A 115,085-nucleotide genomic window follows, 5' to 3' on the forward strand; every position below is an offset into this window, starting at 1 on the left:
GAAGGTACAGTGAGTAGGGTGGCCGTGACATTTATAAACATACCTTGTATGATAATCATGCATACAAGATATTCAAATTGACGTTTTTATTTTAAACATAAATGTGGAAACGAAAATGAGTGATGGCCTATTAGTGCCACTGCCATGCATAAACAAACCTGTTGCCTTGCATACAATACTGAACTATTAAAATAATAGATTGGATTGGAAAAAAATAAATAAAAAAGTTAAAAAAATTGTCTAATCAACCAAAAATTTTGCGGACCCCCTAGGGGTCGTGGACCCCCTGTTGAAGACCTCTGTATTAAGGAATATGTTTATTTGCACACACACACACACACACACACACACACACACACACACACACACAGCCATTGTGTGAGTGTTTGTGGCTCCAGTAGAGGTGTTCCCACTGAAGACGCAGTGTGTTTGACGGTCGACGGTCCTCAAACCTGCACGTTTTTTCGTCACGTCAGCCTCTCAGCTCGTCGGGTCGCTGTGCCTCCTATACTCTGAAGTCCACCGGCTCTCTATCGCCAGCAGGCTGCAGACTATAAAAAGAAGTAGTGTGCTTTTAAACCTTGAACACGTCACACACAGAGCTCACACCATGCACGCCTGACTAGTGTGATGGATGCATTCGGTTGTAATGTAGCCGCGTTGACGCCGACCTCCTCCACACAGATAGCCATTCACAGCGGTTGTTTCGGTAGATGTTCTGAGGACCGCCGCTGTCCAACGCAGGCCTCTAGTCAGCTCCTCCTGAGCAACATTAACAAATTGCTTTTTTCTTAAGTGGGTCTGTTCTCCTGTTCTGGCTCTGATAAAAGTGGAGGTTTTGTGTGTTTGACAAAATGCTTCCTGCATTTATTTGTGCAACAGTTTCACCGACAGAATCTTAATTTAATACTTCCTTATGATGCAGAATAGTGACGTTGGAATTATTCGATTGAAAGTGACGTTTGCAGGCAAATATTTAACAGTAAGATCGTGTTTGCTGGAGGCATTTAGAAATGATTTCCCAGCGATTAATCACGCCTCTTGTGGCAATATAGGAGCAAAAAAAAGCAGAGTTTAAAGTGCACGATTGTGTACGTGACTGCATGTGTACAATGCACGGTCTCTCCAACGTAATAACACAGCTGGACTTTGGGGAGTGGGTGGCAGGCTTTAAAAAAAACATTGTTTCCTGTGTCACAAAAGTACAAGACTAGCTTGTGATGAACCTTGATAAACAGAGGAGCGAGGCGGGGTGTGTATAATCAGAGTGCTTCGCAGATGTGCCGCGTTCCTGCGGTAATGGCCCCGTCCACTTGTTCAGAAGGTCCTCTTACCGGGGGGGGGGGGGGGGGGGGGGGAATAAGAAGTACACAATGTATAATTCTTCTTGAGCCAAGAGGGAACAGAGTGTTATCCACTCCTGAGCGGCCTCCTTGTGTTAGAGAATTGACGGTGTCTGTTCATATATGACGGCATCCAGCCTTCAAAAAAGAAACAGCAGAAATGCTGCCGTGTTCACGGTTAAACCAGGGCTCTGTCACTCTTTTGTACGATTGATTTAACGTGCAGCTGAAGTGACAGTGTGTGAGCACTGTCGGATCACTGCTCACTACACCTACTGTAGATGTAAACTCTGCTCAACCAGTAATCATTGAAACGGCGTAGAAAAGCACGTCAATGCTCCCTAAAATTCCTATTTTTTGACACTCTGTAATGTTGATTTTCTAAAATACATGTATGTTTTATGACGAAACTAAGTAACTAACTAAAACAAAAGGAGAAAGGTGCACTGGATAGTGTAGACAGACGTTCTGATATGCATGAGGATGCCATATCGAATACGAATAAAAGAACTTCTTCTTGTTTTCGTCAGTACTCCAGCAGCTGCATTTTTGCTGCAGCAAAAATATTTCCACCCTTCATGTGTCCCTGGGAACAGAATAGTAGCTGGAGGTCGTGATACAATTAACTCTGTTGTCACTTGCAGCCCCTACCGGCCGAGGGGGGGGGGCGTTAATACCAGTGAGTGAGGAGTCGGCAGGCAGTTTTGAAACGGGTAATAAAAGGCGTTTTGAGAAAGTGTGAGTCACCGCAACCACGAGAGATCCTTGAGCGTGCTGCCACAACTGGTCACCCAAAAAATATTACGCAGTTTACTGCAGCAGATTGCGAGAGTAGCTGTGGACGGACACAGAGGTGCACACTCACTCACAGACACACCAGCTAAAACGTCTTTTTCCTCCAGGCTCTCGCTGGAAAGGCATGACCAACCAGGAGAAGCAGCCGTACTACGAGGAGCAGGCCCGCCTGAGCAAGATCCACTTGGAGAAGTATCCCAACTACAAGTACAAGCCGCGGCCCAAGAGAACCTGCATCATCGACGGCAAGAAGCTGCGCATCGGAGAGTACAAGCAGATGATGCGGTCACGGCGTCAGGAGATGAGGCAGTTCTTTGTGGGGTGAGTACCGGAGTCAACCGGACATCGCAGTCAGCTTTCCCGTACAGGTGCTCCCCCGGCGGTTTGAAAAGAGAGCCGCTGCGGTGAAAGAAGACTCTCAAACTCAACCTCGACGGTCTCGTGCGTGGAACTACAAAGACCGCACAGTGTGTCGCACACGGTCTGCGATGGAATTCCGAATGTCACGGCGTCATTTTTTTTTAATTACAAGGTTTAATTCTAAAGAAATAGCTTGTCCAACACATTTTTTTCCTCCATCATTGTGATTTCATACAATATTGGAAGGAATTCTGCGTATTCCTTAAGAGGAGGGAGGGGGGGGGGGGGGGGGGGGGGGGGCATTGTGCATCGACAGCCGCATGCCTTCGGTCACACACACTGGCTTTGAGTCTTGCTCATGAACACTCTGAGTAATTGACTGTTGCACCTCTGACCTCTCAGTTCAGCTGGCTGTTGAATAAGCATGCCATCCTGTGCCTGAATACAGGTATTTAAGCAAATCTAATTAGCTAGATGAAAGAGAAAAACATCCAAAATGTAATGCATAAATTCAATCTGTTTCTTAGCACTTTATATAAGAAATATTTTAAACTACTTCCATTTGCTAGAGGTCTGCCTGGTGACCATCAGCGTTTATGGACTATTCATGGCCGATTTCTTCTTGGAACCTCCCCCGTTGGATCTGCAAAACCCTTTTAACGTTTTAGAGTGTATAGTCAGTGCAGAGAGGGGGAAAAAAAACAGTGGCATTGTCTTAATGGGAACCAGCCATGGATGTGTTTAAAGCCATCACAGTGGCCATGTGCTTCGGATGGATTTACCAGAGGCCACAGCTTTGACTAGGAGCGATTTTTAATAGCTTGTCATTTATTAAATTAGGACAATGCCGGGCCGCTTGCGGGCAGTGAAAATTGGACGCAGCCAGACAATCGTGGAATATGAAATGTAAGCAGATGTTCGAGAGGGAAACGAGAGCGAGGCAGACGTCACAGGCCGAATGCCACATCTACTGCGTGTGGTCAAGTTAATGCAATCTACAGGCCTGGTCTTTCAATCTAAGCTGAATCCAATATGCATCCAGTTTCTGGCACGTTCCATATAACTAAACTGCTGTTGTTTTAAAAAAAAAACAAACGCATTTAATGGTGAAAACGTGTCCGTCAGAGCGTACCGTGGTAATTGTTTCGGGAGACTGAGGAGGGAAAACTGTTAGGTGAGAAAAGTGACAGCGATTTTTCCTGCTTCATGCGGTTGATTTGAGGAGCCAGAGGGCCTGTTTGAGTGATGTGCGTTTACCCTCATTCCATCGACATCTTAACGGGTTATTTAGCCGCTGCTGCTGCGAGCCGGCAGAGAGAAGGCTCCGTGTTAGGACACGCCCGGGCCAGATGAGAAGCCGTTTTACTCAAGTGGTCTCAGAATTAATGTTTTGTTCAAAGCAAGTTTGTTTAAAGACGACAAACGGGGATCCGTCCACCTTGTATGTAACCAGTTGATATGCTAACTGTTGCTGTGACTGTAACACGTTTCTGAACTCTCTCGACAACCATCAGATGGATCGCGATAACATTTCGTACAGACATTCATGAACCCCAATGGATGAATCCTACTGATTCAAAGTGATACTCTAGCGCCACCATGAGGTCAGACAGTCATGTCCTCTCAGGCCTCACAGTCTTTGATGTTTCTTTCAGTCCAGTTCCATGTTCCTCGTGTTATGTACATCAAGGTTGTGTAATACCTAACAGTTTTCCCTTCTTCGTTCCTCAGGCCTCAGCCACCGATGCCTCTCGGCAACAGCCCCGGCGGAGTAGGAGTTTACCCAGGCACCATAACCATGGCCACGGCCACGACGTCCCCGCACCTGACCTCGGACTGCTCCAGCAACTCAGCCAGCCCCGAGCCCGCCATCCCCGTCATTCAGAGCACGTACGGGGTGAAGTCCGAGCCCGGCGGCGGGGGGCGGCAACGGCGGCGGGGTCGGAGCGTCGGATCTGCCGAGGGACCCCACCAACGGAGACGACGACATGGACATGTACGAGGACTTTGAGGACGAGCCCAAGTCGGACTATAGCAGCGACCGCGAGACGCGGGAGGCCGTCAGCGCCAACTGAGCGCGCTCAGGGTGTTTGTAAAAAGAGAAGAAATAAAAAAAAAAAGAGAAAAACTCCTGTTATACTCAGAGACACTTTTTAAAAAACACAGTTTATTATAGAGACCTCGAAGCAAAGCATCAGGACGTGTCTGGGCACGCACTGAGCGTGCCCAGACAGGGATCCAAACTCAGCGGACACGCTCAGAAAGCTCTCGGACGGGATCTCCAAAAGACGTCCATTTGAAAAATAGGGCCGATGGAAACAAATGTGACCCAAGAAAAGAACCTGAACAGACATTCAGACCTTCAGTGTCCTACACTTTGACAATCTCCACAGGAGCGAATAAGAGTAAGAGGAAAGAACAAAGGACAAAATGAGCGACGGATACATTGCTGTGTGGTTCGCAGAGAGCATGCATGGATTGTGAAACATCAGGAATTGGTCTTCAACAGCTATTTGGTCTTAATGTTTAAGGAGTGATTTAGTTTGTATCATTGTGTATTTACTTTTCTTTGTGTTCTTGTTTCCTCATTGTTTTTCTGTTCTATAGACTTCTTTTTTTTTCTGACAGGTCACTGCCTGTACAAAACTCTGGACTGTCGGAACTTGAAATTTGAAAAGTTTTAATATAAATCCTAGCTATTGTAATCTTATAGTCTTACTTTTGTTTCTTACGAATACAGTGCATCTACATCTTGTTTTTCTGACAAACTGCTTACATTACATTACTGTTTCTTTTGTTTTTATATCCCAGCTCAGGTATGATGTGCCAGCTTGTGAATGTGTTGTTTTTGTTTGTTTCTTTTCATACAGAAAGAGTGGTAGGACTTTTCAGACTGTCAATGAAATAAAGGGAACAAAATCCCTTATATCACATTATTATTATTATTATTATTACTAAGTATGTAAGTAAGAAAGTACCCTGGCATTGTACAGATTTACTTCAAATGTGCCAAACCTACATTCACATTCACTTGGGATGTTGTAGTCTTAAACTTCCAATGCTGCAGAAAAAGTCTTATACAATCAGCTTTTTTTCTAGGTGATGAGATGAATTCCTTACTTGGTAACTGTTGGCTCCCCTCCCGGCCCAATCGCAGGCAGAGCTCAGGGAGGATGTGTTTTCATCACACACACACACACACACACACACACACACACACACACACACACACACACACACACACACACTTCAGTCTCCGGCAGCCCCTCCAGCTTCGAGATGTAGTCAGAAGAGTCTTGTTCTTCAATTCCACTGCGTTGGTGCTTTCATGAACCACATTGCCCATAGTTCCTTGAGGCCCAAACACTTATTAGCACACCGTGCTGTAATTGCGGCACGGTGGAGTCTAGTCCCTTTCAATCAGGTATTATTGACGTTCAATTTCTGCTGAGACACTTCAAGAGTTCACAAGTCTTTAAACGTGTCCCTCTAGCCCCGGTATTACCCTACTGTAGAAGAAGACTTTCTAATATTCTGGATCCTGTCACTGTATTTTGTGGGTTTTTTTGAATCGGTACAAAAGTGTACAAAATGTTACTATTTTTATTAGCCTGTTAATAATCGTAAATTTGTCTTCTCAGCGTCACGCGGGAAAGATAAACCAAACTTGTGTTTTAAAAAAAAAAAAAAAGAATTTATATAATTTCAACAAATTGAAGAGGTCTCATTATTTCAAAAAGGGTTCCTTTTTTTATACATCGCATGTATATTTTGAAGACGAGTAAATTATTAAGAGAAGAATGGAGGAAAAAGAAGAAGAAGGTGTCTGATTCTTAATCAATCTCTTTTTACTGGAGTCTGAAAGGAGACGCTCCTCTCTCGTCCCGTCGTGGCCCAGTGTTCGCCGCATTTTTCCCCCTCTATTTTACTCAAAATGTCACGTTCTTTCTCTGAAGACACAATATTTTTCACCACACTCTACATTTTGGAACATTTTCAACACCTGTGACCTCGAGGGAGGTTTCTGAGTGCTCTTTTTTTTTTGTTGTTAGCTGTTTCACACGTCTCCATGGCTCCATGTTTCTCACCGGCAGTTTTTATTTGGGAGAGCTTCACAAGCTGGGACTGAACATTGTTTTTTTGCTTGCGTCACAGTAAAATAAAGAAAGCCTCATGCATAGACATTTCTGTTAGTGTCAAACGCATCCTAAGCACTGGATATAAATTCTATGTTTTTTTTTTAGTTGTTTTTTTTTTAGTATTGACTAATGTGAAGTTGTTTGATTTTCAACATGATAAATTAGAACAGTCAAAAAGTCACACGTTTGGACTCTGTAGGAAGCCTCGTACACGCTGGGCACGAGTAAATCGCCGTTTCTTTCGAAGCATTTCATTTATTGAAGCAAGTTTTGTTGCTGCAGCTCTAGTGCCGCCTGAAGGGGTCACGTCGCCTCCGACCTCTTTGAAACCTCGTGCTCTTGTCAGTCGTGACCCGCAGAAGCAGAACACACAAGTTTCCCCGGTCACATGCATTTTTTTTTTTTGTGATGAGTATTGTATTTGAAATTCAATTGTGCGTTTTAACATTTCATTGTATTTATTAGCCAGCTTTGGCTCTAAAAAGTGTCAGTACAACTTGGTGAGAAAGACAATCAAAAAAATAAAAATAAATAAATAAAAAGTAAAGACTTGAGATTTTCCTTATAAACCTGTCACTTCATCATTGCTTTTGTACGTGTTTCTTTTTGACTTTTTGTGGAAAAGACGGGAGCGGAAAAGCACCCGTTCCTATTGTGTTGTGCGTGTGAAAGCACTGCGCACGAGCCACAGGTAGTGCTGCATCAATCTTTTTTTTTTTTTTCCATTACTCTAAAGAGTGCTCTTACTTTCCAGGCATCTAATAATTTCCAACACAAGGCTTTCTGTTTCCAAAGTCGAGCTATTCCACTTGGTCTTTATATTTTGGTGGCCCATTACAGTGAAATGTGGCCTATTGTTCCGTTGTGCGTGCATGCGCGCGCGCGCGCGTGTGTGTGTGTGTGTGTGTGTGTGTGTGTGTGTGTGAGGTAACGCCACACATACTGACTGTGCTGTGGTGTATACGCCACGGCGCCGGTGCTCGCTGCAGCCAATCCCAGCATTTCGGAGAGAGAGAGAGAGAGAGAAACAGAGGGCTCAGCCATATGCAGCCACATCATAAATCTCATTGTAATTCCCAAATCAACTGTAGCGTCACCCTGCAAGGGGCGCCGGCAAGTTTGTCACACACTCCTTTGTGTGCACTTTTGTGTGTGTGTGTGTGTGTGTGTGTGTGCTATAGCTTTTAGTTGGGAGGGGTGTTTGAAATCATACTTGTGCTGTTGCCATGCTAATCTCGTTAAATAAGTCATCATAATTTACATTTCCTTTTTCCTTTCTGCAGGATGAACGCTGAGCTGTTTGCAACTTGACAGATTGTTCCTGTGTGTGCATGTGTCTGTGTGAGTGCATGCAAAGCTTTCAGCGCCTTAACAAAGGAGAGCGTACTTCATTACAGTGCGGTCATACTTCATAACTTGATATATATACATTCATATACATGTATATGAATGTGTATAGCCAGGCAGGAAACAGGTGTAACCTGCAATCTTCAATGATATCCTGGTCGTTAAAGCTACTCGTAGCTAAATTTAAAAAGATCGGAAAAACATACAAAATTGACCCAAGTCAAATTCGTAAATAATTTAAACAATATACTCTGCTTTAATAATACTGTGTCCGCTATGGTGTTTCCCACAAACAAAAATCTTAGAAGTGTGTTTACTCTTCTTTCTTCTTCCTGTCATTTTCCAACATACTACAATATTACTTTGATGACTTTTTAAATGAAAATGCTACACTACGCTAGGAGTTTTTTTTTCAGCCATTTTACCAAAAAAAACTGTACCAATGTTTTTTATGGCATACTATACTTTGGATTAAAAAAAATAAAATACATAACAGAAAGCTTTTGAAAAATGTTTCTCTTAAAATAAAGTACTTTAAAGCTTTAAATGAATTTAATTCTGGTGTGACGTCAATCAACAACCACTTGTTTCAGCTCTATTCCTCTCTCCGTTAACATTATTGTTGGTCAGTGAATTAATTTATAATAACATTCGGCTCTTAAGTTTATTTTTATGTGCCTTCATTTCGGGTACGTTTGCTTAAAATATTTGTGCTTCGTCTCCGAGTGTGCGTTTCACGTTACTGCTTTTAATAATTGCCTCAGTCTCTGGACGTAGGAGACATACTAGTATTTTTTTAAATACTATGCCATAACTTTTTTTAAATAAAAGATTTCGACAGACTATACCCCCTGGACCTTTGTATGAGGAAAGTTCTCTCTGAATGGACCTTGTTGAATCTTAATTGAATACCTGTGTACTATACCATCACATTTTTCGACACACTATGACTTTTTTATGGCATTTTTTGACATGCTATACCATACATTTTTATCATCACATTTTTCGACATACTATATCAGCGGTCGGGAACCTATGGCTCGCGAGCCATATATGGCTCTTCCGATGACGGCATATGGCTCCCAGACAATTTTGAGTTGAAAAAAAAAAATCAGTTTGGAACTGATTTTAAAATACTTGTGATATTTCTTAATAATACTGTGTCATTTTAAAGTAAACAGAAATTAGTTTTGAAGATAAATTTCACGGGTCACGGGTCACCCGTGGGTCGGGTAGGGAACCAATGGCTCGCGAGCATGTCTGGGTCATTGTAAAGGTGAAGAAATCTATTTTATCAGATAGCCAACTAGTTTATCCGCTTCAACCCTTGTAACGGAAAAGATGGCTAAAAGAAAAAAAGACGATGATTACCGTGCATTCCAGGCTGCGTGGACAGAGGAATTTGCATTTGTGGACAGAGCAGGATCTGCGGTATGTCTAATATGCAATGATACAATTGCATCGATGAAACGGTCAAATATAAAGCGGCACTTCGATACGCACCATGCTTCATTTGCATCGAAATATCCAGCAAGGGACAGCAGGAAAAGGGCATGCGAGGAGCTACAGCGGAGAGTGCAGACGAGTCAGCAGCAACTACGTGTGTGGACCAGGCAAGGTGACGGGAATTCCGCTAGCTTTGCGGGTGCTTTGGCAATAGTAAGGATACTAAAAATACTATATGGCTCTCAATGAAATATATTTCGAAATATTTGGCCTTTATGGCTCTCCCAGTCAAAAAGGTTCCCGACCCCTGTACTATATAGTATGACACTTTTTCGACGTGCTATACTGTGACATTTTTATGACTTTTTTTAACAAGCTATACTGACTTTCTACAACATCCTATACCATGACATTTTGACTTTTCATGACATTTTTTGACATGCTCTACTATGACATTTTTCGACAATTGTTATTTATGACTATGATACCATGACTTTTTGATATCCTATACCATGATACTATGACATTTTTTGCCAAACTATACATTACTCCTTTCGACAGACTATACTATGACTTTTAACAATTTTTTTCGACATGCTATACTATTACTTTCTTTAACTTTTTTTCAAATAACTATACTATAATATGTTTTTGAAATACTATGACATTTTTCGACATTACTTATGTTGACATACTATACTACTTTGTTTCATGACATTTTTGACATACTATCTATGACTTTTTGAATACTTTTTTGACATACTATGCTATCACTTTTTATGACTTCAACATACATTACTATGACTTTTTATGACATTTTTTAACAACTACACAAACTTTTTTCCATGACATTTTTTGACATACTATCTATTTTTTATGGCATTTTTTAACATACCATACTATGACTTTTTTAATGACTTTTTTGACATACTATGCTATCACTTTTTATGACTTCAACATACATTACTATGACTTTTTATGACTTTTTTTAACAACAACAAACTTTTTTCCATGACATTTTTTGACATACTATCGTTTTTTATATCATTTTTTAACATACTATACTATGACTTTTTTGACATACTATGCTATCACTTTTTATGACTTCAACATACATTACTATGACTTTTTATGACATTTTTTTAACAACTACACAAACTTTTTTTAATGACATTTTTTTGACATACTATCGTTTTTATGGCATTTTTTAACATACTATACTATGACTTTTTCATGAAATATTTTGACATGCTATACTCTGACTTTTTATGACATTTCTCTGCTTACTATACTATGACTCTTTCTTTATTCGTTAAGTTGTGCTGCTTGGTGGTGCAGGGGTTAACATGTTTCCCCAAACCATGATGGGCCCAGGTTCAAACCTGGTGCTGGTCATCAGTTCTGTATGTCCTCCATACATTTTCCGTGGATCAGCATGCTTTGCCTGCTTCTACTATGACTTTTTTCATGAAATATTTCAACATACTATACTGTGACTTTTTCATGAAATATTTTGACATATTATACTATGACTTTTTCATGAAATATTTCGACATGCTATACTATGACTTTTTTCATGAAATATTTCAACATACTATACTGTGACTTTTTCATGAAATATTTTGACATATTATACTATGACTTTTTCATGAAATATTTCGACATGCTATACTATGACTTTTTTCATGAAATATTTTGACATGCTATACTATAACTTTATATTTTCCATTGTTGACATACTATACTACTTTGTTTCATGACATTTTTGACATACTATCTATGACTTTTTGAATACTTTTTTGACATACTATGCTATCACTTTTTATGACTTCAACATACATTACTATGACTTTTTATGACATTTTTTAACAACTACACAAACTTTTTTCCATGACATTTTTTGACATACTATCTATTTTTTATGGCATTTTTTAACATACCATACTATGACTTTTTTAATGACTTTTTTGACATACTATGCTATCACTTTTTATGACTTCAACATACATTACTATGACTTTTTATGACTTTTTTTAACAACAACAAACTTTTTTCCATGACATTTTTTGACATACTATCGTTTTTTATGGCATTTTTTAACATACCATACTATGACTTTTTTGACATACTATGCTATCACTTTTTATGACTTCAACATACATTACTATGACTTTTTATGACATTTTTTTAACAACTACACAAACTTTTTTTAATGACATTTTTTGACATACTATCGTTTTTATGGCATTTTTTAACATACTATACTATGACTTTTTTGACATACTATGCTATCACTTTTTATGACTTCAACATACATTACTATGACTTTTTATGACATTTTTTAACAACTACACAAACTTCTTTCCATGACATTTTTTGACATACTATTGTTTTTTTATGGCATTTTTCAACATACTATACTATGACTTTTTTCATGAAATATTTTGACATGCTATACTATGACTTTTTATGACATTTCTCTGCTTACTATACTATGACTCTTTCTTTATTCTTTAAGTTGTGCTGCTTGGTGGTGCAGGGGTTAACATGTTTCCCCAAACCATGATGGGCCCAGGCTCAAACCTGGTGCTGGTCATCAGTTCTGTATGTCCTCCATACATTTTCCGTGGATCAGCATGCTTTGCCTGCTTCTACTATGACTTTTTTCATGAAATATTTCAACATACTATACTATGACTTTTTCATGAAATATTTCGACATGCTATACTATGACTTTTTCATGAAATATTTTGACATGCTATACTATGACTTTTTATAATGAAATATAATGACATATACTATGATTTTTTTTATTTTTTGACATACTATACATGTATTATATTTCAACATACTATACTATGATTTTTTTCGACATGCTATACTATGACTTTTTCATGAAATATTTCGACATACTATACTATGACTTTTTTAATGAAATATTTCGACATACTATACTATGACTTTTTCATGAAATACTTCGACATGCTATACTATGACTTTATATTATGAAATATAATGACATATTATACTATGACTTTTTTTTCATTTTTTGACATACTATACATGTATTATATTTCAACATGCTATACTATGACTTTTTCATGAAATATTTCGACATACTATACTGTGACTTTTTTACATGAAATACTTCGACATGCTATACTATGACTTTTTCATGAAATATTTCGACATACTATACTATGACTTTTTTTCATGAAATATTTCGACATGCTATACTATGACTTTTTATGACATTTCTCTGCTTACTATACTCTGACTCTTTCGTCATCCATAAAGTTGTGCTGCTTGGTGGTGCAGGGGTTAACATGTTTCCCCAAACCATGATGGGCCCAGGTTCAAACCCGGTGCTGTTCATCAGTTCTGTATGTCCTCCATACGTTTTCCGTGGATCAGCATGCTTTGCCTGCTTCTAATATGACTTTTTCATGAAATATTTCAACATACTATACTATGACTTTTTCATGAAATATTTCAACATAGTATACTATGACTTTTTTCATGAAATATTTCAACATGCTATACTATGACTTTTTCATGAAATATTTCGACATGCTATACTATGACTTTTTTCATGAAATACTTCAACATACTATACTATGACTTTTTTTCATGAAATATTTCAACATAGTATACTATGACTTTTTTCATGAAATATTTCAACATGCTATACTATGACTTTTTCATGAAATATTTCGACATGCTATACTATGACTTTTTTTCATGAAATATTTCGACATGCTGTACCAGGGATATTCAATTAACATTCCAAAAGGTCCAGATTGAGAAAATCTCCTCGGGCAAAGGTCCGGAACATTACAATAATATCTAACGTGCGCTATTTAGTGCCACATATATATATATATATATTCAAGAAGCCTAGTAGCAGTAACAACGTCTCTCTGTAGTCAACAACTGTCAAATCAAATAAAGAAAGTACACATCAATTGTATTTTAACAATTATTATTCTCAGTTTTCCAATTGAAGTGGATGGATTATAAATAATACATACAAATACATGGATAAATGTTCTTCTCATTTCAATTAAAATAAGGGCTGGATTAAAGAATATCGCATGCATGAGCTAACTTCAAATAACATTCATCAGACAATTTGTCTAATTTCAGATTAGATTTTAGAGGAAATGGTGCATAGTTACAAAATCATTTGACATCAGGTTGATAGCGGACCACCTCAAGGTGTTACTCAGAGAGAACCAGGACATTCTGATGTAGGATTTCAAAATTAAAGCCCTTCAAAATCCATTGCATGAGCTAACTTCAAAAAACATTCATGAGACAATTTGTCTAATTTCAGATCAGATTTTATTATATTTTTCTCATCTTCTAACAAGAGAAATGTGTGAGCATGGACTTTATGTGTGGTTATTAAACTACTTGTTTCAGCTCTATTATCTCTGTTAACATCATAGTTGGTCAATGAATTAATGTGTTAGGATTCTGATCATATTGGGCTCTTAGGTTTATTTTCTGTCTTCAGATGTGAGTTAAGTGGGTAGTTTGCTCAAAAGAGTTGTGCTTTGTGTCGTAGTGGCGCTTCACATTACTGCTTTTAATAATCGCCACGGTCTCTGAACATATGAGACATACTGGTTTTAAACTGTCCGTGGGAAGAATTAACCTGTGAAAGAGTCTGTTCATTGTTGGTTAAAGACTCTGGTCTCTCTGGTCTCTCTGACCACTTCTCTCTCTTTGGAGAACGTCATGTGAAATAACTTCTCTGACTCACGTAATAATTCTTCTACTCCTCGTTCTCTTTCCTCATCTCCCCCGTGTGTCAACATCTCACTCGAGTCAGAAAACTTGTCAGAATACCCATATTTGATTGGCTGAGCTGCATCACGTGATGTGATTTATGCCGCTGAACAAGTGACGTAAAGGCTGGAAAAGCTGCGCCGGTTTAAATAAAAGCGCTCTGTCAAAATGTAATAATTCTCAATTATCTATCATTTTTAGGTCCTGGGTCCGGATACAACGGCGTCTGGGTCCAGATCCGGACCGCGGTCTGCCTATTAGTGACCCCTGTACTATACTGTTACTTTTTGACATACTATACCATGACTTTTTTTTACTTTGACTCTTCTATGACATTTTTGAAGGACTATACTTTGAGTGTCAATTTTTGCCATGCTGTACTATGACTTTTTTCCATGACAATGTTTTATTTACTATACCATGACATTTTTGACATACTATACTATGCCTTTTTATGACTTTTCGAAAAACTATACTATATTTTTCTAAAATAATATACTACAACATTTTTCAACAAAATTTTTCATGACTTTTTTTTACATACTATCTATTTTGTATGGCATTTTTCAACATACTACTAGGACTTTTTAATACTTTTTTGACATACTATGCTATCACTTTTTTATGACTTCAACATACATTACTATGACTTTTTATGACATTTTTTGACAACTACACAAACTTTTTTCCATGACATTTTTTGACATATCTTTTTTTAATGCCATTTTTTAACATACCATACTATGACTTTTTAAATACTTTTTTGACATACTATGCTATCACTTTTTTATGACTTCAACATACATTACTATGACTTTTTATGACATTTTTAACAACTACACAAACTTTTTTCCATGACATTTTTTGACATACCATCTTTCTTATGCCATTTTTTAACATACCATACTATGACTTTTTTAATACTTTTTTGACATACTATGCTATCACTTTTTTATGACTTCAACGTACATTACTATGACTTTTTATGACATTTTTTGACAACTACACAAACTTTTTTCCATGACATTTTTTGACATATCTTTTTTTAATGCCATTTTTTAACATACCATACTATGACTTTTTAAATACTTTTTTGACATACTATGCTATCACTTTTTTATGACTTCAACATACATTACTATGACTTTTTATGACATTTTTAACAACTACACAAACTTTTTTCCATGACATTTTTTGACATACCATCTTTCTTATGCCATTTTTTAACATACCATACTATGACTTTTTTAATACTTTTTTGACATACTATGCTATCACTTTTTTATGACTTCAACGTACATTACTATGACTTTTTATGACATTTTTTGACAACTACACAAACTTTTTTCCATGACATTTTTTGACATATCTTTTTTTAATGCCATTTTTTAACATACCATACTATGGCTTTTTTAATACTTTTTTGACATACTATGCTATCACTTTTTTATGACTTCAACGTACATTACTATGACTTTTTATGACATTTTTTGACAACTACACAAACTTTTTTCCATGACATTTTTTGACATATTATCTTTTTTTAATGCCATTTTTTAACATACCATACTATGACTTTTTTAATACTTTTTTGACATACTATGCTATCACTTTTTTATGACTTCGACAGACAGTACTATGACTTTTTATGATTTTTTTTCCAACATGCTATACTATGACTGTTTTCATGACCTTTTTCAAAATACTATACTATCCCTTTTTATGACTTTTCGAAAAACTATACTATGACATTTTTCTAAAATAATGACTTTTTTGACATCCTATACTATTACATTTGTCAACAAACTGTACTTTGAGTCTTTTATGACATTTTTCGACATTCTATACTATAACTTTGCTTCATGATGTTTTTCAACATACTATATTGTTACTTTTTCAACATGCTATATACCATAACTTTTTTCAACATACTATACTATGACTTCTTTTAACATACTATATTATGGTTATCTTTAACATATGGATTATTGTATGATATTTGTAAACATCCTATACAAAGACATTTGTAAACAAACTGTACTTTGATTCTTCTATGACATTTTTAAAGGACTATACTTTGACTTTTTTGTGTCAATTTTTGCCAAGCTGTACTATGACTTTTTTCCATGACAATGTTTTATTTATTATACCATGACATTTTTGACATACTATACTATGACCTTTTTGACATACTATACTATGTGTGTGGGGAATGAGACATAATGATATTCTTGATTCAAGAAAGACTGTTCTTGGTTACGCTCTCTCAGCAAATTGAGTTTTTGATTTCTAAAAAAAACATATTGAAGAGTAGTGACAACAAAATACTTTCTCTTTTTTCCTTCCTCGCAATCAAGCCTCGACCAAGATCTAAAGATTTGTAAATTGTTATCACAAAGAAGGAGCCCCCTTCAGACGTGTTGGATCAGCTCTTTCAACGAGGCATCAAAGCCACTCTGTAGATACGATCACGAAGACTCCACTACTCATTAAAACGCACAGAAAGGTCCATCCTCTTTGAGCTTAGAGCTAATGATGCTTAATCATTTGAATGCTTGTGATTCAAAAGGGTAATAATTGACCCTTGCTCTTCCATTGAGTTGACTGTGTTTTACAATAAGCACTGTTTGTGCCATTCTGTAGGTAAAACATTGCTTTTAGAAGTCTGCATTTAATTGAACAGTGAATGGTTTTCAGGTTATGTACAACTGCTTAAACAGCAGTACATCGTAAGGCAGGTAAAACTACGTATGTGTTAAATTACAACTAAGTTCACTGAAAGGTTAGGGTTAACTGAGATCAGGCCAATTGTAATGTTAATAACAATTTATACCGCGGAGAACATACACGTCTGTGCCAAACTGAATAGTTGATGAAACATTCCACTCAAAGCATAAATCTCAGGCTCATGGTGATGTTAAAGGAAAACACGGGATGATTAATCCTCTAGGGACCGTGAATGTCTAAAAAGGCCGGCAGACAGATCAACTCTGCCATCTCTGACTACAACTACACTACTTCTATATGGATCAACGATATAATAAAGACAGAATAAAAACAGTAAGAACTTACATTTTATTTCAGATTCTCACAAACTGAAGAGGTGGTATGACTTTATATAATACAAGAATATAGAGCGCGTGTTCTAAGTAGAGTTTTCAATATTCTATGAAATACAATTTTTTAAAAATCTGCTGCCCTTTAATATACTGTATACTAATATAATATCCTGTATTAGTCAGTGTAATGTAAAACCTTCCCTTGAATACAATGTTAGACCGTTTTAAGCAAATTAAAATTGATAACAATTGTAAATTGAGACGGGGGTCTTATTAGAGTTCCAAGGGTCAGCAGCCTTGGGAGGCCTTCAACAATAACTAAAAATCTAAATGCAATATCTGAATAAAAGGAAATCATACACACACAAAAAACGCTTTGAAAGGAGTTGCTTTAGCTGCATTTGTGTTTCAATGTCTTTGAAACATTGCATAAAGGCCTATACTTCTTTTTTTTTAATGCAATTAGAAGTGAAAGAAAAAATCTACAGCACTTTTTGGATGGGCAATGGACAAAAGGCCAATTTTTCCTCTCTTTGAGGAAAAAGTCCTTGGGTCTTTTTAAGTGCATTAGTCCGCTAATTAAATATTATATGTTTAACGAAAAATGCACTTTGAAAGCAGCTGGATTGTTTGACTCAAAGACACGGCTGCAGCCTTGATGAGTGGAACTGTGTGTGACCATGAAGAGGTAAAGAACATCATTGTTGCCAATCCTCCCCCCCCCCCCATTTCACCCACCATAATCCTTTCTGCTGATTTTTACAATCACATTCCCCCTTTTGTGCTTCCCCTCACAGATAACGACACTAGGCACAGCTATGCAGAGCAGGGAGGACTCATTGACACATCCGAGCATCCATTATTTCACGGTCTGATATGTTTGTTCCGTTGACTGCACACCGACGTATTGTTCGCTGTTCAAAATGGTACGAAGCGTTGCAGGCTACCGGTTTGTTTACAAGACAAGCTGAACAGCCTTGGGTTAAAACAACAGGAAGTGTTCAATGTTAGATCAAACAAGGATCGCTGGCAAAGTTTTACACTTGAACTTATCTCAATTCCATGCAGGTATTTCGCCAAACATTTCAACATATATATATATATATATATATATATATATATATATATATATATATATATATATATATATATATATACTGTATTTCATGTTTTGATCTCTGTAGAGCTTAGATCATTTGGTCGATTCCCCCTTTACACTGGTCAGCCTGTATTACTGTCACTAATAGTATATTGTATGTATAAATCATTACTTTCTGTGGATTATGTACAAAATGCTTTGGAGGAAACACGATGATCCTTTTGATTATGCTTCTAAATCATCACCCTCCATTGTTTTGTCAACTACTGTCGCTAAAGTCAAGAACAAATGAATAAATCTCACTTTTTAAGCCAACATGGATGAGAGGCTCCTGAAGTGTGCAGTATCAGCTCCTGGCAAGTGAAGCATAATTAAGGCCTTCATTGATTACGTTTGAGCAACTCAAAACACTTGATGAAGGTTCTGTAAATGTTGTGGTTAATGGCAAATTCATCACACGGCTGGACAACCAAAGCACTTAAGTTACATTTTGACAAGGGCTATGGTCTCAGTTATACGCTGAAAAAGTCGATGTGGATTTGAAGGATTAAGGGAGTTGAACTAATGATTGTACTCTCTGACAGCCAACGCTCGCTGCAGTGTTACAAGGTTGCACTACTTTGCATTGGAGCAGCTTGCTGCAAGTGAATATGATCCAGTGGCAAATTAATTGGACGACAATGTTGTGTTGTGTTGTGTAATGCCAGCTTGGTGCTTACCGTACGTGCAACCTTTCCACCTTTCCTGTCGTCTCACGTGAAAAATATCCGAGGTGGGATGAGCCACGTTAACCACATTAGAATCAACTTTGATCACTTTGAGCCACCTTCAAACAGGGAAGAAGAAGCTTGTCAAGTTACATTTGACATGTGTGGAACCTATTCATTACGCTGCTCATTTCTGTCTCACAGTCTTACTTTTATGTGTGCTTGAAGCATAAAAACACCCCGTTTCAGATTGTACTACAGAGCATTTTATCTTTAGTTTTACATTATGTCGTAACACACTGCACCGGTACCAGAAATCTACTGCAAATAGATAAACAAACGTAACAAAGCGTTGACATAAATACATAAATACAGTAGCATTTAAGGAGTCTGGCCTCTTCTGTCATGAATCAAAACTTAATTTGCATTTGTTTTATTTAAAAGAGATGTGGTCAAAAGAGTAGAACTAATCTGACACTCTTCTGATTGACAGACGCCATGCTTTTTCATGACTCGTCATAACACATCAGGTGAAAACTATATTAATTGTGGCTACGGTACATTCTATAAATGTATTTCAGTTATTGGGCCCACCATTAGTGTTATTAGTTACACTAATGACAAAATGTCTGCTGTGTGTTTCTTACTATAAATGGTTTTAAGTTAACTTTCTGAAGTTGAATAAATAGTTGAAAGACTGTAAAGCCGACTGGGATAATTCATTAAACTTCAGTCACTAACAACCGTAACAGAGCGATTTGCTTTCAAAATTTTTCTCAAATTTAAAAGTTAGTCCTTCGTTTGCCACAAAGACTACAGAAGCCACAGCTGTTGAAGCCCCATATAGTTCAAACACAACATGCAAGGCTGCTCCCAGTCACCTGATGAAATTATAATCATAGGGGCAGGGGCTGAATGGGAAACTAACCTTCATTGTAATCAGCATGAGTTCTGAAAGGAAAAGAAACACGACCCAACATTTATTAAAGACACAAAGCAACTTTCCATCCTCGTAGTTTTCTTCAAACTATGAAAAAGTAACACAAACACACACACACACACACACACACACAGGTACATATATGAAATTTGACCTGTGTATTGTGGGAGCGGTTCAATGATTTGCTCAAGGACATTTCAACATGAGGAGCTGGGGATCAAACCGCTAACCTTGAGGGACAACTCGCTTTACCGGCTGAGCTACAGCCAACCCAAACGTTGCAGTGTTGCGCTGTAACCACTCTGGTGCTACAAAGGGTCTCAATGGAGGTAAGTCAATGGCATGGAATGGTAAAACAATGGAGGCTCGTAAGTCTTAACACGTTATTTTGACAAGTTAAGTGAACTCTCAGCGGTATTCATTCAACTCGTCATTTCAAGTACTTAGTCAGGTGAACCCATGTTTATGATTTCTGAAGTGGTCTTGAAGTAAGTTGAGTTACGTTGAATTAACTGGAAATTTGAAACTTGCAAATTTAGTTAATGAGAGAAAACAGTTAAGTTAATGACACTGAACAGGCCTCTGATGGGCAGATGATACATGGCCCCATAGCTGTAGGCTACTGTGTAAAAAGTACCTTTTCGGAGAACTACGAAACATAACGCAGCTACAGTATTAAGTCATTATTAAGTAACAAATCACGTCTTGTGTTTGCCTTGCTGTGGCACTGTGAAAAGGCTCAGTTGGAGGTGAAAATAAATAGTAGATACACTCTTAGTCAATCAGTGAGCAAAGATGCTTTTTACGGTAAAAAGTTTCTAGGAGCTTTAACCGTTTTTTTTAATTAGGACAAACGGCCATCCTACTAAAAGTTGTGACATCATTTGTACTGCATATTAGTCCACACACAAAATTCAGAAGATAATACTGTTTAACACTGTATTTACATGCTGTTATAGCACTTAAAATGTAAATTAATTTGCAAATTTGCAGCATACCGCATGATCGGTGTACATCCTGTAAGGTGGGTAAAGAGCACCTTTACAACAATAATCTCAGAGGTACAAACGTCCACTAATGCACTCCTGGGTACAGTAAATAAGTTGAAACTTGTTTTCCATCAGAACTGCGGTACACACTGAATAAGCATGCAAATAACCCTTATGGGTTTTATGATCCGGCTCAGTTTTTGTGGCTCTGCTAAATGTGGGAACAATTAATGTGTTTCTGGCACGATCTCCATCACAATGTGCCAAAAAAAGGCTTATCGGAAAACAGACTGTGGTAAAACAAATATTTTAAAAATCACAATGATAGCAAAACATATTATCTCACACTACAGCCTGAAATAACAAACAATGGGGAGCACATTTCATTATATGCCTTCATTTCAGTGGATTTACATAGTGTTGTACGATATGACCAAGCAGGACATTGGTAACTCTTCAGGGTAATGCTACGTCTGATTTAACATATGCTGGTTAATTAAGCTCGGTGGTTTTAGCTCATTGTCAGTCCAAAATATTCCTCTTTCTTCTTAAAGTAGTAGTTGAGTCGTGCCATGGCGTATCTGGGAGGAGAGCAGAGGATAGAAAAAGTAACTGATCAGAGAATACAACATTTTCCTACAAAAGCTCTGATTAAATAATGTAAAATCTGTTCACCATCCACTGTCCTTGGATGTTTATGGTGCATTTTCACAATGTAATGGCTTCAAATTTGACCCGGGACTATTGTTGCATATTACTGTGTGGTTTATCTTTCCGGTCTCTTTCCTCTCTGTGCTAAAAAAATTAACAAATATATAAGTCTCTTTTTAAAGGGCAGTTTTCTGTGACTCCTACATGCCACAGAGGTAAAGCTCTGTCCATTGTCTGGCATACATGTCCTTGTATTCATTATATATGGAGTACATAAAGGGATTTATTAACTGAATATCCATTTAACTTCACCAGGTTAGGGCAAAAGAAGTGGGATTTGAGCAATTTGAGCGACAGAGTTTTGACCCATTAATTCAATAACCTTTCGTCTTCATCATTTCTTCTCTTGCGTCAGGTTTTGGTTTCCAGGCTTCTGCAGTATATGTGAATGCAACCCATAAACCCACATTCATTTGAACAAAGGATGGGAAACAACTCTGGATTTGACTGTTAATGCATTTTACAACTTTTAGGACCTAATTATTTGAATAAGGGCAATTCAAGTGTACGTACCAGGAAGTTGATTCACCTAAATTAATATATATCTCATTCCCAATGTAAGTCAATGGGGAAAAAGTAATTTTGGGCCTCATAGCATTACATGGCGCAGCCGGAAATTGTAATTCCACCATTTGGGCACTATGTCAAATGTGCTTCAAAGCCCGGCACTCTGTACTCTTTCCTTCATAAAATAAAAACATTAGATCAAAACAATATTCCATATTCCAATACATCTCCGACAACAAATTAATGGAAATTAGTCAACAACACGGTCACGTTCCGCCATTTTTAGACACAAGAACACGAGAGTCTCTCGTCCGTGCCTGTGAGGTCATTCGAGCTCAGCACGTTTTTTACTCTGATCTCCTGAATCTGATGACATATCAGCACATTTAAAATGAGTCTGCACACTTTGTAAAGTATTCTCTGAATAAATACAAGTAACTAGCATTCGCAAAAGAAATTTTGTGTCAATTAACGAGTTAAGTCTCGAATTTGGGTCCGACTCCAACAATGCTGAATTTCCAAAATGCAACTTTGGTAGCATATTTCATTTTGCCTGATTAATGTCTCGACTCAGCATCTCGAGATTGTTAACACTTTTCTCAAGAAGAATTTCAAGACATCTTGAAGTCTTAAGCCGAGATGACATCATTATGACATCGTCAGGGTTCTTTTTCTCAGACTTGACAAAGCTCCTTCAGGGCCACAGAGAGCATTCTATGCTTTGACTGCTTGTTATTCACCGAGACGAGTAAACCGCAATCCTTAAAAATGTAAAATTCAGAGAGCGCTCATTTAAAGTGCATCGTCGCAGGCATCTCAACACACTTTAGAAATATGATTAATACTACAATCGTACATGTAGTTTATGTAGTGATGCTATTCAAAGTAATGGAATATTTAATGTTTGTTGCATATATTTAAACTACCTGAACTTTTCTTTGGCTTTTGACCTCCAGAGCTTTTCATTCACTAAGCTAGAACATACTTGAAGTGCTATTTATAGGATTCTGATATACCCGTATCTCATGATATCAATCACATCTTACTGCATCCTCTCATCCTCAGCGTGCGTACTGTAAAATGTTTAAATCAAAAAATGCCGTTTTTCTTAAACGACGTAGACTTGTGCTACGGCACTGTGAATAATGTGTCTGTCCAGTGTTCACTACAGGGTCACGCCTCGTGTTCTGCTTAACGCTCAAGGTGGGCACTATGGGGTTTTTTTTGTTCGCAAAAAAAAAAACTTGCATAACAATATAGCATCGAGTCTCTATTCAACAAAGCACTGAGTCTGAAAGCTGTGCCAAAGCCTCGGAACTTAACTGCGAGAAAAGTGGTTTATTATCGAACGCTTCAATAAATCTGATGTCTGAGTATGCTGTTGCCCTTGGCCATTATACTATACCCTTTGAAATTAAGTGAAGTTTCAAAAGCACAGAAAATGAAGGCACAGAGAGGAGTTTGTCCTTTAATCAGTGCTTTCACTGAACTCCTCAATGTCGAATCAGTTTTCTCTCTTTTATTGCACGAGTGAGACAAAAACATAATTCAGACACATGCCTTTTAGTTACTTGTATTCCATCACTCTGTTCTTCACCTGTGTCTCTGGGTAAAACTGCTCCCTAATTATTGTGTCAGAGTCTGACTTCTCTGTTGTTCGCACTTTGCAATTTTTCTTAAGAGTTTGTTTCTTTCTTTTGAGTTTCTTTGCTTCACTTGCGGGTCACCTTTAGACAAAGAAGACACGGCTCTAGCTTGTTGATAGAGATCGGTTGTGCGGCATGCGTCTAACCTTTGCCAATGAAAAGTAGTAGATTAAAAAAAATTGGGGGGAAAAAAGAAAAAAATAAGAAAAAGAAAAGAAATCACTGGTGTGGCCCCTGGTAGAGCCAAGCACACCATTTTCTCTTCTCTCATTGTGGTTTGGCAACACTCAAAAGAAATGTTTCTCTGGACAGATTTTTAATACACCATATGCTACTGTGGATGATTGACTCAGACGGCAGCACAAAACCTTCCTAGACCTGATTGGACGACGGCAAAACCTGGTTGTAACGTGTAAAATATTTGCTTCTGCTTTTCAAATTGAAAAACAAAAAATATGGTGGCTGTTACGCTATAACGTCAAACTTCCTTTGTTAGGCAATTGATATGGTAAACATCATGTAGACTCATGTTGTAATTTAAATCTATGATGCAGTTTAAGTTGGAGATGTCCCGAGGCAAACTTAAGGATGAAGGTGTGGGGAGTGTGTCACTCCTCACACCTTCAAAGACCCCTCTAACGTTAGTTTTCAACGTGTCGGGACCATGTGTCAATATATATATATATATATATATATATATATATATGCTCGTTACATTCATAAAGCCTTCTCAAAATAAACTTCTGTCTACACAGGAAGTTAGGTTTGGCCAACGAAACCACTTTGTTAGGTTTAGGAAAAAAACGTCATTAGCGAGCGAAAATTTGCTTTTATTCTTCAGAAGGCAAGACGTCCCTAAATGTTCAACCATAGCATTTAGAATAAAAGACTGCCCGTTTAATTTGTGAGAAACACTATGAACACGTTTTACATTTAAGCAGCACTGTACTCTCGACATGTTTCACACTCCCAACCTTCTTATATATATATATATATATATATACACAGTCTATGCTCCCAAAGCTTTAAAGAAATGCAGCTTGGTAAGTGCTCCTCATTGTCCGTCGCTGACGTTTATTTAGCGTGTGTATATGCAACGCACCCACCCGGCATTTACGCTCCAAGCAACTGATGTAGAATAAAGTGTGCAAGTAGGGGGAGAGGGGGATGGGACAAACAAACCCAGGACTTTCGCCCAGGTGACCGCTGTAACTGTCCTGTGCACAGTCAGTCATTAGTTACGTGAGCAGTTTAAACTCGCTATGTGAGAAGATGGACGCTATGCATATAACAAGCGTATATTGACACGCCCTCACTGACACGTGCAAAACTGAGCTAGAGGGATGCATAGAGCGTCGTGCATGGAGCGTCATGCATAGAGCGCAATGCATAGAGCGCAATGCATAGAGCATCATGCATAGAGCATCATGCATAGAGCGTCATAGAGCGTCATGCATAGAGCATCATGCATAGAGCGTCATGCATAGAGTGTTGTAGAGCATCATGCATAGAGCATCATGCATGGGGCGTCATGTATAGAGCGTCATAGAGCATCATGCATAGACCATCATGCGTCATGCTTGACGCCCCATGCATGACATAGTCATGCATAGAGCGTCATGCATAGAGCATCACACATAGAGCGTCACGCATAGAGCGTCATGCATAGAGCGTCATGCATAGAGCGTCATGCATAGAGCATCACACATAGAGCGTCACGCATAGAGCGTCATGCATAGAGCATCATGCATAGAGCGTCATGCATAGAGCGTCATGCATAGAGCGTCGTAGAGTGTCATGCATAGAGTGTCATATGTCATGCATAGAGCGTCATGCATTGGAGCGTCATGTACCCCTCTAAGTTTGAAGCTTAGTGCCACTGACCAAGTTGCGGTATTTGACACGTTGGTGTGAGAACGGGTTGCTACTATCAATGAAATTGCCTCAGACATTTAAGTATTCTGACACTAGTTCTACTTTCACACTAAAAAAGGTAAAAAAAAAATGTAAACGCCACTTAATAAATAAAAAAAACGTTGTGGACATTCAGTTTGTTAAATTAAAAAGTGAAAAGAGCTTCAATTTCAGCTGGTAAAAAAAAATCAGTTAAACTAAATAAATCACTGGTCATGGCACTTTTCTCTTCTGTTAATCTAATTACCGGTTGCGCTAACACCCTTCATAAGCCGAAATATATTTGAGTATACCCATTTAAAAGAACAGCAACCTTCACAGGTGATCCCATTCATCACGATTTTTATTGCGGCTGACACCTCAAACTAGCGTGCTTAACATTTATCATCATCAGAGATGAATCTGAGATGTTTTCCTATTTAGCAAAAAGTAGGGGAAAAAGAACTCCCTCCAAAAGCAGGTATTCTATTTCACAATGTGCTTTTGTGCACAATTCCCTCAATTTTGCAGTCAGGCTATTCCAAACAGTGGGCCTCCTCCTCGTTCATTTCCTCATAATAATGTCTTTGTCAAATAACGGCTCACCTTGCCAACACGTCCACAAATCTAAACCGCTGACTCGCAGACTTTCAACACATGAATAAAATCATATAAGGAAAGTAAACATGGACGGTAGAGGGAGGGCGGGTTTGCATTCCCGTTGTGGCTCCCTATTGTCACATGTACATCTGGCCCTGGTTAAAGCACAAGGCCTGGGCGACGCCTGTCACTAGTTGGGAAGTCTGCAGAGATTTGGCTCAGGGGGATAACAGTGGAAGGAAAGACACACACACACACACACACAAACACACACACACACAGACACATTCAAGGTTTGACTCTAACTTCCTATCTCTTGCCTCAAAAATAACTTGTTCATCACAAAAGCTTATAGCAGCAATGCATTGTGTGTTCTCTTTTGTGTTAAGGGAAATAGAACTGCGCGATGCAGCTGAGGGTAAGGTTGTGGTCATGACAAGTAAGTTAAGGCTTTCATCATTCTATTTTGAATGAAATAAAATTACTACATTTAATACAAACAAGGTCTCGCAGTAATTAACCCGCACAGAATTAACTCTTAACCCTGCTTTTTCAGCACTTATGCTTTGATACATTCACTTTACTCCGACAGCTACTTTGTTTAGCGGTTCATCTTGTTTAAGATCGCAAAAAAGAAAATTGGTGAACTTCTTCAACAATTCGATTGAAGTTCTTGAAAGATCATTAAAGCCGTATTCACACAGGACTAGTAATACCTGGGAACCTCTACTTGCGGAGGTTGTCTGCAAATATACCATGTCCTTAATTTGTCAAGTAAAAAAAAAAAAAATCCACCGCAAATTACCCAACATATTTCTCTAATATAAGTCCTGTGATAGAAATACAAGTCCTGTGGGAATCGGTCTTATTCTCTGTGCCTTATTTCTGCCTCTTTCCCAGTTAAGAAATATGTAGAGCATTTTGGGGTGCAAATTCAAGCCGCTCATCTTGCTAAAATAATATAATAATGATAATATAAATAATAATAATATCTTTAACTGAAGGGGCTGTTGATTGATATTATTTTCAGATGTTTCCATAGAGTAACAATGAGAGTTTACTGGCTGTCCAACTAGACAATCTTCAGTTAGCTATCACGTTAGCTAACTGAGGGGAAACCGGCGGTGCTACACTTCCGCGTGTATTGCACCTTTAATTAAGGAAGTCAACGTTGACTATTATAAGAAGATCTCCGGTGTTGAAATATAAGATGCTTCGTACACTCATGGCCTGGTCACACCAGACACCTGACTACTTGTTGGGATGGCGAGCTAACCGCTATCAAGCTAGCCAGTTATGACATGCTAACGCTAGTCAGTCCCAATATTTTCCCTTTTTATTACCTTTGTACAATGCCGTTTACTTAACTCCCCCTTGGTATTTTTCTCTTGGGTTTTTACACCATTTAAAATCGCCATTTCATATTGAAGAGAGGGAACAATAAGCTCAGAGAAGCTAACCCGTTTACTAACTTACTTAGTGCGTTTCTATTAAATATAAATGTAGATTGCTTTATGGTATTTAAAGAAATGCCAAGGACATTCTCATAATGTTATGGCTGTGGCGCTCACTGTCAATGTATTCAAATGAAAAGATGAAAGGGAGGTCAAACAGTTGCCATCCACATTGTTTCTTTCTTTACATCATGGCTGATTAAAGACTCTGAAAGCAGTTGGCAGAGGGAATTAGGATGTGCGAGTGTAATGTGAATGTGTTTATTGGGAGACAGAGGTTGACCGGGTGGTGATGCCTTCAAACCTGTTTCCCCATCGTTACTCTGAGCTCATTTAAGTCTAACCCTCCAGTTAAAGAAAGGTAACCCGACCCTCTCCATGCACTTTAGGACAACCTTAGCTGGCGGCTTAGAGGAGCAGACGTCTAGCAGGCGCATGTGGCCCAGCCAGGGATGAGAGACGTATATGTAAGGGAGGACCGACGGCATGGGAACAATAGTGCCTCTGTGCCTCGGCACCCCTCTGGATCACATTTCCTCCGAGGTCCAGATCGAAATGAGGCGGGGGCCCTGTCGCTGATCTAGCAAGCGAGCGGAGAAAGCCACACAGAGGGGAGGGTGCCGTATGTCAATAGTGATTAGGATCACGATCACAACTGCGGCGGTTGTGAGGCACAAAGAGAAGGGAAAAAAAAAGTGGGGGAGAAGGGAAACATTTCGCCCTCCTGAACTTTATTGTCCGGTTGCTGGTAGTGAGGAATGTCTCCTGGTCTTGTTTAAAGATAGCTACGTGGATCATAATACATTTAAAAATGAAATAAATCTGTTTGGATTTCTTTAGAAAGTCCGTGTGAAAGCTGAACCTTTACAATTTCTTGATTTGTGGTTTAAAAAGTGAAGAAAGGGAGAAAATGTACCTTTACTGTAATTTCTTTGTTAATCTTAAAGAAGAACCTGTTTGTTTAAAGAAAGGGAGTGCTTCAATTCAATGCACAGGATATATTTTTGTATTAATTTTCCTTGTGGTTTTCTGTGTTTCTACATTAAACAGTTGCTGAGTTGCTGTCAACGTTAAGGACGTTGATTTCAATATTAACAAGTTTATAATGTGTCTATTTTCTGCAGTCTTTGATGTACAGCAACCACAGCACTTAAGGAACCTAAAACGACGTTGATGCAAAGTGACAACCAGGCACACTCCTGCAACTGTGGATGAAAAGTAACCACATGGAGAAGGCTTGTTCTTTCTACTCCATGTGACCTTTGAGCTGCATTCGTCAAAAATACAAACCTCAGGAAGTCAAAGTCAATCAAGGAAAACCGTGATTGCAGGATGGCCCAGAGACCCCAGAAGAAGTTCGATGCCTGGTGGAAGAGAAAGAACAAAATTACTTGAAAAGGAACACACTAGATGTTTTCATGCTCAACACTATTTATTACTGACTAGTTTTCAAAGCATTGCATTACAAAATGAAAATACATGACTTGCTTAGGGTAATCCATAACCGTGGTCGTGATTTTACTGCTGAATAAAGCAGTTGAAGTAGTTAAATGAAAGCACTATAGAACGTGTGTGTGTGTGTGTGTGTGTGTGTGTGTGTGTGTGTGTGTGTGTGTGTGTGTGATACAGGTACAGATCACTCAAGGATGCAGTTCCCCCTCTTGGCAATTTTTTAAAATATAAAACACATTTGGAGTAATATTCTGTGAAAAGACCTTAAAAGTAAAAACAATTCTTATTCTATTTTTTGCTTTATCGAAATAGACCAGAAAGAGAGGTCCACACTTGGTTGGAGCAGCTTGATGGTCCACTGTGGGTAATGTAGGAATGTATGTGTGTGTGTCTGTAGTCATGTTTTACTTGCGTTGTTGGGACGTAAATCTATTTACACAGTGGGGACTCGCCTTCCTTATGAGGACAACATGCATATCCATTGTTACGTAAATCATTACATTTACATTACTTAAAGCAATGAAAACATGTGTGTGTGTGTGTGTGTGTTTTATTAGAACTAGAGCAGGAACATAGAACTCAATGTGATGCGTTTGCATGTTCAGTACAATTCTTGATGTTGTCTGTAAAGGAATGTTGTGCGACTGGTCTGCGATCATCATGCACCCTTTTGATGATCCAATTAAAGCTTCAGAAGAACACTTCTTCTTGCCCTCCTGCAGGTCACGGTGGGGGCAGATGTCACCGTCTTCAGCGTGGCTGACGGACCGAATAGTAGCCAACCGAATGACAGACTTGTTAACTGCATGCAGATATAGTCCATATCTGGACTAAGAGTGGATACCCTCTGGATTATGTTTGTGGTATTTGCAGATTGTTCTAAATCAAACATAACTGTTGCTGTAAACTCTGTTTGTCTTTGATGTTTTGCTACATTTCCTTGTGCCACAGAGCAGAACTGTAAAAACACACTTCGGTGACCTCCAGTTGTCGTTGTTGTAACTGCTGCCATAACTGCTGCTGCATGCCAGCTGCACGCTGCTAAGTCAGAATGACAAACCTCCGTATTGAATGGTTCCCTCCTTAATGGCTTTGCTCACTTAAGCTTGCAGACTTCCATGCCTCCATAAATTTCTGTTGTTCTCCACCCATATTGTAAATCTTCATGGTAGGACCACTAATAGCAAGTCCTAATAAGATCCAGACAGGCCTCTGTTCTGCGGCCCAGTGATATAATCACATTTTTATTTGATAATCAAATAAAGGGTGGAATGAAATACTTGAAGAGCAATGTGCGGTTTTCCCTGGGTTTTTTTTTTTTTCCCCCTCTCTCCCTGCCAGATTTTCATCTCTAATCTGCCTCGAGTTGGAGAGAGATTGAGCGTGTTTCCATTATGATTAATAACTGCTCTCCATTAAGAGAGCGTTAGTCTAACGCTATGCAGAGGCCGTCGGTGAGAGGGGAGCCATTGAGAAAAAAGAAACGGAGACGGGAGACGTGTGGGCAGAGTGACATCACAGAGCCGCCGGCTTTAGCCACGACATCACGGGGGGATCCCTGCAAAAGACCCCACGGCGTCTTTGGCACAGTTTGCCACGGATTTAAGATTCGAAAGAAGCAGCTTCACGCCGCAGAGCATTTGGCAACCGGCCAGGGTTTGTCGCTGCCACACAGCCTCCTTCAGTGCAGACTGGATTCCTTGGTTTTGACTATTCATCTGTATCCTCATTTACTGAGCCTCAACTATAGTGGGGATTCAATGCAGTTTGATTATTCCAAGCAATTACCAAGAGATATGAAAGTGATGCAAAAGTTACATACCATAAAAAAGGGAATACAAAAAAAAAATATATTAAAATGAATCAAACTGAAATGATGATCATTACAGTTGATGGACTTCTTCCAAAGCATGTTACACCTTATCAACCATATAAGCTGGTTTTACCAGATGTAATGAAAAACAATAAAACCTTATTAATCTGTACGCGCAAATAAATAGTCGAAAACTGAGGGGACACAACTTCCGATGGAATATGGATGCAAATAACGACTGATTCCATTTCAACAAATATTCCAAATATATTTTTCCTTGTTGAATCATTTGAGCTTTAAATTGTTAGAAAATAGAGACAATTTCCCAGAGCCCAAGACGATGTCTTGAAACCCCAAATCATTTTAATTACTATAATAGAAAACATTCAAGGAGCTGGAATGAGAACATCTTTGGCATTTCTGCTTTACTATACAATTAATCGATTATCAAAATTGTGGCACTTATCGTTTTTGTGGGCAAATTTTTTTTTTTACGATTTTTTGATATTTGGAGTATTTTGTTGTTGTTGTTCTTTTGTCCCGTGACAAAGGAAAACCAGTAATAAAAGGCTCTCAAGAGGAAATTTAACTAAGGGAAGTATTGTACATAAACACAACATTTAGTGGGTAAAATGTCTCTTTTTGTGTATATTTCTAAACGGAGAAGCTTCAGCTCAATTCCGTGAAATTATGGAGAATAGACCCTGTGATTGTCTCTGTTATCAGGCTGAGTATCCCTCATTCCGACACACGGCTCGGCAAAAACGAGTCCAGTTGGAAACTTGGCTTGTTAAGCGTCGGTGATCAATTTCTCCCACTTCCCTCGAGTCAAGAGTCCTCCTCGGTTTGTCATAGAAAATCTGATTTCAATCAACATGATGTTATCGCCTCTCTCGCTCCATCCCGGGCTTCATTTCTTTCCCCGGCTCTCACTTCTCTCTCTCTGTTATTTTGGCCGAGGCACGACTTATTTTAAAAAAAAAAAAAAAAAAAAAAGAAAGTAAAATGCTTCCTCATCATTTCTGGGCTATTTCAAGAGACATTCACACCACCTCAAAATTGGTCAGGACAATTCTGCATATTGTGTTGAGCTATGAAAGCACTTTTAGGCAGATAGTCCAGCACCACTCGAGCCACCAAAGAATGAAAATTGTGGTCATAAGAAAAATAATTTTGGCTGCTGTCTTTCATTTTTCCCCCGCGGCAGTTTCTAATCAACTCAGATGGAGTCCATCAAACTTTGAACAGTGGTGGGTCAGCCGTGGATCGGGTTTGGGTTTTTCTTTTTTTCTTTTTCTGGGAGCTGGAAAAGTAAATTGTTAAAATGTGATGGTGAGGTGTTGCCGCCCTGTCATTTCAGAGGTCTGCACACATATGGATATTGTTGAAACGCACACACTAATCTCATAATATTGAGATGTTTGAAGACCGAAACTTTAAAAAAGGAAATAACTGTTGAGAGATTTGTCACTTTCCAAAGAATTTTCCCAAAGTGTCGAGGCTCTACATAATGACACATTTCAACATTTCAACAAAATCGGTGGGAGCAGACACTTACCAGTGAGAATTTGCAGACTTGAATGTAGAGCTGCGTAACTTCTGCCTCTGTAACAGTGACCTCATGTCCCGTGCTGCGCTTGTAACTCTCCAGATAGGCCGTCAGCCAGTCCCTCTGCAGCTCCAGGCTCGGGTAGAGGCCGTAGTTCACGTCATTCACACCTCAAGAACACACACACACACACACACACACACACACACGCACACACGCACACACTGGTGGAACTACTGTCAGCATTACAATTCAACACAATGCCTAAACTAACTGAGGCTCTGATGATTTGCCAAAACGAGTCAAAACTAGTGAGGGCCACATAAAACGTTCCAATTATTTGAACGTTGTCTGGACGTGATTGTCATTGTGCCAGTTCCAGCAGAAAGAGATGACGACTCCGACTAATGATTATTTTCATGATATTTTTTTTGTTGCAAATAATCATTAAAGTTGATTTAAAAATGTCAGATAATTGTGAAAAATGCTAACAAATACTGTCAGCTTTGTAATGTAACGAAGCACATTCTTTTATCATTAATACACTTTTATTATACCTATTTTATCATCAATCTAGTTTTTATTTCACATTGTTTTGTAACTTTAAATGTTATTACATTGTTATGCTTTTATTGTCTCACATGCAGTGTTCTCAAATTGTTAAATTGTAAAATTGTTAAATTGCTGACTTGCTTTTGTCTTTTATGCTGTTTTTATGACACATCAGTCGTCTGTGACGCACTTTGAAGTAAACTAACCTGACTGAAAGGAGCCAGACACATTTAGTTTGATTTATTGATTACTACTTAAGTACTTTGGGAACTTTTTTTACTTTGTACTTCTAATAAATTAAAACTTAATTAAATTACTACAGAGATTAAATAAGAAAACATTATGATAACCTATTAAAATATGATATATTATTATAGAAAAACTACTCCACAGTATAAAAATGAGTTTAAATGAGTCAAACTGAAACAGTCTAATGCTACATAAAATAATATAATATGTACTTTTAATTTGATATACTTTAAGTAGATTTTGCAGAATATATTTACATACTTTTACTAAGTACAATACTGTACTGGACTATCACTTGTAACAGAGTATTCTTACCGTGTGCTACTGCTACTTGAATAAAGGCCCTGATGAATATATCCTCCATCGCTGCATGCTTAAATTGTACAACATAGCAGAAAGAAAGATGCATGGAAGTTGGATGACACGTACAACATTTTCAGTTTGATAACTGACCGCATGTTCAGCTGTATTCTCTCTTTATCAACAGGAACATAAAAAGGGATTCACATGCTTTCACTAAAAAAAAAAAAAAAAAAAAAAAAAGCATACTAACGATTGTTTTGCCTTTTTTGTGCTCGACATTCGGGTCACTCCGGCCACGATTTGGCATCATGATAATTTAAGGGTTGGACCGAGTTTGCACAGTTGACAAGGGCTCTCATGACATGACATGATATGCTTCAAATGAAGCCTGCAAAGCTTTGCTGTGACACAGCTGGTTCATCAAAGACACTTTGAATACACACTGAATATAGCAATTTGTCTCGGCGGCATCAGAAGAGGGACAGTTTCACGGCACATAACGGCCCGAATGATAAAATGATAGCATAGTCAAAGAGACCGGACGAACTGGACAATGATTCTGCACACCACTTACTGTACATCCAAGTTCTACTCCACTCAATATCCCACATCAGGCAATCTTATACGTTTCTGGCAATGAAACAAGATTTGGAGGCAAATTGAACTTCTTTTCATCACAACACAGACCTACCAGCAAATTCATTGAAGTGATTGCCAATATCGAAGGCCTGGTAGTTGTAATCGGCGTACTCGTAGTCAATGAATTTCACCATTCCTGACGGAGGAGGAGAGGGAGAAGAGAGAAAGCAGCCGTTACCAGGACAACATGAAGAACACATCTTGGGTATGGATGCGCACCCGACGACTCTCTCCTCCTTTTATTCGAGTGCAGAACCTTGTGGGAGTCAAAGGAACAAGGAGTCTCTTTTGACTGAGAGCCACCCTGGGCATCCTTGTAAAATACGCGAGATGAATTAAATTAAATAAAAGGATACTACAAATGAGGTAAGGCATTTAATACAGGTGTGCAAAAAGGTTCGCCTCTGTATGCAAAAAAAATAGAGGGACGAGGTATGAATACTCCGTGAGCTGCATTATGAAAAGAAACACCTTCATCGTTATTAATATTAGCTTCAGTAACAGACCGCTACAATTAAAGTTTAGCACAAGTCACTCATATATTCGCAACGGCATTCGGTCGTCTTTATCGCCTCCGATTGACGGTCTGTCACACCGGCTTGCTAGCTCGGTGTGACACGCGCCGCGTGTTCAGCGTTACCCTCTTTGTGGTTGTGGATGATGTTTTTCGTCAGAAGGTCGTTGTGGCAGAGGACAGTCGGCGAGTCGATCTGCGCCAGGTGTCTCTTCAATGACTCCATTTCAACCGACAACGTCTCAAAGCTGGGCACCTCTTGTAGAGTCACAGGACTGCAAGAGGCAAAAAAAAAAAAAAATCTATGAAATTGAATGAAATGTGTGTATACAAAAAGACTGCAAGAAGAGACGAGAGCTTCAGCTTTTAGTTTGAATCACTGTCGCCGACAAATACGCCACCAGTGACTTTCATTTAGGAAGAACATTCACATGACTTCTGCTATCATAACACAGGTGTCATCATTATTTAGCAAATATCCAGTTGTTGGTACAACTTTACAAACACTATCGGGTTTAAGTTTATTTCCACATTTAATTTAATTTAAACAAATGTTTTTGTGAACACCCTTTGCTTCTTTGCATATCTAGCTGTGAACCCCAGTGGATTATTGTACTGTGAAGTATTGACTGTGTGGTGAAAGAGGTTTTTCCACATTTTTGGTACTTATTTAACATATACCCTTGCTTCTTATTTAATTAGAATTCACTCTTTTCTAGCGATACATGTGTAATCCAGATTGTACCATCTGTGACCTGCTTCTGTGTCGGGAGGTCAGTGATGGAACAAGTAGAAGAAAGACCTGTGAATAACATGAATTTGTATGCATCAGCAGACTGTACTATAGGTGTCAAAAAGTAAAAGCGCATACCTCCTTTTTACGTTGTTAAATATTATATTATTGGAATACTACTGATGCATTAATGTGGAAGTCATATTTTGCCGTTTTAGTTGGTTGAGCTGGAGCACATTTTAACTACCTTTTGGGTAGTTCAACCTGTAGCAATATGTCAAATAATAGCATATTTTGTTTGACAGTCACGCGTCTCTAAAAGCTGTGGAGACGACGTACATTCTTAACAATTAAAGTATGCCTCATTGTAAAGTGGTGCTATTATGTCCTTTGTTTCTTCAAATGTTATTGTAAAGTCTCCATCCAACCCGGAATTTCCCCTTACACATGGTGACTCACCTGCCTTTAAGAATTGTTCACCCTAGAAGAATTTGTCTGGTTTTCAGCAGTGTGTTCGTGTCCTGTTGTGTGCTGTAAATGCTGTTTTTTTTAGGGTTGTCAAGCATTGAGAAACACAGACTTCATGCAATCCTTGAATCTTTAAAATATTGATCTTCAGAAATCCTCATGGGGTTGATGGGAGTTTTTGAACATTTGATATAATACCTAAAGGAAAGTGTCGAGCAGCTAAGGGAAACCAACTTGTATAACTGAGGCATTCAGAGTACGGATATGTAAAACCAACTCTGTAAATTCCACACTTCTCGAAGCAACATGTTTGTAAACTGAAGCGGTTCAACGCGCCTCGTTGAGAGGTCGCATGCCTCCTTTTCACCGCGTTTGATTGCTCGATCTGTCAAAGAAAGAGCACTAATGTCCTTGGACGTCAGTGCGAAAAAAAAAAAAAAAACCTGGAAGAAATGCTGCGCAAGCATAATTAATTTCCGTGTTTCCCTTTCCAGTCGCCAGGTCACGATAAGAGGGTAGTTTAAACAGCGCGGTTTAAACACAACCTATTTATTCTTCGGGGGAACAAACAAGGCGCTCCGGTATTATACACACACTTGCAGACATAATTTAGTGAGGCCTGTTAGGAACGCACAATAAAAGCAGAGGAGCGAGGCCTTGTTTATGGTCGTGACACAGAAGCTCGACTCCGCCTACACACCCTCGACAACGCGAGTCATTTCTGTATCCAGCGGATAGACAGATCAATGGTTTGATTGACTACAAAACACCTTGAGGTCTATTAATCATTGTTCCTGCGGAAAAGTACGCAAAAACACATATTCCTTTTAAAGTATCTGCTTGAGTTTGAACCTTTTTAATATCTTATTCAACTTAAATGCCGTAAACTTCTTTCCAAACAGCAATTTGGGAAGATCTCGGGCCAACAAAATAGCTGTCAGGAGTGTTTGATTCTATACTCGCCTCTGAGATCTTTCTGTTACTGAAGAACGACCCCCTCCGATATGCATAATTTATCTATCTCCTCTCTAATATGAATTTAAAAAAAAAAAAAAAAACACATTTTGAATGGTGAATTCCTTTTCAACCCATCTCGCGGCTTTAACTTAACACGCTGACTTTTACCATAGAAAACCTGCGATTACTCGGGAGTCAAAGACTTTCATTGACTTTAAATGGGAACCTTTCGTCTTTGCCATCAGATCTTTTCCTCTCTCGTTTCTGTCCTTTTCTATGGAAAACAGTTCGTCAAGTACGTTCGCCTCCTGCTCCTTGTCAACTCTCTGTAAGGTAATTAGTGGAATTTCCTCCTCTGGCGCTTCTTCATTATCAATGTGCCTTATTTACATATGATTTCAAACACCAGCCGAGCACGGATTTTTTTTTTTTTCTTTCTCTTTTGCAGTTTTATGCGATTCGCGGGAGTGCAAACGGGAGACGTAGCGGGGGGCCTTTGGGAGAAGAAGAGATTGCACTCTTGCCTTCCATTGCCTTTCTCTCTTTTCTCTCCCATCTCTGACTTTTACTGTGCACTCCCTCTCTCCGAACCTCGCAGCTGCTGCAGCCTCTTTCTCTCTCTCTCTCCCCCTCTCTCTCTCCCCCTCTCTCTCTCTCTTCTTCTCTGTATCTGTCTCTCTCTCTTTGCACAGCGGGTGGCTTGAGAGCTGAAGACCTCCTCTGCAGGTGCAGCCACTTCCTGCTCTCTCTCTCTCTCTCTCTCTCTCTCTCTCTCTCTCTCTCTCTGCCTTTCTTTTACCATTTCCTCTGAAGATCACATTCATACCAGCGCTCGTACATTCTCAAATACAAAAGTTTCACTGATGCCTGTTTAAAAATCACTTCTTTTTTTTTTTTCTTTCATTCTTGGTCTTCTCTGTCTCTGCTTCTGTGTGTGTGTGATATCATTCAGGCAGTTGCACATTCAAGAGACCCGCATATATGCAAACACACACACACACACACACACACACACACACACACACACACACAGGTTTAAACCACGACTTAACCTCTTAAATCTCATCCGTTAGATCTTTTAAATGATGCCGTGGGGTTCCTTTCATCACTTTATCGGCTTTTTATCCATCACTCTTCATTCCAAATCCTAATTATTAATATTCTCCCGGTCATTTTGAGCTCTTCTGTGTGGCTGTGTTTGAGCGGCAGTGGACTGTGTCAAGCCCCTCAGTCACACAATTGTCTCACAGTATAGCACCATCTATTGGGCCTCTGAATGCGGTGCAGCTTCTGCAGATGACCGTTACAGTGAGAAATGTCCTGAATCATCCATACACTCACAACTTTTTGCATCACATTGAATACAAAGTCATCCATTGTATAAACCTGTACTCCTGTATGCGTCTGCTGTGTGTGAAACGGAAGCTTAAAAGAGTCAAATGTAAGATTTAACGTTAATAAAAGCAAAATCTTCATAATCTCTTGAGACGTTAAACAGTGAAGCTAAAGGTCCGTTGGCAGCGTTTCCTTTTATGATGGTTGAATTTCCAGCATGATGTCAAATTCAAAGATTGGACAGAATCAATATTTTTCTTTTAGCTTGCTCCCGGTAAATTAAAGGTTATTTTAGTGCATTATAGATAATCATATTGGCTAAAAGAACAATCATTATTATCTTAAATTGATGCTGTCTATCTCAAATAAACAAAAACTAAAATCCACAGGATTTCCTTTAAGTGTGTTATGGGATGTGGTCTAAAATGAATGGATTTATAATGAAATAGTTTAGACATAATAGAGAGAGTTGCTTGTGTCTTGTCTTCTTGAGGACAAAGAAGTTAAGTCACACTGGCTTTAACTTAAAACGCCTTATCATTAAGACAATCATTAATTGTCCCTTTCTTTAATGGATGACTTGGAAACTCAAAGAAGAAACTCTTGTTTTTTTTTTGCGAAAGAGACGCAGAGCTTCTAGGCCTGCCAGCTCCAGTTTGCTTGGACTCCCGACCCCTCCACTGCACACATAAACAAGGTTGAACGTTTGACCGATAAGGGAGAGCTCTGCAGGAAGCTCGTGGACGGAGCGTCTGTTTCTTTGTAGTGTCTGGATGGACCCTCTCACCTCTCACCCCGTGACCCCTGTCAGAGATAATGCAATGTCACTGCCACGGAGGCCCCTCCCCCCGCCGTGTCCCCCCTGACCAATGAAAGCTCACAGTGGCCTCAATCCCCAAGGTTGGAGAGTACAAGTCGTTCAGCTACCTGAACGACAACGTTATGTATGGGTGGAGAGGAACACGAAATGTACATTCGCGTGGCCCCCATCCATCAAAAAAAAAGTTGTTTTTTTATTTCCAATTTGAATTACATGGGATGCACACTATGGTCTTATTGTCTTGTCTGTGTTTCCAGAGTTGATATAAAAATAATTTAAAAAAAATGTAATTGTGCTTTCTTTGTTAGCTAGGTTAGTGTTGTGACGACATAGGTCAGAAGGTCTCAGACCGATGCGCCCACAGCAAATAGGTAGCTAACGTTAGCACTGATTCACTCAGTAACGTTAGCGGCGATTTACTCAGTAACGTTAGCGCCGATTCACTCAGTAACGTTAGCGCCGTTCACTCAGTTACGTTAGCACCGATTCACTCGGTAACGTTAGCGCTGATTCACTCAGTAACCTTAGCGCTGATTCACTCGGTAACGTTAGCTCTGATTCACTCAGTAAAGTTAGCACTGAATCACTCAGTAACGTTAGCACTGATCCACTGATTCACTGAGTAACATTAGCGCTGAATTCACTCAGTAACGTTAGCGCTGATTCACTCAGTAACGTTAGCGCTGATTCACTCAGTAACGTTAGCACTGAATTCACTCAGTAACGTTAGCGCTGATTCACTCAGTAACGTTAGCGCTGATTCACTCAGTAACGTTAGCGCTGATTCACTCAGTAACGTTAGCACTGATTTTTCCTGAGGAGAAAATGAAACGTAAATTCAAAAGCGGTGCCCAAAAGCAGCATTCAAAACAGAAAATTGCTGAATTGAATGCCAAACTTCCAGAAACAACAAGTATTTTTCGACCGGCCGGTGAAGGATGCACTAATCTGCCAGAAGAGACAGGTGTTGTACTGTTTGCTATAGCTAACATTACCACGTAGCTAACGTTATACTTTGACAGCCTATCGCCTATACTAATACTTGTTCTCTGTTTGAACTGTTGTTTTTTCTGTTTGAATAAATTTCCCTCAAAAGAAAAGCTTGAGTTTTGAGATCTTGCCTCACGTGTTTCCGTTACGGTACTGCAAAGACCCACCCCCCCTTTGTTACTGTTGCTAACCTACCGTTTCCAATGATAAGGTTCCCAGTTAATGAAACAATGCATTCTTGATTTCAGACAGAGGTAAAGCACACTTCTAATTTCTTGTTGTTGACTATTGATTTTGCTGTCAGAAATGACAACCATGCAGATGTCACAAGCTGTAGCTAGCATACTAATCGAGCTGAAGCGTCAGCTAACGTTTTCATGTTTGCAGGAAGAATCTTAAATATGCCCTCGATGGCTACAATGCTATTGTGAGTCTAAATCCTAATTTCCCTGTCCAAAAACAGCACGGACTAGTCAACAATGGAGCTTTTTTTAAAAAGGTAACCTGTAACCTCACCTTGGCCTTTGAAGTAATGCTGGATTAGGTTAGCGCTGTTGGTATAAAGCCAGTTTACCAGACATACCGAATTCACGTGAGGGCAGATAAACACAACGATTAATCCCTTACACTCAGACTTTATATAGCCATTATAGACAATGCAAGTTTGAGGCACTTCCGCATTGGCTTCATCTAAAAAAACACCCAGTAAGATGATCTTTGTCAAGGCTCGTACCTCTTCGTGCAGCGCTGTGAAGCCGGGCTGCTCTGCATCAGTGTCAGAAAGTGGGACATCTTTGTCCAGAGCGGAGGTTCAACAGGCGGACCACAGCTTGGCTGGATGGAGTGGATTCTCCCCATCTCTGCTGCGATCAATCTGCGGAGAGAGAAAACATTTTCTCTCAGATGAGCCTGGCCGACGCTGTTATTGCACAAACAACCATTATCAGGGTAGAAACACAACTCCCTTTCCATTTAGCGCTCTTATCTTGTTCTTCTTCTCCAAAAAAATGGGCCTTGTTGCATTCGTGACCTTTTGACTACTTGAGTGCTCGATCTCGAGGCATCTTAGTCGTGACATGAAGTTTTCTGGGTATTCCCCACAGAGGCTATCAGGCGAGGAGCGAGGTTGATTGATGTGTAGCGTGGCCTCGGCTGTGCTGTGTTGTGTCCTACTGTCCTGTGGTGAGAATAATGGTGCCGGTCTGTTATCGCCGGGATGACGAATGAACCCGGGGGCATGACTAAACAACATTGCTCAACATGAAATGTGACTTAAATCATTAAAAAAGGAAAAACACCTGCATCAGCACAATTGAGATGCCCGGCACACACACACACACACACACACACACACACACACACAACCACTAACTGTTGCCTTAGAAAACATAAATGGTCAAGCTTTCACATTACTCTCAATTAACCTGTTGCATTTGTAACAGTTTAACCAGTAAATGGACCTGGATAGCTATTTTATTTGGTATATATATTTTTTTTTTTTAATTATGTATTAATATTATTATTAAATTGTATTATTTATATGGCATTGTATGGCAGCCATCATATGCAATGGTGGTAACAGTTATGTCTTAACTTACATATTATATTTTAGCTTTTACATTTTAAATAAGTAGTCTTGTTAAATAATAAAATCAACAATTTTATGGGACATTATTACACATTGTGAACACATTGCTTTTTAATAAATTAATGTAATAATGCCGAATGCATTTGAGCAGAAAAGTCAGTTCAAGTGAAGGAAATCTTCATAGCAAGAATTCAAATGTATTGCTTAGGGTCCTTTAATTTAGCTATTTCATAGAGTGCTTTTATTTAGAAAATGTAAATAAACTGTAATGACAGTATGATTTATTTTGTCTTTAGTTGTTAAAAACGTAGTGGTAAGGCTGATTCTCGTATCATTTTTGAAAAGTCTTAATGTGAGCATGTGACTTGTTTTGAATGGAACTTCTACACAGGATGATCATCATATTGTTTTCAGTGAACCAGGACATTCACGAAAGAGATAAATCTGAACGCTGCTTCGGGCAGAGACCTGTAGATGGAAGGTTGCCGGAGCAGCTTGTCGTCCAGCACCGTTCCTCTAACAAACTCGTAGCTGATGCCGTTCTGGAAGGTGCAGTAGATCTGTGGACCGCACCCGTGGGCGTGGAAGACCTGGAACATCTCCACCTCGCGGTCCCTGTTCACGTAGAGCTCCGTCATTCTGCCGTACAGACGCACCAGAACACAACCGGGCTCCTGGAGAGAAGCCACGTAGCAGCCGATCAGCTGGTTGGTGATGCCTTCTGTGAACGTCTGAAAGGACAGGAAGTCCAAAAAAATAAATTCAAAAGAGGAAAAATACAGTTTATCAGCGTTGTGCAAAAAATGAACTACAGGTTCATAATCCAGTCCTGCTTGTAGGGTTATGTTTTTCTCTTGCTTCAATCGTTCATGTTTTGTGTTTACCTCGCCTCTCGTTCCCAATCACGTCACTTCCTGCCTCTGTGTGTTTTCCCGCCGGTTTTGATTGGTTGCCTCTCCCTGATTAGTTTCACCTGTCACCTCGTTAGCCCCGCACCTGCTCACCTGTTCTCGCTCCGCCAATTAGTCTGAAACCGATCACACCCTTTCATGGAAAACCCTAATCTGAAAGGTAGCTGGTCGCTGTGGCAGTGCAATAAATGTAGAATAAAAATGACAATTTCTCTCTGAACTGAAATGGAGTAGAAGTATAAAGTAACCTAAGTGTACTTGGTTACATGACAGTGTATGTCATAATTATGCTATATCTATTGATTATTTAGATATTAAAGGTATACGCACGAAAAGAGCAACGTGAAAATATTGTAATATATGATATATATATATATAGCAAGATAATATGCTAGGATGGATTACCAACTGTGCAAAGCGGTGTACCAGGAAGCCCAGACTGCCAACATGTCTCAGGTTCACCCGTGCTGTCAGGTGCCAGCTGGTTTTTGGTCTTTTGATTAAGGGGGTGCTGCAGGGATCATGTCATTTTGTAGGCCAACCTTGGATGTCAGCGTCGCACTGGTTCCCTCCACATTAAAGTCTGTGTGATTTTTTTTTGGTTGGATTTTTTTGGAATATTGTAGAAAATAAGCTCCGCAGCAAAACATTTGAGATACTTTTAGATAATCTTCACAAATCAAAACTTTCACTTTTAGGATTGTTGAAGCGTGGATGGAAAAAGCAAACATTCGGCAACACAAACGAACTAAACCACAACACATTTAGTCTCATTTAGCAACTTGTTAGCAATCGCCTTCTTAAAGACACGTAAAAAATATTTACTGACGTAATTTATATCGTAGAAGAAAATGTTGAAATCTCTTAATCTTGCGTTAACCACAGACCTTATTTCAAGCATCCAATCAAAAACCCATTAAATAAAAACATTGACTTCAATGCGAGGGAACCTATCTCACTTCTAGGTTTCACTTTATTGCATATTTGTAAGAAAATACAATATTAACAAAGACGGGTCCTGCATTTGTAGCTAATGTTGTGGCCGTGACTTGTAAAAATAATGATATAGAATAAGTGGATGTAAAACTAAAGACGCATAGACACAGGTGCACACAGCAGTAATGAGACACCGAGCAGCGGACAGCTGCAGCCTGAACTTGTTGACGTTAAAGATCACACTTCCAGCGAGGCCTGTGCTGCCCTGTGTGTGTGTGTGTGTGTGTGTGTGTGTGTGTGTGTGTGTGTGTGTGTGTACGCGACAATACCGCAGTGACCGCTGTTTGCCTGCAAAAGGACCCGTGGGACATTTTGTTGTCATTCGGTGGTTTCTCAAAGTCTCTCATTCTCTGCCACAGTCTCCGTACATTCTCTGAGCCTTGGATGGACCCTGCACACGCCGCTTTTTTCTTCATTTAGATGGAAAGTGAACAAACATGCCCACCTTGACATCGGATCGAGCATTTCCACGGCGGATGGAGGGCCACTTGGTTACTTTTCACCGGCTTTGACATTGTTATCGAGCTCCCTTTTGTCTCTGATCTGCGCATATTATCATGTAGTGCGTTTTATTTGATGTACAAATCATTCATTGTCATTTGAAGTCATTTCTGGACTTATATAGAGATGTACATTACAGCATGTGTATCTAAACTGCTTATATACTAGTGCTTAAAGAAGCCACTTGCCTCTGAATTTGTAATTTTGTGTCTTTTAAATACATTTTAATTATTTATTTTGTGTGAACCCCTTTTGAAATTGTCTCTTTCAGGATTTCTTTGTCTTGTTTTCCTTTTGTTTTTAATTTCTTTTGACATTAACGTGCACGTTCAGCACTCAGATTGCCTTGAGTTTTATCTATTGTTTGCAAAAAAAAAAAAGAGAGCAAAGGTGAAACACAAGATATAACAACAGTAGTGTGAAAAAGCTCACATACAAGACAGTTTAAAGCACAGGTGTACCAGGAACTACATGTCCTTCCCCCGTGTAGTCTGTATATTCAAACAGACGAACACAATACATCATTGGATCTGAAGGGACACATCTAGTCCTTTGTGTACACTACTGGACCTGCTGTAGATTGAGAGGTCACCCACCCAATGTGCTGTCACCAAACAAACATAAACCCTATTTCTGTGAAAGATTGGACCTTGTGTTTGCACATGGGACCAGAATGGGATTATACTGTTCTGAACAGCCTACACAACTACACATCTGTTTCCAGGGTTGACAAAATAAAAGCATCTACTTCTGTTGTCCAGTTACCTTGGATTCTCTGCAGGTTTTTTATATGTTTAAAAAACACGACTTTCCATTTTAAAGCATTTATATAGATGGCGATATATTTTTTTTATTGTCAACAAATCCCATGAAAAGACCAGAACCAGCAGTGCATTAGTCTGTCTCTCAATACTGACTCTCCCAGCCTGTGGCAAAACAAGTCTTCAGAGGAAATGTTGGCGCTGCACGTGTCTGCAACCACAGGAGAAGTTGAATACGTTACATCAGCCTTGTATCGCGCTTGCAGAAATGCACGTTGTGGTTTAACGTTGTCAAATTGTTTAGTTTCAGGCTTGAAAACTACTGAAAAGATCCTGGTTTGTGTTACAATAACTGTGTAACTGTCCTAAATAACTATCTATACTGCCATTTATGGACATTTCTATTTGTAACGTTACGCAACAAGCGACAACAATGTTACATAAAAAACGGTCTCTTGGGTCAAAGTCCTGTGTTTGATTGATCCTTGTTAATATACCACGTAATGTCCATACCACAAATTTTTCAGCAACGGTTGCTAGACGTACGTCGCCGCTCTTGTGCGTTGCTCGCCTGTATCGCGTAATTTGCCCGACCGAACGCAAACACATTGACATTAATCGTGTCCGTGGTTTGCAGAAATGACAACATTTTCCTGGCCGACTGGTTCCTGCACGAGACACGAGCCTATAAAGAAAAGCCCCCAAATTTACTTACATTTGTGTTAAATGCTAAATATTGTCCTGAAACAGCTGTGGCTTTGTCTTTTTGGCAAACGTTACTGAAGACAGATGGAAAATAGAGCACATTGTGGTTAACTATTTACAGCAGGAAGGTGTACACGGGATCCATTGAATGTAAGCTGCAGTCCATGTTCATAATAACATAGGAACACTGTGTATATATATATATATATATATATATATGTATATACGCAGCCACTTTCTATTAATCTTGTACAGTTTAACTCACACTAATCCGCCTGAACCTGCAGCGTTTCTCCTCCCCTCACAATGTACAATTTTCATTTTTTTTTACTTTATTTTATTTTTTTCAATAGACGATTACAGCGAAGCTCACTCAAACAAGACAACAACCACGACTACATCCTCAACAATGTCGACTAAAGGAGAGAAAGGTAGCATTAGACCCTTTTTGTGCAATTTAAGTAAGAGGAAAAATATGGTGGCTGGAAAATGCAGACAATATGGTCTGTCTGCTCTGCACTCAAGTTCACTTTTATATTGCAGCAATCTCAGTCAAAACTGCAGTTTGTAAAATACTACTCCGATAATATTAAAACAAGTTCACAAAGGTTTATGAAGGATCTTTTTCGAACGCAGCCGTGAGGGAAATTGCACCGTGGAACTGCTTAAATTGCAGTAACACAAAGGGTGAAACGGCATGAATTGAGTTTTATATTCCCTGTGAAGACTAGAACCTCATTGTGAGTCTACACTTTAACAACGTGGATGTTTTATGAAAATGAGTGCAGGGAGAAAATATTGAATTTAAAGTTTGACCATCTCCACGCCTTTTTTTTTTTTTTTTTTTTGCTTCTCTTTTGTCCACGCAGCATTTTTCTTCTGAAGATGCTAAACAAACACAATTGGAAGGACAGAAACTGTTTGCAAATGTTACAGTGACATGTGCTGTGTTGTCATGTGACATATCAATGTGACATGACATCTGAATTAGAATTAGGGTTGCACAGTCCAACCCTGTCTCCTACAATATTACTGTCCCATACTACTAATACGCATTCTCAATTACGCTTCGAGGACTCAAAATGACTTGGGTGGGTTTAGTAGTTTCAAATTATTACATTTGTTACATTATCTACGCTGAGGACATACATTTAAATAAGTGAATGTTACATTTTGGTTACACATGGAACCCAAAGTGTGCTCTCTTGTGTTTTAAGTCCTGTGTAAGACTGACCTGTCCATCACCGCAACTCCACATCATTCGCATAAAAACAAATTAAAATCTGAACAGATGCAGCACATTAAAGTGAAAGTTGATGGTGAACCTGTTGTAACAATAACGAGGTTGAGTAAAATCATTGGACTATATAAACAAATTACCATAATGGATCCCAACCATTCTTTGCGTAAACACTTGCTCAAGATGTCTAAAAGTTTAGAGATGTGCTGCTCTTGGGACATCATCGTCATAAACCCCAAAAACATGAACCCCGAACTCTGACCTTTCTTTACAAAGTGGTGCTCATAAGAGATGAGCATTAATTAATAATACAAATAATGTGTGAAGCTCAATCAGTATAACACGGGGCGATCAAGCTTTGTACAACCGACCAATCATGGACAGATGGTACTATATAATAATACAATAATGAGAATACAATGCATTTTTTTATCGGCTTAGTTGCAAGGAGAAAATGTTGTCCACCGGTTGTTATCGAGAAGAACCCGGTGTCCCATTTGAAACCAAAAGCAAGCATTGACTTTACGCTTGCTACGCTGTTACGTAACGTTTTTACGTAACATTACATACAAAAGTCTGGGGCTGTTGTTGTTTATTGGCAGTAGATATATTGTTATAAGTTACTTTTTTTACATTTGTTACGTATTTCAAGTAAACGTAACCAAATAGTTGTGTTGCTTAAACCTCACCAATCATTTCACAACTTTAACCACGTGGCATTGTGTGTTTTTTTTGGCATGGGATGTATGAGGTGGATATGAAATGTATTCATGAACACGTTCTATGTGTAGCGTGGTTTGCAGAAATGCACAATGCCAACACGTATTCTGGCAACTGGGTTGCTTTTACAGTCGTTGTTGAATCCCCTAAGCCGTTCACTTGCCTTCATGTGGATGTCCTTTGCCTTCCAGTTCGGACGGAGTCTGCTGAGGAGATCCAGGATTCCTCTACGAGGTTCACGCTCATCGATCTGGAGGTCCACATGGAGAAGCCGATTCCCAGCACCGGCGAACCGACTGTTCATTTTCAACAAAAGCAGATGTGAAGTCTTGAGATGTTCCTCCAAAAAGGTCGAGGTCTAGAACTTGTTCACAAACTTTTGAAACCAAAATCCCACTTTGTTGGAAGACCATCAAAACATCCGCCAATGTGGGTTTGATCTTACCAATTAAAAATGAACCAAAACAAACTTGAATGAGGTAGAAAAGTCTTAATGATGGCGACGCAAGACACAACAAGAGCATGTGTTTTCGTCAGAACGGTTGGAGAGCCATGCGTGGTATTTGCCGGTCAAGTTAAACTGTCCACTTGTGTGTCCAGTGACTCAGCACTCCGGCTCGCTTATCAGGGGCCAATGTTCCTATGGGCATCTTCATCCTCGCTCCTACAGTTTACATATTAACCACCGGTGCTTCGAGGTCCACTGCAGCAGGAACATGTAGCGCTAAACAAAATGAAAGGAGAAAAGTCATTGTGCTTCAGTGAACCTCTTCTACTTATAAGTTATTCTCACATATTAGTCATTTTCTGTCCTTCATAGTTTTATACTAGTATTAGTTGACGACTCAGAACATTATAATCCAGTTGTTGATCATGCAAAGGTCACATCACATTAATCACTTTTGGTCCAGATGTTTACCTTCTCGACTTACTCCGATCATTATCTGAAAACGAGCAACAACGCTATCGATAATTACTGGAAACTATTTGATTATTCTTCGAAGACCTTTAAACGTATTGCGTCATCTATTTAGTCAACAACAAAAAAAGAACCGAACGCTGCCACTGTGAGTTTCTGGTGAATCTACACGAGTTCATCTGATTTCACAAGAGTCCAACACGGCGGAACCAATGACCAAGTCATATCGAGTCATCAGTATTACGTTGAGACGGTTCCTCATAGTAACTTTAAATAAAACAATACACATGTTGTAGTGTACAATCAATTGCAACACAAGAATTAAAGCCTGGAATTAATTAACGTGTCATTATGGGATGTCTGCAATCCATTCAAACGGCCACAGAGACGTGACGCTTGCGTCCAAATTGAGCTCGGCGTATTTTCTCACCACAAACGGAGCTCCCTTTGCAATTCAATTTCAGCACCGCTGTCTAATAATAACAATGTTCAGATGCATTACATTTGGCTGCACCAGCAAAAGACTTTAAATGGGTGGAGTCCATTGTCCGACCCGAGTCACAGTGTAAGCTAGAGGAGCCGTTTAAATATCATAGAATTAGTTCATTCAAACATGACCTTCCATGCAAGCTCAATGCCATGGAACATTTCAACATGATCGCTCTATAAACACACACACAAAAAAAACGCATTTCATAAACATTGGGGCAGCATGTTTTCAGTCTGTTAAATTATTTAGATGTTAGGGCCAATGTTTACCATTTTGCATCATTACAGTAATTGCCTAGAAGTCACGAATGTGGCGATCATCTCGAACCAAATACTTTGCAAGCTTTTAGACGAAAATGAAATTCACTTGCCTTCAAAGAGAGTCTCATCATCAAAGATGTTGTGTATTGAAAGAGAGATGAGTGTCTCGATTAAAAATGTAAGGGTCAGGCGGTAGAATGGAGTAGCGGAGTCGGTGTTTGAGTTACTGCATGTACCTCTGAAGTACAGCTGAGCAAAGAGGGCTGCTTGAAAAAAAGAGACGACAGACACAATGACCCAGGCATGCACACATGTACTGTTTTGACACTCTTAAGACAGACTCACTTACTGTATGTCTGGCTTCTCTTTCTCTCTTGTTCCTCCCGATTGTTAATGTGGAGAATACAGGCATTAACTTTTGGGCCTTTGAGCCTTGAAAATTAATGATTTATGAAAGGATCAACAGAGTACCAGTTGTGTCGAAGACGGCATGAAAGAAACTCCAAACTGAGTTAATGTTGCTGGAGTTTCGCTTGACTTCTCGACATTTTCTAGACTGTGAGTTTTTATCACTCGAGTCGTTTTAAAGCAGTGGAACCACTAGCTGTATCTATTCAACTAAATGCGGAAAGAAAATAGAGTAGGGGGAGAATGGTGGAGACGAGGATCGGAAGATTTCATTATTTACAGATATTTTGTTGATCATATGTCTTTACTTTTCCTTCTGGAAACCGCTACACAGCACTTTCCAAGATTTCTGGATAATAGAATCGATTTCACGGAGACGTTTTAATTCAAAACCATGAATGTGGACTTCATGGTGGCACTATAGAGGAAAAGTAAGGGGATCATTGTGTTAAATATGATTCATCCTCTGGATGGAATAACAAAACATAACAATCGATCCAATAGTTATGCAAAAGTATGTTTTTTTTCCCTGGATAAGTGAAAACGTTGACCTGTTATTGGGGATCACCAAACTATTATTAGGATTCATCCTGTGGGGACCATGAATATCCTTTTCCTGATTTCATTACAATCCATCCAATAGTTAAATACATTAGATGTATAGAAATTGTACAAAAAAACTAAAATGTCAACTTCATGGCAGCGGTGATGTTTGAAGATGCAACTTGAAAACTGTAAACGGAATAAGAAAGTTCCGAGTTGTGTTTTTTTTTATCCCTCAAATAAACAACTTGAGAAACTAACAAGAGAAAGCTTGATTTTTAAAATGATTCAACCAAGAAAACCAACGTCCAGTGTTGCCAACTCTTTTCCGATCAGAGCAGCTAGCAGCAATAGCAGCTAGTAGCAATAGCTTCAAGAGAAGCTAAGTCTGGGGAGAAGTTGCAAATTTCTGCAACACGGACAGTCATTTCATTTCAGCTGAATCGAATGATCGGACGGGCTTATTACAGACAGCCACAGATAGATATTTTTATTATTGATTGCTGTTTGGATTTAAAGAGAAATATTAACCATGGCGTTAATGTTACAAACTGGTGCTTATGACCACATGGCAGTTACACCAAATGTGGTTTGTGAAACAGGGAACGCCATTTATTGTAACAAAGCTATGTACGAAATGTGTCGAAAATCTATTGTTCATTGATTTAATTTCCTGAGATTGTGTTGTGTGGGTGTGTCCAGTATACAATAGAAAGTGCATGGAGGAGGACCTTGATCTTTCAAAACTAAGAAATTATTTGATGTAAAATTGAATGAGAGCAGATTTATGATGCCGTGAATTGTTAAAACATTATTTAGTAAACGTTTTTGAGAACTCTTTATCTGATGTTTTTTTAAATGCAGAAGCAGAGTGTGTAAGTGCTGTAGGACTAGTTTGTTGTGTTGTGTTAGTCTTCGTTTTAAGAGTTGTATTACGTTAAGATATGTATTAACATAAAGCCAACAGGATTTAGTCATTGGATTTAGGATCATTGCAGAACATCTTTTGTGAAAAACACACGTTTATGATACTTCAGCAAGATAATCGTCACGAGTGAACACCGCTTTATGAAGGCGGACTACTCGACATGATGACATTTATTCTCATTTAACCACTTGTTAGCGACTGCCTTTTTAAAAACATTTAAACGCTTAAAAATTCTCAGAAAGGGTATTTGCTGACTATTCTATATGGGAGAACAAAACATAAAATGAAAAATTTTAAAATAATTGGTAAATTAATCTTATTTCAGGCATCTAACCAAAAAAAAACATTAAAAAACACAAACGTTTTTGGTTGTTCAGAATATGTATTTTAGACAATTTCTCAACTGTTGCATTAATAATAAAGTATTTAGCAATGTGTATGAGATGCCAACGTGTTTTGAATGTACACAAAAAGGAAAACAATGTCACTACTGTACTTGCATTGCAGATGTTTCTCAAATGTCAAGAAAATGGTGATTGCACCCACCGCTAAGAGAACATTTTCATAAATGTGTACATCAAACCACTCCAGTGACTGTCTTAACAATTTCAAATGAATTTGTCCTTCACAGCGCAACACAAAATGCCGTGGCTCCTTTCTTCCCCGGGCTTCTTGCTGTCTTTCAGAAGTTTTTTTGAAAAGAGAAAATGTCCTTTTATTACAAGGCAAACAGTTGTTGGTGTCCTTTATCAGACAGCTCTTTGAAGAGAAAAAGAGAGAGAGCGCTATGCAGACATTTAACCTTTTTATATAGTCTCACAATTGGGGTTCTCAAGGCCTTTCATTTGTGAAGTTCCTGTGGAAAAATCAGGGAGCTTGGACTCATTACGTTTACCGTTACAGTATATTTATATTTCAGCTCCAATCAAAGCTAGCCAATATGCCATCCCTATGTATTTTCTCCTCTGAGCCCTGCCTCCCCACTATAATTTCCACCGACATTTTGTGTGCAAATGCAGTAATAGACACATTTATCACATCAAAAGGGATTCAATTTTCTTTTCAATCATCCACCGGTATGAATAGCACCACATCCTCTGCGGCCAACAATGAGGGGCCATTACCGTGAGCCAAAGGATGGCTTCGCCTTCTCTATGCATTCAAGGGGGAAAGTGTGTCAAACTGTTTGCTGACGCCAACGTTTGTTCTAGGGGAAATGGAGGCAGCTTTCAGACAGGTTAGTACCCAATTTTATTGTCAGACAAATGTCATTTTTGTTTGGGGCCGCGGTAATCATTGGGCTCAGACACCGGTGTTCCTCGACAGTAAAGCCTGCAGTTAGTCCATTTAATACTCTAACTCTCATGTCAGTAACAGATTGCCAAGTCCAGACATGACACCCGCTGTCTCCTCATTATGTGAAGAGGGTGACATGCAGGATTCAGGCCTCAGCCCTCGGGGGGGGAGGGGGGGCTGATTGCCCGACACATTGTTGATTTACATGGGGGAGGGGGAGATAAAATTCTTTGCGACTGCAATTAATTGTTCCTTAGCGCTGACAGGTCAGAGACGTGGACGGGATATTTCCCGTCAGATTTATTTGCGGCGATATGCTCGCCGGTACTGTACGTCCTTTAACTGATGTTTACTGCTGCAGGAAGTAAAACTTCAGTAAGTGCTCATCAATACTGTAGTTTTCTCCCAGTTTGAGGAAATTTGCTCAGAATGAATAATAGCCCACATTGAACATGCTTTGTCATACCACTGCATATTATTAATTTAGACAAATAGTTGATTAATGGATATAACACCCTGATATATGTATCAGAGTTTGTCAGCGATCCTGGACTTATTTTAGTTTAATCAAGATCATGACAGGTATTCAAAGTTTGACTTTTATAAAATCTATGGACCTTAATAAAGCAGGATAAGGAGTGTTCCCATTAGGGAATCTTCTTATTGTATTCAATTCATTCTTATTTTTTTACCTACCTTAAATTGTAGCCTTTTTTTTCAAATTTTATTTTTACTCTTCTTATTTTTTTACTCTTATATTAAAGTTAAAAAAAAAACATTTTTAGCAAGTTTTTCGCCTCTGTAAGTTTTATTCAGTTTTTTTTTATTAAATGTTGCTGATTATTCTTTGATTGCATTTCACTGATTGCCTAAAACTGTGTTTTGTTGGTAGGTTACATAAAAGAAAAGTTATTATTATTATTATTATTATACAAAAAGTTCAGATAGCTCTGCACAAAGCGTTCATGTATTGTAATAAATAGTTAGACGTGCGTCTGATTCCTTCCAGTGATTTTAAACTCACAAATGTTTCCAAAGCATTACCCCTTGTTGTCTTAATTCTATCAAATAAAGCGTTTAAACATCAAGCCGTTGCCTGTGTCGGCACCAACGCGCTCTCTGCCGTGTTCCCCTGTCATCTCCTGCCACAGCTTATAAGAGGTTCCCCTCGCTGCCAAAACCACCCCAGCCACATGCTGATGAGGTCATGCACGTCGCCGGCACCGGACGGGCCCCGAAAGCTCCGCTTAATCTGATATCATTGGCAGAGAAACGCTTAACCAGCTCCGTCTCTCACCACACTGTATTTAGGTGTGTGTGTGTGTGTGTGTGTGTGTGTGTGTGTGTGTGGGGGGGGGGGGGGGGGGGGGGTTGCTTACCAATCCGACAGTGCTGTCTTGCCTCGTGCCTGCGGGGATTCTAGGGGGCCGCTCGTGAAGCTAAATCGCTCTGGATTTATACTTCTTGAGCTCGTGAGCAGTGAGCAGTGCGGCGGTCGGGACGGGGTTTATAGAGCACGGCGGGAACGCTGAAACGATCTCGAGGAAAAAAAAAATGAAGAATGAGCCACGAAAACCACGTCAGCGCAGGAGGCGGAGGTGGCCCGTTTGCTTTTATGCTAAGTGGAGTGTTTTCTGGTGGCGGTCTGGCTACCGGATGACGTTGGAAGTGCCGGAAATGAACAATCAATCTCATGGATTTGAGACCCTGCAAAAACTGACAAAGAAAAATAAACCCAAAGCATTTCTTATTAATGAAACATTGATAATAATAAATAATGCCGTTTAAAGATGCTACGCGGGGATTTATTTTGACTGCCTAATTTATTTCACTAGGCTAAAATGAGCAACATCAGCTGCGGATGATATTTAATAAAATACAGCAAAACTCAAGCATCCAGTCACATATGTTCACATTCTGTCTTTCTCCATTAAATATGTATCGCATAGGGCTTGTGCCTCTGACCTTGGCTTGGGAGAGAGCTCGCATCATTTCATCTTGAAATAAAAGAGACTGCTGGCAATTATAGCACGTTAATTATATATTCACTTTCATCTGCTAGAAAATCACACAAATCTGCCCTCGATGCTGCTGCTGGGTCTCTTTTGATGGATGGGGGGGGGGGGGGGCTGTACTGTATTTGAAAAACCTCTGTCAAGTGCCCTGTCTAGTTAATATCTACTTGTCCTTACCTGTTTTGGCTACGAGTGCTGCTCTTGTTTAATCTTTTCTTCTTCTTTTTTTTTGACGTTTGTGTGAAATACGTAGAGAAAAGAGGTGGATTTGCAGGAATCAGCACCGACAGAACGGGGACAGTATCGTGATCTTGTGTTCAACATGTACTGTAACATCCGCGAGGAAACATCAGCCCTTTTTTGGAAAACACACACACACACACACACACACACACACACACACACTCTCAAGAAAGACTCTTTATTCCGTCTACAAGTGTCTCTAACAGAGGAGGCCAGTTCAGCGGCTGTTGTAATTTCCCCTGTCAGGGTATATGAGGAGGATGTGGAGGGGTTGTTTGACAAGCACTCTGCACCCTCTACACACACACACACACACACACACACTCAAACACACACACACACACACACACTCAAACACACACACCCTTGTCTGTGTGTCGAAGAGCAATTTACATAGAGATGGTAATGCCGCTGCCATGTTAGATCGGAGGGCAGCGGCGCGGAACGGTGCGGCGGTGAGGAGTCGAGACTTTTTAACTGGGAGAAATGAAATGAAGTCTGCGTGAACAGAGACGGAGACGGGAAGGAAAATACAATAAACGTCTGGGATTTGAAGTTGAATGTGCCCAATAAAATGTTTTTTGTACCTAAGCACAAGAGAGGTGTTTCTTTTCTACCTCCACCGGGAGATAATGTGATTATTGGCGTGAGTGAGTGAGCGAGCGTGCATCTCGGTGTCTGTCCACAGCTAGCTCATCTCATCTTCAACCTCTTATCCGTGGATCGGGTCGTGGGGGGCAATAGCTCCAGCAGGTGGACCCCTAAACTTCCCTTTCCCGGTGCCACGTCAGCCAGCTCTGACTGGGGGGGGATCCCGAGGCGCTCCCAGGACCAGTTTGGAGATATATAGTCCCTCCACCTGGTCCCGGGGCCTCCCTCGGGGGTCTCCTCCCAGCCGGTCGTGCCTGGAAACACCTCCCTAGGGAGGCGGCCCGGGTGGCATCCTCACCAGATGCCCGAAAACCACCTTGACCGGCTCCTTTCCACGACAAAAGGAGCGGCGGCTCTACTCCGAGTCCCTCACGGCTGACCGAACTTCTCACCCTACAGCTAACTGCTGCACACAAATATGTTTGCGTGCTTGCATGCTAGCGAGCGTCCTCTCGTGGTTGCAGGTGACCCACACTTGATTCTGCCATTGACAGACTGCTGACTAATCACTCGCCACTCTTGCGGCGCCTTCCCGGCCGGTATGGGGCCCCCGCACAGCTGAGTGCATCCAGCCGTTTTTAAATGTTTTTAACGGTGTGTGTTTGGGATATCAGCTAACGGCTAACGTAGCTACGCACACGCACGCTTGTATAGAGCCGGTTCAGACTGGATAGATGCATAGATTAAAGTGAGAGCGGGTCCTGCGAATGAAAAACATGTACACTCTCAGTGTAGATGGTGGAAGGGGGGGGGGGGGGGGTACATTGTGGAACTTGTCCTGGGCTGACATTGGGACACTGGTAAAGATCTCTGGGACGTTTTAATCTTTTTTTTAATTTATATTCATGTCTGACTGCTCAGTGAAGTCATCACGTCTACTCTGCCTTCAACCGTCTCCTGTAAATAAATTAAATTTAAATTAAATTGTTATGTACCTTTCATTTTTGTAACAGCAAATATAAGTTTTTTTAAAGATATAATGCCATACAAATAAGCTACATAACGCATCTTAAAATATGTTATTATTTATTTATATAAATATGTCTTATTTCATTTCTTTTCCTACAGTATTAATATCAGTGAACGACTGGCTCGTGTAGTAGTTGAAGCATAAATAACGTCTCTGAGAGTCAAAAGCACTTTAGGTCAGGGATCCTGGTGTGATATTAATAAAAGTCAAAAGTGACTTGAGATGGATTATATTCATGTTATTAACAGCCCATAATCTTTCCCTAACCTTTACAGAACCACTATTTTGGATGTGAATCCCAGTCTCTGGTGTCAAACTTTAGCGCGGTATCATTTACGTCACTTAAAAAAAAAACTAGGCCACCGCACAGAGTCAGGGCAGCAATTATCCTACGAAACATATTTGGTAAAACAAACTGGCGTATAAATGTTATGTCTAGGAGATGTCGTCTGAGGCGACCCTTTTAAATACTGGATTGAAGCACATTCAGGAGTTATGAATATGAAAATAAAATGACTTTGTGGTTAAATAAACAGCAGTAACATTCCTCCTTATGTGAAGACAAATGTCTTGAGTTATCAGTCGCTTGTTATGACGGCAGCTGAGGGTCATTCATGCTCAAACTCAATCAAGCGTAATGTTTAACCAGGAGAGTCACTGTAGGACATGGGAGCTCACGCACACCAGACGACCTCTTTATTTACTTACTGTTCCTGGAAAAGTTGCATGGATCAGCTGTCAGTTCAGCTGCACTTGTTTCATCGGCATCTAGATACAAGTGTCTTATTAAAAAGTAGAAATTAAATGTAATTTTTTTACATTTTGTGCGAGTTTTCCTTTTACATTAAAAAAAACATTAATAAAACAAATAAATGACGACTGAAATCTGGATGAGGAAAAACAAGAAAAAGCCACTAGAACGCTCGTATTATAACATATGGGCACTTTTTTAATAACTGGCATTTCCTCACATCCAGCGCAGTTTTGAAGAAAACATCCCACAACATGTCACTCAAAACATAAATACCCCGGGGACCGAAAACTTCTCCTGCCAATCTCAAAAACGGTGTCAAACACACTCAGTCCTGTCAGGCACGTGAAACCTAAAGGCTACAGATACTCTGTTACACGATACACAACGTCATAACAAATGTGGACACAGACAGTTAGCGCACACAGCCCGGCGGTTTGCTACTGGAGCTACAGGCAGAGCTGCAGAAAAAACAAACACAACTCTGCGAGCCTGGTCGTCTGCAGGAGAAACGAAAGTCTCTCCACAAATCCTTTGAGACGCGAGAGAAGAGTGTGTGTGTGTGTGTGTGTGTGTGTGTGTGTGTGTGTGTGTGTGTGTGTGTGTGTGTGTGTGTGTGTGTGTGTGTGTGTGGACCTAAATGGAGAAGGCGTGCTGCGGTGGCCTGTTAATGGCAAGGGGGCCTCAGTGGACCAGAGGGGAAAGTGTGTGTGTGTGTGTGTGTGTGTGTGTTGTGTTGTGTTGTGTTGTAGGAAGGGGGGGGGGGATTATGGATGCCGTATGATTTGCTGAACAGAGGAGTGTGTTAACAGAGGTAGTGAACAGGGGTTAAATAAGGCTCTTCCGAAACAAAACTGATGGTTTTTAAAAGAGAAACTGGGAAATGTGTTTAATTAGAATTATCTAAATGGATTGTGTGTGTGTGTGTGTGTGTGTGTGTGTGGTCTTGTACAGCTATCTTTGTGAGGACCGATAAAAGTGTCAGACCTTCAGAGTGAGGACATTTCAGAAAGTGAGGACACTTTGGCCAGTTCTCACTTTGGGGACCTTCAAAGGCTTGTGTTAGGGTTCAGCCTTGGTTTAAAGGTTAATGGTTAGAATTCGGTTAGGGTTAGGGTTGAGGCCTGGACTTTAGTTGTGATAATTAAGATTAGGATACGGGGCAAGGGGATGGCATTATATGAGGGATGTTTGAGGGCTAAAACTTGGGACACGTATTTCTATGTGGATTGAGCATTTTTTTTTGGATACTGTCACGGTTTTCATAAAGCACCTAAATATGCTTAATTTGTCTGGGTTTCAGGGCCATTGAAGGGTAAAAAAAACAAACAATGTAGAGAGCCGGGGGAGGGGCCACACCCTAATACGACATCTCACTCTCCTTTAAGAAGTATCAATGACAACTGACCACACAGTTTATTTCACCTCCACTGTATTGGGGTGGCTACAAAAAAATAATAAAAACAAAACAATCTGTATTAACCCCAAAAGTCTAGTCTTAAAACACAGCATCAGTGAGGCTTCGGGTCGTAATGGTTTAGGTTCAGAGACTGGAATCGATCAGTGAGGGTCTTCAACAAACGTGTGTCTTCATATGTGATGTTCAAGGCCGTTCTTCTCTGCTGGAATTACCCCAATCCCTAAAGAGCACTCGTCACTCTCTTTATCTCTGTCTGTCTCACACACACACACACACACACACACACACACACACACACACTCACACACACACTCACTACTAATATGCAAAAAAACAGACTTAATAAAAACACCCTTTGACACTAACAAGACTGTGGCTGCTCAAATTTTAATCACCACATTTCATTAATTCATTCCTTTCTCCACGAGCACACAGCTCTCCGTCCAATGAGCCACCGTACAACACGTTCCGGAGTTATTTTAGTCAAAAGAAAAGAGATTCAAAATGTTAATTTTTTTTCTGTCACTGAAAAGTAATCACCATTGTTTGTCTTTGACTCCACGGCATCAAAAATAAATAAATTGCAGCCCTGAATATGCCGAAGATGTTATCAAGGCCGCACGTCTTGGGACAAAAAAGGAGTCGTTTGAGCCTCGGCGCACAGCATTTATTTTGAGAGTCAATTCTGACCGCAGAGCGACCCCCCGCCGTCCTGCCTGGCACGCACAAATTAAGGTGCACTCAAGCAACAATTGAACAAATTCATGGCAGTCCACGAGGAATTCTGCTCAACACAAAAAGAAAAAAAAAAAAGCAGGTTTTGTTTTACCTTGAAAGTTTAGCGTACGCTGCACACTGCCTGACTCGTGTCTCGTTTAGTTTTTGTTGTAGCTTTTTGTCAGTAGAGTGACATACAGAAGTTTAAATGAGCTATATTAAAAAATGCCAGGATAATGTCTTGTTGTCCGGGTTTTATTGAGTGGATAGCAGCTAAATAGGATAAAAGACAACACATTATTCTATGATATTTACATAATGTAATATGGAAAAAAAGATAACTATATAAAAGGTGTTTATTAAGCAATGACACACTCCAATATATCCATATATATAGAAATTATCGACAATGCAGAGGTAATAATGCCAAAACATACACAACGTGTTCACTGAGTCAGGACACCACGTAGTGTTTTGTCATAATTATACCATACTAATAAAATACATAAAGGAGCATTAAAAGCACTCATTTAAATGAGTAACTGTACACTTAAACATGTGTTTTAAGCTATGAACTAAATGATATGACCGTACTGTTATCAAACACATCAATGCTGGTGATAATATTAGATTTATAAAATCACCGTTAGCTTTTACGTCCCTGAATTACCAACCGATATACTGTCGAAATCAAATCACTGAACCATACATTCAAAAGTTATTTTTTAATTTGTCAATTTGGGAACTTTGGAGCAAAGAATAGAAAACACAGTAACACTCAAAAGATATGTTTACTGTCAATGTTGCTTACCAACGAAACAACATTCTCAATTACATTTTGAGGGGACCGTCACACAGGAGGCCGTTGTTAGTGTTGCATGTGTAACAGGAAGTCAACATTGACCTATTTTAATTTACATCTGTAACTTTAGCAACAGAACAATCAGCCTTATTTTAACCCAAACAGTGATGTTTTACCAAACCTTGCTTTTAGTTTTGTTTCAATTTACACTCACCTCTTGTTTAAAACTGATGGTCATCCTGCAGAAAACACTTTTCCCTCTGAACGGAATTGGGAATGCAGAAAGCACCTGTAGGTCAGTGAAACCCTTCTTATTGCTTCACCAGGTCTTGTTCAGGGATTGGACACTCAGCTGTTTGGGGTGTTCGGGTCTTTAAATTCTGAAGACGTTGAGGTCTACGACTGTGATGCCATGCAAGAGTTTGAGCAATAAAGTTTGCATCAGACATTTGCATTCAAAATTATTTTTAGATAATGTTAAATGAACTCCTGCTACCCGACAACTAACGAAAATTCAAGTTATTCAACCAGCCATTTCTTGATATCGCATATTGTTTATTTACTATTACTTCTTCTGTCGTACTGAGTCACATTCAGTAGAATAAAGTCATGATTTATTTAACAGTGTTTGAGACTTTATGAAGCCGTACGACCACGACACCAACCCGTGAACATTTTGGGCTTCAGGCTTTTACTCTTCACTGACTTTGGCCAAAAGTTGTGATCAGCAAAGAGCGGATAATAATTTATGCTCAATGTTGTGGTTGGATTTCAGCAATTAAAATCCCCACTGGGTCCTCTAATGGGAGACCAGCTGGGCACTGGACTAGAGATCCCAGTAAACAGGAATATTACTCTCTTAATTGGCTGTCCGATAGATACGGCGCTTAAGTCATAATGAGCCTTTAAACTGTGAGGTCTATATGAGCTGCAGCAGGATCCGAACACTTTCGACCTTTACAGAGCCCGGGGCTGACAGAACATGAAGCAACTTTTAGAGGCAACATGATGAATGTAAGTAATTGTCTTTTTTCAACAAAACAGAATTTAAGTGGTGGATTTTGTACACAAAATACAACAAATACAAGCTTACTATGTTGTTAACAAGCTACCTCTGCAAACCAACTAGCATATCGAACATATAGAATGTGCAGCATTCGTGTACTTCCAGGTCCAGGGAACCGTTTTACTAAACTACGTCCTCTCTGCACCACTCTTTGTGTTCAAAAATGACAACCAACAATCTCCTTTTGGTGGCATTTGAGGTCGTATCACTAGTGCTGTCTGGTATGAACCGTCTACGACTCTGCCGTTGGTTTTGGAGGCATTTATACTCAGCCAAATATATCAGACTAACAAAAAACACATATGTCCGAATACACCTTAGGGAGATATCACCGTGTTCAGGGAGCTGCTGATGTTTGGTGCTCCGTGAAAACACCTTGACCTCCTTGTTGATTGTGGAGTCCGGGGGGGGGGGGGGGGGGCTCTGATGTTCATCAGTGAGGACGAGTTGGCCACACTGCTTCGTGTGCGTCTTTAAAACGTGAATTTGACTTTCAAGTTCGGCCAAATTACGTCATCTCAATTTGTGTTTCGTAAAAGTCACGTCCAACGCATCGACTTGTGAAAGCAGCTTCAAAGATAGAAGTTCCCCTCATATCGGACCCTCTGAAAGAAGAAGAACCAGGAAAACTTCTCCGTGGCAAAAGCGAAAGATGTGACCCATGAAATATTAAAATCTCCCGGGAGTCACCGAGGAGTGTCTCCTTGTTAGACTACAAGTGCTCAGATCCTTTTCTTACACAGAGCCTCTGTGAATTATGGTTTAAGACATGAAAATGACTCTTTTGTTACATCTTTGTTACTGTCATCAGTTTTATTTCTAATGTGCACTTTCCATATTAAATGTGACAGTGCCGACATGCAGATGCCTCTTCATGGGCGACCTTGTCGAATTGGATAACCCTTTCTTGTTATCTAACCACCTTGAAACTTTTGAAAACAACAAAGATGGCAACAGCATGCCCACAGAGGACCGTGGAGAGGGAGGAAAATGAAAGTTCAAGCGCTTAGAAACTGAGAGAAAACCGAAAAGAAAAAAAAAAAAAACCCAGAGCTACAATGCTCGGCATCAATGGTCACGGTCGAAAACCAAAACAATATCAAAGAAACCTGTGTTTTTAGGCCGTCTGTTTAGTTCTCCTCTGTGTCGATACATATTTCATCGGGTCTCACCAAGGCGAGGCAGGAGCATATTCTATCACAAAGGCCTCTGAACACATTCCCACGTGTACGCTGGACAACACACACACAAAGCAGCTCAATTGTCTCAACTCTGGGTTTGGAGTGTAACAAGTCCAGGCTCAGCATAAGTGCCCTAAGGTTAAAAAGAAGCTACAGAGAAAGAAAGAAGACCCTCAATTGTCTCTCCAAGGAGAGGAAAGCTAACGGGGGGGGGTGGGGGGGGGGGGGGGGGGGTGTTGCTATCAAAGAAATGACAATATAAAGGACAAGTTTTTGCAGATGAGCCCTGCCATGTCTCTTTTGTAATCACTTGCTGCATCATGTCCCAATAATTGAAAAATGTTGCGTGAAAAGTCTGCTCGTGAATCCTTTGTGCTTGAATGAATGAATGAATGAATGAATGAATGAATTCTCAATGAGTGAAAAATAAGTTTTTCTATTGCAAGCAGCTACACTCTGTGCTTGCTGTTCCTCCCAATGAGACCCGCTGCTGTTTTTTGGAAAAGTTGGAGGCTTAAATAGCAAATGTCCCTCCTGTCTTTTTGGTGGACCTGTAGCGGTTCACGGAGGACCACCAGGGTCCACCTCTTCTTGGTCCTTTAGCCTCTCTCTTTCTCTGTGAACCTCATTCAAAGGCTGTCGAATGTGAGAGCTCCGTTCCTCTGAGATAGCTGGAGGTCGAGGGGCCCCTCCGAGGAGCTCCAGCAGCGTGGAGCCTGACTGCACTCGCACTGAAATAAGGTGGCACCGTGTGGACTACTTTGAATGCGCCGCACCGGTGGTTCTGCAGAGTCCTGCGTGACCACTATAAATATGGGAAGGAGTTGGACTTGATTTGGTTATTATTTCTTGCATATTTATTTGATATCCGTGTTTCTACGAGGCTACGTAGTTTAAATGGTTTCTTTGTCTGTTTTTTTGTTGTTATTTCCTACTTTTGTTGTGGATACCGTTAAAAGTCCAGTTATGTACAACACGGACCAAAGACTTCTGGCAGAGTCTGCAATTGAAGATAAAATTATGGTAATTTCGGGAGCAGGACCACTCCTCAACCCTTCCACTTCCTGCATATTAAATACCCGCCTAACCTGCTCCTCCCGTCCCGCTCTCGTATTCGGTATCGCTCCCTCCCTCCCTGTTTTGTTTTTCTTCCTTTCCTTTCCTCTCCTCTCCTCTCCTTTCCTTTCCTTTCCTTTACGTAGGGTCCTGTGGGGGTTCTCCGTGTCCGGGTGCTACGGCGGATTCCCCATCGTAGCTTCCCCACAACTCATTCGGCTAACCGGACGAGCTACACGACGCTCAAGCCTTCGCATCTCCACCACGCTTCTAGTTGATGGTGCGGTCCTTGCTAGTGAAAGGGTGTTTCATTTGACCGGATGCTTTTAGCCTTTTTTCGCTTCTTGCCCAGCTTCAGAGGTGGCGCCCAGTTCCTTTGTGTGAGAGTTGCTCAGCGGAGCATGAAGTGAAACAAGTTTGTTAGATCCGCTGAGTTACAGACGTCTCTTTCCCAACCTAAGTCCATAATGAAAGGTCTTTCTTGGTGCCACATGGGAACACGTCACAGCTCTGAAAATTGTAATTCCACCATCTGGCCACTATGTCAAATTTACCTGGTGGAATCACAACTATGCATTGAGATTGCCCCGGCGGATGCAGAAGCTCCCGGTGAAATCCAAGCTTTTAGTTAGGTCTACGTTTGGTCCGGTCTTGGTTGTTATTTCTCTTGTTCTTTAAAAAAGAGGGAGAAAGTACTACTGTGTATTCTTCTCTAGGTTATCTTTGTTCTGAGTACTGCTGCTTTACTTTGTGTAAAACTTTGCGACGGTACGTATTACAGAACGACACACAGCGAACAACAGATGATTGCCTTTATTCCATGCGTGGCATACAATAATGGTAATTCTCCTTAAATAAAAAGCATGTTTATATTCAAATCCAAGGCTGTTTCTATAGGTTCATTATCCAGTGGCAAATATAACAGCGTGCCAAACGATGTGCTTTAACGAAACAATACATTGTGCACCAGTACAAATAGATCACTTTAAATACTACTAGTGCCCTGTCAATTAATAAAGGTACTCAAATAAACTGGAAAAACTGAGATCATTTAGTTGCAAATGGTCCAAATAAAGTGGCTGCTAGTCGAAAACATAAAAAAAAAAAAAAAAAGGCAACATTGCTTTAAACAGAGCAACGATGAATTATAATTTCACCAGACACACGCCTTTGTGCTCAGATAGCCGACATGCTTTTCATACATTGCACAAATAAATTGCACAGCGGTGGCAAAAAAAAGAAAAAAAAGAAAGTGTTTTCATTCCGGAACTTTAATTTCCAAAAAAAGAGTAGCACCTACTCGTACAAAATAATTACAGAATTACCAATATTTAATTCCCAGTGGAATACAATTAACAAGTGACAACATTCATTGCGTTTAATGTGGTCACCGAGATGCGCTTACAGGCAACACACTGTGTACATTTAGATGTCTTTTCATCCAAACTGACAATTTCACTCCCGTTCGCCCCAAAATTGTTGGATGTCCAACATTTGGACAAACACAAATACTCTCAGGACACACGCATTGGGAGAGACAAAGCGAAGCTCCAGTTCGGGGGGGGGGGGGGGGGGGGGGATAACTGCGATGTTTCCGGAGTGAAGCCGCTCGTCGGTACGTTTTCCGTGATGCTGTACATGAGTTGGGCTCTCCTCCGCTGTCAGCGCTCACTTTGCAGGCCGTCATACGAAGCTCTCCTCCATGTTGGAGCACAGCAGGAAAGAGTCGACTAGCCGCGGTTTGATCAGCTGCTGGTGGTCGGCTGCCTCGATGCTGTCTGGACACCCCGCTGCCAGCCTCCTCAAGGCAGCCTGGAGACACACACACACACACACACACACACACACATCAGTATGCATGTGCACAAACCCCCCCAAAAAACACCGGCAAGACAATGCTGTACTGCTGTATACAAACACATGTTACTATATGAGCAATCACAAGAAAATGGTGCCATTGGCTGCAAAGCGTGGTTACGCTGAATGCCGATGTTTTTCTCACGCGGTATGCAAATTAGCCGTAACATTGAAGATTACAAAATGACCTGTGCGAGCTCAGCATCCTTTTGAAGGAATCCAACACCTACAAAATGCTCTACTTGACCCTTGGCTAAAAAAAAAAAAAGGATGAAATAGAATCACATTCATTTGGAATATTCTGACAAAGTGTGGGCACAGTGAAGAGGAGGGCATTTCTCAGCCCAATTAAAGCTCCCGAACATTATCGTGGGCTTCAAACCCCCCCCCCCATCGGCCCTAAGATCTGGTCTCAATAATTACGATCAGAATGAGAGGATGATGAAGAGCGAGCGGGGGATATTATTCATGATATGTGCATATTTAAACGTACAGCGTTTGAGATGATGATGTGTACCGGTCAGCTAAACATGGCTCACAGACACTGAGGTTGTGATATATTTTACATTTTTCAGATATCGCCCTGCGGATGTAATTAAATTCAACAGTCGCTGATGTTCCACATGTGGACCTTCTCAAAGGGCCGGTGTGTAGAATGTACGGGTATCCATCGGCAGAAATGGAATATAATATTCCTAACGATGTTTTCATTCGTTTATAATCACCTGAAACTAAGAAGCATTGTGCTTTAGTATATACATATATATATATATATATATATATATATATATATATATATATATATATATATATATATATATATATATATATATATATATTCAAGATGCACACTCCTTAATCCCACTGAATGGTACGTTAGGTGATCTAATCTAATAATTAGTACAAATATACTTTTTTTTTTTTGCAGTGTAGGCAGAGGTGAATGTTTGAATGGCATATTTGTATTCTGGGAACGGAGTCATTTACATATATATATATATATATATATATATATATATCTAGGGGTATATGAATGCACACACACACACACACACACACACACACACTCACATGGACACACACTTTATACCTACCAGGCAAGCGACCAGCACCGAGTCGCTGTTATTTCTCTCAGTAGGGGAGCGACACAGTTCAATAAGACGAGGCACGGCTGGAGACAGCAGAGGGGGGGGACACAGTTACAAGCTTGTCCCATTGTTAGACATTGATATTAATAATAATCAAAAGGTGCAGACTGAGCAGATGGACACACACAAATGCTGAGAGCATTCCCAAAATAACAGGGAAAATGATATCACTTATACTTTGGTTACAACAAAAAGAAAAGAAGTACTTTCCATCTCTGTTATGCGGTATATATATATATATATATATATATATATATATGTATATATATATGTGTTACTTTCCACTAATCAGATTGAGCGGTTTCATAAAGCATTCATAGAGCGCTGCTCCCCATGAGACAAAGAGGTCTACTGGCAATATGGATGTTCAGTACATTTGTATATTAAAGTGGTATTAAAGTTTTACTGATACAGGATGAGGACCTCTAGTCCGAGACATTTTTACCTCCTTAAATTAAACGGATATACAAGCTCCACCAGGATGCAGACTCTCGGCATCACCTTCAGCTGATGGTTCTGTTTTGCCGGTCAAAGCGCAGTGTGTAGGACGTGGCTGCGTCTCGCGCTCAGGTTGCAGAAGCAAGGTCCAAAAAAGGTTCTCAAAGGGTCTAAATAGCTTGTGGCTAACAGTGCTAACGGTAACAAAAACCACGGCAAACATGCCTCCTGAGCTGAAAGTGAGTGAACTGAGATGGACCCTGAAGGATGGACGCTGAGCTTTCAGGACAACACCTGCGGCGTCATCAGTTCATCAGCTCAATTCATTTGTTCATGTTGCATGTCAACAGCAGTATTCGATGACTGATTACGAAACGCCGCGCTACCTTTCAGCTGGATGGCCGTTTGGGCCACTTCAGGGTCTCTGCTCAGACGGGCCAGGGTGACGGCAGCTTTCTGCTGAACGCGCTCGCAGGCGGCGCCCTCCGATGGACTCGGGGAGGTCGGCTTCTCTGCCAGCAGCAGCAGCAGCCGCTCTATTCCTAAAAGACAGATTAACAAGGAAGGAAAGGAGAGAATTAACGGGCGAGGATGGGAGGATGGGAATGAGCGGAGACACAGCAAACAAAGCAACAAGGTAACCCGACGCGCAATAAAAAAAAATGAATTAACAATTGAGGAGAAATAAGTTGCTGACACACGGCAACCAGACACAACAGTTTAAAACAAGACTCAGACTCAACTAAGTGCTCAGGTGAATTGGAAAGGAGCCAGAAATTACTCGCATCAGAAAGGATTCAGACCAAAAGTGCAGTAAGAAAGCAAACGGTTCAAAAGCACTCAACACGAAAACAACACACACACACACACACACACACACACACACACACACATGGAGTCCGTCTGCAGGTGGTTACACTTAATTCTCCACAAGTGTTTTTAGGACAATTGCTGGAACAAAGACTGCAACAAACGGACTTTGAAACACGCTGTGCAGATTGTAAAAGTACAACTACTTGCTCTTTGCTGCATTTTATAAATACTCAGCAAAGAGCAAGCCGTAGGATTTATTAGGAAAAAGACCGTGATGCATTAAAGCGAGAGCTGAATGTGTGAATAAATATTACTGACACTGGCACAACATATACATACCAAAATATGTATTTTACAATACATTAATAAACAACATGAGACACAAAGGAGCACGTCAAACAGGACGGACTGGAATTTAAGAGCAGAAAATATAAATAGTGCAATTAATGAATGACAAACGTGATTTAAAAAAAAAAAAAAAAGCATTTCAGTTGTTTAAAGATATTTGCATAATGCTCAGAGGTTGACGTCTTATTTAAGCCGCTCCAGGCTACATCACAAATATTATCTGTTGCCGCCATCTGGAGGATTAAACAAGAATTACACAGATTGTCCTCGCTTGTACATCAACGTGTTGGGTGTTAGTGAGTGGTGTATTGTATTGGTCTTTCATCCAAACAGCAGTTTTGGCCCAAAAAAACAAAATAACAAAAATATGTGTAGCATGCATGTAGAAATGCGAGCAGTGGAGAATAGATTACCTTGGTCTTGCAGGACTTCAGGGGCACACTGCTCTAAAACTGACAGGTTTGCCAAGATTGTCACCACCTGAGATTAAAACAGAAGTTAAACACACTATTATACTTGTGTTATTTCAGCCGAAGCCGGTTCAGAAAGCTATTCCATACGTCACTAATAGCCCTGCTAGGATCTGCTCCTGTACAATCACAACCAGCTGTTTTTGGTGTGTTTTTTTTACGGCAGCTAAAATGCACGGTATGATGCTCACCTGGTCTTTGGAGTAGGGTGTGTCGACTCTCTGGCGGTCTCTGCAGGCCTGCAGCAGGATGTGGATGGCATTGAGCTGCAGGAGAATCTCACAGGCCATGCTGTCGAAGAAGGTGATGTTGGCCAAGGCCGCAGACGCCAGGAGGAACACTTCGCCACAGGAGGCGCTCTCGCACAACTCTTGAGAGAACAAGACGTCGCTCATTCAGTACAGTGGTTCTAATAAATTCAAAATAAATGGAGGGCGGGATCTGTTTGGGGTGGGATGCATTTCATGCGAACTTTGCAGGTTAGAGTCTGGGTTAGTACCGTTTATTATTTCTGTTCGTGCACACACACACACACATACATGTTACATTAACATTCATACTTGAGTTGTGGCATTAGCTCACCGGCTTTAAATATACTTTATTAAGCTGTTCAAGATGTTTGTTTTTATTTTTGCATAAGTGATTGTTGTTCTGTCGTCAGGAGATTGAGACCATAAACTTATGTTTACAATGTTTACTGAGGGAATAAATCAAGAGAGAAGTAGAGTCATTTTAGACTAGACTTCTATACAACCAGAGGAGTTGCCCCCTGGTGGACACTAGAGAGAATGCAGGTTTTAAGACACTTCTGCATTGGCTTCCAGAGGTTGCCGCCTGGTTGTTCCTTAATTTCCTAGTCTTCATTCTTGACTGCCAGGTGATGTGGTGGATTTCTTTTACACTGTGATCTGTAGGTTTTAGCTTCTATCTATATATATTTTTAATCTTCTTTCACTGTTGGTTGTTTGTTTTAAACCTATAAGAACAAGCCAAAGGTCTGGGTTACATTATCAGTCATCCACATCCACTCACTGATGAGCGCGGTGACGATGTCGTGCATGCTCTCCAGGAAGCTGGCGAGGTGCTGCGTGGACGTGTGGTGAGGCGACGTGATCTGAGCCACGACCGCCGCCGCCTCCGCCCTGGCTGCTTCCACGCTGCTCTCGTCGGTCAGGATGTCCGCCAGACAGAGGATCCCGTCCACCTGCACGTCACACGACACACAGTTTAGTCATTCATTTGAATCTGGTATCTTCATAGGACATAGGCCGAGTAAAAAGTGACGAAAAGTCGTTAGCGCGTTTCGTTAGCGCGTTTTGTTAGCGCGACACGCAATGTTTTCACCCTCCCTGGCTGCTACTGACTGCATGACTGCATCTTGACACAAAAGGCTAATTAATGTTCACTGCGATGCATTACTGAATTTAAGCAAATCTGAAGTTGCTGCTTGTCAGTTTCCAAAGACAAAACATTCAATAGAAACCACTGGCTGCATGGGAAAACAATCACTTAAATGTCTACTACTACAGTTTGTAGTCAATTTATATTTCATAGACCGCCAGTTGGGGAAACCCATGCCCACCATATTGGAACCAGTGCTGCCGGTTTAATAGCAACATGGGTGGGAAAAAGTTTCCTTTGCAAACTAAAATGATGACTAACAAGGTCAAAACATGGTTTTTAAATCTTGAAGGGATTTTATTTTTGGTGTGTTGGTCAGGGTACATACACACTGTTTGAAATCAAGTTCAAAGTTTGGTAGAAGCTACAGTATGATGCTAACTACTTATATCTGCATCTTTATTCTCTTTACATCAAGGACCAAACTGGAAACACGTTTTGGTCGGTTTTTTTTTATTGTCAAATGAGCTTAAACATGCAAAACCATGAGTACGGTTATTTAATAAAATATCCAATATAGTAGAGGTACAAATCACTTTCAGTGGGATCACTGGCCAACCACACTGACAGTGAAGTGTCCATGCAGGTGTCGGCTCGGTTAAAACTGGCTGCTCCGCCCGTAAAGCCGTCACAATTAAAGCACTGATTTAACGGCCAAGAGACTTGTGTGTATCTGGCTGGCGTAGGCCCAGAGTGTGTGCATCACCGGGGTGGAGGAGGAGCTCAGAGTTATAGAAGAGCAAGAAAAGCCTCTTTTGTCTATAAAGAGAACTTTACTCGGGGGCCATGAGGTCATGTTTATCTCATCTTTGGGTTTGCGTGTGTGTACGCGGTGCCGTGTTTTACCAGCGTTGTGGGGACATTAATCTGTTTAAGGCTTATGGGGACTCGCGATCCTTACGTGGACGAAATGCACGTCCCCATACCGTAAATAATTACAATTAAGGGTAAAGACTTGGTTTAATATTTAGGATGGTAGCGGACATGGTTTAAGTCTCCAGGACATTAATTCAAGTCAATGTAATGTCCCCAAAAGTCATGAAAACAAACAAGTGTGTGTGTGTGTGTGTGTGTGTGTGTGTGTGTGTGTGTGTGTGTGTGTGTCTTCATGAATTGGTATTCAGGCTTCAGGAAATGATGGCGATGTAGAGCAGATGTGTATCCACTTGGGGGGAGTATTACACAGTTCATACAAACGTTACTACAGCATCTCTGCACCTGTCTGCTGTAGTTCTTATCAAGTCTCGCATGAAGTGTTGGAAATCAGCATACAATCCGGACTATCAATTAAAATGTACAGCCATAAACTGCAGGATCGTGGTTTCCGTGGTGGCGATGAAGTCCTAAATTGTGTCCTGGAGATAAATCCCTCACCTGAAACATCAGAAGTGTTTCGTTTTATTCTCAGTCACAGTTATTATTTCTATCATTGAGGGAGAGAGCAAATTGATGTAAGCCACCACTTCTGAAACAAAAGTTTAGAGCATCCAGAGTGAGGCAAACTGTCAACTCTCAGCCCGCCACACCTGTCAGTCTTATCTGCTGACGAGCATCAGTGCGCCGAGCTTCACAGGGCAATTCCCTATTTTTGTCTCTGTGGACGTCAGCAGCGCTGTGCCATCGCGACCCACTGACGTGGAACAATCCACTCTCAAAACCCCCCCTCCTCCTCCTCCTCCTCCTCCCTAAAATAGGATATTCCCCAACTCCTCATTTACCACATGCCGGATGCATCTCATTCACTTCTCTGGGCCAACGCCAAATAACTTTTCTGTTTCACTTCATACCATCCTGTTGAAAGTATTTTAGCCTATGAACATACAAATTGCATTAAATTGTGGTTCTCTGTGTCAGGAACAGAATCAAATTCAATTTGCTACGTTACATTTCTTGTTGCGTTTCTTCGTAGTTAACATCAACACTTAGCAGAGAGGCTAAGCACTAATGAGTTGTTAAAATTATTTATAGTTTATATGTGTCAGTCGGTTGTTTTGGTAACTCTCAGACTTTACTAACACCAGTTACGTAACAAGCGTACTAATTTTATGTGACAAATATTTTTTTTATCCCAAACCACGATCTATACCTAACCACTTTACAAAAATCTAAGTAAACCTACTTTATTTGTTTTTATTTTAAAAAGACACGAATGCAACGAGTGGAAAATGACTAGAACAAAACCGACAGGAGAGCTCCAGTATTTGACAAGTCGGGAGTGATAATGGCTGTTTGTGTGTGTGTTCATAAAAACTAGGAGTGGGAGTGGCCTATAACCAAAACTTCTAAATGGATTCACGTACCACAGCAAAACTCATGAACCATTTGCCGTACACTTTTGTCAGCAGAGAGTTCCTCTTTTTTTGGTGTTGGTTAGCCCTGCCCCCTATACTTAAGCCACGCCCAATTTCTTAACTGACCTATTTCTTGTAAACACTTGTGGGAGGCATCATTAGTCTCAGCAGAGAGTTCTTTTTCACTTCACCATGGCGGTCAAGTGATTGTGTGAATGCATGTACGTTTACATTTATGTTAATCCTATAACTATCCAGATATACAACATGGCCAGTGTGTGTTGCATGGAAGCAGGAATTTCCGGGTCTTAAAATATGAAGCCAATCTGGAAGTGTCATAAACTTGCATTCTCTCTAGTGTCCACCAGGGGGCGACTCCTCTGGTTGTATAGAAGTCTAGTCTAAAATGACTCTACTTCTCTCTTGATTTATTCCCTCAGTAAACATTGTAAACATGAGTTTATGGTCTCAATCTCTAGTTTACAGTCTTCTTCAATACAGCATGATGTTCATTTAGTACATTATGCTCCATTTAGAGTCAAACAGAGTATAAAGCAGGGGATGCTTTAGGGTTCAGTGTCATATAATACTGCAGTCATCTGCAGTCAACTTCATGCAGAAGTTCTGCTTCTTTGTCCGTCAAGAGCAGCTGTGTTCCTAATCGATACCCTTCCCATTCACCGTGTTATGATTGCATAATGTTCCAGTTGGGGATAAAACTAAGTTGGTATATAGTACATCCACCAATGAGCAGATGCACGCCGGCCCCGTCTCTCGATCACCCTTCAACAGTGACAGTTGTGTTTCTCAAGCCTGAGCGATCGGCGGTGAGCGGTTGGTGGAGTAGACTTGCCTGACAGCGTCCCTCCCGAGACGAGGCAGCTAATCTGGGGCGGACTTTTGGTTTTCCCCCGTAAAAAAAAAAGAAGAGTTTTCACACTCGGATGATTCACGCTGTCCCAGCTGCTGCACATGTGAACACAGACGCCGCTGTGGCATCATTATTAGCCGGATTCGGGTTATATTTGTCTTTCCGTATGCGCTCGATTGACACAGGTGCGTCTGTTGTTTATTTTGGTTGAATCCTCGGTAGAGAACAAACGGGGACAAAACAAAAGAAGGACGTATCATTAGCTTTCTCTCTCTCCCCCGTCTCGCCTTCAGGCACTGCGAAGTCACCCAGGTCTAAATGTTTGACCTGTCAGCTCAGCAGTCAAGAGGTCCCATATAATGATCTCACCGCGGAGGAGACACACTGCAACTCATGACTCATCTTTATTTGCGTGCGTGTACTGTATAATTCTGTCATCGGGAAGAAGAAGGAAAAAAATAACACGGTACACAGAATGATGGCCTTTTTCCTCGTCATCTCCGATTCCTAAAATTACACGGCGAGAGTTTAACGGCGGTTCCCCTGAACCTGAACTCGGTGAACTCATTCATGAAAATTTAATCAAGTAAATAGCTGCAGAACTCAACGGCTGCAGTCGAAAGTTCCCCCCCCCAAAAAAAAGTAACAATGCAGTAATATCACTAATAACACAGAGACACCGTATATGTGTCAACTGCTGCCTCTTAAACAATGGAAAGGTGCCACATGCGTATAATCAATCAATAAGTTATTTTGAGACATAAACAAATGCTGCATTTTCTAATCGAGTCTGCTGATAGCAGCGGCTAAAAATGTGTATCCTCCTCCCGGCATCAATCAACAGGAAGTGTGATCCAAATTTAAGTAATTAAAAGCACCAGTTGCATCATGGTGGTTGCACCGATGTAGAGATATTCTACATTTTACAAGGAATAGATTATTTAATTCCCCTTGTAACGAAACATTTAACTATCCGTTATTCTACGATCACACACTTTGTTTCTGTGCCGCTCAGCCTCCTCCTCCTCCTCCTCCTCCTCTTCCTCCCAGTCACAACATAGAAAGTGAGGGCACAGCTGAATGTGCAACAGTAGACGGACTGTACCGTGCTGCTGGGAAGAGCGGGAACAACCTCCTGTCTGAGCCACGACTTCAGCTGATCACTCTAAACATAATCTGTCTGTGCTGGAGGGAGCCAAGGTATTTTACTGGAAGTACTGTACTTAGTTGAGATTAATGTCATCTCATTTTCTCTTTCTCTCTGTGTGTGTGTGTGTGTGTGTGTGTGTGTGTGTCGTATGTACGTACACATACCCATTTTTCCAATGCAGGAAAATCTGGATTAGTGCTCATGTGCCATTTTTAATTGACTTTTCCTTTCGTATGATACCAGATCAATGAACGTCTGTCTCTTTTAGAGGTTCACCTTGTCCAGTTGGTTGATGCCCTCCTCCACACAGCAGATGGAGGCCACTGTTCTCAGAGCGTGAGCGTAGAGGTCTCTGAAGCGGTCCTGCCTGCAGATCTTAAACAGGACCACCACAGCTCCTTCCTGCGGAGGACGGGAAAAGTAATTAAGATGTTTGTGCATTAGGAGAAGAAATACGGCGCTTCGTTAATCTGCTCTGACGCTGAATTATGAGACAACCGCGACAGTGAAACCACGACAAGCATCATTCACTGTCTGTGGTCTCGATCAGGTGTCTTCGGATGAGCTAAAGATGCTGAATCCTAATTAATACTGATTAACATATCCGATAGTCCCTACTGCATTATGAAACCTTTGTATGTCTAGGACCCAGGAAGCGTTTGAGGAAAGATCCTGGTGTCGGTTTAATATAAAATAAAGTCTGAAGTCACTTGAGATGTTTTTCTCTTAGCAATAAAAGGAAAACGATCCATTCCCACCTAAAGTTGTGTCTCACATGAAGATTCTTGTTGTGTTTGTCCGTCGAGTGGACGCTGTGTTTGTCGCGGTTGGTTCTCTGTACGTTAACGTGGGACAAAGAGGTGCTTAGTTCGGGGAAAACAACCTTCGGCGAGAGTTTTGAGACTTTCACAGGCCTCACGTTGTGCAAAATGACGGATCAATGCTCCGTGCTAGGCTGTTGCTGTGAGAGCCAACAGGTCCAGCGGATCTAAGCCGATAGCATAGCATGCTGGTTTCAAAGAGTCCACGAGACCCGGAGTGACCGATTGACTCGGCCCGGCTTTACTTAGCAAGCCTGCCAACCCACAGAACCGAATCAAAAATTGCTCAATCTATCACGTCAGATAAAAACAGCCAAAATATACATATTTCACGAAATGGAAAACACGAAGCTGGGGAAAAAAAAGAAGAAAAACATGATTTGCTAGCTATAATAGCTGAGACTATTCTGTTGGATTATGCTCGGTGTAAACAAACAAAAATAGCTCCTGTATTGGCTCTATGTCTGCACCAAAGCACCCCTCTGACCAAAAACAAACAAACACTTGCAGGTATTGAATTCTATTGTAGGTAGATAGAATTTCCTGGAGGAAGACGGAGCCTGTACATAACTACCACCATTATCCTAACAAGGCCATTATGCTGGGCTGGCATGTCTCGTATGCTGCTAAGGCCAATGCTGCTGCCGGGGCTTGGAGTGACTAATCATCCTGCCCTCCAGCCTGACCGCTTTTCCCTGTTCGCCGCCTACGCAATATTGTTTCCGCCATACCTGGAAGAACACCAAACCAGACGGTTTTCAGTAAACCTATTGGAACCCCGTAGAGACTCGCAGGCTGAATCAAGCTGTGTTCGGGGAGCAAAGAAGAGCTTTTTTGATCCTGTTGTGACGCAAATGTTGCCTGCGGAGAGAATCTCCGAATGGCCTAACGCACTTTTGAGCTTTGGTTTCGTTGGTTTTGAAGTCTTATTATGTGGCTTTAACTATTCAAAAGTTTGATTGAAGTTGTCTACGGTTCCTTGATGCCAGAGATTTCCAGAGATGCTGCAACCAGGGAAGAAGTGGGCAACCAAAACGGGACCTCTCTCACCTTCCGGCGCAATGGGGGGTACTGGCCGGGACGCCGGTTGTGGCAGCCAATCACCGTGAAAACAGGACCTCTGCTGAGTGCAATGAGGGGGTCCTACAAGTGTGTATGACAAACGTTTCAGGGTTTGTGAAATTGGTGAGACTAAAGTTCAGGGGGTCGTCAATGTAACAGGAACTCTCTGCTCGGCAATGACGCCTCCAATGAGAGTCTACAGCAAACGGTTCATGTGTTATGGAAAGGGGCGTGGCTTACATGTGGGGGCGGGGCTATGAGTCTATATTTTCATGCAAATGTTCTCCGGTCTGGACCCTTATTATGGCCAATAATATTGCATGAAAACGCAAACGTTTGGTAGATTTTGATTGCAGGGGTCTGTAGATTGTCTTGACCAAAGTCGATCTGATTACATTTTTAGGCGGAGTTCAAGTACAGCTCCTGTAAAAAGCTTAAAATGGGACATTCAATTCAAAATGTCTGACTTTGTATACCCTGAAGAGCCTTTTTTGTGTCTCCACATTGGATCTGCCTTAGCAAATTTCATACATGTAGGTTCTATTTTAGCAATTTTGTAAGTGCCGCTATCGAGCCATTTTGTGTACCAATCGACCTGAAATGTTTTTGGTCCTCTCATTGGATAATCTAGCTACATAGCATCTGTTCTATACAGGCTTTGAGCAATACTTAGGCCTGATAGAGGCTGCTTAGACTTGAACTAAACCAGCGATTAGACTAATTTTCATAACATTTAGCTACCTTTCTTTATCCACTTGTAACCCCCTGCTTGACTTCCAGACAGTTTTACTCAAACAATCACTTTGTCTGGTGCTTCTCCTGTTCACAGATCGTTGGTGCTTGTCTGTTGTTCCTTTCCCTTCCTCATCAGACAGTTCTATCGTTTCCACCTCGATGAACGCATTTATCCTCACACTCGTGCATTTTGGGACTTCTTCTTGGGCTGCACTAACATCATCATGTGAAACTCGACGACTCGTCTGAAAATGCCTCTCTCTATCCGTTTTGTTTGCATGTGAAGGTCGACACGGCGTGTGATTTCCTTCCATCGCATCGTTTTCTGAGCTGAGCTCTGGACTGTTGCGCTCGCTCACACAACGCCTGCAGCTTCTTCAGGTTGCAGGCGGTTTACGTCTTTAAAAGTCATTTAAATTTGAGACACCGCTTGTATATCTTGTCTCAGCCCTCCATATCCATGTGGTTTCGATGACTCTCACCAGGCCTGGTTTATTTATTGCCCCGTCATGCTCTGCCCCTGTTAGAAGAGCAAGGGCAACACGCTGCCAACACGGACACATTTAGATCAGCATCCATCATGACAGTAGGCAAACACTGAGACGGCAAAAGCTCACGTACGTCGTGACACAGTCGCGCTCTGATATTCCAGCTGCCGGTTGATTTATGAAGCGGCGCGTGGCTCAGCGTTAAACACCCCGTCAGCTCGTATAACATTTTTCTCTTTAGTCACGTCAGCCCCGGGCTTTTCTGTGAGGAGTCTAAATGTTGAAATGAATATCTAAATGACCTGAAACCGTGAATGTCTAGCTAAGATGTATCCCTGTGATACTAGATAAGAGAACATAAGATTGTTTTGGTTGATTGAAGGCAGTGTTGGCAACATTCTACAAGTACATTTTTAGATTCTTATTACATCCTGACAGCAGGTATCTGTGACTAAGTGATAAGACCGTCCAATCAGATCATTCGGGCCGAATGTAATGGTCAGACGTCCGTCAGACGTCCTTCTGCGTCACTGGAGTCTTCTACAAGTTGATTACGTTCATCGTGATCATTTGGGGGGAGTGGCTATTGAGGGAGGCCTGAAGCAACGGGCTGTCGTGTTGACAACTTGGCAACTTTCTTACCAGATTTAGCGATGTCTGGAGCTGCTACCTACTTTCATTGGGAAAGAGTTGGCAACAGCTGGGTTTTTGGGTTTGATCATTTCTTTGATTAGATCAGAGGTCTTCAACAGGGGGTCCGCGACCCCTAGGGGGTTCGTGGAGGTACTGCAGGGGGTCCGCAAAATCTTTGGTTGATTAGACTTTTTTTTTTTTTTTTTCCCAAACATGAATTTGTCCATTATTTTAATAGTTCAGTATTGTATGCAAGATAACAGGTGTGTTTATGCATTACAGTGGTAATAATAGGCCATCACTCATTTTCATTTCCACATTTATGTTTGAAATAAAAACGTCAATTTGAATATCTTGTATGCATGATTATCATACAAGGTGTGTTTATGAATGTCAGTGGCATGGCCACCCTACTCACTGTACCTTTAAAATAAATACATGAATATATGAACCTGTGTATTATTTGAATAGCTTAGTATTGAATGCACAATAACAAGGTATGTTTATACATGGCACTAGGCCCAGTTTAATATAAAACACAATTTTATACAATATATATAGTAGGGGGTCCCTGCTCCATCTCTCTATCAGTTTGAGGGTCCTTGGCCTGAAAAACGTTGAAGACCCCTGGATTAGATTACTCTTGCTGGTCACTCCGTTGTTGCCGACCCCAGCTGTAAGTGAAAGTACCCAAATATTTCATTTGATAAACACTTGCATGAAGTTGTTGATTACATTCGAACCCAAGGGGAAGACTTTATGACCCGACAACAGCCGTGATGTGGTGTCGAAGAAGAAACGACGTGCTAACTTAGCAAAAAACCATCAGCTGTTGTCACTATGAAAAGTTAATACCTAATTATCACACAGTGCTCTCATTTTCCCCCGAGGAGCTGCCACCGCCTTAAACTGTCTGGTTTCCATTATTGCTGCTCGACTTTGTTATTAAAGGCATCTGGTACTTCCAGCGTATACAGACACACAGTGGTTCATCTCTATTCAGCATGCGGCCTGCATCACTGCCGCACATTCAACGTACCTCCGCACAAAGCGCTCACTTAACACCGTCGGACACTTTGCAAAGAGATGGAGAAGGAGGAACTATCAGGAGCCCACCCAAATATTTAAACGGCTCATCGCAGTCTTTTCAAAAGTAAAGTCAGCGCGCCGCGGGACACGATAATGAGCGTAGCGCTCGGATACGAGCCGGAGGATGCTGCTCTACTGTAAACGGGTGTGTGTGTGTGTGTGTGTGTGTGTGTGTGTGTGTGTGTGAGAGTTGCGACAGACTGACTGGTGCTACTTCGTTAACTCAGACGGCAGGTGGAGGATGTTTAGCGTTGGGTATTCATTAGCAGCCAGGTTCCCTTCAGACGCCTCTCTGAGGGCTCGGCCAGCGGTAGAACGGAGGCAGTTGAGAAAGGTGGAGCGCATTGAAAGGTGAAGCGACCTGCTTCTGCGACCAATGCTCACTCCTAATGGGAGCCGACAGTATTGATCTGACAATCTGGCAGCGAAAAGCAGGTACGTGCGCGTCGTTCTTTTTTGTGTGCGCGCGGGCCCATCAGGAAGGGGTCTTATCGTGAGCATCCTGGAAGCAGTCGGGTTGACTAATGGCCAATTGAGACTTGCTGTCTGGTCCGTCTTGTCTTATCTCACAGTGAAATGGCTTTTTAGAGGCATGTATGAAGAGATAGCTGCGGGCCTGGACGATGAACACCGGCAAAAAAGGTGGAGCTGATCCTAACAAGGGTGCGTCTAGAGGGAAGCGAGACGTAATATCAAATGAAGCAGCCTCTGCAAATCTAAGAAAATAATAATACACCCTGCTGCCGTCTTGCCGCTGATGTCAGGATCTCTGACCTTCGCAGGTTTTTGCGTTAGAAGCAAATTCACACGCTCTCACTCCCAACTCGCCAAATGTAGCTACGACGCTCTAGGTACCCCTCTAGTAATCTCTATTAACAGATTATTCTGGTTTCCATTTGTAGTCTGAGTGCTGTCGAACAATCAAATTGAAGAGGGCTTTAGTTGAATGCAAGTCAACAGTCCGTGTGGAGAGCAAAAGAGGAGAAGCGCATTGGCCGTTATCGTCTGACGATGAGCTAGCTTTTTATCGGTTTAAAAGGAGCTGCTGCTACTGCTGGCTGCTTGTGGAAGAATCCGATCGTCTCTCAACTCAACTCCTGTGTCTCGAGCAGCAGCGCACGGAAAAGGAAGTCTTGTCCCTGATTTCCGCCGGATCAGAACGATAGTCCCTCACATCCAGAGGCTTCTCTGCTGTCAGACCGATGGCTTCCGGTCAGTTCTCGCTCAATACAGGTTGAGGCAACAAATCTACTGGATTGGGCTTCGGAAAATATCACGTTTTGAGTTCAAATAAGTTTGTTTCTTACATGAAGTACCTACGCTTGTTACATGAACGGCGTTAGTGAAGTATGGAAGCTACGGTACAGTAAAGACAATGTTTACTTGGTTTTCTGGGACACGACCAGCGGTCTTCCTGGGTGAAGGTCTTGCGTTTGATTGACCCATCTCGTTCTTAATACTACATCAGTTGCTCTGACCGTCTAGTAATGACACGGAGGGGTTACATTGGAGATGGTTGAAAGTCCCACACAGACGCTATAGGGTGCCTCGGTGGGTTTTGGTATCAGACCCCAAGAGGCACTGGAAGTGGACCTCCACCTGAAGCAGACTCATGGCCACAGTGGTGCTACCATTGTCAGCACAGGATCAAGGCGGTTCAGAGTCCACCAGTGTGTCCACAGTACCTTGGCGATGATGCTGCAGAGCTGTGGTCCGTCCTGGGTGAGGGACAGCAGGTTGCTGATGGCACTGCCGATCGTGTGAAGGCTGTCCGACGAGTCGATCTGTTTGATCAGGAGCTGCGACGAAGATCAAACATTTGTCATTTTTTTTTATTACAGTCCCCAAAAATGCAATTCACATTGACAGCAACTGGATGAAACGGAGCGCATGCGGAGGGGCCCAAAAAGAAATACAGAGTGAATACTTTGGGTAGATATTCAGGGCCGATGGTCATGATTCGGCTGCATTACCCGGATCTCATTGGCTAGAGCCATGTCGATCATGTTGCTGAAGGAGTCGCTGACGTCGGTCAGGATCTCGTGGATGGCCTCCCTCATGGACTTCAGGAAGAACTCGTCGTCGGTGTGAAGGCACCTGTGAGTGAAGAGACATATGGGATTATTAATCCACAGAAACCCAGATGTGTACAATACTTTTTTCTAGCGTTCCAGAGTCTTACCTCTCTGTGATGTTGGTCAGCTCCAGACACTTTTCCAGCAGAGATTGCTCATACTGCAGCAAGAGGAAAAGGAGAATAACATAACGATGAAAGACAAAGTAACATACAGATGAAAACAAATGGTTTTCTATCAAAGTTTATTCTACACAGAATGAGATTAGTGATTTTTAACTAGAAAACTTTTCAAAGGATCCATAGAAAATAGATAATTACATCATTTATAATATATAACTTTATATTGTAAGTTTTCAAAGGGCAAATGCAGAATACCCCATGAAACCACACAGCAACACAGGGTATCAGCTTTTTTACAATTTGTTGCGGTTTTCTCTTGTCACAAAACCCCCGATGGATACATCATCATTTCAGGTTCTTTATCTGCAAAGATCTGATCACCTTGGAATCAAATTTTTCAACTTTCAATTAGTTTTTTGGTGTTTAACACATAATGAAGTCTATAATAAGAATAACACTCATTTATTTAAGGGGGAAATATGGTTCAGTACATGGATTTGAAGAACTAAATATAGGTTTTTATTGGCATAAACTTCCCATTTAATTTAGAGGATTTGGGACAAAATAGAAATTGATCACGTTCTAAATTTAGACTGCATGAAAAAGTCCTTATTATATTTTAAATGGTGTGTCAGGAAGTCTTGATTTTAACACTTCAGCACATATCTTCCTATTTTGTATTGGTAATAGCTTGCAAGGACCCCGAACTGGCCTTCAAACGCCGACCGCACCTTCTGCATCTCGGGCGGCGTGCTCCGGGCGGCGCTGTACTCGTGCACCAGCGAGCGCACGTGGCAGTTGGCCCTCACGGCGGTGCTGTGGACCCTCTGCCAGCGTCCCTTCTCCAGTCGCTGGAACATCTTGCCGAGCTCCGTGCTGACCACCAGCGCCCGGCGGAGCAGCGTCTGCAGGTTGTTCCGGGCCACGTGGTCGCCTGCGCCGCCCCCGGCGGCCACAATCAGCTCTCCCTGCTGGGCGTCCTCCTCCACCCCGATGGGTTTGGCCTGGAGGACGCACATGCACTCCACCTCCGTCATGTGGCGGAGGTCCTCCATCCAGCGCTGGACGGAGTCGACGTGGAGCGACTGCATGCGGGTACTGTAGGAGTAAGTCAAGGCAGGACAATTAAGAGCCAGTTTGTTCACTCTGGAGATGTGTCACAGTGGTTCAGTACAGACCTACACCAAGTAGAAAAAACACACACTTTACACTGAAGTGACTGCATCAAATGCTCTAATCCCAGTGGGAGCTGGAGACCTAGATGGCCTAACTGGATTGTAAATATTTGGATTTTTATGGGCTATACAACATACTGTACAATACCTTGAATTCAGTCTTGTTTATGTGGATCAGACCAAAACCTCCTTTAATCGAGAATTCAGAGAAATCTTATTCCCTGCTTTCAACTTTGATTTGCAGATAGAAAATCAACATAAATTGACCGTTTCATGGCATTTGCTCATTATTGAAATACGAATAGAACGTACAAATTACTGCACAAACAGAACCCCATTAGAGCAACGAATCCGCGCGTTGAGGACGGTTTACTGTCTGAGCTCCGGGAAGTCGTTTGTGCTGACCGGCCTGCTGACTGAAGCTCAAACTGATTTATGCGAGAAAAGCTTTAATCATCTTTGCCTCCTCCACAAGAAATAACATGCTTGATAAGTAGAAAATGAAGAAACATGGTCCGTTTCGTTCAGTTCAAATAACTAAATATAACGTATGTAGCCATCAAATGCATAATGTCAGACTTCTTGTGTATGGTTGTTGTTGTCATATGAGTCAGTAGGCAACAAGTCAGGGGGAGACAGAGTTAATACTCGTTACCTGGGCTACTTAACACAATCTGCCGGTTACATTACAAAGAATTCAGGGTCGTCGACTAAAAATAGTCTTTTTTATTTACTGCTGTCTTAAACGATTACAAATGTAACCGTGAACAGGTGCAGCAATAGTCATTAAAGGTGCTGTGCTTGAACAGGGTTCAATTATAGAACATAAATCTGAGAGGAATTGAAAGGAATAGGGAAGAATTGGGGGGGAAAAAAATGCTGCTTTTGATGAATGTGAGCATGCTGTGTGTGAGTCTACAGTCCTCCTAAAATGATCATTCGAGTCCTCATGCAAGCAAATAAAAAAAAAAAAACCCACACACACCTCCTCTGAAATGAAATTCCATTAACGGCAGCTAATATAACCGCAGCGCTACAAAACCATCACGGCGTTCCTAAAACCAATGATGTGTACTCGAGGTCAATTATCCAGCGATAACTGCCGGTTTACACACTTGTTAGTTTAAGCATTTCCCCGGAGCGTGGAGACGGCTCGAACAAAAGGGGGGGGGGGGCTGCGCCGAGCAAACACTCCTCCCCACTTCAAGCTCTCCCAGCGCTGACCCTAATGAGCGCTGGCTTAAAAAGGGAAGGGAAGGGGGGGGGGGGGGGGGCGATCCAGAGTCCTGCTCCCGGTGAGTCAAAGCTCCCTGAAAGTGGACGGGTCGATGGCTTACAGCAGCCACCTCTGCTTTGAGTCAACACATGGGGAGAGGGTCTCTAATGAAGCTTGATGTTTGGTTGTTTTTTTTGCTCTTGGCTCTCTTGGGTCTCGTCAGCAGGTCGGTGAGCAATTGCAGACATCGGGATATTGCATTAGTATTGAATATTGGTTGGCCTGGCTGGTTGGAGAGGAAGCATTGTGGCCGTGTGCGTGTGTGTGTGCGCTCAAAAAAAACCAAAGATTTGTCATTGACACAGCGACGGCCGGCTTCGTTACGTGTCATCTTCGAGGCGGGTATTGGGTTTCAAGCTTTTAGCCGGAGCTGGTTACACAAGGGCTGAATCATTAGGAAGCCACAGGTCCAATTATGTCTCATCCACTATCAAAACCACACGGAGAGCAGCTGTTTGCTGAAGGAACACGGTGGTGTCACGGTCACAGAAAGGTCTCATTAAAAGGTGGAGCAGATTAACATTTAATATTAGCCTTCACTCGTTTATGACTCCCAGGAGAATATCTGTATCTTTTTTTTAGAGTCTGTAATTTGATGCTTTTAAAATTAAAAAATAAAACTTTCTGCACATTCTTGTATACGTATATATATATATACATTTTACAGTCAGTCAATCATCCGTCAGGTGAGGAGGTGGAATATATAACGATGCAGAAGTATTCAAATTCTGTAGGTTGCAGAGCGACGAGGCTCCCCAGTTAAAAAAAAAAAAAAATTCTCTCAGGGGAAATATGAATCTCCCTCAATCTGGGAAGAAGGATGAAGATGTAATTAGCCGTGACTGTAGACTGGAATAAATAACTGAGCAGCGTCACACAGAGCAGTAATCATTAATACGGAGCTTGTTCTGCTAAGTGGGGTAAATGGGCTTCATAGACGACGGTGACTTCTGAAAATGGATGAGATATGAGTTTTAGTTTAGAAATTAATTTATCCTAAATGTTCACAATACTGAACGCTGCTTCAGTTGTTGGTCAGTTCTCCTACGTTAGAAAAGAAGACCTTGTTCTCTAGAGATTAATCGCACAGCAGTGAGCAACACGGTGACTCAAACTACGCGAGTCAAATTAGCCACAAGAGCTCAATCACTAGCCGCTGAAGTGGAGACGGAAAGAGCTCTCATTTCTAAATTGGCATCATCTCCCTATACGTTTCACCCGGTTAACCTACCGAACACAGAAACAAAAGAAAAAGTCCAGATTTGTTGATCGTGAACGTCCATTATGTTGATCAGACGTCAAAGTGACATCCTGCGGCTGAAAATATATAAAGAAACAACCAAATCGATCTAAAATGCGGCAACAACACGACCAATTATCTTCGCGTCAGACCCCATTGTGGCCATTTCAAACCATTTTCCACAGTTATATAACAGCATCGCATGAGGATGAACCCGTCTCGATTTACACGTCCATCAAGCCACGAAAACGTTCCCCCTCCACCACAGGAGAGAGGGAGAAAAAAAAAAAGAAAAGATAATAATAATAGGCTTGTTTTCCAAAGGAGGGGAAGCGGTGCACTTCAGCTCGCAGGGAATGACAAATATTTACATGCAGGGCCAACAGAGGGTCAGGCGACAGCAGCTCTATTATCCCAGACGGGGGATCCTGATGTGGAGATGAAGCATCGCTCGCTCTCATCTGTCGCTGGCTGTCAGGAAACTGAGCGGCGGCGGCGGCGGCAACAGCAGAGACGGGAGCTGGTTCATGAGCAATGTCCTTGTTTTTGTTTTTTAAAAATGGTGCGGTTTTAAACATGTTTTTTTTAATCAAGGCTTGGAAGTCTATTAATGGATCTGTCTGTGTTTAATGTGTATTATGAATAGATTAGCGGGAGATACTGTTAGTTTTTGATAGTCATACTAATGACGATTTATTGTGAGGGAAATCTAAATGTAATCGAGCCCACGTTGATCACACTACAGTGAAGTGAAATGACCTGTAATAGCTTACTTATACTCATTTAATTGAGCTGAATGAAGCTGAATTTAAACGAGGACTTTGTGGAGGAATGTGTGCTTCCTTCACCGTGAGGAGTTTTTGATCCTACACAGCTGTCAATAAAACTTCACGGCATGCGAGAACATTGTGTGGCTTAGACATGAAAGGGAAGACGGAAAGTACAGAGAGGCGTGCTAACACAATGTTGGCGTGAGATTTGTTGACAATAAGAAAAATATAGAACATCGACAGCTTTATCTGTTTAGATGCAGCGTGCATCTTGAGAAGCTAATGAATGTTAAATGAATTAATCTGGAATTGGTATTGTAGTTGTTAACGTGGCAAATTACAAACCAAAAGGAAACAGTATTCAACTTGGAGGAAGATCAAAAGGTAGTTACACAACTTTTAACCAGAAACATGAGGCAACATGCAGAAATGTGACCGTAATAAGGGATGAATCAGGTTTGCACGCTGAGTTACCGTCATCACTCCTCCTGAAACACATCAGGTGTAAATGATAACTTGAGCTTTTACGTAGATGATTCACCTTTTTTCATCTTTTCATGTGCTCAGGAGACATCCAGAGAGTTCTTCTGCTGGATGAGTCACTGAGACGCTGCAGCTCCGTAATCGTCCGTCGATGAACTCAACTCCGCTAAAAGAGGAGTTTGTGACGTCAGACTCAGACTGTGTGTGAGCGCTAAGTTGGTTTTAGGGTTCAGGTTAGAGTTTGTGTTCGGCATGTAGTTTTTAGGATCCTTTTTTCATGTTGGAACCATTAAACACATCCTCGTGACAGTGGTCACGAGAACAAAGAAACTTAACTAAGTGGTTTTGTTGCCAAAACTTAAATTACATTATTATTTAAAGCCGTTCTTTTATGTTTTGTTGCCTATACCTTACAATCGTTTAATTGCATAATATCATCCAGACTGACAGAAAATAAAAAAAAAAAACTTTTCCAATACTTCCAATTGAAATACATTAATTTGAAAGTCACGTTGAGGTACTGTATACGTGCATACATGAATCAATAGATAACAATTTCATGACTTTTTCAGTTGCCAAGAGGCTAAAGTATTAGAGAGATGAAGAACAAACATTAATAGTTTAGTCCATTGCTAACCGTTAGCATAAGCTTAACTTCTAGCTAGACTTTTCTGGGTTGCTTTGGAGTGTAGGCATCTGTGGTTTTCTGTAGGATAGTTAAACACTGGTCCCGTTGGTCAGTGTTAACTTTCTCAAGTAACACTGAGGTTACGGAGGTCTCGGAGAAACTCATCTGTTCTTCAGCTATCTTCAGCTAACAAGTCAACAAACGCTGCTAGCAGTTAGCTAACTAGCTAACTGCTAGGTCAGTAGCTAACTGCTAGCTGGTGTTAGTTAACTGCTAGCCGGTGTTAGCTAACTGCTAGCCGGTGTTAGCTAACATGTTATTCTGCCCACAACAATACACACACACACACACACACACACACACACACACACACACACAGTCATCACAATAGAATTATTGCCATAAACAAGTTCTCTCAAGTTCCAGCCAAAATGAATCCAATGAAATGCATGATTTTAACAGACAGAATTTGCATAAAAATAATTGCTATTTAGAACTACTCGCTGGTTAAGTGGCTCATCACAGACACATTGATATTCAGACATCCTCCAGACCACTAAAGTGAAAATTCAGAAGATGCTGTGTTCCATATTAAAGTGTAAAATTACAATAATATGAACCTCACAGTACATGTTTCAAAACCCTTCCCTCTGTGACATCCCGCTGCTTTAAAGAATCATCTGCTGACAGCTGAGGAGGGAAACCCTCGCCGAGCAAACAGAGAGAAAACACAAAAGTGACACTTGATGTTGCACAAATGTGGACTTCTTACAGAATCCCTCATCACAGGATGTGAGTCACTTTCGTCTGAGGCTAAAAACAGCAACGACGTCCGCATGAAAACACACTGTAAGCACGAATCTCTTTAGCGCGCGCTCTCTGCGGGTCAATCGCTAATCGCATCACGAAAGATAGTGAAAATAAATGACAGTATAATTGTGCTTTAAACCGCGGTGAAAGTCACATCTTTTGCACGGCACACTGTACCGCCGTGTGGTGCGGCGGCGAGCAGCGAACGGGAAACCAAAGCAGTAGAGCACCTGTTGTCACTCAAGTACAGCAGTTACTGCACAGCAGGAACTAGTTTGTTCTTCAGGGGTGGTTGCCCATTACTCGGCCGGCGATTCTGGAACTGTGTAAAACACTTCATAGATCAGGAGCACAGGTGGAGCAATGCCTGCTTCTCTTCGGTGTTCTGAATTGAAGTGAAGACGCCATGTGTGTGGCTCAGGCAGGACGGTTTAATGAAAGTGTGTGAAATGAACATGTTGTAAAATACGGATAATGCGCTCCACGCACAGTTTCACGACTTTGTAGGAAAGAAAACCCAAAGAACCAGGAAGCGTTACATTGAGTTTTACCACCGGCAGGGTATGGTGATCATTTTAAATGAGATTAAATGGTAACATCTGGATTGCCAGAAAAAATAATATATATACATTTTCTCTATTGTGAGAGCTTCCTGCTTTTCTTTGTCAACGTTAACGTTAACTGAAAGTGTTGATCTGACAAAACAAGCAATTAGATGGCGTCCCCCTGGACTGAATTATGATGGATATTATTCACTATTTTCTGACATGGGGAGAACTATTAAGCAACTCATGAATCAGTTAATGGAGAAAATAATGGGCTACTGATCGCTAATTATAAGTATCATTTGTTGCAGCCCTTGTTAAATAATTTATATTTTATTGCCGCCCTAATTAAATCATTTAAGTGTGACTCACTCATTTGAGCTTCACTTCAACTCATGAAAAAATATTTTCTACTGTAAGCGTTCATTTTGTTCAAATACTACACTTATCTTGTGTCACCAGCACCAACACATTACCACAGTGAGGTTTAAACAGGCTTCAAATTTTTTCGAATAAGTATATAGATGTAGATATTGTGTTCTTTGTGTTGCCGAATTTAAAAGGTAGAGACATGTAGACTATGATGTAGAATGTACACTACTATAGAAATGTATACACGCGTTGTCAGGGGTTTGGGGTATGAGCATACAAACGTTTTATCACAACATCTGGAATTGTCCACCGGCTGGATGCAGTATAACTTGCAGGCCGAGCGGCATGTTTGGAAAAGAATCGCTGCAACATGTGTTAGTTGATGTTACTATTTCTGTTTTGGAGGATTCTTCCCACAGATATGGAAATCATTCAGCACATGACGAACGAGCCTTCACAGCCTGACGCCCGATGTCACTTGTGAACAAATGGAAATCTCTCTCAAACGCCACGACGGAACCGCAGTCCGGCAAGGGCGGGGGGGGGGGGGGGGGGGGAGTGAATGGAAACGTGGGCGGAGCGAGCTGCGAGCGTTTGCGGACCAGACCGTTGTGGCTTTGGCTTTCGACTGGAAGGAGGAAACAAGGACACTCTTGTCCCAGAAAGAATTAAATATCCTTCTGCTTAAAAAAACCCAGAATATATCTCCGAGCAAATCTTTATGCACAGAGCTGCAGCTCCACCGAAATCTTCAGGGAGCTTTGTCAAAATGCCGCTCCACTAAGAAAATGGTAAAAGCATATGGCTGACGGTACTTTTAAACGTGCAAGTCACGCCCTCGATTTTCTGGGCAAAGGTTGGGCCCGTGCTCCTCCCGAAGTAGCATGCTGCGAGGGGATATCGTGGCCTCTCACTGGTGCAAGCTGACTCCTGGCATTGTGGGCAGACATCTGACTCCCAGATGTTTCAGACGGCCTTTCAAGTGCAAGCCAAGACCTGGACTCACCTAAAGCAGCACACTCTGAGTCCGTCTCTGTCTGTTTGTCTCCGTAACTTAATTCACTCCATCGTTTGTTCTCTCTCTCTCTCTCTGACTCACACATGCCCGGTTGCGTGCATACAACTACACCTACTGCAGGACTAATGTGCAAGGCATTACACTGAGAGTACTTCTCTTACAGAAATCATTTTTCAGGACTTGTGCGGGACATTTTCAGTGATAGCGTAGCTTTGTTTGAGAGGAAGGGATCGAGCCATACACTTAACAGAGAGGCTAAATCATGTTGCCTCTGTTTCTCTATGCGGAAATCTGATTTATAAGACGTGCGATCTATGGCTATAACTCGTGTATGAACTCATACATGCTTAGACGTTATGACAAACTGGTCGTAAAACACCTGCAGATGAAGACAAAACAAGCTAGCAAGCAAACATGCGAACCGATTTAACATCATTAAACCGTTTAGAATAAGTTGTCATCCAACGTGCATGTGCTATCATGTGACGTGGCCACAACATAACTCAGAGCAGCCTGTTTAAAACACCTTCGTCCATAATCTACCATTTATACTTTATATGATTCTGAACATAACTTAGCTCTTTCAGATGGCAATGTGTTTAGTTTTGGGGGGGAGATCTGATTGGTATCCTTGTAGTTCATCCTTAACACAAGATGTTCCAGGACTTTTTCCTCTCATTTTCAATGTGTTTTCAAATGGTTGTACAATCGGTCAACTATTTTCCAGTACGAGTGGAAAACCCAGTTATCTTTTTCTGCCTCAAACCATCTCCAGCCGACTCGTCTCTCTCCCGTTCGCTTGCTCCGTCTCTCTCACTATTCCCCTCGCATCAGCAAACCCACACTTCTGACATTCCCGCATGGGCTGCAAACACGAATCGGCGACGTATAAAAAAGACAGACCGCACAGACAAACGACGGCACAGAAACTGAGTTAACCAGCTCGCAGCGCAGCGGGCCGAGCCTCTTTCAGACTGTAACCCGAGGCCTAGATCGCCCAAGCCGATCTGGGCGGAGCACCGGTTCTGTTGTGAAGCTGTTTGTCAACTGAGTGCATCTGTGTTTGCAATTTACTTGTAATACAATTCAGTCATTTGGCTCCTTTCATCAGTTGATTTACTGAGCCATGTGCTGCACAAATAGGATTTATGTTTGAGTGTGTGTGTGTGTGTGAATGAGGAACGGACAAAGAAAGCAAGTCAGAGATGATCTGTTTGTGCGTGTGTGTGTGTGTGTGTGTGTGTGTGTGTGTGTGTCTGGTTGCGTATGTATGGCGTGACAGCAGTACTGATCCGATATCCAAGGGCATTCACTGCGTGTCTTCCGCGACGCTGTGGAAGCATTTGTAAACACAAAGCTGTCAGAAGACATATATTCAAATGTGTTATCAATGACTGAAATACGGCAGCTGATGAGGAGGCTTTTCCCATTTAATAAAGAGAAGCATCAGCAGCCGACACGTTCATAACAAAGATGTAAATCATGAGACTTTTGTCTGGTGTATCTCCAGAAAGAGAGACTTTCCTGGAAGTCGGGAGATTAAAGATTGATAGCCACGAAATGTTTGAAAACTAACTAATGTTGTCAATAAAATAAACTGCCAGTCGCTGATTTGAAGGGCACTTCAAATCAACTTCAAAACGGAACTCTCGGCTTGCGATGAAGGCCGTTGAGTTGACGGTTCAACAATGCGGATGAGTCCAGTTTAGGCCGGCTGGAAAAGGTTTTGCGTTCCCCGTCAACTTGTCGTGACGCCGCTGCTCTGTTTCTGCTTCAGTTGCTGATCGTTTGCAACACGTCTCCTTTTTTCTTCATGACCACAGGTGTCTGACAGATGTTTCACTGTGTTTGGTTTCAATCTCCAGCTTTTTGTGTGCGGATATGCACCTCCAACGTGGAATCAGGCCGTGTGTGTGTTTGTGTGTGTGTGTGTGTGTGTGTGTGTGTGTGTGTGTGTGTGTGTGTGTTTGCATTGTCACTTAGGATTTGACCGTTGCACCTCCTACTGTTGACTGCCTCTTAATTTGTTGACGCAGGATCCTGACTATGGCCGGTATATTGGTTTGGCGATGTTGAACCAACAACTCTGATCAAACATCAGCCGGTAAATATTTCCCGAGGCAGATATGAAGGAGGATGCTTTCGGGGGTGTCGGTCTATAGTCGACCTGCCTCGGTTTGTTTTCTTCCAACGCACACATTAAACAGCTAAAGTTCATTTAGTGTCAGATCAGTCCCACGATGGTCTAAATGATGGTGTAGAAGTGTTCACACATCATGCAAAATGATGAATTTCGTCAAATGTATCTGCACTCATTTATATTTGAAGCAGTCAGTACATCAAAACTATGTTTTAATTCCTACATCAGCTCTTTGTTAACAAAGATGATAAGCATCAGATTATATATTCTGTTAGAAGAGAATGAATGGCCCATTTTAAGATTGTTTTTTGTGATTGAATGTTCTTTTATTATATATATATATATATATATATATATATATATATATATATATATATATATATGTTTCATTCAGGTCGTTGTTCTCTGACCACCAGGTGTATTTGATAATGTGATCAGTGTCTCGTCAATGTAATCAGTGACTTCAGCTGCAAACTGTGACACAGTGATCAGTGAGCTGAGCTGGGTGTTTAGTGAACTACTCTAATTTTGACAAAGAGATCTCAAGAAAATATGCAGCGAGTTTGTTTGATACTCAGAATGTAGCTTTACCATTAGTCCATTAGTCAAATACTGGTGATTCTTCTGCGATAAAGACTGAAGTAATTGCTAAAAGGCATCGGCATGAGTCTGTAGGTTCATTTCTGCGTGTGTGCTTCACTATTCACGCACCACTGAGAACCAAATGACACAAACAAACCGATGCCGAGCGATGACACAACTGGACCCCGTCACCACCGTGAACCTCAATCCCCTGAGAGCTGCCGTGAAACCGGCGTCTGCCACCATTACAGATCATTATCAGAAGTAGATAGGAGTCGTAGTGTGTGCCGCAATTTTCGAGGGATGTTATTTCTTGACATCGTGGCCATTATTGTAGGTATGTTGTTCGGGTGTAGATGAATGTGCTGTCGACGTGGAGACCATATACAGCTCTGCACCTCTGCTGCTTTAATATTAACACGTCCGGAGCAGGAGTTCTTATTATAAACTAAAATAAAACGAAAATATGCAGAGGAAGATGTTGTCGTGAAGTGAAACTAAATACCTATATCCTTCATGAAAAACTAAACTGATGTGATATCGGAAGAATAATGTTTGGAATAACAAACAGGGAAATTGTATTTTCTCACATTTAATTATTAACCAAATATATAGCGAGGGACCAATACTCAAACTTCAACGCTTACTTGAATAAGAACTACATTCAACGGGATAAAAAAGTAACTGTTTCATATCAAAACAGCATACAGATCTGTTCTCTTCTGAGGAAGGTGCTCCTCAAAGAACTGGAGGAGGCTAGAGAGCAGGAGCCTGAAAGAAATGTTCATTAACAAAGAGAAGGCCACGCGTGAGGAACTGGAGAGGCTTAAGAGGGCCAGTGACCCAGAGACCATGACCACCTTCAGGATCCTCACTGAGGTTCGAAGCACCATCAAAACAAAGAAGAAGAAGGTGCTTGAAAAGGACTATGAGGACCTTATAGTGTCTCAAATAGTCAGCCAGCAGAAGTTCTCTGCAGAGCTCCAGCTTGAGAGAGAGGAAAATGCAGCTCTCCAGCAACAACTTGAGCAATGAAGGTTGAAAGCAGGAAGGTGTCAGAGGACCTGGAGGCCACAAAGCAGCTGATGGCTGAGAAGAAAAGTCTGGAGGAGGAGATCAGGACCCTGAAGGACGACGCTTCTGAGAAAGAGAAGACGTATCTCAAAGACTTGGAAGACCTGAAAGAAAAACAGGCCTCAACCAACCAGGAGCAGGTCACTAAGCTCCAGGCTGAGGAGGTCAGTCAGAGCCTCCAAACTGACCTCGATAAGGTCGAAGAACAGAACCAAGATGAGACCAAGAAGCAGGAGAAGAACGCCCTCCATGATTCATCAAACCCTGAGGTGCTGAAAGGACTCTGAGGGGAGTCTATGTTCTCGTAGGTACGTTCCTACGAGTACATTGTTTGCATCTTGCAATAAATATTGATATATGTACTTGATCACTTTGTGTTTTACCTTTTCTGTTGAGAAGATAACTGAGACTGTTGTGGGATTTGAGGCACCTTTTAATGCCATTTGTAAAGCATTGATAGTCCTCCCTTTAGATGAGGTCACGCAAAATACTTAACTGACAACCAGTACCTGAATTAATCATGAATTGCAGTATTAATACGCGTTTATAAAGCATATATTACCACAGTCCCTAACCATTAGTGCACATCTAAATCATAAATCAACCCTCAATGGACTTTCTTGCTGGTCATACCAGATATTATACCGCATAACTTCGGATACGGTTTGCCAGTTGTACTGCTACACTCACTCTGACGGAATGCAGAAACCACCAAAATTCAACATATATGTGGTTTGCAGAAACATACGATGCCAATTCTTTTCTTTCCTGGAGACTGTGCTGAATAAAAATAGCTGCATGGAAACATACTTATTGCCGTTTAGTTCAAAAGTTATTGTTTATATTTTGAGCAGCTCCCCTTTACACACTAAGGTGTCTGTAGACGTCCTCTACCACCTGGAGCAAGTAGGGGATAATATGTTGGTTTTTAGCAAATTTTTGCTGCTGCAAATTTTTGATGACTGCAAATTTTTGATGACCGCTGCTACTTGCCACATGGGGGACGAAGAGAGCGAGCTGCTCTGCCTGGAGCTGCTCCGAGGGCTCGCCATTCTGTCCGAGGTCATCTTCACTTCAGCTCAGCGCCTGAAACACAAGACGCTCACCGTGAACCTGACATGCAAGTGTCTTCTTTTAATCGTCTTATTTTACAAATAAAGTGAAAAGTGTCCACTGAATGGACTGAATACATCCATGCGCCACATATGAACATGCAACACACACACACACACACACACTGCATCCTCCTGGCTGTGTGTTGCTCGCCCACTGCAGCCTTATCCACTACAATATCTCCTTATTGATCCGCCTCCAAGCATTCTATTCTTGTCTTGTCTTCTTTTTTTTTTTTTTTTTCCCCCCCTCCGAGTAATTTAATTATCAATAAACCTCACTGTTTTAAATAGCCGCAAGCCGCTGGTGTGCCAGTGGAATAATATTTCTTATCTTCTAATTTATTGGCTGGCTGCCAGCCAGGGACTCTCTCCCGTACTTTGAGCCTGAGCAAAAGAGGCCGACGCTCTTAAGTGCCCGCAACTTTATTCCGCCGTTTTATTGATGTATCCCATTTAGATTAGTCCATTCTCAATCGGGAGAAGCCGCGGACGACCCCCCCCCCCCCGCCTGAAACCACACTCTAATCCTTTTAGTTAATGATATCCTGCAGTGGTGTGGTTACAAATTTCATGTTTACTGTGGAGTATAATTAGCAGGTAGTTACAAAGTGCGACTGTCTCTCTCTTTTCTCTCTCGGGCACACAAACCCCCCCCCCCCCCGGTGTCACGGAGCAGGTTGGCCTGCTTTTTATTATTAAATGCCTCCCAGAGTGTCGTGGGATCGATAAATCTAAACAGGAGAACTCACAATAAAGAAAGTGATGCTAGAGGGACGTCACTGGTTTTGATCCCGCGTCGGCACTGCTTCTTCACTGCCGCAGTGTTTGAGCGGAAACGCAGAACAACTGATCCATTCTGTGTAGCGTTTGAAGATGGCAATTAGGAAGGGTTAGGAGTTAGGAGAGTTCTTGTTTTACCCGTTTGCTCCGAAACTCCCCTTTTAAAGTCAGTGACTGCGATGCATGGGTGAAGAGATATTACAGATGGAAACAAAAAGATAGGAGGGAGCAGAAAGAAGATGCAGAGGAAGAGGGGGGGTGGGGGGGGGAGGGGGTCTTTTAACTGCAGTCTTGGCATGGCTCCTCCAGGGCCATTTTCAGAGAAAGCATCACAGCGAATCAGAAATTACGCCAATACTGTGCCAATGCCATGGAAGTCTGGCAGTGCACACAGAGCTTTTTTTTTGGGGGGGGGGGGGGGGACACAATCTACCTACTCAGTCAGAAAAGAGCAGGATATAGAAAACCATAGAATGAGGGCCGTTACAATTTGCGCCGTTAAATTATTATAATAGAGGCGTGGATTAATTACATCGGCCCTGTAATTGCAGCGCGGGGGTCGCGGCCAACGAGACGCCGAGCCGACGGATTCCATTACGTGTGCCGCCGGCTCGTTACGCCGCTCTTCTGCGGATTACCATACAAATGGAGATGAGTTGTCCAATCAAGCAATTCAGTCCTGAGCACTTAAGAGTGTGCCACTAAGTGCCGTGTTAAGGACCACTGCACTGAAAGTGATCTCTTGTCACTCTGCAGTAAGTGGCCCATCGGCTGCAAAAAAAAAGAGGGAGGAGAGCGAAAGGTTGTTTTAACAAAAAAAACAAAAAAAACAAAACAATGTCCAGCAGGTTGTCGTGTTTCTTTTACTGCTTCCTGGACTGGTTTAGTTTCGGCACAGACGCTGCTCTGTCATGTTGTAATCGTGCACCTTCGTTGTTTTTTTAAAGAAAGACGTTGGGATGCAGGCACCCCCAGTTTAAACATCCCCCAAGCACAGGAAGGCTGCAAGTGTTACAGAAATACCAGTTTCCGAAGCAGATGGTCAGCTTTGACGGGGGGGGGGGGGCAGGGGATCCTGGCTAATTTTCTTGCTGGGGTGGACATTTCTTTTTATGTCTGGGCTGAAACCCGAGTGGGCCCGTGGGTCTCGCAGCCCGGTTGCCCTGGAGAACTGTGTCGGTTGTAGGTAGCCAAACAAAGGACACCTCTGTCTCGGCCTCATGTCACATGCCGGGTAAAATAACAACCTCTCTGTAACTTATGCGTGTGCGTGTGTGTGTGTGTGTGTGTGTGTGTGTGTGTGTGTGTAGGAAACGTGCGCTTCCAGATTTACTGCAGCACTTGTATTCATTCTTCGCATGTGTGTCGAGGGGGATTTAAATGCTGCGAGCATGTTTCTGTCACTCGCAGTTCTCCAGTCGTTTATCATGTAACGTCTGTCTGTAGTTAGTCAAGCCAACTCCTGCATTTAGCATGCGAGTCATCTTTTCTTTCTTTCTTTATGTGAGCTCAGTAGCCTTTATATATATATATATATAATCTGGGCTGTAGCTCAACGGTTTGACAAAGGTGGAGCAAAAGGGCCTAGATAATGAGCCAGTGTTTAAAGGCTCATACCATAAGGAACCAAAGTGAAACCATGGACTTCCAGGTTCTGTTGCAGAAGTAAGAAAAAGCCTCCGACATCCAGTACTGCAACATAAGCTTTCTACGTATGTACGGTGTACCACATTCGTCTCAATATCATTGTGTTGATCATATTTCTCTTATAGCTGCCTTTGATGGACACCATCAAATAGCAAGTGTTTCATATCCTTTTATTTAAAAGAAAAATAAGCAAATGGAATGGAAGCATTCAACACCAGGACTTCAGCTCTCCATTGAACAACAGTTTGTACCTTTCTAAAGTTATGAATCCACAGTTGCATGGGATTAGTATTTCTTGAGGAACCTCTAGTAATTAGTAATAACTGCGGCAGTTCGTCTGTGATCTTATCGCAAATTACCCACCATATTTCGCCAAACACAAGAGGTCATGTGACAGTAATATCAGACCCGTACGTACAGTAGGTGCCTCTTTCCTGGTTGCAAATTTCGTGAGGCTGCATTGGCAATTGTATGTGAAGGTTTTGACAGCATTATTATATCATGACTCATTTTGCACCAGAGCAAGAGGTCTTTGTGAGTATTATATAAACATAAGTAGGCCTATATAACATATTTATAATGTTAAATATATAAATGTCATATAGCAAATGCTACGCAGAGCCTTGACATCAAACCCAAAGGATAATGTCAGTAAATTTGAGTAAAATACAGACTTTATTTATCCTCTGGGGTATTTCTATATATATATGTGTGAAAGCAAGATTTTTTAGTAATTGACACTATAGCACCACAGATATCTTCCCCTTGTTATGCTTGTGTCTGTCATAGGCCAATATACCACCAAGATTTCATTGTCCGCTGACCTCATTGTTTGTACTCTCCATAACTGCAGAATCACTGGTTTACAAAAAAAAAAACATTTCCAGTCTGTTTTAAAGTATTCTGTGGTGAAGCAGAATGCCTTTCGCAGATTCCGAGTAAAACCACCAACTGAATACAAAATCTGTTCTGCAGAAAACAAAATACCAAACCACTGTGGCTTAGATTCAATGTCGTGCCAAAAGCAATGAATATTTATTTGACAAAAACAAAAAAAAAATCTTAACTCTGAGGAAATCAGAAGAAACAATCGAAGCCACTCACCATTTTGAGAGGCCAAGACCGGCTTGAATCAATGTGATGGCGTTCAGGCCTGGTACTCCAAAGTTTAATACCCTCGTTGTTTCAGGAATGCCTCATTGTGTAACCGATTCCTTATGGTTTGGCTTGATTTCAAAACTGCCAGCGATTATAGACAAAACGCTTCCTCTCATAACTCAGGCAGACAAAAGACGAGAGCGCCTAAGAAGCTGTCCCTGGCCTTTGGCCTTTAAATACAGTGGACATGCTCTGGATCGGCGACTCGACGGTGCCGTGCTGCTCGCGTCCTATCATTGAGCTGGAGACGGCGGTCACGGTCTCGCCACAGAGCTGTCATGTAGGGAGGAAAGCAGAGCAGGATGGGTACTGTATGGGTGGTTGGGTGGGAACAAACTGGAAGCAGGCAGTGCTGAGCCATGGACCCGACATTCCCATCCCACACACAGTGGGCTGGTTCAAAGTGGGCCCTTGTACTGGGGACAGAGAGACCCACACAAGGGCAGCAGATAATGCCTGTTGTTAACTAGTGTCTGAACATTTGGCGAGTCAGCTCATTTCTCCTATTGTACAATGCTGTTTTTAAATCATCCAAGTTACAACCTGAGGTCATTTCATGGTTACAATACACAGTGTATCCCTTGGTAAGGTTTAATAGCCTCAGCTGACAACTTAAGAATTCAGGCAGTTTTTACTGCCATGCTCAACCCAGTAAGCTCCCCAGTAATGTAATCATACATCGTATACTACAAAAGAGTTACATATAATATATATATCTTGTTAGAGCAATAATGTAAAGGGAGCATACTGGTTTCCAGAGGATATAATGGAACTTTAAACAGATTTACAGATGTTAGCATAGACTTAAGTATTGAATATGTTGCACAAACAGTAGCTACTGCCTCAACCATAACAATTCCTGATGTGAAGAATTGTGAGAGAACTACTGTTTGAAAAACAGTGACAGTACCGTGTACAAACTTGGAGTACACTATTGAACAAACTGTGGTACATTTGATGGAAGTTAAGCTAACATATCATAAGCTAACGTTATGTAAACTAACGTATCATAAACTATCATTATGTAAGCTAACGTATTATAAGCTAACGTTATGTAAGCTAACATATCATAAGCTAACGTTATGTAAGCTAACATATCATAAGCTAACGTTATGTAAGTAGTTATGTAAGCCAATGTATCATAAGCTAACATTAAGTAAGTTAACGTTATGTAAGCTAACGTTGTGGACCCTTGTGGACAATTAACTGGATCATTTTGTCACAAAATACATTGAATTGGCTCCCATCAACTTGTCTCTCGTAGACTACATAACGCCAGGCATTGGAAGGACATACTTGTTCTCTCCAGACACAACACTCCTCTTGCCCACTATCTCAGCGAGTCTAAATGCAGTGCATTCCACAGATAGCATTGGTATGGGCAACTTATTTTAAGTTGGGTTATGTTTTGCCAAGCTGACACTCAGCTAAAATGAGTTTGCTATGCAACAGTTACATCTGTATAGGCTGAATGATTTGGATAGTTTCAGCATCTGCGACGTGGTCAGTGTTTTGAATGTTTGAAGTCCCACAATGTATATTTAGCAAGTCTAGCTTGGTTTTCATTTTTTCAAGGGCCTCTTTTTTACACTGCATGTTTGTTTGTTTGAGATTTGTTATATTTAGTTTGCATGTCTGACCTGAAGGCCAGCTTGTTGTTTTTCCTGTCTACAAGTACGTATTTGATTTCTAAAGATCGAATGTGACTAAATTAATCTAATATTTTTTTCTCTTCTCTAGCATCATCCAGCTACAGATCCATCATCACCTGAGAGTTGTTCAGCACAACTAATGAGTACAGACGCTACTCTACAGCACCAGGTAACTGGGGGGGTCCAGCGCGCTCCCACCACTTGGGAGTATGACAATTTGTAAGTCATTTTTGTGAACAATAAGAACACCCTTCTGGCTTTTTGTGTGTCATTTGCACGCCATGTTGTCTTTACTGACATTCAAATTAATATGCTACGCTGTGAGAGAGATGTGGACCGGTGTTCCAAACTACTGTTGCTGGTTTTTTTGGTACGTTAATGATGTTAGGGACATGTTTTTTTTACTATTTAGTGGTCTCTGTATGTATTTTAATTAGTTTAAATACATATTTTAAGCCCAACCATGATGTTTTCCGTGAACCTAAGTGGTTTTGCTGCCTAAACCTAACAACGGCCGTCACAGTAGTGTTTTTGCCTAAACCTAACTTTGGCCGTCATTGTATTTTTGTTGCCTAAACATAAGCCAACAACGTGCCGTGAAATGACACGTGACATGCCTAAAATGGATAACAATGAAACACGGAAATGTCAGAATGTAGCGCTGTCTATACGATGGGGTCGAGGGGGGTCAGTGCCTTGCAGTTGCCCACTCACATTTTCCCAGGACGTCCGGGAACGTGAATGACCTTCTGAGCAAACTTTTTTGGCCACAAGCCCAACCTCGAGGCTACCGTCGCTCCATTCGTCGCTGGTGAACATCAAACTGAGAACCAAGAAGAGGCTGTAAGTAAAATTACATAAACAATTATTTAGTTTTACGCAAATAAAAGAGGGAAAAGCTTCGCAAACATTCGAGAAGCCACAACATTAACGCTCAAAATCTGTGTATGTTGTTAGTTTAGCTAGCATCATGTATCAGTGTAGCATCATGCCCAAAGAAACTTCTTCAACTTTATGGCAATTATAATATGGCACAATAACACTGCTGCGTTGTGCTACCACCATCCTCTGCCAGATGTGGCATATCAAGCCATACTTTTGTGAAAATATGAGTGTTTGGAACTCACAGAGATGGATTAGAAGACGGCGATTACAATCCATCGTAACTGACATTGATTAAAAGTAACTTTGGAATTCCAAATGGTGAGATTTTGTATCGCACTAAAACAATTCTTAAAACACGCTAACCTTCACTGAAAACATGTAACATACTGTAATCTTAGACTGGTGAGTTTTTTGATTCGCTGGAAAGATTACACTTTAAAACGAAGATTTATACATATATGTACTCCATCTTGTACTCAAATCATTCTACTGTCAACTATTTAAAAACTTGATATTTCTATTTTTTGTCCTTGTACACTCACAAGGACCCTTTAATGTGAGTCCTGCATTAAAATAGCAGCTGCAGCTCCTCTTTCGCTCTGCCTCCATCCTGGTCTTCTAGTGGTCCGTCCAGAATAATAGACATCCTTCAGATTCCACCTCAATCACATCTGTCATTGAAGTCAAACACAGTGGAGACCACGTCTGAAATCACTGACAGCTCCAGTAGTTCACTCCAGATTCAACTCATCAGTACGTATTTTTTGTTTTATATAGCAACAGCGCTGTAAATGTGCCTAAAGACGCACAAGACCAATTTCTACATCAGCGCCACTGTAGCTGTGCGGCTAATGATAGAAAAACAATGTCAATGTCTCGCCGTGCCTCGGGGGTGATGGTGACAGGGGTTTCAGGAGCGTCACATGTCGAGTGTGACACACCGTGATGTCAGAAATAAATGTGTAGGAGGATGGAGAGGAAGCACCGTTCACCTTGCATATATATATATATATATATATATATATATATTTTTTTTTTTTTTTTTTTTTTTTTTTTTTAATTTACTATAAAAAAAGTTGCTGTGCAGTGTTTTGGAAGGAGATTGAAAGAGTTGAGAAAGAAGTGGAGAACTACAACGGATAGAGTGGGAGATGGATTGTGGGTAAAGCAGGTAGCAACACAGCACCGTACAAACACTCATGTTACATTAACCGCTCTCCAAATACAAAGAGCTCTCGTAGCAAAATATTGCTTTCAACTGTGGAGGTTCAGGTTCCTTTGACGCCACGGGGTCGAGAGGAGAGAAGTGCTACTGGAGCTGGTAGGTATTAACATACAGTATGTGGTCATGATGTACTCATAGTCCTTCTCCCTTCATTACTTCTCAACTCCCCACTGTCGAGGCAAAAACACACAAATGTTCTCTGAAAACGGCACATCCACGGGACCGTTATTTGACCCACGAGGCTGATCATTTAATCTTACAGATGTTCGTGTTCGAATCCAATTTTAGAGTAACACTAATATCTCTAAATGGCCTTTCTTCTACTTCATCTTCTTCAACTTCATTATCCTGCAGAAAGGCATTAAAACACATACATTAATAGATGAAATTTAACAAATAGAGAATGCATTGGACTTCATTTATATTGTGCTTTTATCCAAAAGCGCCTCGTCCACCCATTCACTCACACACACACACACACACACACACACCGTTGGCAGTGAGCTTCCACGCAGCAGGGAATAAAGTGGATAATGAAGAACACTAAATTTAGAGGCAAATAAAGTGCAGCTTTGGGTAAATAGTCGCCACGGGAATAACTCTAGTGAGCCGTCTGCATTATATTGACAAGTGGTCAATATGAGTCATCTTTTTGTGTCTTTTCAACAAATCTGGTTAAGATTTGATCCGTACATAACGGGGAACGATGGGTGAATTAGGGTGAATTACCTCAAGTGTCAGTAGAAGTAGTAGACTAGAAGTAGTTCTACTGATGGTTTTGTGAGATGAAAGTATTAGAAAAGTTAACACAGGTGGAAAGCAAGGGTGTATGAGGAAGTATTGGAATGCCTCCGTAAATGATCATTTAAGTCTCCCTGACTTTAAAGATCCATTTGGGAGGAGGAGGAGAGAGCGTCCGTCACCAGCCTCTAACGGAGAAGACGTGGCTTGACATGTACCCGACAGCAGAACCACCGTTTTGCTCCATTGTACTTCCGTCACTCACACTGCACCCATCCGCTGTTACCGAGGATGTAGACTTGACTCGCAAGCAGGAACGTCTCACTTAAAAAAAAAAATGTTCTTTTCTCTTTTGGAGTTTTTCGGGAACAAAAGTTGTCTTTCTTTTTCAAGCGGCACATCAGACGAGATGATGGAGCGCTGCGGGGATGATATCATCGCACTCGACCCAAAAGCCAATGGGGATTTTTCCATTGGATTTTGGATTATTGCAGAAAATCCTGTGGCTAACATAAAATTTCTGATACTTGCAAAGTTTTGTTCAGCGAGATAATCTTCGAAAAAGAAACACCGCTTCTAGGATTTGTAGAAAGCAAACGTTAGGCCATAAACAAACTTCACCACTGTCGCATGTGAGCGCGTTTATACACAACAAGGCTCTAATGGTGGACTAGTCAGTGTGATGGCGCTAGTCTCGTTTAGCTACTTGTTAGCAACCGCCTTTTTTAAGACAGTTAAAAGCTTCAAAATTCACAAGTGAGTTATTTACCGATTGATTTTATGTCATAGAAATAACGTTAAACTTTCTTATACTTCAAGCATCTAACCAAAAACCATTTGCTTTTGGGTCGAGGGAACCAGAAGTGCAAAAAAAACGATAACTGATTTCTGGGTTTTAGGACTCATTTTTTGCAGCACTCAACAGCATATTTGTGGGGGAAAAAAGACAAAATATAAAAGTAATTTTCCAGCATTTATGCAGTTTTAAATGTCACCAGTAGTCGCAGCCCCAGCTGGTAAAAGTAACATACGGTACAAGGCTTTTTCAGACACACACACAAAGCTATTCCTGGCAGTGTATACAGTAAATAAAGTTGGTTTTGGTTTTCTCTAGCATGCCAAAGTTGTCTCTGTTGTCTCTGTGCACCAGTTTGGGAGATGAAAACGTTCAAGTCCTTCCCTAACACTCCTGACAGGACTGAATGAGAAGATTCCCTTGTAAGGCCAAAAACTGTGCGATCTATTTGAGTCCGGGAGCATTCTTTCCTTTCGGTATAATAATAATATGGACGTTTAATGCTCCAACCTCATGGGGTTTCTAGGCAACCTTTCGCTTACGGATCAAGATGAGATCAGACGGGGTCAAGTTGCACACACACACACACACACACACACACACACAGGACCTGTAACCCCAAACGAAATCAGCCACCCTGCTGAATGTCACACTAATAAAAGTGGGTAGATCATTACAACTGATAGCCGTTACACTTCAGCCCTTCCTTCCTCCAAACACGAAGAAGCCTGAGACTTATTCCCCTCTCAAAAAAGATGAATTTCAGCTGCATAAATAACTATATCGCTTCACCACAAGTCTGGTAAAGTGAACACACTGTCGTCTTGGTTCTTTACGGTCAGCTATAAAAGTGCCCATAATTCTCATTTTCAAGAAATGTTAATGATAGCAGCACCATACCTCCTGAGAGCTCAAACAGGCCCACCGTCACGCCAAGAGAAATATCCAAATGCATTTCAAGCGTCCCAGTTCCATCGACAGTTGGCTGAGTAAATAGTGTCGGTGAAATCAGCCGTGGATGAGTCAAAATCCAGAGCTAGCAAAAAAGGTACTGTATGTGGAGCTCGGTAGCATTCGGGAGCAGCTCCAACTGGAACTGGATCCTGGCTCGGTGTGGTTCAGCGAAGGGGATCGCGTGGGTACCTGACACCGGTGCAGTGACGGCCTTGAAAACATCAGGAGCTGCTTAATAATGAATGAGCGAGGCCCCCAGAGAGGCAAACACGAACACTGCATGGCTAATGGGGAGTCACACTGACATAATTGGAGACAGGCTTACAGCACGGTCAGGTAAAAGTACGGCGGATGACCGTAATCAGAGCACATGTCGGTAACAAACCGCTGTGTCGTCACCCTGCAGCACTCCACACTTTACACGCAGCGACGCTCGAGTGTGTTTAGTGCTAGTTGACAGTCAAGAGGCGCGACAGAAGAAAAAAGTCTTAAGGGATCAGATAGTTATAACTCAGTACGGTGTTCAAAATAACAGGATTGATGGGTGTTGTCGTGTATGACTTCACCTCTACCGCACCCACCTCAGAGACGGGATACGATTGGCTGAGAAGCAGTACGTCCTCGTGGCAAAGAAGAAGGGAAAAAAAAAAAACCCAATCAGAGCCGAGCCACGCAGCTGCAAGCAGCGAAAGTAGAGAGCGCTTTTTCTCCTAGGAAACATCCACTGAGTCACCTCGGAGCCGAGAAAATAAAAACAAATACTGAGGTTGGAAGCAGGAGACAAAAAAACAAAAAACTTGTGGTTTGACTGACTCAATGTCGAACCCCCAAACCAAAACTGAAATCCAAACACAACACAAATGGAACCACAGTGTCATGAGATACGTGGCCGGTGTCCCTGAAAACGTTCGAATAGATTTGAGCAAGACAAGGGGAAACCTGGCAACACACTGAGGTAACGCTTAGTATGACTATCGCTGCACGTAAACACCTCATCAAGGTTTCCGATCCTTCTCTAGTAAAGGAATCAAAGGCACAGCTGCAACACATCCATAGGCCCAGTCCAGGGAGGATACGATGCCAGTCACACAGCCCGGTAACCTAGTCTGCACCTTACATTTTATGTCCAACGGCAATGCAGAAAGTAGTGCGCCCTACATGCGGCGAAGTAGACGGTAAAGGTGTGGAGGTCGGGGAGGTGGATGGGCATGCGGTGGAGTCAATGTAGGAGGACGGAGTTTGCTTCCCATCCGACACGTTCTCACTCCCAACTCGTCAAACGCATCAGCTTGTTTCAGAGGCCCTTCGCTTCAAACCACGACGCTCTAGGTGTCCCTTAAGGGCCACTTTTGGGTGTTTCATATTATTATATTATTTGCACCATCTTTCCCTAACTGTAACCATACTTAAGGTGCCAAAAACATTGACACTACCAGCCAGTAGAACGGATGAAGTGGAAAAACAGCTTCAACCCAACAGAACATTTCTACCTGCTACCAACAAGAACTCCCGGTTGCTTTAATGGAAGTGTCCAGTATGAGTTCTTAATGAAACAGCAAGAATGAAAAAGAACCACTTAATACTTTAATAACTGTCTTTGTTCTCTGTTCTTTGTTTTCTCAACTCCTTTGTATTTTAGCCGAACTAATTCAAACATTGAAGTATCTTCAGCAATCTTGAGTCCATTGTTGTTGTTTTTTCCAGCAGTGGCTCGAATATTGTGGCCAAAGTTTTAAAGTCAGTGATAAATTCTTGGGAAATCAGCTCCCAGGTTGGACTCCAGGCATGCGGCCAAAGCAATCCTTTGAAGCAAGATTCCCGACAGGCGGCAGGAGCTCTGAACCCTCAGCATTCATTGCCTGATTTTCTGCTGTCAATCACGCCGGCGAACGACGTCACTGGCGTTTATGTCACGCGGCTCCTCCAGTTAGACGGAGTGCCTCGGAAATGGCATCGGTCCAGTTACGGGACCAACTCCACATGTCAGAGAGACCACTACAAAACACGGCAGCGCGATCTATTCGGCACAATTTACAGCCAGCAGTCTATCCATCTCCGCCCACGGGGCACCTGCGATGTAGATTCATGACCTCATATCCAACTTGCCGGATCATAAATAAACCGTGAATGGATGCGCGGTTTAGACGCCGCATTTGGGCTCGTGAGTGACCTGATATTAGGGGCCACGCACAAAATGTCTTGAGAAGAAGAGATCAGAGAGGGAGGGGAGGAGGACGTAATAGCAGCAATTCCTCACGAGTCAACTCTACAGCTGTTTGACATTAGGAGGTGGGAGTAAATTAGGTGGGCTGGGCCCGTGTGTGTGTGTGTGTGTGTGTGCGTTTGGAGTAGAAGGGAAGAGTAAGAATCAGGGGTGGAGGATAGATCCGCTGCCCAGATCTAAGGAGGAACACAGGCACCACTTCAGGGCAGGGTGGAATTTTTTTTAAGGCGTTTTCCCCCTCGACTGTTATTCCACCGCTGAACTAAAAGGCACATGCAGGGGAAAAAAAACGGGGGCACACATGGGGTCAATGTGATAAGTAAATATCGGCTGCAAAAAAATCGCAAGGTATGCAGGAGAAAAGCTCCATGTGTGCCCACATGTGGCACTTCAACAAAAAAAAAAAGACATTTCAAGGGCTGTTTTTTTTTCACTTTGGGCACGAAAAGTAAACACGTGTGAGAGTTTTCTGGGTAATTTACGTCTGGAAAACAGTCTGCCATGTCTCATTTGAGATATACAGAGTATTCTCTGAGATAAAAACACCCAAAAAGTGTGATTTTCAAGAGATGTGCATCGTTTAAAAAACACCTACTGTGTCAAAATTGTTGCCGTAATTGAACCGTGGTCTTGCGAACCATTTTTGTTTTATTGAGTCTCATTTATTTGCATGAGTTAAATTTGAACAACGGACAGAAAAATAACAAACGAAGGTAATATGCAGCTGGAGGAAAAACCTGAAATATAATGTCAAAGATGTGAGATTTGTAATCAAGTAATCGATTCAAGTCAAGATTCTCTTGATTTAGGTTCTGAAATGTGAGGATTGTTGCTTTCCTATGATTGTAAATTAAATACCTTTTTGGGTTTTGGACTGCTGGTCGGACAAAAGCAGCAAAGTGAAGACGTCACCTCGGCAAATTCATTGATAATGAAAATGATCATTAGTTGCAGCCCTGTTGATGACATAATGATTTATAAAACAGAGGTTAAGGTTCTGTCATTTAATCCAATGCAGAACAAGTTCCATGAGTTTGAACCCATAGAGTTTAGAGATCATAATGACATTTAAAAAAAATTCTGCTTAAATGAATTGTAGTTTGGTTTCAAACATCTCTCCTGATTGCCATCGCTGCCGTCTGAAGCAGTGAGAGCCATTAGACGGACAGTCGTAGTGAGGGTGGTTGGGGGTTACCCAAACAGAGAATGACACCACTAGAGAGAAGGAGTCGTAACTCCTCAAGACTCCCTAAAGTGCTCTCAAGACTTCTTCAAAAGGAGGAGGAGGGAGCGACGACCTTTCTGTCTTCTGTGAATCACACGGCAAATGAAAGGCGCAGAAGTACCGAAGCCTCCGTTTTCCTCTTGTGATCTCCCCGATGAACCGTAACAAGGGCCACGGAGCAAATACAGTAGACGTCAATCACGGCGAAGACGGATAAACAGACCGAAGCCCAGAAAGCCTTGACCTCCCTCCAATTAGCAGATGGGCGATGGGGAAGAAAAGACGAGAGCAAAGGAAAAAGAGGTCAACGCAAGCGACGCTCCACACCGACGCTCTAATTCAAACCAGTCTGATATTGATTTATCTCCCAGCCTTGGGCCCCAGAGTAGCTGCCATATTGGGCCCACCTACGCAAAAATTTATACATGCACTCTCCTAATTGAGTCCCCACTTTGAAGAGAGAGCCTCCACTGAGTCATGAACGCCATCGCAGTGATGCGTCGACAGGCGCCGTCACCCTCAATAAAGAGGCACATGTGCAAACGTCAAGAAACATTGAAGTAGGTCTTTCTCAGTCTCATCCTATTCTAAATGTTATGATTATTAGATTTCATTACTTGGACGGATGCATGTTTAAATCAACAGCAGGAGGTTTGGCTGACACTAGTTGTTTTTTTTTTTAGACAGCTTCCTTTGATCACAGTTGTTTTGAAGCCATAAAAACTGCCTCTTTGATTAATGTCAGAGACGGGCAGTTGGCTCCGAGGTCAAGATGTCAGCAACTCAAAAGTACCAGCCAGGCGACAACCCCCGGGTCTGAAAAGTGAGGTCAATGTGGAAGCGCCTTAAAACTTGCATTCTCTCTAGTGTCCAGCAGGGGGCGACTCCTCTGGTTGTATAGAAGTCTAGTCTAAAATGACTCTACTTCTCTCTTGATTTATTCCCTCAGTAAACATTGTAAACATGAGTTTATGGTCTCAATCTCTAGTTTACAGTCTTCTTCAATACAGCATGATGTTCATTTAATACATTATGGTCCATTTAGAGTCAAACAGACCATAAAGCAGGTCATGGATTAAGGGATGGCTATCTTGTGATTGTCCGGTCTGAGAGTTCTCTGTGTTTTAATGTGTTTTCAGTTTGTTTAAAGTTATTGTAACGTTTTTTTGGTCGATCAGATACGCTATTCATTGTTCGGTTGCACTTAGCTCCGCCCTCTAGTGTCACGTCTGGATGCAACAACAACAAAAAGACGGCAAAGGTCAAAATGCTAAACTGGAAGCTTCAAAGTCCCCAACACAATGAGTGATGTCACTGTTTTTCAGATATTTGGTCACAAACCAAAATATTATATTGGACAAATGAAATCTGATGTCAGAGGATCTCCAAATGTTTACAATTCATTGTGAGGGGGACTGAAGCAGTGAAGTGTTGATACGTTGAGCTTTGTGTTTTGGTGTCGGAACAGCATCTGAAAATAGAACCAAAAGTTCGTCAACGGCTGAAAATTGTCTTTATATTGCCTATATAACAAAAGGTAGTATAGAGATGACTTGAGAGACAGACAGGATCTCACACACTGGCAGTAAAGAATGAGACATCTTCTTATGCATCGACATTACCTCAAATTTATACATTTTAAAAAAACCATTGCAATGGAGACATTTTATCAAAGAAGCACAGATGCCATTGGGGTTCAGTGCCACGCTCGAGGACACTTCAACATGTGGACAGAAGAGGGGAAACAAAACCGCCGTCCCACTCTAGCTCCTGAACCACAGCCTCCCTGGTCCTCTATGACACAAAAGTGGAAACACACTGTAGATTCAGAGCTGTCAGATCGAAGCAAATGTCCTCAAAAATTACAAAGCACCCCCCCCCCCCCCCCCCGTATGATGGTATTTGGTATGTTATCGCTTGAACAATAGTACAGATGTATTTCAAATACAGGCAGAATTGTTCAAAGAAAAAAAGTGCAACGCAGTCGTTTTTCACTGAAGAAAATGCAATTAGCGTCTGGAGGACAAAGAGCATGTGGGGAACACCAGACCAGTGGGAGGAGAGCCAAAATGACCCGGACCTGACTCCAACAAGGCCACACAGACACAAAGAGGTCAGATGGAAAAATAGCACTACTCAAATAAAGAAACTACCTCATCCAGAAGAAAGAAGCTTGGCAGGTTTCAGCCTTGAACGTGAATCAACTTGTCAACCGTCATTACAAAGAGCAACGGCTGCAGGATGGGTGTGACTTTAGTCTTCGATGAGTAAAAGAAGTCTTCTTGAGCACGGAGCCGGTTTAGTATAAGCATGCTAGTTTGGACACACAATGCGTCGGCACTGGCTCCTCCGAAACCACACGCAAGTGCAGCTTCGTGTTTCCAACTTTAGCTGTGGTCACGAAAGTTCAGTCACACCCTGAGCGAGGCGCTCTCTTAATGTCTCAGACAATGACTGCTGGGGTGGGACTGAGGATTTTACCGCGTAAACCTTGAGATTCTCTCAGCCCATGGAGAGAAATCCTAATTAAAACAGTGTGACGGCACAGCGGCGGCCACACCTGCGTGTGTGGTTCACATTGACCACGCTACGCCCTCCTCAGCTGTTCACCAGGCAACCGGGCCTCGGGACTTATCCCCAACCAGTCCTGTGTTATTAGATAGAAGCGACGAACAGATGTTGACGGGGAGCTTTTTGTCGTAGCTTCTCATATGCTGACTCTAAAAGAGCCGTTCAAACAGCTGTACAGCTGATGCTAAGCTATCATTTTCTGTTTTTGGAACGATGAAAGCAGCAATCAACGTTGCCTCTCAAAGGTTATTATTGTACCAAAATGGCTCTGGTTACGTTGTGTGTGTGTGTGTGTGTGTGTGTGTGTGTGTGTGTGTGTGTGTGTGTGTGTGTGACGTAATGCTAGGCTCGTTACAGCTAACTCTTCATGTATTTGTTTTTGGTGTTTTTGGCAGCCTGAACAAGTCCTCAGAGGATCATTCACAACATTCAGTCTTCCTCACGATAATGCCTCATTGAGACCTCTGTGAGTTCGTAGGAATGTTCCAGTGGATAATGAGCAGGTGCAGGGAAATGCTGTAGACTTTGATTGAGAATAGAAATCCACAACTTAGTTTATAACATGCCTGCAAGCCCCCTCAGAAGTAATGACACTAGAGGAGCATGGTTCAGTGGTTCTCTGAGGCTGCACTCAAGCACAGTGGGAGTAAACGCCAACGTTAGCAATGACAATGCTAACACGCTACTACCAATATCAATATGCAGTAAACACCAAGTACAACTGAGGCCGATGGTATTGTCATTATTGTTTTTGGAAGTTGAATGTCTGAACCAAATTTCAATCCCAACACTTTTAATTGGAAAACAAAAAGTCAAAAGTGGGGAAAGTCAGAGGATCACAAAGTCTGTAGGATGCATCCTCTGGAGATCATGAATGTCTGTGCAGAATTTTTCCAATAGTTGCTGAAAGTCAGTCTGTCTAATAACTTTGCGCTTTGTGTGTTTTGTAATTACACAGTGACAACATGACTTACGTGGCTCCGGAAAACAGAGAGACTTCTGGTCCTGGTAACATATTTGCTGTTCGGTTCATCTTCAGAGCTCTTGCATGTTTCTCCACTCGTGCATTTTAAAGTGAGAGCACACAGGTGATGTCAGTTAAAGTCAGCCTGAAGGGCAGTTGGTGGACTTTGAGATTGGGCAAAAGAAGAGAATTACAGAGAGAGAGAGAGAGAGAGAGAGAGAGAGAGAGAGAGAGAGTACATAAGGACAAACATAATGACACACCTATGCTGTAATCTCTAATTGTCTCTGTCTCAAACTCACTCATTTCTCCACCACCACATCACACACACACACACACACACACACACACAGACGCCTGTAGTAAAGACATGTGGTAGCCGTGTCCTCATCATCACCGTCAGCCTCACTGTAATCTTTGCTGTTTCCCACAGTCTCAGCTTCCAGCTACTCCCACACAATCCTGATCGCACAACTCCAAACAGTTACAGCCACGCTGTGGTGTTCAGCTCCAGCACGACTCGAGAGAACAACCACAGGTACGATAAAATGTGGACGTTTTTCGCATTCGGCCGGAGCGAGTAACATACGACGACGAGCGATAATAACGAGTATAACAAGCGATAAGGGCGGGTGTGAGGGGTCACGGAGAGGGAAAGCTCAAACACACACACACACACACACACACACAGGACTTTCACCCAGGAGACCGCTGTCGTGAAAACCAAAAGTAAACATTGACGTCGGCCAACTGGGTCGTGTCAAAGTACTTCAGTAGTGTTTGGTGACGTGTTCAACTACGTATCGGACAGAACTATCTACACAAACTGGTACGGCGTTGTTGGAGGCTAACTGACTCAGCAAAAAGTTGGTGCAGTCCTTGAACTGTAAAGGCCTTACACAACTTAAAGCCGCACTACTAGTGCTTTTAACAATAGCAATAATTACTGAGTGTAATGTAAAAGGTGGACACTCTTAATTAGGGACTCGCAGATCATTTTTTTTACCTGTTCCAAACATCTTTTCTGAGAACTTTAGCATCTTTCAGCACGTCGTTTTGTGCTCAATTTATGCTGCTTTGGTTCACCGTCACCGCTTTCATTATGTCCCAAAAAACATAAACCAGCTGTGAGGAGTTGGTGGAGACCAAAAACAGCTTAAAGTGAGTGAATATTAGACTTATATTCATCAGGTGGCTGGAACCAAGACTCCAATGAATGCTAATGTTGCTACGTGTTTTGCGTATCAACTTCAAAAGGTGAAATTGTGTGTTTTACGGCTTGTTCACTACCTCAAAGTGGCCAAAGAAATCTCTAATTAAATGGTTAATTTCCACTGAAATGCTCAATAGAGCAAACTCAGTTTACCTTGAGCTCTTTTTGGATTACATACCCTCCACGATTAGCACTTTATTATTGTTTTACCCTGTAATTAACTAGAACTCTTAACCCCAAACGGACCTCCAACCTGATCATTTTTGACAGTTATTTCAACGCATTACCTTTCTAATTGCAATACCGTGTCATTGGTGTAGGGTTTACTTGAATCGCTTAAGACTTGGCAAGGATTGCATTGTAAAAAATCAAAAGCTTCTTAAATTCAACCAAGATCAGTGTCCGGACTCACACTTCCCTTAAGTTCAGTGAGAATATCTGGGTGTCCAGATGATCAATACCGTCAGAAGCATCTAGGTTCAAATGCTACTGACATCTTAAGAAAACCCTTCAAGGTTTCCGTGATGCATTAATTAAAGCAGACTTGGAAGTTGGTCAAGAACACTTTTATGAGGCTTTGACATCTGTTAATTGTGACCCATTTAAATGAGGGGAGTTTGAACGCGATGCAGGCACCTTGCACAATAACAACTGCATCGCCAAATAAGAAAGTGCTCCTTCAGCCAAGCGGACAACTGCATTGCTGCTGGAGACGTTTCTACATGCTGCACAAACTGTATGATCCAAGCCTTCTAAAAGTTCATGAAAAGGCTCAGAGTTTCAGCATCATTCCAACATTGCCAGAAGTTGAGATTGGACTGAAGCGGTTGTCAAACTTACCCGGTCAGCGACTGAAAGGTTAAGTGTTCCCAGGAGGACTCATAGTAGCAGCTCGAGGTTCTTGTCTTCTTCACTGCAAACCCGTCTGTCTCTGTCCTCTCTTTCACTCGCTCTAACTTTGTCTCGCTCTGTTTCTCCTCTTTGGAGCCCAGCTGGGCCAACCACCACCACCACCAAAGCCCGCTGGAGTGGGACTGCTCACAGTCTGAACGGGACTGGCCTTAAAGGGTTTTCTTGGGGGAGAAAAAAAGCCCACATCCCACTGTCAGTCAAGCAGCGGAGCACAGTTTCAGCCGGGACGCCATCCAAACAGACATGAAACTATTCTATTTCGGTCTGCCATATAAGCAGCGGCGCTGCTCAGAGGAGGGGGAGAGAGATTCTGTGGTGGGGCATGTAATTGCAGAGTGACCAGTTATGGGCGAGATGTAATTGCAGACCTCATCAGATGGAGAGAAACTGCCAACAAGACAAGGTAAAGGACTTTTAAATAAGACTGCAAAAAAAAAAAAAAAAAAAGCAACCCAGACCACATAAATAAATGAGGAGCTGGGTTCCAGATGTGGCAGCAAAAAGGGAGGGAGGGGAGATGAAGAACGAAGAGAGGGAGGGACAGAAACAAGGAGGGGGGAGATGAAGGAACTGCAATGGCAGCGAATGGAGTGAAATCCCAGTTCTGACACAGTGAAAAGGTGTTTACCTTCCCAGCAACAGTCGCACAAGACGGAAAGGGGAATTGGGGAAGGTGAGAGGATGTCGGTGCCGGCCCCGATGTTGTTTCTGGACTTTTACCAACGAGAGCTCCGGGGTGTCTGGTTTCACGGCGCGGCCTTGGAAAACGACTACCTTATGGAAAAATTGGGAGCTTTAAAAAAAAATGAAAATATATAAAACGGCGGTCGGCTGGTTCCCATTACGAGCGAGAGACTCAGCTGGTCTGCGTTGCTGCAGTTAATATCGCTTTTGTGTTCTTGAGTGAATAATCATCACGTGATTATGTGAAGGCGGCGGCACCGCACGCACTCCCAAGTGCACATGAGGGCATGTCGCACTATGTAGAGTCAATAAATATTAGCTTTAGCTTTGAACTGAATGTAAACAACTAATTTCCTCTCTCATTTTACCTCATTTCCCTGCAGCAAGGCAGTGCACTGAAGCACATTTAGAGGCGCATTGCTGTGTGTAAAGGTCCCAACGAGACCCCATTCTTTACTAAACTAGTTCTACACTTTGGGAAAATAAGCGTATTCCCTTTGCTGCCGAGGCTTCGGTGAAAGGATTGATGGCACTCTTAAGTTTGTACACTAAATAGGAAGCTAGAGCCAGACGATCGTTAGCTTAGCTTAGCATAAAGACTGGAAGCAGGGGGAAACGACTAGCCTGGCTTTGACAACAGGCAAACAAAATTGGCCACCGTGTTCCTCCAGCTCTTAACTAATTGGTGTTTCTTACTAATCCATAGGTGGACTTTGAAAAACTTTGAACCCTGCTTCCAGTTTTCATGCTAAGCTAAGCTAAGCTAACTTGCCCGCTGGCCCTCGCGGCATATCCAATACACAAACGTGAGAAAATTATCAATCTTCTCATTTAACTCTTGGCAAGACGGTGAAGAACATCCAAGTAATTAAAAATGTCATTGACATTTAAGATAACGTAAATAACGAAAACTCAAACATTGGAACTGACCTCTTCTTAACGTTATGTTGTGTGCTTTACTCAACATATTTAGATAAGGACCGTCATTTTCAATATCACTGTTTGTTCTACGTTCCTCTATTCAGCTGCCATTAATGAACACCATTTCCCATAAGCCCTAGACAATCGCGGGT

At 41.4% G+C, this 115,085-nt stretch overlaps 2 protein-coding genes and 1 pseudogene across 6 annotated transcripts; 1 reads left to right on the forward strand and 2 right to left on the reverse strand.

Annotated features, from left to right (window-relative positions):
• The window catches only part of LOC137881933 (transcription factor SOX-6-like), a 19,595-nt pseudogene extending 14,933 nt beyond the window's left edge, over positions 1–4,662 (forward strand).
• Positions 4,663–20,052: 15,390 nt separating this feature from the next.
• zgc:113516 (uncharacterized protein LOC541449 homolog) lies at positions 20,053–54,087 on the reverse strand. Its single transcript, XM_068722688.1, has 9 exons — positions 53,849–54,087; positions 47,789–48,349; positions 42,260–42,522; positions 40,937–41,077; positions 35,027–35,175; positions 34,439–34,522; positions 32,653–32,813; positions 29,120–29,193; positions 20,053–21,599 (listed from the first exon to the last, which is right to left on the reverse strand). The coding sequence occupies exons 2-9, from the start codon at positions 47,927–47,929 to the stop codon at positions 21,530–21,532; spliced, it is 1,083 nt and encodes a 360-aa protein (XP_068578789.1). The 5' UTR covers positions 47,930–48,349; positions 53,849–54,087; the 3' UTR covers positions 20,053–21,529.
• Positions 54,088–64,139: 10,052 nt separating this feature from the next.
• Positions 64,140–113,340, reverse strand: LOC137881700 (protein inscuteable homolog). 5 transcript variants are annotated; one of them, XM_068723760.1, is made up of 13 exons: positions 113,257–113,340; positions 94,260–94,352; positions 81,885–82,251; positions 81,139–81,191; positions 80,930–81,053; positions 80,642–80,755; positions 74,405–74,530; positions 69,448–69,619; positions 68,607–68,785; positions 68,359–68,425; positions 67,171–67,326; positions 66,293–66,369; positions 64,140–65,153 (listed from the first exon to the last, which is right to left on the reverse strand). In XM_068723760.1, exons 2-13 carry the CDS (start codon positions 94,331–94,333, stop codon positions 65,025–65,027), a joined length of 1,638 nt encoding a protein of 545 aa, XP_068579861.1. In that variant the 5' UTR covers positions 94,334–94,352; positions 113,257–113,340; the 3' UTR covers positions 64,140–65,024. The 5 variants fall into 5 exon arrangements, with proteins under 5 accessions (XP_068579861.1, XP_068579864.1, XP_068579863.1 ...); XM_068723763.1 differs by lacking the exon at positions 113,257–113,340 and adding an exon at positions 111,214–111,335; XM_068723762.1 differs by lacking the exon at positions 113,257–113,340 and adding an exon at positions 97,913–98,121.
• Between the last annotated feature and the right edge of the window lie 1,745 nt (positions 113,341–115,085).

This window comes from Cebidichthys violaceus, unplaced genomic scaffold (assembly GCF_023349555.1).
Source record: "Cebidichthys violaceus isolate CVI_PGR_0920_01 unplaced genomic scaffold, fCebVio1.0.p SCAF_3, whole genome shotgun sequence".
Taxonomy (NCBI): domain Eukaryota; kingdom Metazoa; phylum Chordata; class Actinopteri; order Perciformes; family Stichaeidae; genus Cebidichthys; species Cebidichthys violaceus.

Bases quoted from the DNA above. Each gene is read 5' to 3' on its own strand.
- zgc:113516 (XM_068722688.1), bottom strand. From the start codon at position 47,929: ATGAACAGTCGGTTCGCCGGTGCTGGGAATCGGCTTCTCCATGTGGAC. The intron at 41,078-42,259 runs GTCTCTGCCCGA...CTCTCTCCGCAG, and splicing joins CGGCAACCTTCCATCTACAG to ATTGATCGCAGCAGAGATGG. The intron at 32,814-34,438 runs GTAGGTCTGTGT...TGTGTTCTTGAG, and splicing joins TCACTTCAATGAATTTGCTG to GTGTGAATGACGTGAACTAC.
- LOC137881700 (XM_068723760.1), bottom strand. From the start codon at position 94,333: ATGACCTCGGACAGAATGGCGAGCCCTCGGAGCAGCTCCAGGCAGAGC. The intron at 81,054-81,138 runs GTAAGACTCTGG...CTTCACTCACAG, and splicing joins CTGACCAACATCACAGAGAG to GTGCCTTCACACCGACGACG. The intron at 66,370-67,170 runs GTAGCGCGGCGT...TGCTGTCTCCAG, and splicing joins AACGGCCATCCAGCTGAAAG to CCGTGCCTCGTCTTATTGAA.